Source organism: Electrona antarctica (genome assembly GCF_951216825.1).
Source record: "Electrona antarctica genome assembly, chromosome: 3".
In the NCBI taxonomy this organism is placed as follows: Eukaryota; Metazoa; Chordata; class Actinopteri; order Myctophiformes; family Myctophidae; genus Electrona; species Electrona antarctica.
Window position 1 is genome coordinate 50,583,652 of NC_136808.1, and position 144,179 is coordinate 50,727,830.

General features: G+C 42.5%; 7 protein-coding genes across 14 annotated transcripts in view; 2 read left to right on the forward strand and 5 right to left on the reverse strand.

Annotated features, from left to right (window-relative positions):
• Positions 1-9,402, reverse strand: part of sbf2 (SET binding factor 2) — a 185,299-nt gene extending 175,897 nt beyond the window's left edge. The window contains 1 exon segment of the mRNA XM_079496397.1: positions 9,222-9,402. Coding sequence (XP_079352523.1) covers positions 9,222-9,276 — 55 coding nt within the window. The 5' untranslated portion in view covers positions 9,277-9,402.
• A 3,143-nt stretch (positions 9,403-12,545) lies between these two features.
• adma (adrenomedullin a) lies at positions 12,546-15,488 on the forward strand. Its single transcript, XM_079497157.1, has 4 exons — positions 12,546-12,779; positions 13,429-13,530; positions 13,673-13,786; positions 14,129-15,488. The coding sequence occupies exons 2-4, from the start codon at positions 13,436-13,438 to the stop codon at positions 14,433-14,435; spliced, it is 516 nt and encodes a 171-aa protein (XP_079353283.1). The 5' UTR covers positions 12,546-12,779; positions 13,429-13,435; the 3' UTR covers positions 14,436-15,488.
• Positions 15,489-25,894: 10,406 nt separating this feature from the next.
• On the forward strand, positions 25,895-46,026 carry ampd3a (adenosine monophosphate deaminase 3a; the record flags this gene model as incomplete). 2 transcript variants are annotated; one of them, XM_079496931.1, is made up of 15 exons in its annotated part: positions 25,895-25,952; positions 31,921-32,143; positions 32,601-32,781; positions 33,892-34,057; positions 35,699-35,918; positions 36,197-36,326; positions 37,101-37,295; positions 38,312-38,443; positions 38,523-38,686; positions 39,125-39,251; positions 39,464-39,627; positions 41,428-41,548; positions 43,864-44,037; positions 45,091-45,201; positions 45,815-46,026. In XM_079496931.1, the coding sequence occupies 15 exons, from the start codon at positions 25,895-25,897 to the stop codon at positions 45,989-45,991; spliced, it is 2,343 nt and encodes a 780-aa protein (XP_079353057.1). In that variant the 3' UTR covers positions 45,992-46,026. The 2 variants fall into 2 exon arrangements, with proteins under 2 accessions (XP_079353057.1, XP_079353058.1); XM_079496932.1 differs by lacking the exon at positions 25,895-25,952 and adding an exon at positions 30,045-30,271.
• A 1,926-nt stretch (positions 46,027-47,952) lies between these two features.
• Positions 47,953-50,989, reverse strand: lyve1a (lymphatic vessel endothelial hyaluronic receptor 1a). The gene is made up of 7 exons (XM_079497214.1): positions 50,892-50,989; positions 50,522-50,705; positions 50,282-50,421; positions 48,564-48,833; positions 48,386-48,464; positions 48,138-48,255; positions 47,953-48,038 (listed from the first exon to the last, which is right to left on the reverse strand). Exons 1-7 carry the CDS (start codon positions 50,968-50,970, stop codon positions 48,012-48,014), a joined length of 897 nt encoding a protein of 298 aa, XP_079353340.1. The 5' UTR covers positions 50,971-50,989; the 3' UTR covers positions 47,953-48,011.
• A 1,500-nt stretch (positions 50,990-52,489) lies between these two features.
• Positions 52,490-111,171, reverse strand: mrvi1 (murine retrovirus integration site 1 homolog). Of its 6 annotated transcripts, none has more exons than XM_079497079.1 (22): positions 111,080-111,171; positions 104,763-104,836; positions 92,582-92,839; positions 89,365-89,471; positions 87,343-87,407; positions 81,323-81,496; positions 78,381-78,458; positions 78,100-78,149; positions 77,915-77,971; positions 77,274-77,810; positions 77,031-77,109; positions 75,451-75,571; positions 74,994-75,024; positions 72,632-72,772; positions 71,740-71,871; positions 69,480-69,633; positions 63,174-63,223; positions 62,890-63,021; positions 62,087-62,148; positions 60,021-60,164; positions 59,368-59,559; positions 52,490-53,876 (listed from the first exon to the last, which is right to left on the reverse strand). In XM_079497079.1, exons 3-22 carry the CDS (start codon positions 92,651-92,653, stop codon positions 53,621-53,623), a joined length of 2,634 nt encoding a protein of 877 aa, XP_079353205.1. In that variant the 5' UTR covers positions 92,654-92,839; positions 104,763-104,836; positions 111,080-111,171; the 3' UTR covers positions 52,490-53,620. The 6 variants fall into 6 exon arrangements, with proteins under 6 accessions (XP_079353205.1, XP_079353206.1, XP_079353201.1 ...); XM_079497080.1 differs by having other exon boundaries at positions 104,808-104,836; positions 111,080-111,154; XM_079497075.1 differs by lacking the exons at positions 104,763-104,836; positions 111,080-111,171 and having other exon boundaries at positions 78,100-78,146; positions 92,582-92,795.
• A 13,605-nt stretch (positions 111,172-124,776) lies between these two features.
• On the reverse strand, positions 124,777-140,548 carry ctr9 (CTR9 homolog, Paf1/RNA polymerase II complex component). The gene is made up of 23 exons (XM_079497248.1): positions 140,410-140,548; positions 139,017-139,115; positions 138,110-138,349; positions 137,502-137,619; positions 137,214-137,303; positions 136,875-137,131; positions 136,664-136,771; positions 136,047-136,283; positions 135,353-135,571; positions 134,493-134,676; positions 133,988-134,076; positions 131,915-132,100; positions 131,718-131,805; positions 131,456-131,604; positions 131,244-131,360; positions 130,209-130,354; positions 128,855-128,926; positions 128,580-128,715; positions 128,174-128,314; positions 127,773-127,900; positions 127,636-127,690; positions 127,429-127,541; positions 124,777-125,628 (listed from the first exon to the last, which is right to left on the reverse strand). The coding sequence occupies exons 1-23, from the start codon at positions 140,452-140,454 to the stop codon at positions 125,193-125,195; spliced, it is 3,453 nt and encodes a 1,150-aa protein (XP_079353374.1). The 5' UTR covers positions 140,455-140,548; the 3' UTR covers positions 124,777-125,192.
• Positions 140,549-143,866: 3,318 nt separating this feature from the next.
• Positions 143,867-144,179, reverse strand: part of eif4g2a (eukaryotic translation initiation factor 4, gamma 2a) — a 12,393-nt gene continuing 12,080 nt past the window's right edge. For both annotated transcript variants that reach the window (XM_079497104.1, XM_079497103.1), the window contains exon 22: positions 143,867-144,179. This exon is cut by the window's right edge and continues 933 nt beyond it. The gene's annotated coding sequence lies outside the window, so the exon portion shown is untranslated.

Here is a 144,179-nt window from a genome sequence, read left to right on the forward strand (position 1 = left end):
GGTGTACGGACACAAGGCTACAAGCTAATGTAGTTCTTATGGTGTACGGACACAAGGCTACAAGCTAATGTAGTTCTTCTATGGTGTACGGACACAAGGCTACAAGCTAATGCGACTCCTTCAACAGCAACAATAATGCAATGACTCAATGCACTTCAATTAGTAGCACCACCAATAATGTATTCCTTTTAGTTATTTTTAAGTCATAAAACCATGTAAAATAAAAGTATGATATTTTATATATGCATGTTAACTGACCCATACTGGAGAGCTAGTTACTTATTTGTATATGTTGTTTTGATCATACTGCTGTCCGCAACAGATTAGAATATTATATATATGCACGCATCCCCACTTCACTGAGAAAGAGCCTAGAGGTCAAAACACAACTCAAGGCTAGGAAGCTCAACCTCAATTCATAAAGATCAGCACCAGCTTCAAAAAACACATTTTATGCCAAACTAGCTATTTCATGAAGTAAATCATAGACCACCACATAAACACCATCAGGATACTGTAAGATGGATAAACAAAAGCAGCTGACAATAAAACATGAAACTCTTGTTGAAAGACATGGAAGTTGTTGTTCTGCCTTTTTTAAGCAATTTCCTGTGTGTGCATGTGTGTTCCAAGCAGGTACGCCCACAAGGCACAAGATGTCACAAAGAAAGTCAATTCACAAAGTTACTAGAGTATTTAAAAAAGCATTGATTCCAGTGGTGACACCTTCTTTCCACACCGCCATTTTTGGCATAGTTCCCCCAAACTGTACACTCACATCTCCACAAGCAAATGCTTTGGCATTTGCATCCCTATTAGCCCGTAGACTAATCCTCCTTAATTGGAAGTCGGATAAGGCACCTTCCTTTCAACAATGGCTAAAAGAAGTTCTATCATTCCTGCCTCTGGAGAAGCTCAGGTATAGAGTGGACAGAGCCCAAACAAACTTTGTCCTGGCTTGGAGTGCCTTTGTGGAGTTTGTTGAGGACTTTTCATTTCAGTGAACTGTAATCCGGACTGTGTCCGACTATGTCGCTGTCTTGACTCTTTTTGATCTATGATTGTCCGCTGCTTTGTCCCACCACTTTGTTTTTGTTTTTGTTTTTTAGCCTAGGGGGGGAGGGGGAGGGGGGGGGGGGTTGTATATGTTTGTGTGTTTTGTGTTTTCTTGCATACATGTGTATTGTCATGTGAAGAAATGTAAAAAATAAAGTTAAAAAAAAAAAAAAAAAAAGCATTGATTCAAAGAATCACTATTGGCACATTTAATAAAATATCATCTTTAAAAATAAATTACTTTGTTCAATCATATTAAAAGTAAAACGCGGCAATGTTAATTAATAATCGTGCAAAATTAATTACATGAAGCTGATGAACAAAAGAACACCCGAGATCAAACTGCTGCGTGCTCTAATTCCAAGTGAAGAATGGCTAATATAAAATACAGACAGCAACATCACACAGTCATCAGGAATCTGCACATGGAAACATTTTACTCTTGTTCATTTGGAACGCTGTGTTTAATTTTTTTATCTCGTTGGTTAGATTCAACGTTACATAAGCCATTTCCTGGGCCCAGTCCGGAATTTAAAATCCAGGCCATAGTCACACAAAGTCAAGATCGTGTATACAGCGAAATGCTATCCAGCCAATAAACTGTTTCAGATGGGGGTACAGTTGGGTAAATTCCTCTTCACTAAGCAATTTACAATTTATAGTACAGCATCAAGCCAGAGCCCCTTGCCAATGAGAAATGATATGTCACTGCAAAGGAAAAAAATACGCACTGCTTATTCAAGACTTTGCATTCCAAGGTTTTGCATTCCAGTCTTAAATCACAGAAATCATTTTAAGGCTTGGGGATGACATCAGTCCCTCAGGAAACAAACTACAGTGGAATTTCTAGTGCTGTAGTTCTCTGTAGTTCTCCCGCCTGCTGCTGCTCATGATTATGAAGAAAGCCTCACCATCGATGTTTATCAAGATCGTCTGACAAACTGACAGCACAATGATTTGACGGATCGGCCATTTATGTCGGTTTTGTCACCCTGAATAATATAGTTGCTTTACCCTTTCCTTTTAGCTAAAATATTAGTCACACAGCAACAAAAGCGGTGAGATTATGTTGCAGTCAGCATAAAACAGTACATGCACAGCAAGAAAAGAGCTACTGAAAGAACAAATAACGTGAAATTAATGAACACTGGTTCAGTTCAGTCACCTGTGTAGGTCTAATTTACCGATTGCATAATGCATAGTAATATATATATATACTTAATAGATATTTTTCAGATCACCTTTTTAATGCACTTCAACAGTGGTCCAGCCATGATAGTAATCTAGCAATGAGAATTGGGTCAGGCAAATCGAAAAGCTGTAGCAGACAGTGCAGGGTGCCTGGTTATGACCTTTTCAGTGAACTCTGGTTTGACTTAACAGGCAAGGTGGATGAAAACACATCTGCTGTCTAGACAGCCTATTGGAAATTGCACCAATGGCCAGGTTGGCATTTTTTGTTGCCTTTAACTGATTTAACAGTAAATATAACTTTAATTTAACTCCTGCAACTGTAGCAGACTAGGATATCCCTGCATGCCTGAAGCCCAAGGTCTCCATTGGCCAGAGGAGATTCACCTAGGGCAGGGCAATATTCGACCCGGGTCTCCCTTGTGGAAAGCCTTCATCTTACCCTCTAGAGTCTAGCCTATCTATGGTAGCTTAAGGAGAAGTCTTTAAGGCTATGGACCAGAGCTAGCCTAAAGGGGAATTCACCCTTGAGCAGGGGAGATATTTACTTTTGGTCATCAGCCACTACACCTAGATTCACCTTTGGTCATCAGCCACTACACCTAGATTCACCTTTGGTCATCAGCCACTACACCTAGATTCACCTTTGGTCATCAGCCACTACACCTAGATTCACCTTTGGTCATCAGCCACTACACCTAGATTCACCTTTGGTCATCAGCCACTACACCTAGATTCACCTTTGGTCATCAGCCACTACACCTAGATTCACCTTTGGTCATCAGCCACTACTCCTAGATTCACCTTTGGTCATCAGCCACTACACCTAGATTCACCTTTGGTCATCAGCCACTACACCTAGATTCACCTTTGGTCATCAGCCACTACTCCTAGATTCACCTTTGGTCATCAGCCACTACACCTAGATTCACCTTTGGTCATCAGCCACTACACCTAGATTCACCTTTGGTCATCAGCCACTACACCTAGATTCACCTTTAGGTCATCAGCCACTACACCTAGATTCACCTTTGGTCATCAGCCACTACACCTAGATTCACCTTTAGGTCATCAGCCACTACACCTAGATTCACCTTTGGTCATCAGCCACTACACCTAGATTCACCTTTGGTCATCAGCCACTACACCTAGATTCACCTTTGGTCATCAGCCACTACACCTAGATTCACCTTTGGTCATCAGCCACTACACCTAGATTCACCTTTAGGTCATCAGCCACTACACCTAGATTCACCTTTGGTCATCAGCCACTACACCTAGATTCACCTTTAGGTCATCAGCCACTACACCTAGATTCACCTTTGGTCATCAGCCACTACACCTAGATTCACCTTTGGTCATCAGCCACTACACCTAGATTCACCTTTGGTCATCAGCCACTACACCTAGATTCACCTTTGGTCATCAGCCACTACACCTAGATTCACCTTTGGTCATCAGCCACTACACCTAGATTCACCTTTAGGTCATCAGCCACTACACCTAGATTCACCTTTGGTCATCAGCCACTACACCTAGATTCACCTTTAGGTCATCAGCCACTACACCTAGATTCACCTTTGGTCATCAGCCACTACACCTAGATTCACCTTTGGTCATCAGCCACTACACCTAGATTCACCTTTGGTCATCAGCCACTACACCTAGATTCACCTTTGGTCATCAGCCACTACACCTAGATTCACCTTTAGGTCATCAGCCACTACACCTAGATTCACCTTTGGTCATCAGCCACTACACCTAGATTCACCTTTAGGTCATCAGCCACTACACCTAGATTCACCTTTGGTCATCAGCCACTACACCTAGATTCACCTTTAGGTCATCAGCCACTACACCTAGATTCACCTTTGGTCATCAGCCACTACTCCTAGATTCACCTTTGGTCATCAGCCACTACACCTAGATTCACCTTTGGTCATCAGCCACTACTCCTAGATTCACCTTTGGTCATCAGCCACTACACCTAGATTCACCTTTGGTCATCAGCCACTACACCTAGATTCACCTTTAGGTCATCAGCCACTACACCTAGATTCACCTTTGGTCACCAGCCACTACACCTAGATTCACCTTTAGGTCACCAGCCACTACACCTAGATTCACCTTTGGTCACCAGCCACTACACCTAGATTCACCTTTAGGTCACCAGCCACTACACCTAGATTCACCTTTAGGTCATCAGCCACTACACCTAGATTCACCTTTAGGTCACCAGCCACTACACCTAGATTCACCTTTAGGTCATCAGCCACTACACCTAGATTCACCTTTGGTCACCAGCCACTACACCTAGATTCACCTTTAGGTCACCAGCCACTACACCTAGATTCACCTTTAGGTCATCAGCCACTACACCTAGATTCACCTTTAGGTCACCAGCCACTACACCTAGATTCACCTTTAGGTCATCAGCCACTACACCTAGATTCACCTTTAGGTCACCAGCCACTACACCTAGATTCACCTTTAGGTCATCAGCCACTACACCTAGATTCACCTTTAGGTCATCAGCCACTACACCTAGATTCACCTTTAGGTCATCAGCCACTACACCTAGATTCACCTTTAGGTCATCAGCCACTACACCTAGATTCACCTTTGAGCAAGCAGTAGATGTTTTGTTTCCCATGCTGCATGCGGGAGACATGGGTTTGAATCCAGGTCGCTATGAAGAGTCAAATCAAGGCAGACGTGTTTTCTCAATCATTTTACAACTTCATTTTTTTTAACAGCTGCTGTGTGAAGACAGCGGAGCTGGTTTATGAACGATTGTTTTGCCTTTCTGAACTAGCAAGCTATCTCTCTCATTGGCTGCCGTAGTGCCCGTACTAGCAAGCTATCATTCTCATTGGCTGCCGTATTGTCTGCCTCGTAGTGCCCGTACTAGCAAGCTATCATTCTCATTGGCTGCCGTATTGGCTGCCTTGTAGTGCCCGTACTAGCAAGCCATCATTCTCATTGGCTGCCGTATTGGCTGCCTCGTAGTGCCCGTACTAGCAAGCCAACATTCTCATTGGCTGCCGTATTGTCTGCCTCGTAGTGCCCGTACTAGCAAGCTATCATTCTCATTGGCTGCCGTAGTGCCCGTACTAGCAAGCTATCATTCTCATTGGCTGCCGTATTGTCTACCTCGTAGTGCCCGTACTAGCAAGCTATCATTCTCATTGGCTGCCGTATTGGCTGCCTTGTAGTGCCCGTACTAGCAAGCCATCATTATCATTGGCTGCCGTATTGGCTGCCTCGTAGTGCCCGTACTAGCAAGCCATCATTCTCATTGGCTGCCTCGTCTCTTGCAACCAGCCACTTTTTGCCTCTAGCCGACCTCTCAGCCATGGGATGCTAGCTGAACGTCATGAAGTCAAACCATCCCACACTACTTTTATGAAACTAAAGATAGCGAGCGCTGCTGGTTATACGAACGGGTAGCGACGTGGCCTACGGCTACGGAATGCTAGCTGAACGGCCATAAAGTCAAACCATCCGACACCACTTTGATGAAACTGGAACCCGCCGCCATGATGCCTCAGAATTCTTTAGGCTAACTAAATTTAGCATAACAGTTGAGCGCAGCTAAACAGTGCGTAGACCTGCATGAGAGCACACTCGCTGATTTAATGGGTAACACATGGAGGAAACATCAAACGATCACAGCATTGTAAATAATAGAACCAGAATGTGACATGGAAGATTCGGTTCTTGCTAGCTCACTACATTCATCATAGTAGTAGAGTACAGTACAGTAGTAGTCAGGTGAAGCCAGGAACATTTTGTCAGCTGTCAGCTGGTGCTGGGATGCACAGAGCTGATGATCAGACTTTCTAGTCTAGTCACGTGGTCTAGTAGTAGCAATGTAGTGGCGAGATTTTCATGATTGGCTGGCCTCTAAGCCAATGGGACACTAGCCCTACACGGCCAATGGGACACTAGCCCCACAGCCAATGGGACACCAAGCCCGCTCTCCACTCCCCCACCGCACAATAACTAGAGACTGCAAACGCGACTACAGAAAGCCCCACTAAGGTAAAGTATGAAAGAGAATGGAATGCAAGCTGATATATAATGACTCGAGTCATTTATTGTTTACCTATTGTGTAACAATTTAAACCTAATGGTGACTCCAATCAATCAGGTCTGCTCTCCCTCCGACACATGCCCTGGAAAGTTGCTGCATGGGGCCAGGGATGTTTACTAACCTAGATAGATCATTATCTGAATAGCTGGCTACATAATCCTATTTCCAAGGCTTTTTTTTTAACTCAACTTTTACGCTCACAGCTCACCTACCTTGGTTATGAATCAATTACAACAAATGATGTGCAAGTTTCCCACTATCACAACAACTAAATGCCAGTGCAACCCCCTGAAAGCTGGAACAGCAAATGTATTACTGTGTAAGACATTTTTACAAAACTGTCAGGTGCACTCTCTTCCCATAACGGCTGAAGCTAGATTTGAAGCAAGCATAACAACCTTGATGCTCATGGTAGAGTTCTAATACCAACCCTTGACAGCCCATGGTAGAGTTCTAATACCAACCCTTGACAGCCCATTCATTGATGCTCATGGTAGAGTTCTAATACCAACCCTCGACAGCCCATTCATTGAAACCAAAGTAGTTGTATCTCTCAGATTGTATTAAAGACGTAGGGAAATGAAAGATACGGGCATTTTATTTTGTAGTTTCACTCTGAAACAGAAAGCTGTGTGTTTTTCAGAACGTCGCATCCCTCCAGGGTATGGGACGTAGCTTTGCTACATGTGTGATGCGTGTGTTGAGTTTATTTGTCACAGAGAGACGGGAAGCAAAGCTTGAGGCTTATTTCTAACCTATAATGATACATATTTTAGCGTGCTGACTAAGTTTAAAATGAGTAATACCCTGTCTGGATGTCATCTTGAATGAGATTAAATACGGAGTAGTTCTGTATTGTAATCAACTAACATCAGCTGTGTTTGCCAAGTTTGTGTTTCATGAAAATCCACCGTAGACATGTTATGATGACATACTTTCTGTCAATAAATCCCGGATACAGGTGATTTATCTAAGTGTGTGTTTGGAAGCACTCATTTTTGCTGCATTATACAACAGGTCGTTTCGAGGAAGCAATCTGATTGGTTGAAACAGCTTCTAGACGTTCCTTAAACTTGGTGGCTAGGCTAACTAGTTTATTGGGACATTTGTGGTCATAGTGACTACATCGGTCATTAAAGAAATATATATATATTCTTAGTTTTAATGGTAACTGTTGTATAATTGCAATATTACACTCATTAATGCACTTCTGCGATACCTTTCGGAACTAGTTTCTACGGCACCGCAGGCGTGCATTAACGACTATAAAGAACACCCTCAGTGCACAGAATGTATTGACAGAAAGTAGTTTATCATAATAATGTATCTATGGTGGATTTGTATTAAACAAAGACAGATACAAAGAGATAACCAGCTTTTTCGTACAGCTGCAATATTGGTGAGTTTAATACAATCAGATATCACTTTTCGGTTTCTATGAATGGGCTGTCAAGGGTTGGTTTTGCAATCTACAGCAGTGGTTCCCAAAGTGGGGTTCGGGGACCCCCAGGGGTACTTGAGGGAGTTCCAGGGGGGACCCAGCTATGGGTATGATAATTTGGAACCAAATGAACCAAATGATAATTTGGAACCAAATGGACCCTTATGGGTCTGTAACTCAGAGAGTGTACAAATGGAACCAAATGGATTTGTACACTCTCAGAGTTAAATTATCATTGATTTTACAATATAAATTGGGGGTCCCAGAGATAGACATGCCATTAAATGGGGATCCGTAGACTAATGCATGTCAAACTGGGGGTCCTTGAAATTAAACAGGATGAGAATCACCGCTAGAGCCGTCAAAATCTTCTCTTATGGGGGTATATGGCATATATTTTTCAAATGGGGGTCTGCGGGCTCATTAGTGTCAATTTGGGGGTCCTTGACGTGAAAAAGTTTGGGAACCACTTAGCCCTGAAACATGACTGCCATGATAATCATGATGATTATCATGGCAGTCATGTTTCAGGGCTAGGAACCACTGATCTACAGTATATGCCAATGGTATTGCAACTCTAGATGCCAGTCTTGCTTATAGCCAGTGTTGTTTGCTCTAGCAGAGCAGAGTGTCAGCCAGGAGTTTCAGATCCTGGAGGAACAAGTGGAAAGGCTGCAGGCATCAGAACACATGCAGGGTCTGGTTAACCACAAGGACTGCCTTTCTCGCCGCGGTATACGCCCATCGTCTAAAAGTTCAACACTGACTGTCCCCGGCAAAAACAAATATAATCCAACAGATCGATGACACATATACGCCTACAGTTTGTAAAAATAGAACAGTAACAAACAGCAGGTCAGTTAACAAAAGCCAGACTCCCGGCGGTATGCTATGCTCGGAACTTCAAAAAAATAGAATAAGCATGAATGGGATCATGAAACGCGCGGACTACTAATGCTTGATCAGAAAAGAAGTTAGATGAACGCAGATATGATTAAAGATTGTTGACGTAATTAAAGGAACAGAATGCAGAGATGCAATGTTCATGCTCTCCTTGTAAAAGAGAACTTCAAGTCGTTATGAAACCACATCCCGACAACCAGGCAACAGAGGGAAAACTTGACAGGGATACAATCAACAGGATGTGACAGATTCTGATTGAATCCATGGAAGTTTCAAATGAACCCGATGGAATTATCAAAACAAACAAGTAAACTAAGGCGTTTGTGATCAGGTATGTGCTTGATCAGACAGCACGCATAGGGTGATATTCAGTTGAACAAAGTGTTTGTAATGTAATCTCCCATCGTAGCTTTGTGGCTAGGCTAGTCGAGCTAAAATATGACAACACCATCCCAACTGAACGGCCTGGATAAATCTCATCATTGGAGCTCAGAAACTGGAAGTCGTGAGCGTACGTTGCGCCAAGAAACTTACCAGATTTTTCCTGATCATATCCCACGACAACGAAATAATCAGCCAATCTAGCCATATTTGCAGTTTTTCCCGAGATTTACCAACACAATTCAGCATTTTTCTTTCTTCAAAAGCACAGCCATGTTTGACAGGAGCAGTGTGAGTGCGCCTGCGTGCAGGAGCCAGCGACATCCATGGGCGTGGGCCCCGGCGTCCACTTTACAAACACAAGACCATGGTCACTCTCTGAAATCTACTGTCTGTATGTATATCATACTTAATTATTAATAATTAATTACAATACTTTTTGTGGCAGTTAACCGAAGAATACACTGCTGGAATGCATTATTATTATTATTATTATTATTATTATTATTATTATTATTATTAGGCTATACTACACAAGATATGCAATTTCTTTAAATTTAAACATGACATGACATTTGCAGATGTTTTCCCCACCCAGCAAAATGAGAAATGATTAGGGCTGGCCAGTAGGATGGAATATCAATATCCTATCATGATATGAGATGACCATGATGAGACTATAGATAACGCCTGAGATTTTGGGTATTGTAATATCCTGATATGGATATGAGTGTTTCGTGGTTTCACTTGTTGAGACCTATATTTAAAATACATTGAAAAATGTTCTCAAATAGTTAAAATAGCCAGTTCAGCCGCATCACCCTTGAGAAATGAGCTTGTAGATATTGTTGAAAAAAAATAAAATGTATAGTCACAGTATCGATATCCCGGTATGTTATCAAAATATTGTCATATATTATTTTGTCCATATCACTCAGTCCCATGGGACATTATCATGTCTTGATGTGTTTGGGTGAGTGAGTGTCTGTGAACCCTATGTTACCTGTACACATACCATAGCTGTGACTGAGCCAGCGTGTGTCAGTCATCCTGTTGATATGCCTCTCATGGGGGCAAGCGGATGATTTCTATATAAGGAGCCAAAGAGCAACAGCAGTTTTCTGTTGTCACGAATTGCACAATCCCTTGTTCTCAGCTGAGAGTACAGGGATTACTCGTCTGCCAGAGGCAATTATCATTACAAAATGCTTACAAAATATTTGCTGTTTATGGCACATGTGTTTCACATTTTTATATATTTATGTCTCAACATGACATCATTTGAGCACAGAGGTTACTTATGATATAAATACATTCTGGATGTTTCTAATCAGAGTCCCTTGGGACAAAAGAAAGATTTATAGTACTGTATGAATTATAGTGCCATAGGTGCCATTCCGATGTTAAATGTTTGATTTTCAACATTTTAAATATAGTGCTAAAAAAATGCATTTCAGTTTTGATGAATAAAAAAAGCCTTACCGTTAAAAAAAAAAAAATGTTTATATTAAAACATAAAGGCAAAAATATGAAAGTACAATGGCAAAACATATGCATGCATTTTTAAGTAGACCAACTCATCATACACATCTCAAAAGCTTACACAGTAACATCCTCAGTGTGACTCGGAAAGTGTACAAATGGAACCAAATGGATGCTTACGGGTACATTTTGATTCCATTTGCACACATTAACACTGAGGATTTTTATTTTTTGCAGTGTACATTCCCAACCCCAGACATACACCCGATACGCTCTGGGTAATACACTTTGGGTCAGAATGCTTGGATGACCCGTACATGACTGTGGCAAACAAAAAGTTGTTATCCCCATGATGTGTTAATCCCGATGGCATCTTGTGTGCATATTTGCCCCCGAGGGCTTGTAATCAACATCTGCCTCATGACCCCCACTGACATCCACATTGTTTTGAGCATGCACACAATTGCCAGTAGGCTGCAGTGCAGTGTGAGACGTGTTGAAGCATGACTCCATCTGTATTGGCTTCAGCCTTTACGTATATACACACATTTGGACGCGAAGCCTTGTAAATTGACTCATGGTATGAAATTTGGGATGAAGTCAAATAAAGCGGGTGAGAGATATCCTCTCAGTCACAGAGGCAGACTGAATGGCTCCGTTGACCCATCATCACCTAGGAGCTTCCTGTGTATGCATTCCTGAGCCTTGAAGTGAACTCTTAATTAATTATTAGTAGAAAAGTATGAAAGAAATGCTTAAGCCAATATTATTGCTACTTCAAGGGTTATTGTTCAAGCCCCTATTCTGGGGTAAAATAAGTAATTATCTTGATTTATTAATATTATTATTATTTTAATAATTATATATATCCCTCACATTAATGGAATGATTGGATTGAGGTCAAATATTTGTCTTGATTACATAAATAAATATATAAAGTCAACCCTTAGGCATACCAGGACATACTGTAGGCTATAATTAACTTTATGTTTGGCCACATAATGTACAGTATCTCATGCTGATCTACCAGACTACCACCATAGTTTATTATCTGCCTTTACCTTGCAATACAAGGTGGATAGATGTGGAGACATTGCATACATTATATACACCTTACAGTATACCAAAATATACTGATTTAATGTTCAATTAATACATACAAAATGTGTACATATCAGTCTTTGATATATGTTTTGTGATAATTTGATTTCTAGTTATGTTCTACTTTAAAATAATACTCCTTTCCACAAAGGCTTGAGTAATGAAGCCGTCACGAAAAAGCGCTGTCCTTATATACGTACAGTATATGACAGGACTGGACTTGCTGATTTTGATTAACGTTGTTTTTTTCCAATAAATATTCCAGGTCAAGGTCAAGGTAAACTTTATTGTCCACAAGGGACATTTGTCTTGGGCTTTCACCCCAGCTAGCCTACAGCCACACATAAAACATCAATGACAAACAAAAATACATTACAGAGGGAGACACAACATTACACCATTGCACACATGATGTGGATAATCTAGCCTCACACAGTTACTGCTGTTTCAGAGCCTCGTTCAACATCTTAGTTGATGCTGGTACAAACGATTTTTTTAATCTGATGTACTTCTACTTTGGTTCTTTGTATCTTCTCCCAGAGGGCAGAAGTACAAACTTGCCATTTAAAACATGGGTAACATCACTTACACTTTTTTTAGCCTGTTTTAGTGTAGCTTGCTCATAAATAGACTGCAGAGAGGGGAGTTGTCTTATTAGCCTATAGATAGTAATAGAAATCAAAATGGGTTAATCTCAACTACAAGGTGCTGTCGAATGTTATGTTCAACTTCTGGCACAGAAAATAGGGAAAAACAACAGGCAAACGTGATATTTTAAGTACATTCAAGTGTCATTTTGATTAATTTACTGTATACATTTAAAACTGGTCAGTATACTTTTGATATTTTTATTCTGTAGCATTTTCTTTTGTTAGCAGAGGCAACAACACACAATAGTAACCATCTGAATGGGGTGGAGGAACAGGATGAGAGTGTATGTGTCAGTCAATGAGCCCCTCCTACCTCTTGTATAAAAGCTCCCGTCTGGTGTGTAGAGGCTATTAGCAGAGTGTCACAGCTGCCTTACAGCACCAGCAACCAATTTCAAGAAACCTGTGGAGTATTCTCTCATAGCGCAACGCCACGCCAGGAGCTTTCTCATTCACGTGAATTATCAAAGGATTCTAGGTATGTGAACTTTTCATTTGAAGATATTCTTGCTGTTTGTTGTGTTCCCCCAGGTGATGGCTTTATCCTCGCAGTTTTGAGGTCAGGGCTCAAGTGTATGGGCAAGGACAGGTTATCTCCCTTGTTATATAAGGAGTTCAGCTCTTACTGACTGTACAGCACCATGTGTGTGTATGTGTGTGTCAAGACTGCAGAAGTGAGATGTAGGCTACAGTATAGAAATATCTAGTATAGTATACAATATTGTATAAATCTTAGTGTCAAATTAGTTCATCAACTCTCCCATAATCCCATTTCCAGACTACTGAATTCATATTGCATTGCCTTTACCTAGGTTATATTGAGCTGACTCGTTGGTAGAGAGTGTCCTTTCTGCTAGTCTGGCCAGGGGCCTGAAGCATAGTTGTAAGTTTACTTAACCGAGCAAATCTGACCTCAGTTTGACTTTTTAAATAAATGAATGATAAGTGTATATAACTTGGCTTTTGGACTCTTGTGCAAGCTTGAGCCAGTTTGACTGGTATGGGCATCAACTTAGGCTTACATGCATGTAATAACAGTAGGCAGTTAAAAAGGGTTAGATATTAAAATATAATATATTATAAGTAAATAACTAACCAACCGTTCTTTTTTTCTACTCTCTCCACAGAATCAAAATGAAATTGATCCTCCAGTCTGTGCTCTATTGCTGTCTGCTGACCACAGTAGCACATTGTGTGGAACTTGAAATGAGCCCCCAGTTGAAAAGAAGGTGAGCTACAGTATTTGAAGAGACTTCATTCATTTGTTGAATGATTTAATGAAACCTCATTGCACACAGTGAACCATAACTGTAACAGTATGCTATGTTGATCTGCTCTGAACTAATGTCCTTCCCGCTTCTCTCCATGCAGGCTGAGCATGTGGATGCAGAGCAGATTGAGATGGGGTCTTAACAGAGTGTCTGCAGAGAATGCTCAATTCGTCAGACCAGAAGATGTCAAGGATTCCCTGATTCCCCATTCCAGGTAAAAGCCCACACCTGACAACTCTTTATAGAAATTATAATTTAAACTTTGCTTTCAACATGCCTTAAGCTGAAGGTAAATGAAAGTGGTCAAGTCAAGCATGGACTGTATTTATTTTTTGTCTGAGTTCATTCAACCACATGAACTCTAGCGTCCCTATTCTCGGCATGTCGCACTAAGTGAGAGTAGCATATTTACAAGCTTACAACCCATTGCAATGTTTTGTGAGCTTGTAAATGTCTTTTAATTTGAACATACAACAACGTTTGTATGGTTTACACTCTCAGGAACACATCACATGGATTCATGTTCCTAATGTCTTTCCTTCTTTTTGTCTTCCAGCACTGATATCAGTGTTCGAACCAAGAGATCTACAAAAAACTCAGTCAACCAGTCAAGAAGGCCGGGCTGTTCCCTGGGCACCTGCACCGTGCACGACTTGGCACATCGCCTCCACCAGCTCAACAACAAGCTCAAGATTGGAAGTGCCCCTATTGACAAGATCAGCCCACAGGGATACGGCCGGAGACGTCGTTCTCTTCCAGTGCGCAAAGTCACACTGAGGCTAGAGCAGGGCAGGCTGAGGCCTGTGTGGAGGAGCATGGACTCACGGATCCACAAGCTGGAAGCTCTCCTCAGACAGACATGAGCGGGACTTTGCAAGAGGCGATAGGAACAAAAGGGTGGGAGAAGCTCCGACCGAGTGTTGTCGCTGCTCTGTTCTAAGATTCTCCGAATGCCTCAGACTCCTGCCAAGTGTTCTCCAGCACATTTCGTCCAGGCATGAGGACTGAGTCAGAGAAAGATTAGCTGCACCGTATCTCTGGAAGCTGGACTATGTGGCTCAGTGATGTTTAGTGTGCAAACAACTACAGCTGGTCTACAGACACTGGATGGCACAGCATGAAGCAACAGAATGAACAGATGCTGCTCTAATGGCTTGGCAGGGGGAAAGGAACACTGCTAATACTTGGCACAGTGGAGACCCCCACTGGGCGAAAGAGGGGGGAACTCTCTTCTAACAAACTGGGACTTAACACACCTCTTCCTCAAGGCTGGGACTTTGATAAGTTCTATCCTCTAAAGGATTGTACTACCATATATTCCATCAAACCATCGATACTGCACTTTTCCTTTTGGACTTAAAGTCAAATAAATCATCAGGAAATCTTAATCAAAATGCCAAATAGAGGAGATATAATACTCCAGAGCTATATGAAGCTTCAGTCTAAATCATGTTGTTTTGGACACTGTATAAGGGAAAATGCCTTAGATTCTGTGAGATGTGCCAGTCCACAATGGATTGAAATATACTTGAAAATGTTATTGTTTGTATAAACACATGTGCAATCTATATTTGTATGTTTTTTTATTACAAGTGTGTATTTGTATATGCGTATGTATATATATATTTGTATATATGTTAAAATATGTGGAATTTCTTTATTTAAATATTATATAGAGGTTACATTAAAATGCTTATGCAGATAGAACTATTTTTGTACAGGAAGAAATATATAAGGGCATTGTAGTTATTTGTAATTTCTACTATTCTTTTGCAAACTGTGGTAATATGATATCTGTTTTATAGGTATGTTATATAATATATTTGTAAATGTGGTCTATTTTATTTGTGTCAAGGCAATACACATTGTCATACAATAAACATTTTTGTCATACAATAAACATTTTGCATACAAAAGCTGAACCTTGTCCATACCTCTTTTGTCCCTGGTTCTGGTAAAGTGAAACCGTACAGGTAGACCCGTTAGGTGTATAATCTTATACTTTGTCTTACGACTTTGGTCTCATTAGAACCATCCCTCCTCTCATCTCCACTGTCGTCTTGACGTCTTGTGATGCCCCCTAAGGGCAGATAGGGTGCCAGGCGCATTCCTGCTTGGTTCAGCGCATAGCGGTATTTGTTTGGCTCGTACCACACCACAGTGCAATCTTAGAACCACGGCAGGATAGGGTTTAGCTCTCTGTACTCTCAATCGGTGGTTCGCACATGAGGATGATGTGCGGGGGGTTCCTGTCTCACATTCCTAGAGGCACACAGAGCTCATCATAAAAACTGACCCAGTAAAGCACTGATTCTAATGTCTGAAATCAGGCTGACCCCAGCGACCAGACAACAGTTGACATTCCTGGATAGTAAGAAGACATTATTGGGCCAAACACATAAATAATAAAGATGGTAACTTTTTGGTCTATTTTATTCATGCCATCCGCCGTTGTTTGTTTGATATGTAACGCTTATTTTACCAGGAAAGTCCCATTAGATTACAATCTCTTTTACAAGAGACGGACATACATTGGCATATTACAGCTATTAACATCGTTACAACACAACATCATAACTCACAGAAGAAAAGGAATAATCAAGGTAAAAAAGTACATGTTGAAATATACAGTAGAGATGGAGCACATTCAGGAGGGTGCACACATATCAGCTTAAAGTAGGCCGAGTCACTTGCAAGCAATACCATGAAATCCTTCAATTTAGTTGCAAATACTAGCTCATATCAAGCTGTTATTATCAGTGTCTCTTTGATGCAGCGCTCACATATAACTTCATAACTCTTCATCATAACTTGCTATCAATGAATAACGGTGAACCAAAAAAGCAGCCTGCATATAGTGCAGAAGTTCTCAAAGTGGGGTCCGAGGACCCCCAGGGGTCCTTGAGGGGGTCCCAGTTAATCTCTACAAGCTGATCTACGAGCTCACAATGTGTCACATCGCGGTGCGTTGTTGTTGTCAGCTATTTTAAAAGAAAATCTGACACATTTTGAGATATTCTGAAACATTTCAACAACACATCTTCAATAGGGTAGCTGGCACAATAGAGGGTATGCGCGTGACATCATCACCAAACCAGGAAGTTATGCAGGAATGCCTACTGAGTGGCAAAAAACTACTTTCTGGCCTCAACAGCCCATACATCCACACAGAAAAGTCCTATCTGATTGCATTAAACGACATTAAACAATGTTAAACTCACTTGGCATGTTGCTTTGCCACTCGATTTGCCACTCGATGGGCCATTCACTTTAAGCATGCGCATACTCTCTATATGTTCTTATGGGGGTCCGCCAACAAATGCATAATAATGTTTTTGACATGAAAATGTTTGAAAACCCTGCCCTGGCATAGTGGATCCATCATATCCCTCCTTTAAGAAATACAGCCCTTTGAGCACACATAAATTAGCCACTTTAATAATCAGGGATGGGCCGTGTCTATAGTATTATAGACACTATAACTATTATCTTCTTCAGGAATGAAGAAGATCCCAGTGATCGAAACGTTGAAAACGTGGAGCTGAGTTTTCCCTTACCATTGTTGCGGACTCTATTTCTTTCTCCATTTGCCCAGCACCTGGGCTAGAGTGGATGTGCGTGCCCTATTACCTATGTCTAGAGTATTATAACAGCACCTGGGCTAGAGTGGATGTGCGTGCTCTATTACCTATGTCTAGAGTATTATAACAGCACCTGGGCTAGAGTGGATGAGCATGCTCTATTACCTATGTCTAGAGTATTATAACAGCACCTGGGCTAGAGTGGATGTGCATGCTCTATTACCCATGTCTAGAGTATTATAACAGCACCTGGGCTAGAGTGGATGTGCATGCTCTATTACCTATGTCTAGAGTATTATAACAGCACCTGGGCTAGAGTGGATGTGCATGCTCTATTATCTATGTCTAGAGTATTATAACAGCACCTGGGCTAGAGTGGATGTGCATGCTCTATTACCTATGTCTAGAGTATTATAACAGCAAATTATTCACACAGTTTATTCCTTTATTGATTATTCATACAGTTACTGTATGAGGGGAGAGATTGGAACAACGATGTATTATACTGTCTATTATATGGACTATATTGCCATCTAGTGAGACCTGATGGGTAAAAACAGCACATTTTGGGGCTGTGATTTGCTGTGGCCTACACTGTGACTGGTTAGCCTGCCCTGGAGGTATCCGAGTTCCCAGAAGTTTTATTTCTCGCCACTAGGGGGGGTGAGAAAAGCCTGGAGGTATCCATTCAGTGAAATCCCTGCTTTTCAGCCATGATATTATATTATAGTATAGGAACTAGTCCCTGCAAGAAAGAAAGAAAGAAAGAAAGAGAAAGGTATAATTATTTTATATTTAATTCAAAATGTAAATTTCTACCACATTTAATGTTGTTGGAGGAAAGAAAACTTAAGAATTTGACTTGACTGATTGTTATTGGTGTTGATCAAAACTGCCAAATTATATTATTATATGCAGGTTACCACTGACTAGGCCTAGGGTTATGGTTAGTTCAGTTGGGTTAGGGTTCAGTAGGGTTCAGTCAGTTACCACTGACTAGGCCTTAGGGTTAGGGTTAGTTCAGTTGGGTTAGGGTTCAGTAGGGTTCAGTCAGTTACCAGTGACTAGGCCTTAGGGTTAGGGTTAGTTCAGTTGGGTTAGGGTTCAGTAGGGTTAGGGTTAGTTCAGTTGGGTTAGGGTTCAGTAGGGTTCAGTCAGTTACCACTGACTAGGCCTTATAGGGTTAGGGTTAGTTCAGTTGGGTTAGGGTTCAGTAGGGTTCAGTCAGTTACCAGTGACTAGGCCTTAGGGTTAGGGTTAGTTCAGTTGGGTTAGGGTTCAGTAGGGTTCAGTCAGTTACCACTGACTAGGGCAGTTAGGGTTAGTTCAGTTGGGTTAGGGTTCAGTCAGTTACCAGTGACTAGGGCAGTTAGGGTTAGGGTTAGTTCAGTTGGGTTAGGGTTCAGTAGGGTTCAGTCAGTGACTAGGGCAGTTAGGGTTAGTTCAGTTGGGTTAGGGTTCAGTAGGGTTCAGTCAGTTACCACTGACTAGGCCTTAGGGTTAGGGTTAGTTCAGTTGGGCTAGGGTTCAGTAGGGTTAGGGTTAGTTCAGTTGGGTCAGGGTTCAGTATAGGGTTCAGTCAGTTACCACTGACTAGGCCTTAGGGTTAGGGTTAGTTCAGTTGGGTTAGGGTTCAGTAGGGTTAGGGTTAGTTCAGTTGGGTCAGGGTTCAGTAGGGTTCAGTCAGTTACCACTGACTAGGCCGTTTTGTTCTCATTCCCAACATACTCTTGTGTCTTTAACAATAAACCTTAAACTCCCCACAAACCCATCATCAAATGCATCAAAGTTCATGCAAATAACATGTAAAGCTGTGAATTGCCCTATTTCTCTCAAAATAGTTAAAATATATATAGCTATACCTTCCTACAGTAACTATTGGTCATAATGTTTAATGGCACTGTGGAACAAGTTATTGTACAATGGAACAACTTAGCACTGTATTGTCATCCAATGTTTGGACTTTTATAGATTGTATTTCTCAAATTATATTTTCAGACTCTGGAAATGTCTCAATAATGGAAAAACCTGCTGCACAATCCCATCAAGAAATTAATTATATGGGGCTCACTTACTATAACATAACTAGTGTCATTTAACATTTGACCAATGCAGATATGCCATCTAGTGGTTATTTAAAAACATCATATCAGAATCAGAATACATTTTATTGTCGTACCACATGCACGATTACAGGGATAAATAAGGTTAAATTATGTTTTGTGTAAGCTCTCAACATTGCATTTAAGGGTTAGCATAGGAATTGAGTCAAGGGTTGGATTGGGGGTAAGTCCCTGCGACATACTAGCGTCATGTCCAGGGGGTGTACTTGTACATCAAGCTGCCTCACGCTACAGAAACAGGAGATAGGCTCCTGCCCTATGGGCCTCATGGCTCGGCAAGGCTACTTACTTACTTATAGGAAGTGATAAAGAGAAAACGGAACACAAAACTCAGAACAGATCAAATAATAGGAAGTCAAATCAGTCCAATATACAGAAGGTACATGACAAAGAAAAGTAGCAATGGTTAAATGGCACTACAGAAGAAACACAGGTGGAAAACATATCCAGAAAATAGCAACAGGTGTATAAAATCTGTTTCATGTGCATGGTTAAAGTGACAAATGATAAATAAATGAAAAACAGAGTCGGGTATACAAATCACATCCAATAGCAGCAGGTATAAAATCACCTTTCATGTGCATGGTTAAAGAGAAAAAAAATAGCAATATAAAGCAGCAGGTATTGAGTCACCATCTCTTGTGCATGATTTCAAGTATAAGTATCAAGTATAATGTATAGAATAGACAATAATGTCAGTGCTGCAGAAGATAGTACAGACATAGGGCGGCTGTGGCTCAGGAGGTAGAGCAGGTCATCCAATGATCCATGGGTCGGCGGTTCGAATCCCGGCTCCTCCTGTCTACATGTCGAAGTGTCCTTGGGCAAGACACTGAACCCCAAATTGCTCCCGATGTGCTGGTTGGTACCTTGCATGGCTTCCGCCGCAATCGGTGTATGAGTGTGTGTGTGAATGGGTGAATGTAATGCACAATCTATGTAAAGCGCCTTGGATAAAGGCGCTATATAAATGCACCATTTACCATTTACCATTTACATACACACCTGATGCTGCATCAGTGATGCATGTCTAAGGGATGTTGTATAACACTGTGTGATAATGCATAGGGGGGGGGGGGGGGGATTACAGCACAATAACGGTTCACCATTTGTTTACATGGTAAGAACATTCTATGAATGGAGTGAATGGATAAAGCATTGACCAAGTCAGTATGTGTGTCTGTCAGTAAGTAGATCAGCTGCTGACGTACAGTAGTAATACACTCTACTGTATACCATGAACACTGTAGGTCAACCATCAAGCACTCTACTGTACCATGAACACTGTAGGTCAGGGGTGCCCAAAAGGTAGATTGTGATCTACCAGTAGATCACAAAGGCTGTGCAGGTAGATCACATGACATGTCCTTAAAACATATATAATTTAAATAAAATAATAATTTGGCATCTGACACTTGAATTAAGGTGACTTGATTGATAAAAATAATTGCTTGTTAACCTACAATGGAATAATTTGCGCCAAAAACAATTGCATCAACCCCCTTTATTTCCCATTCCAAGTGTATTTGTCATATTATGTAACGCCAGCGCCGCTATTCCAAAGCCCCCTCAGGTACATTTTTAAACTATTTTCAGCAATGGGATAATACTTTTTTCGGTGGGTAGATCGTGTTGAGCTGGTCATTTTGAAAGTAGCTCTCAAGTCAAAAAGGTCTGGGCACCCCTGCTGTAGGTCAACCATCAAGCACTCTACTGTACCATGAACACTGTAGGTCAACCATCAAGCACTCTACTGTACCATGAACACTGTAGGTCAACCATCAAGCACTCTACTGTACCATGAACACTGTAGGTCAACCATCAAACACTCTACTGTACCATGAACACTGTAGGTCAACCATCAAGCACTCTACTGTATACCATGAACACTGTAGGTCAACCATCAAGCACTCTACTGTACCATGAACACTGTAGGTCAACCATCAAGCACTCTACTGTACCATGAACACTGTAGGTCAACCATCAAGCACTCTACTGTACCATGAACACTGTAGGTCAACCATCAAGCACTCTACTGTACCATGAACACTGTAGGTCAACCATCAAGCACTCTACTGTACCATGAACACTGTAGGTCAACCATCAAGCACTCTACTGTACCATGAACACTGTAGGTCAACCATCAAGCACTCTACTGTACCATGAACACTGTAGGTCAACCATCAAGCACTCTACTGTACCATGAACACTGTAGGTCAACCATCAAGCACTCTACTGTACCATGAACACTGTAGGTCAACCAGGGGGGGAGGGGAGGAGAGGAGAGGAGAGGAGAGGAGAGGAGAGGAGAGGAGAGGAGAGGAGAGGAGAGGAGAGGAGAGGAGAGGAGAGGAGAGGAGAAAAACAACTGGTCATACTCTGGGTGTTTCCTACCTAATTACAAGAGTGGCAAACACACAGATACGAGTCTGCGAGGATAACCTGAGCTGCGAGGATTATCTTTGTAATCTCACACACACAGGCTAAACGAACCACTGTGCTGCCCCATGTTGCATATATGGCCCTCGCAGCAAATCTAGATCCTCATTTGAGGATCTATAACTAAAAATCACACAAGTGAAATGAGTGGTGTAAGGTATTATATAGACTGATCAGCTGTGGTCTGACGTAATGTCTGACGTAATGAAATCACACCCGTGTGAACTGGGTGACCATAGCAACCATGCTAATTTTTTGGTACGAACAGACACGTAAACTAACAAAGCTGAAATCACACCCGTGTGAACTGGGTGACCATAGCAACCATGCTAATTTGTTTTGGTACGGACAGACACGTAAACTAACAAAGCCAGTTGTAGGAGTGGTTTACACCACTCAAAAATACATCGCATGGATGCACCTGAGACGTATCCTCAGTTATGTATCCTGAGGTCAACGGGGTTTCGGGTCTACCAACATCATACCCCTCACTCAGGTGACCCAGCCGGGGTTGATCAAATCCCGATTTACGTCCCAGTATAGCTATCCTCGATCAGTCCATCAGGGAATGAGCAAGGCCACACAATCCGTTGCTCCGGAACTACTCTGCCAGGACTGGGAGAACCAGATTCTGGCGCGTGGAAGGACTCTTATAGGCTCTGTGGGTTGACTCCTGTCCGGGCCCCTCCTACGTCTCACCAGGTCCACTCCTGCTCTCACCAGGCCCAGGACCTGTGCGTTGCACCAGACTCCCAGCACCAGGCACTTCATTCAGGAGTTGGTGGATTATAATGGCCCTCCTAAAGGCCTCACCGAGGTTTGTTCATTCTTGTCTGAGTGTTTTGATTACATTTGTTATGCCGTTGCAATTAAACCCACATAAGGATGAATGCAGTTTTGGGTAATAGTTCCCTGTTTGGAGTGCCTGGTGGTTCAGTGACTTTAATGTGCACATTAATAATAATAATAATAATAATATTGTAAGAGCCATTATGACCTAATGTTTTGCTGATTGACAGTGTCACTGCAGCTTGGTCAGTGTCTGGGCCAGCCCAGGTATTTAACCAGGCTGCTAATCAGGCACAGGTGTTGCCAGTGGCAGACGGCAGAGGCTAACAGTTTTCTATTGTGTTCAGGAGGGCTGGTCCCCTGTGTTTGTTACTGTTTATTTCGTATTATTGTATCTGTATGTTGTATAGGAAAATGACTGCAGAGAATAAAGCAAAGTTAAATTCAACGGACATGTTTTGGAGAACAGTTTGTACTGGCACACGTAAGAACTTCCACCTGGCCGTCGGCAACCAGTAGTGCCATTAAGTATAGGACTTTAGGCACTACAATAATAATAATAATAGGTTTGAATCCGACTCATGTGTCCTCTCACTCTGCCCTTTATTTTATAATAAATTAATAAATAAAAAGTTCTCTAAACACAAGAGCAACCTCATATCATTCTTGGTATGAATTGCCTCATCATGCACTGCTGACCAACAAGAATGGATTGTGGGAAGGAGCAGCAATGTCTACCCTCACCCTGCACATGCACTGTATAAGTGGCTCTGGATAAGAGTATCTGCTAAATGCCTAATCTGTAATGAGAGAACTAAGGAGCAGCACTCATTTGACACTGATGTTTTACATGTGTTTGGAACAATTCCACTGCCAGTAGGGTGACCAGATCCAAACTGTTCATTTGAGGGACAGAAGTATCGCTTGTGTGGGACAAGTGATATCACTTGTCCCACACAAGCGATACTGGAGTACCGGCTTAGCAACTTACTACTTGAGTTGCTATTAAATGCCTTGATGTCATATTCGACCATAGGCCTATTGACTATCATTTCTAAACTCCTCTGGTGTCTCACATTTTGTTTTAAAATCTTTTTTTTTTTTTTTTAATGCTATTTTAACAGGCTTAAAAACACGTACATCTTGCAGGAAGAGACAATGAGAGAGCTTTACAACAGAAGTCCAACTATTAGGGGACTAACTATTAGGGCATTTGAACACTGATACAATTACCTGTCAGTCACAATGTGGGACAGGGTCTCAATTTGTGGGACACCTGAAAAGTCTTGGAAATGAGGGACTGTCCCACGCAAAGAGGGACATCTGGTCACCCTAACTGCCAGCAATGTGAAAGGACTGGAGCTTACAATACCATTTAGCAAATGATTAGGCACTGATGGACGATGGCAAACAGATTGCGTTGATGTGTAACTTCCATCAGGAGAAAGCTTGCAGCTGCAGTGCTTGTGCTAAGCTGTGGCAACGAGGGAGTTAAGGATGAAGGGATGTGCACTGCAGAGCAGTGTGAGTGTGATACCGTATCATATATTCTGACCATAACAACAGCAGAGCATGACTGAGGTGGTTCTCTGAAGGAACTTCTACACAGTGCATGTACAGACCGGTACAAACAGAAGAGGTGAGTTCATCTGCTGCCATGCAGATTTGGATTGATTTATATTTGGCCTTGTGTCTTCAATATCCAGTGTCGTCTTGTGTTGACGCAAGAGGATAACTGACGCTTTTGCGATATTAATGAAATGTTATTACGATCATGAATCATAACTGATTCATGCATATCCAATTCCTAACCTATCCGGACCGTCAATGTAACAGGGTTGGGGGGGGGGGGGGGGGGGGGGGGGGTCACTTTAGGACAGTGATAGAAAAATTGTGTAGAAATACGGTCCCCAATCTAGAAATATTCAGATACAATTAAAAGTCCTGTATTCAAAATGTTGCATCAGTAAAATAACTGTCATGAAAATATATTGGTAGTTGGTACCAAACATATTAGTGCCGAATGGCCCATTTCACAATCATATTATTGGACTGCAATTAGTAATTAATGGATTTTTTTTCATTTCTATAATTTTTTCATTATTACTTTAATGTTTCAGCTGGAAAATGTGGGATTGATTTTAATTACTTTGCTGCTGGGTAGTTTAACCTATAATATAATACACAATCATGTGTCAGTTAATCTAAATGAGCAAATTAGTTAATTACTAAAGCTGTCAAATAATTGCAGTGGAGTAAAGTACAATTTAAAATTGTACTTAAGTACGGAGTATGAGTAAACGAAAGGAGTTACTCTTCATCACTGACTCCACCAGGGAAAGCCTCAGTGTCATAGAATCTGTACAGCTGTGAAGGAACCCTGGTGCTTTGGTATTGATAGATGAGTGCACCATTCTGGGTGCCTGTACTGTACGCCGCCCCAGACCCTGTACTGTACGCCGCCCCCCCAGATCCTGTACTGTACGCCCCCCCAGATCCTGTACTGTACGCCTCCCCCAGACCCTGTACTGTACGCCTCCCCCAGATCCTGTACTGTACGCCTCCCCCAGATCCTGTACTGTACGCCGCCCCAGACCCCGTACTGTACGCCGCCCCAGATCCTGTACTGTACGCCGCCCCAGACCCCGTACTGTACGCCGCCCCAGATCCTGTACTGTACGCCGCCCCAGACCCTGTACTGTACGCCTCCCCCAGACCCTGTACTGTACGCCTCCCCCAGATCCTGTACTGTACGCCTCCCCCAGATCCTGTACTGTACGCCGCCCCAGACCCCGTACTGTACGCCGCCCCAGATCCTGTACTGTACGCCGCCCCAGACCCCGTACTGTACGCCTCCCCCAGATCCTGTACTGTACGCCGCCCCAGACCCCGTACTGTACGCCGCCCCAGATCCTGTACTGTACGCCTCCCCCAGATCCTGTACTGTACGCCGCCCCAGACCCCGTACTGTACGCCGCCCCAGATCCTGTACTGTACGCCTCCCCCAGATCCTGTACTGTACGCCGCCCCAGACCCCGTACTGTACGCCGCCCCAGATCCTGTACTGTACGCCGCCCCAGACCCTGTACTGTACGCCTCCCCCAGACCCTGTACTGTACGCCGCCCCAGACCCTGTACTGTACGCCTCCCCCAGATCCTGTACTGTACGCCGCCCCAGACCCTGTACTGTACGCCTCCCCCAGACCCTGTACTGTACGCCTCCCCCAGATCCTGTACTGTACGCCTCCCCCAGATCCTGTACTGTACGCCGCCCCAGACCCCGTACTGTACGCCGCCCCAGATCCTGTACTGTACGCCGCCCCAGACCCCGTACTGTACGCCGCCACAGACCCCGTACTGTACGCCGCCACAGACCCGCTGCTGAGAAAGATGAGACGAGGCGACATCCCTCTGATAAGGCAGCAGTCAAGTCCTTGCTTGGGAAAGGGTAAGATTCACTCTATCCTTCCTCCCATATACATCCCCCCCACGCACGCACGCACGCGCGCGCACGCACGCACGCACGCACGCACGCACGCACGCACGCACACACGCACGCACACTATCCATCTGTTACTGGCCTCCTTTCTCCTTGTCTCCCCTTCATTCAGCTTTGCACCTGCATTGTTTCCATAAATACCAGATGTGTTATAAGTACACAAGGTGGTAAAGTGTGCAGCATCTTTAGTCAGGACAGTAAGTGGCTTTCCATTCAACAGCCTGATAGAGGTGCTGTTGACCTCTCTCTGAGAGTTAGGATCTCTACCAGCAGTGGTGGAAGAAGACGTAGTACTCACATCTTGTACTTAAAAGTATAAGTAACATAGAAAAACAATTACTCCCTTTTTCCTCTCCAAATTCCTCCCCCAGCCCTTAGGAGTATGTGCAATGACAATTATTACTCTCCCCGCCCGGCTTCCCTCACCTGAACACAGGCCAGTTGCACCACGGTGGATTGCATCTTTAATTTTGGACTGCCACCTTTTCCACTTTGTTAAGAATACAATAGGAATACAATATAGAATACAATATAATATAGAATACAATATAATCCTGGTCTCTAAACTATACCTCCCCCTGGCCAGCCGGGGCGCCTGATGGAGGGGAAAGGAACTGGCTGGGGAAACTCCCCCCTGTCAGGTGAAAAGAAGCAGCTTGGACTCCTCATGCATAGAAGGAGGCATGAGGTCAGTCCGCTGCCCCCCCAGGTTGGCAGGAAGTGTAGCGCCCAGGATTACATTAGATAATTGACACTGGGTGAAAAAATGGGTTACAAAATCGTGGGATAAAAAAAATAATAATACAATAGGGCTTAAGTAAAGTGGTTAATATAGATTTTGTATTAATACGTTTTCAAATAACTGTAGTGGAGTTAAAAGTACAATAATTAACTCTGAGATTTACTGGAGTAGAAGTATTAAGTATACAAATAGCTACTTACAGTAAGTATAGCCTAACAGTACTTGAGTTTATACTTAGCTACTTTCCGCCACTGTCTAAGGCCTCACTCACACGGTCGCAACAGATTGCTGTATGCTTGTTGTATACAAAGGGTGTGACACAGCTTGCCCCAATGCATTTCCAATGGGAGTCACATGGTTTGACACAACATTTGTGTTGTATGAGGGGGAGGGGCGCAGTCGAAACACAGCCGAAAGCCATACAACAGCTTGTAGTCCAAAATGTGGACTACAAACCATGTGACTTCCATTGGAAATGCATTGGGGCGGCCATGCCACTCACAACATTCATACAACAAGCATGCATCAATGTTTTAAAGGTCTGAGTGAGGCTTAACAATGACAGCAGCCTGGTGTCTGAGAGCAACCAGACCAATGACAGCAGCCTGGTGTCTGAGAGAAACCAGATATGATAATAACAGCAGGTGACAGCTGGGTCTGGGGGGACTGTTTTAGTCATGACTACAGAGTACAGTGTACATGTACACATTCATGTACTGTACACAAACTCACTTATGGTACTTGCTAGATTTTTCTTATACTGTACATAAAGTAGGCTACAACTTGGCACTCACTTACACTTATACTGTATGCATTATTGATTGCATGCACGCACGCACGCACGCACGCACGCACGCACGCACGCACGCACGCACGCACGCACGCACGCACGCACGCACGCACGCACGCACGCACGCACGCACGCACGCACACAAAGCTATTTTCTATTCCACTTCAGTGCTGAGTAGAGTGAATACCATTAAGATGTCTCTCTGTGGTGTTAGTCTATAATATAATGCATTTAGTAGCCCTCAGCCGTCCGGTCTAATGCTTCTAAAAAGCGGATGCTTTGATCAATAACAGACGAACTGCTCTAACAGTAACACACAATGACATTATTTCCCCATCTGCTGTGGCTGGCTGCAGAATCGGGAAGCAATCAATGTGAGAGCTGAATGGCATTACTGTGCTTTATTAATCATTATTTTAATATGATTAACCTGCCATGGTGCAAATATGCACACAATATATGTGTATATTGCTTATGCTTTATACTTTTAGGCAATCTGCAGCAGCTTATTGATACCTCGAAAAAACGTAATGTAACCACTCAGGACATGGACTTTGTTGTGAATTTAGTAATCATCCTTAGTTGTAATCCTAAGAGTATTCCTCTATTAACGGTGGAGAGAGAGAAGTATTCCTCTGTAATCAAGCAGGAAGCTCAGAGAACAAGATGATGCCAGGCAGTATCACATGACAAGTTCTGAAGTTTATTAAACACAGAGAATATACAGGTCAAATTACTTGACCAGATGAAGTCATGACAGATAAAAAAATCACGCCCGTGTGAAGTGAGTGGTGCAACTCCGTGTGGGGGTCCCCATGGGGTCCCCAGAAGTTCCAGACCCACAGGAACGCGGTCAGGGTGCCGGCCCGGTTCCGGCGAGCTGCCCCGCGTCCAAAACGGTCGAGAAATGACAGAGTTACCTTGTGGGGGTCCCTGGGGGGTCCCCGGAACATCCAGACCCCCAGGAACGCGCACAGGGGGCCGGGCCGGTTCCGGGGAGCCACCCCGCATCCAAAACGGTTGAGAAATGACAGAGTTACCGTGTGGGGGTCCCCCACACCTGTACTGTACTGTCACACCCGAAATCATCATATATACAGTTTGTGTGTGTGTGTGTGTGTGTGTGTGTGTGTGTGTGTGTGTGTGTGTGTGTGTGTGTGTGTGTGTGTGTGTGTGTGTGTGTGTGTGTTACACTGCGCAACTGTGATACTTGGTTGTGAAAACCAACGAAAAGCTATTTTCGTGCTCGGACACACCCAGTGACCCAGGGACACACCCAGGGACACAGCCAGCCAGCCAGCCAGAGACACACATAGCTGTCTATAGGCGTGGTTTCATAAAGGAACAGAGAGGAAAGCAGGAGTATGAATAAATACACGATAAAATAACAGTTACATCCTGTGTCAGTTATTTCTCTGGTTTCCAGGCAAACCTAAACCCTCCTGGCTGTGGGGTGTACTGACTGAACCTAAACCCTCCTTGCTGTGGTGGACTGACTGAACCTAAACCCTCCTGGCTGTGGTGGACTGACTGAACCTAAACCCTCCTGGCTGTGGTGGACTGACTGAACCTAAACCCTCCTGGCTGTGGTGGACTGACTTAACCTAAACCCTCCTGGCTGTGGTGGACTGACCGAACCTAAACCCTCCTGGCTGTGGTGGACTGACTGAACCTAAACCCTCCTGGCTGTGGTGGACTGACTGAACCTAAACCCTCCTGGCTGTGGTGTACTTACTGACTGAACCTAACCCCTCCTGGCTGTGGTGGACTGACTGAACCTAAACCTCCTGGCTGTGGTGGACTGACTGAACCTAAACCCTCCTGGCTATGGTGGACTGACTGAACCTAAACCCTCCTGGCTGTGGTGGACTGACTGAACCTAAACCCTCCTGGCTGTGGTGGACTGACTGAACCTAAACCCTCCTGGCTGTGGGGTGTACTGACTGAACCTAAACCCTCCTGGCTGTGGTGGACTGACTGACATTCTAGCCAGGGAATCACAGTTGCTTGATGTATTTCCAGCAGTAATGTTAAGGGCCCTAAGCCAAGGTCAGAGAAGAGAGATGTGTGTTTATCATTCAAGAGGCACATGGGGAGTGACTGAAGAGAGTGATAAAGGACCAAATAGATGCATTACTCTCACAGCATGTTCACGATAGTCATCACAGTTGCATAGCTTAAGTTCCGACAGTACTCATTCAAAAGGACCGAAAAATGTTGAAGAGTCTCTCTCTTTATCTCTCTCTTTCTCTCTCTCTGTCCCCCATATGAGTGTGTCTGCAAAGACAAAGTGTGTGTGTGTGTGTGCGTGCATGCGTACGTGCGTGTGCATTGGGGGTGACAGAGAGGGAGGGTCCTTGTAGGCACTTGAGAGAGATAAAAAGGACAGTTGGGCCAGCAGTGGGCTCTTTGTTGACAGGCGACATCCATTTCTGACATATTCCCAGGATTAGCATCTGTTTACATGATGCCATTGGCTTCTTAAAATAGAGAGAGAGAGAGAGAGAGAGAGAGAGAGAGAGAGAGAGAGAGAGAGAGAGAGAGAGAGAGAGAGTCCCTCAAGAAAACAAAACCATGGCTGCATGCCACCACAGGCTCAGACCCATGGTCCTTGGACAGAGAGAATTACCAAGCAGTGAACCTGCACAGACCTGCTTCACTGATCCCAACTGAGGTTCCCTCAGACAATACTTGAGAAGACAGTACCACCAGACATGGCTGTGAACAGCCCTGAAGGTAAGACCAGAGAGAAGAGGGCGGCATAGGGACATAATGTACAACAACAGACCCAGCACCTGTGAAAGACAGCTATTTCACGGGTCAAAGTCAAAGATCACTGCCAGTTTGCCACAGAAAAGGTGCCTGATTTTAATTTTAAGAGTGAGAAGAGGCCTCTCGAGTCGATAGCCCTAGTTTATAAAGTATATAAAGATATAAAGATATAAAGTATACTGTACATTATTTAGCTTTGACTGGGAAGCACAGTCACAACTAATGGTTGCTGAGTTTTCGTTAAATCAGCAGTCAGCTGCGTGCTCACATATAAACATATGTACATGACTATTTGTCTGAGAGGGGGGAGAGAGAAGATCATTATTTTAGATCATGTATATTTTGTTGTGTGTTGGTGTTGGGGGAGTGACGGTAAATTATTCATATGAACACATTTCAGCATTAAAGTTATAAAGTAACGCATAATCCTTTGTGTTAATGCTCTTGAGTGATGCACTGTGGAACAGCTGTTGTTAAGGTTGTATTGAGTGATGCACTGTGGAACAGCTGTTGTTAAGGTTGTATTGTGTGACCGAAATGGTATAGTCTTGCGTTGCCAGACTGTTGCCTCTCGCAATTTCCAAATGCTTTATTCGGAGATTGTAGAATAGTTGTCTGGCTACACAAGACTACCGGAATGGTAGACTTCCTAGAAGAGCTTTGTCAGAGTGGAAATTTGGCATAGAAGTCAATCACAACAAAACACCAACAAAAGCCTGTCACTGTGGTTGCTACAGCTGAGGTTCAATGTCATGGTGCTTTATTGGAATGCCAAAAGGTGTGTGTTATTGAATAGCCTAGTAATAACATCTCCTAGGGGAAAGATAATAGTCAGACTCAGACAGAGAGACAGCTACTGTCTACAGTAAAGTCCACAGTGTTAATTTAACTCAGAAGAGTGTACAAATGGAACCAAATTGGTTCCATTTTCCTCAGAGTTCTTCAGAGTTAAATTAACACTGAGGGTTTTACTGTGCAGAGCCTGTGAACAAATGTTGTCAACATGAGTGAGTACGTGTAGAGACATCGATGGGCTGCTAAACTGCTATTTACAGCTGAGCTGGCTGTGTTGAGTTTATAGAGTTCATATATTACAGTAGATATATTAGGCTGCTGTGACTGGGAAGCAGAGTCACACCTAATGGTTATAGTGTGTTTATTTAGTGTATGTATAATAGTTTCTTATATTGTATTCATTCATTAATTCATTCATTCATTGTTTTTCTTTTTTTCCAGTACAGGCCTACTGTAAATAAACAGTTGGCCAACATCTTAAAGGGGCATTCCACTCATTTTCAACATTTTACTATGTCATTAATATACCTTAGAGCTGTTGTGTGGAAATAATAAAAAAGTCCCCCCCATTCTGTGTTTCCTAGAACTGGAGATCTGAAAAAAATCATTAACATGGTGAAACACATCTTGATGACATCATCAAGATGTGTTTCACCATGTTATTTTTTTTTCAGTAAAATGTTGAAAATGAGTGGAATGCCCCTTTAACTCTCAATTGTGTGTCATTTCACTGCACTTGTACGCACTGTATGCACTGTACATTTCAGTTTCAGTTTCCTAAGATCACCCCTGCACTTTCTTTGTGAACATTCTTGCAGACATACCACGGCAGTTTCCTAAGATCACTCTCAGCGAGGCGGACGAGGAGGTGCAGCTCCTAGCAGAGAAGGTCTACGCTACAGCGCTGAAGGAAGAGGACACCAAGGATGCCATGTCCATGTTCACAGTGCCTGAGGACTGTCCCATCGGCCTCCACCAAGCCAAGGAACACGAGCTGCTTAAGGAGCTGGCAGAGCAGCAGTCAGAGGAGAGCGCTAAGAGGTAAAAACCACATTCACCATCATAAAACCTACTCTCAGTAATCATAGCCTTAATGTTTTTGAGCAATGCCTACTTCATACTCCATCACACCATGGTGTCTCTTGCCGAGACAAACTTAACACACCGCCATGTGATGGATGGCACATCGACTTGAATAAAGAACAACAATCTCAAATCTCTGTTCATTTCCGATCAGGCTTGCCGAGTCTGTGTCGCATTTTAAATCGCTCCTAAAGACTAATTTTTACAGAGCTGCATTTAGCCCATCACCCATGTGATTATTTTATTGTTTATTGTTATCTTCTATTATGTTCTATCGACATATCTCTTCTATTGTATTCTATGCCTTTTTGATCCATGTTTTTCTCTATATATTTCTGTTAAGCACTTTGTGACTTGTTCTTAAAAAGGTGCTATATAAATAAAGCTTTATTATTATTATTATTATTATTTCCAGGAAGCAGAGTTTCAAGATGATCCGTTCCCAGTCCATGTCCTTCCAGATGCCAGTGACCGCAGAGTGGACACGCTCAGTAGCAGCCACTCCTTATCTGTCTCCCAGCTCCACTTGCTCCTCTGTACCCGAGAACTGTCCTGAATACCAGAGGGTCACCATCAGTGGAGATTACTGTGCTGGAGTAAGTCATATTGATGATAATCTCTCCAGAAGGTTCACAGATTGTATTGATGGTTAAGAAGTGATATTGCAATTCACATGCAGGCAATAGTCAAATTACATAGAATCAAATAAACACATACTTTATATTTGGGCGGCTGTGGCCAGCGGCTCAGGAGGTAGAGCAGGTCGTCCAATGATCCCTGGGTCGGCGGTTCGAATCCCGGCTCCTCCTGTCCACATGTCGAAGTGTCCTTGGGCAAGACACTGAACCCTACATTGCCTCCAATGAGTCGGTTAACGGTGCCGGAGATTAGCTGTACACAGACGGACGGAAGGACGGACACACACACGGACGGAGTGCAAAACATACTCTCTCACCATGCCTTCGGCCTGGTGGAGACAATAATTAAAACACTTATTTAGTACAACACAATTAAAACATGATCTCAGGACCCACAGGCAACACCAAGAAACCTGTGTTGGTTAGACTGCAGGGCCTTTAAATAGTCAACACTGATTGACAAGGAAGTAGCAGGGCAGCCAGTCTACGGTGGCCCTTGAGGCTCAACTTTGCCTGCACTAGCATGCTGTAAAAGAAGCCTTAAAGGACCACTTCACCACTTTTCAACCTATCTTCATATAATAGGTCCTCACTAATAATCATGAAAAAATGGCGCAATTTTTTTCTACTCGGTCTGTCTCTCATAGGAGGGCTGTGGGCAGTTTAGAAACCGTCTTCCAGTGACATCATCGATGGGGAATCCAAGCTAATAGAAACTGCAGGCTTTCTAGTCCTGAAAAGTTGCAATGCGAAAATGGAAGCCATCGTTCTCACGATAATGAAAATCTAAACATTTTTGTAAAAAAATCTTGTTTTAAAAGAAATCTGCCTAATGATGATGTCACTGGAAGACGGTTTCTAAACTGCCCACAGCCCTCCTATGAGACACAGACTGAGTAGAAAAAAATCGTGCCATTTTTTCATGATTATTAGTGAGGACCTATTATATGAAGATAGGTTGAAAAGTGGTGAAGTGGTCCTTTAACCGTTTGAATTGTTTTTCCAATAAGAGATCAAAGTTCAAACAAGACCAGTGTCATGATTACTTTATTCATCACCCCTTTTCAGATCACAGTGGAGGACTATGAACAGGCTGCCAAAAGCCTTCTAAAGGCTCTGTTTATCCGTGAAAAGTATTCCAAACTGGCATATCACCGGTTTTGCCGAACCACCTCACAGTTCCTCTGCAGTGCTGAGAATAAACCATGGAGGGAGGAGAACGAAGTTCTACCAGGTATAAAACAGTCAACACTAGAAGATATCATGACAAGACAGAGTTCACCCAAAATAATACGTATTACTGTCTTGCGCAAGCAGAACGTATATCTAGAGTAAAAAGGATAACCGATCTATACATACTTGACTTCGATTCTAAAAAGATCAAGGTGGATAACAATGTAGAGAGAGAAATGACAAGGTTACGTCAATCACCTTTAGAAAAATAGAATAGCAATACCTAAAATATTTCAATTTCCATTAGATCATTCCTTACAAATTGGATTGTTGAACGTCAGAGGTTACCTAGCACATTTAGAAGATATAAACTCAGATTCCCAACTTGAAATGTTGGATCTGATAGCTTTTACTGAAACACACCTAAAATCATAATAACCTTACTTTTACATTATTGAGAGAAATGGGCACGAATTACAATATATTCAGGAATGACAGAGAAAATGATACAGGTGGGGGAGTGATGTTTGTTATAAAAGAATATATTTCCATTGAGAGAATTCAAAATGAAAACATATAGAAAGAGTAGAATACGTATGCATACATGTAAAAACATGAGATCTATATATCATTCTTGTGTATAGATCACCTAAAACAAACCTTTCTACATTGAAGACATTTCTCAGAAACTTGATAATGTATCTACCCTCTTCTTCGACATCTTCTATTATGATGCTAGGAGATTTAAATGATGACCTGTATAATGAAAAAGATGGAAGTATAAAGACCTTCATGTCCGGATTAGGCTTTAAACAATTAGTCACAAATCCAAATCCTACAGATTACGGAAGTATTTTAGATCATGTATATTTTAACAAATATGAAAATACCATTACAAACATTGAAGTTAGAGACACCTATTACTCAGACCATGATTTAATTAGATTTATAATTTGATTTGATTTATAATCCAAAATTAAGTAAAATTAAAGCAAGGTTATTGAAAGTTTAAAATAAATAATATTATACACGTGATAACATATATATTTTTTCAACTGATATACATTTTTTTTCATCTGATATCCATATTTTTCTTTGAGAAACTACAAGTGGATCCTGGGCACTTCTAAACCGACGGGACTGTATTTCTTTTATAGATAGAAGCTTTCACCATACTTCAAAATACTATTTTTTTACCTCCAATGACTGGGTACGTAGCACATATAGCTGAACCTAATAATTCAATATTGAAACCAATATTTCACAGAGAGGCTGAGATTTGAAAGTTCGTAGCGGTTGGCAGTACTTGCGTGCTCTGCTTGCGCACTAGTAGGCCATTTATGGCCTACTTGTGTGCAAGTAGGCACTCGACAGAGTGCAGTTTTCTATCAAATTCACACCTCATGAAGCCTTGCGAATTCATGGAGATTTTTGTTTTTGTCACAATAATTTCTCAATAATTTGATGACCAGCGGAGTCTCTGGTAGGACTGACCAGCCACCTGGTCATCAAATAATTGGCTCAGGAATGCGACAAAGAAAAAAAAAATCCACAAATTCAAGGCTTCATGTGGTGTGTAATTGATAGAAGATACGTATTTTTTTGGGGTGAACTACTCCTTTAATTCCCATTCATTATTAGACTGCTGCAGAGGGACATGTACTGTATTTCATTGAGAATAAAGTTGCGTTGCATGGTACAGATATCTGCCCATGCCCGAGGGAGGGGGAGGATCCCTACAGCACGGAGAACATCCCAGAGGACCTAAGCTACGAGCTGAAAATGAAAGACGGAATAGTTTATGTGTACGACGACGCAGAGGCTCTGAGGGAGAAACGGCCTCACAGGCTTCCCTACCCAGACTTGGAAACCTTCGCTATAGACCTCAGTCATGTGCTGGCCATGATCGCCGATGGACCCACGTGAGTCACTGTCACACCAAAGGGACACTCCCACTACATCAGTGGTACTCAAACCTTTTCATGTCAAGAAAAAAATGAATATGCATTTGGCCACGGATCCACATCTGAATTTTGTTTTTGCTGGACCCCATACAAGATTTGTGTTGTTAAAATGTTTCAAAAATCCTATATTAACCCATAGTATTCGAAATTGTCTCCCTGGAGGTCCCCGGACTCAAAATTGAGAGCCATTTCTTTACAATTTACACACTACTATTACTACTGTAAAACTGTTGCAGAAAAACCTACTGTCATAGACGACTCAATTTCCTTGGTTCGAAATTCTACCTCCATGAGATGCTCAATGAGATGGCCGAGCTAAGGGAACTGAAAGGTGTGCCTCACAGAGATTTCTACAATGTTAGGAAGGCAAGTATTCTTTTCTTAGAGAATGTGGAACATTGTACAGACAGTACTAGTATTCTGTCTGAATCTTTTAGACAATGCCTTCATGCTGAGGATAAGATATTAAGAAGGGCAGTATACGTGTGCATATTGATCCATGTGGAGTAATGTACTATTGTGAGATGACCTCAGTCACAGTGTCCTGGACATGGCTTGGGACAAGCCCTGAAATGCAATCAGTCTCATCCTTCTATAAAGGAAGTTATGTTCGATAATCAGTACAACGTCTTTGTGTTGTGATGATGACAGGCCCGCGGGAAGTACTTTACACTCGCAGGGGCTGAGCGTCTAGTACGGGGTGCGCGCGCGTAGCGCGCGCCGCAAAAATGCGCGTGCACGCACATCATGCACGCGCATTTTAGCGCATTTTCACGCGCAAACGTGGCCTTTACTTTCCCTCTCCACACGCAAGTTATATGAACGAACTGACACAGGCAATTAACCAGGATAAGGTGCCAATACTGTGATACAGCATATTTATTTATCTTTTTTTTTTCTTCCCCTCCTGTTCGAGGGGGGGCTGTGCCTGGGGGGAGGGGGTGCTACAGCCCCCCCAGCACCCCTACTTCCCTCAGCCATGGATGATGATGCCGTGTAATGACTGAGTCGTGATGACAGAGTGACAGCACATAATAGACAGACAGCCTCATTTCAATACTTTCACTATCGCTTTTGTGGCTCAAATAATTACAATATTGGCCAGCTGAATGAACACGCATATCATGTTATCTCCCATAGGTGGACACACACATTCACGCAGCAGCCTGCATGTCTCAGAAACACCTACTGACCTTCATCCAGACCACCTGTAAGACAGAGGCAGACCGTGTAGTGTTGGAGAAGGGTGGACAGAGAATGACCCTTAGGCAGGTCTTCCATAACCTCAACATGGACCCCTATGACCTCACTGTGGACTCCCTAGATGTGCATGCTGTAAGACACTGTTTATGCATTTCTACCACGCTTTTAACATACAGTGAAGTTTCTAAGATATTGTGCATGAAACATATCAAGACCTTTGATAGCAGACCTGCAGTAACGTTCAAAAAGAAGCCTGAATCACATACTGTATGTTAGGGGTGGGACGATATGGGTTCCTCACGATACGATATATATCGCGATATTAGGCCCTCGATAACGATAATATCACGATATTCGATATATTGCAATATATCGATATATTGTATGAAATTTCATCAACGATATATCACGATATCTGCAACTACAAAATACTTGGAACTGAAAAAATGCAGCATTTTGTATTCCCACAAAGCTGTTTGGAGACTTTGGACAAATCACCATCCATCAGTACTTCTGGTTGCTGTGGAATCTGAGTGGGATTTGCTTTATTTTAGCTGTCATTTCCTCCTTTTCTAAACATGTTGTTCATCACTTCATTATGAACAACATTTCAAATTAAAAAAAAAAAAAAAAATCGATATTTTAATAATCAATATCGATTATTTATCGCGGGAGGACGTATCGATATATATCGCCATATCGATATTTCAGCACACCCCTACTGTATGTCAGGCATATTTTTCTTTTTTTTGTATGTCAGGCATCTTTTTTTACGCCTTTTAAGTTAACTTAACTTAAGTTAAAAGTAACAGCACAAGGATTTTGGACACCAATAGCAAAATGTCTGTGCAATACGGCAAAGCTATTTGGCTTCCTCAAACATTTTAGATACGTAAAATGTTATAATACAAATTGGACTTTAATACAGTCACAGTGTATTTTTATGTTATCTCAAAATCAATACACATAATATAACATGTACTGTATTTAAAAATACATATTGGAAGTGAGTTCAAGTGACCTAGAACATGAAAGAACAGTTATATTTTCCTATATGCATATGGCTGTTTGTGGCTGTTACTGTCAGAAAATAATGAATCACATAAGTTATTGCATTACAATGTACTGTGCCTGTTCAAATCTTATAGGGGAGACAAACCTTTCATCGTTTTGACAAGTTTAATTCAAAGTATAACCCAGTGGGGGCCAGTGAACTTCGTGAAATCTACCTGAAAACAGACAACTTCATTGATGGAGAGTACTTTGCTCGCATAGTAAAGGTATACAAATCAACAATTTATTGCTATATCCACAAACTCTTAACACTGACAATTTACCTAAATCTTCTGCCCTTTATAGGAAGTGTCCCATGATCTGGAGGAAAGTAAGTATCAGCACGCAGAGCCTCGTCTCTCAATCTATGGGCGCTCTCCAGACGAGTGGGACAGCCTGTCCAAGTGGTTCATACTACACAAAGTGCACTCTCCCAACATGCGCTGGATCATTCAAGTACCTAGAATATAGTAAGCGCAGTTTATGAGGAATAATCCACACATTGAGGATTTTGTAGAAATCTGGCAATAGGCCTATCTCACAGCCCGCTTTCCACGCCCACTTCCGGTAAATAGTGGTGTCTTTAACATTAGCATTTACACGTTTTTTTCTCTGGAGAATCTAAGTACATTTTCTAATGTAAAAATGTGACAGACCAATATTATTATGAAGCAAACAAGATGGTAAATCAGCTCGAACAGATAGAACAAACCTTACCTTGAGAAAACAAAAGTTGTAGACTTCTTAAATTACCTCTGTTAACATGTAGCGTCTATGGAGTGACGTCACGCTATCACCACTAACCCCGAAAGGGGGCGTATTAAGGGGGGCGGGGAAATTCTGTGAGATAGGCTTATCTTGTAACTTCCTAATAAATACTGACTATGGATTCCCCCCTCCCCTTTCAGTGATATTTTCAAGGCAAAAAAGTTGGTTCCTAACTTTGCAAAGATGCTGGAGAACATATTTCTACCTCTTTTTGAGGCCACAGTCAACCCACAGAAACACAAGGAACTTCATGTTTTCCTCAAATATGTAAGTGACCGGGGTCCCCCAGGGCTCTGTACTTGGCCCCCTCCCTTTTCCCCACTAACCAGAATCCAGTATACAAGATCTCAATGTGTCTCATTGCGATGCGTTGTGAGCTTAAAGATTGGCTATTTTTCGCCAAATGTTCATTATATGCCCAGAAATGGATCATGTGATTACTATTTAATAATCATGTAATATCTTGTACTTTTCTTCAGGTGACTGGATTTGACAGTGTGGATGATGAATCCAAACATAGTGATCACATGTTCTCCTACAAGAGTCCGAAGCCAGAGCAGTGGACCACAGAAGACAACCCACCCTACAGCTACTACCTCTTCCACATGTATGCCAACATCATGGTCCTCAACAACCTCAGGAAGTACGTGCTGATGTTATCTGCTCTATCATACAGTATACATATTAGGGGTGTGCTGAAATATCGATATGGCGATATATATCGATACGTCCTCCCGCGATAAATAATCGATATTGATTATTAAAATATCGATATCTGGAGAAAAAAATACTCTTTTTTTTTTAATTTGAAATGTTGTTCATAATGAAGTGATGAACAACATGTTTAGAAAAGGAGGAAATGACAGCTAAACAAATCCCACTCAGATTCCACAGCAACCAGAAGTACTGAATTACTGGATGGTGATTTGTCCAAAGTCTCCAAACAGCTTTGTGGGAATACAAAATGCTGCATTTTTTCAGTTCCAAGTATTTTGTAGTTGCAGATATCGTGATATATCGTTGATGAAATTTCATACAATATATCGATATATCGCAAATATCGCAATATATCGAATATCGTGATATTATCGTTATCGAGGTCCTAATATCGCGATATATATCGTATCGTGAGGAACCCATATCGTCCCACCCCTAATACGTATGTTACACCGACACAGAGCTCCCTGCTGTGAGATGATTCATACAGCTGGTATTGTAATGTGATCTACTGTAACAACCAGCTCAGCTGGGCCATGGGAATATACAGTAGTTATACTGTAACAACCAGCTCAGCTGGGCCATGGGAATATACAGTAGATCTACTGTAACAACCAGCTCAGCTGGGCCATGGGAATATACAGTAGATCTACTGTAACAACCAGCTCAACTGGGCCATGGGGATATACAGTAGATCTACTGTAACAACCAGCTCAGCTGGGCCATGGGAATATACAGTAGATCTACTGTAACAACCAGCTCAGCTGGGCCATGGGAATATACAGTAGATCTACTGTGATCTACTGTAACAACCAGCTCAGCTGGGCCATGGGAATATACAGTAGATCTACTGTAACAACCAGCTCAGCTGGGCCATGGGGATATTATACAGTAGATCTACTGTAACAACCAGCTCAGCTGGGCCATGGGAATATACAGTAGATCTACTGTAACAACCAGCTCAGCTGGGCCATGGGAATATACAGTCGATATTCCTATTTGATTCACAGTTCTAGGCTCCTGGCTAAGGAGTGAGTCAGAAGAACTTTGACCAACAACCTACGCTTTATCCCCAAGTGGCATACATTTGAATCCTGAGTTTATCTACTGTGGAGAGGCTGGCCGATGGCCGAAGGCTCCATAACGCAGACAGGTCCACACGTACAGTTTGGGGTATTTTATTTACCTCTCCAACGAATAACAGACAAATACAAAAAAAAATACATAAGGCTGGCCAAAAGTAAACGTTTCCAAAAATAGGAAACAGAAATTAGGTGCGTGTGCGTTTGCGTGTGCGCACAAGGTCCTTGATTGTGTACGTGTACAATTACAATGACAATTTAGGCATTTTAGGCACTTAATCCAGTGCTATGTCTACATAAAATGCTATCTAAATGACTTGCCCCATGACACTTACTTCTCACACACACGCACACGCACACACGCACGCACGCACGCGCACACACACACACGCACACACACACGCACACGCGCACGCACACACACACACACACACACACACACACACACACGCACACACGCACGCACACGCACACACACACAAATGGAAAAATGGAAAGACAAAGATTACAGGTTTTCAATTATTGTAGAAGTATACAGCTACATAATAACAATAACATTATGATACTTTACTTTTTAATACTGTAAAAAAGCAGCAAGTTCAGCATGACAAAATGACCAGCAAATGACCTTTTGTGTTCTGCAGAGAGCATGGCATGAGCACCTTCCAGTTCCGGCCGCACTGTGGAGAAGCAGGCTCCATTACTCATCTGGTGTCTGCCTTTCTCACAGCGGACAACATCTCACATGGACTCAACTTAAAGAAGGTACCATAGGCTGCATTCTGCTTCTAACCCCAACCTCAGTCTTAACCGGCCACGTATAGGTCGCTAACCCCAACCTCAGTCTTAAAGGTATATTCAGTGATTTGACTTAATTCAAATATCACTTATTTTTTTCTTTTTTTCTGGATAATCCTCCCTACTATAGAGTGTGCTGACCATATAAGGAGTTCCTCCCTGTCCCCAGTGAGCCCCTGGGGTCAAAAAACCCTAGTTTCAGTTTCGGTGGCGGGTGGCAAAACCTTCATCCAATCAGGATGAGTGGGGCCTTCCTCCAATCATGATCGAGTGGGGGCGGGCCTTGGTGCACATGCTGTTGGCCTGTTGCACTTCCCCCCACTGTAGAGCGTGCATGTGCACATTTTGTTACCGGGGCGGACTGGGTGGTTTTCCAAATCACCCAAATCACTGAATGCTCCTTTAACCGGCCACGTATAGGTCGCTAACCCCAACCTCAGTCTTAACCGGCCACGCATAGGTCGCTAACCCCAACCTCAGTCTTAACCGGCCACGCATAGGTCGCTAACCCCAGCCTCAGTCTTAACCGGCCACGTATAGGTCGCTAACCCCAACCTCAGTCTTAACCGGCCACGTATAGGTCGCTAACCCCAACCTCAGTCTTAACCGGCCACGTATAGGTCGCTAACCCCAACCTCAGTCTTAACCGGCCACGTATAGGTCGCTAACCCCAAACTCAGTCTTAACCGGCCACGTATAGGTCACTAACCCTAACCTCAGTCTTAACCGGCCACGTATAGGTCGCTAACCCTAACCTCAGTCTTAACCGGCCACGTATAGGTCGCTAACCCCATCCTCAGTCTTAACCGGCCACGTATAGGTCGCTAACCCCAACCTCAGTCTTAACCGGCCACGTATAGGTCGCTAACCCTAACCTCAGTCTTAACCGGCCACGTATAGGTCGCTAACCCCAACCTCAGTCTTAACCGGCCACGTATAGGTCGCTAACCCTAACCTCAGTCTTAACCGGCCACGTATAGGTCGCTAACCCTAACCTCAGTCTTAACCGGCCACGTATAGGTCGCTAACCCCAGCCTCAGTCTTAACCGGCCACGTATAGGTCGCTAACACCAACCTCAGTCTTAACCGGCCACGTATAGGTCGCTAACCCCAGCCTCAGTCTTAACCGGCCACGTATAGGTCGCTAACCATAACCTCAGTCTTAACCGGCCACGTATAGGTCGCTAACCCCAACCTCAGTCTTAACCGGCCACGTATAGGTCGCTAACCCCAACCTCAGTCTTAACCGGCCACGTATAGGTCGCTAACCCCAACCTCAGTCTTAACCGGCCACGTATAGGTCGCTAACCCTAACCTCAGTCTTAACCGGCCACGTATAGGTCGCTAACCCCAACCTCAGTCTTTTTTTTTTTTTTTATGTTTTTTTTGTTGTGGCTTTTGCCTTTATTTTATATATTTTATGGAGGGACAGACAGTAGGCTGACAGGAAATGGGGAGAGAGATGGGGGAAGACACGCAGTAAAGGCCGTCGGGATCAGGAGTCGAACCCGCGGCACACTGCCAGACTGGATTACCAGCCAAGGTGCCTGGACCGCTGAGCCATGGCCCAGGCTCCAACCTCAGTCTTAACCGGCCACGTATAGGTCGCTAACCCTAACCTCAGTCTTAACTGTATAGGTCGGACTAACGGGATGCCGGACCTATGGGCAGTCCCCCTTTTTTCGCCCCTCACAAGTAATAATTATTTAATCCACAACAATACAGCAGACGTCACTGTCCAAATAGTATTGGACTATGTGGCTGGAATAAATAAATATCTATTGATGTGTAAAACAGGGCCACCATGGATCAGGGGCACAAATGTATTATCATTTGACAGACTTCTACTGCGAACTGATGCAATGGCAGGCAGTTATGTTGAACTGAGGAAAATACTATTCAGTGTCAGCTTTGAAAGTGTGTCCTACTGTTTACAGTTGTACATTTGGCTGTTCATGCCAGGTCCCTTAAAGGGATAGTTCAGATTTTTTTTAACTAGCTGTATGAAATACTTGCCATTAATATAATGGTTGCAACTGTATTAATTGATTGCCCGAGTCCCGTGGTGGGAGTTCTGCTCTGGTTCTGCATGGTCAATATTAAGTAGTTCCGGTCATTTTGTGGGGGGCACTGGGGGCCACGCAGTAAAAGTAAATTAATTCACAAAACTAACGTCATTTGTATTGTGTGTGTGTGTGTGTGTGTGTGTGTGTGTGTGTGTGTGTGTGTGTGTGTGTGTGTGCGTGTGCGTGTGCGTGCGTGCGTGCGTGCGTGCGTGTCAGAGCCCTGTGCTGCAGTACCTGTACTACTTGGCTCAGGTGCCGATAGCGATGTCTCCACTGAGCAACAACAGCCTGTTCCTAGAATACTCCAAAAACCCTCTCCGGGAGTTCCTCCACAAGGGCCTGTGTGTGTCCCTGTCCACGGATGACCCTATGCAGTTCCACTACACTAAGGTACATCCTGGATGACCCTATGCAGTTCCACTACACTAAGGTAAAGACATGAATATACTGTAACGTCCTGGAAAAAAGGATTGCTCCTTAGAGCAATTATTTTTGAGTGGTGCAACCACTCCCTTACGGAGCTGTGTGTGTGTGTGTGTGTGTGTGTGTGTGTGTGTGTGTGTGTGTGTGTGTGTGTGTGTGTGTGTGTGTGTGTGTGTGTGTGTGTGTGTGTGTGTGTGTGTGTGTGTGTGTGTGTGTGTGTGTGTGTGTGGGTGGCTGGCTGGCTGGGTGGGTGGGTGGGTGCGTCTGAGCACGAAAACAGCATGGTTGTTCACCACCTGTGCGCAACCTAACACACACACAAACACACAAGCACATAATATGTACAGTTAATATTATTAACTGTATATATGGTGATTTCAGGTGTGCCAGTACAGTACAGTACAGTGACAGTACAGTACAGTAGAGGGACCCCCACACGGTAACTCTGTCATTTCTCAACCGCTTCGGACGCGGGGCGGCTCACCGGAATCGGGCCGGCACCCTGGGTGCATTCCTGTGGGTCTGGAACTTCAGGGCGACAGCCCACCCTACTAGTCTAGCATTAGTTTTGCAAAAAAACACTCATTGGGCTAAAAGCGGGCATGGCATGGATTCAGCATCATGAAAACCCCCTAGTTTGACATGTCACATGCTAGATAAAGCATGATGACATTTTGAATATTTTGCCTTCTATAGGTTGTTAATGGTATGGTCACATATTATGCCAATTATTAAAATTGCTCAACATATGCAAGTTAGCATCCGGCAGTTTCTACATGCTGGGGACCCATACTAAACATTTCTAACATAAAACGTTGGTGTACTCAACATGTCCGGGTTCACTTTTTGGCTACTAGACTATACCCCCACAATCGCTAAAATAGCTGATCTACAACATCCCAATGTGTGTGCAGAGCTTGTACATATTGACATTAATGATATGCGCAAAACACTAGGGAGGGACCACAGGTTGAACGTGGTTGGAACATTCTAATCCCATCCCGTTTGCCACCACTCCAGGAGCCCCTAATGGAGGAGTATGCCATTGCAGCTCAGCTGTGGAAGCTCAGCACCTGCGACGTGTGTGAAATAGCCAGGAACAGTGTGCTGCAAAGTGGCCTGTCTCACCAGGTAGTGAGTTTAACTTGACCAACTTTAACTTTCTCCATCGTTTTAATTCAGGGCTGGGCAACTTTGACGATGGAGAGGGCCACTATATTTCCACACTCACTCCCTAGGGCCATATATTACTGTCGTAGCAAAAATAGCTGATCTACAAGCTCAAAACGCGTCACGCTGCGACGCGTTTTGAGCTTGTAGATCGGCTATTTTTGCTATATTCGAATTGAAATCTTGAATTTTAACATAGTCCTGAAAATTAACATTTTGATGTAATTTCAAATGCCTTTAATTATACTTGTGTTGAGCATAGCATTGAGCTACTAATTTAGACTGAAGTAATTAAAGTGGGTCATGTTTGCATGTTGTGGAATTGTAAACAGCTGAAACCAATATTAACCTGATGGCCACGTGGGGGCCGCATGTGGCCCCCGGGCCGCCAGTTGCCCACCCCTGTTTTAATTAGTCATGTCCAGATCTATCATGTTATTATAACTAAAGTAATAAAGTAAGTTACTGGTCAGGAACTCGGAATGTGTTGCATCATGCATTCATTGTAATCTGGACATTTACGGATGTTTGTAAAATCCCGTGATTTTATACAACTGTATCTTTTTTTTTACAGGAGAAGAAATCCTTCTTAGGCGTGAACTACTTGAAAGATGGACCTGAGGGTAATGACATCCGTCGGACCAACGTAGCACAGATCCGCATGGCCTTTCGGCACGAGACACTGTGCAATGAACTGAGCTTCTTAGCAGATGCAGTGAAGTCTGAAGCTATGAGTGCCCGGACAGAATAACATGGACCTCACATGAAGACATAAGATAATCCAAACACGATGAGCTCTCAGTAATAATAAAAACAGTCGGGATACTATGATAAGTAATGTGGTAATGGTAGAGTGGATGATGGTTTGTCAAAAGGTTGCGGTTTGTCTACATAGAAGTCAAACTGAAGAGGACAGCAATAGATACTTGCACAACAATGTTCCTGGCCTCGAAAGCCTATCAATTAAAACAAAAAAATATTAATACAAAAAATCTACCGGTATCTTTAAAGACAGCTATGCGGTCAAACAGTGCTCAAATTTCAAAAATAAATACTTTAAAAAAAGAACAAACATTGATGAATTTGTTGAAAAGTCATTGACTTTCATCAGTGCTAGGCTACTGGAATAAATCTTCTCCAAGAACAAAGAGACCAGAGACGACAGATCCCATAGTTACACCAAGTCAGTCAGCTGATGGTCCTAAGTGGATGCTGTAGTCACAAGACCAAAACATTGTTTCAGCTTGCCCAGGGGTTATTGTCAATCAGCACGTTCAGTTCTACCATCCCGCATTGGGCAGGTTATGTTTAAACCCATTTTGGGCGGGAACCCCTTTTGGTGTTAGCATTATGTTATGCTTTAGCTATTGAAAAATAGCAGATCTACAAGCTCATAGCGCGCCACCGAGTGCCGCGCTATGAGCTTGTAGGTCTGATATTTTTGAAAAATCAAAGAACGGCTGACATAGAAACATAGCTTTTTCAGAAAGCTATATCGACTAGTAAATCCACTAGTTGACCTTGTTGATACTATAGTTGACTAGTTTTTTTGTTTTGTTTTTCTCCCGTTTTTTTGTAGGCCTCAAGATCAGCTAGATTGTAGTCACATATTTTAAATGTACAAAAAAAAAAAGAAGTAAACTAGGTAACTAGTCAACTAGTAAAACTCACTAGAAATGAAAGCCTTACTCTGGACAAAATCATTTTGTGCTGATCAGAGATCTTCATATATGGTTCATCTTTGGCATCCAGGGAGTGTGTGTGCAAAATTTGGCATCGACTGGGTTAACGGTGCCGGAGATTAGCTGGTAACAGACGGACGCACGCACGGACGGACGGACGTAAACATACTCTCTCCCCATGCCTTCGGCCTGGTGGAAACAATGAACAGAGAAAAATAATAGCAAAACACACACAAGAGCTGTATTGTTTTGTTTAGCTTTGTTTTATTGCAAACACTGCCATCTAGTGGCTAATATGACCCAGCACAGAGCATCATGCTCATTGAGATGTAACAAATGTATCAATTATTATCTCATAATATGCACAATGAAGGAACATCTAGCATGTACAATATGCAATAAATAAATGCATTTTTTCCCTAAACTACTTCAAAGCAACACACAATCAAGGACAAACATTTCCACCCTCATAAAAACATTGTTCTAACCAGGTTCAGTTTGTATTGTTCAGTGACATATATGTGTTCAGTGACATATATGTGTTCAGTGACATATATGTGTTCAGTGACATATATGTGTTCAGTGACATCGTCTGTACAGCAAAAACATCATGTACATTTTGCTCCGAGAGTTTAAAAAGGATGTAGAAACTCGGACACCCATTTTGGACTGAGGTCGATTAAAAAAAAGGCTTCTAAATCCTAACATTTTTCTGAAAAACCCATGTTTCTATGTCAGTGGTGCTCAACCTTTTTCATGTCAAGGACCCCCAGAATTATCTCTATTGGGCCACGGACCCCCCCATCTGAAAATATGTAGTTCCAGGGACCCCCCAGAAGCAAGTTTTTTAGTTAAAAATGTTCGCTCTGAAATATATGTTCAATGATTTGCGCCACATTTTAACGACTTTTCAAAAATAGCAGATCTACAAGCTCATAGCGCGCCACCGAGTGGTGCGCTACGAGCTTGTAGGTCTGCTATTTTTATAACAATGTTTAAAACACCAAAAGGGGTTCCCGCCCAAAATGGGTTCAGAGTTAAATGATTAGGAGGAGTTCACGGTGTGTGGGCACAGATGTTGGTCGTATGTCATTGCTTCTGCACGTCGATCTGCACCTCCTCCTGTGCATTTATCTGTGGATCCTTCAGAGTCGTCTTTACACACGTCCACTCTTCTTCTGCACGTCCACTCTTCTTCTGCACGTCAATCTGCACCTCCTCCTGTGCATTTATCTGTGGATCCTTCACCGTCGTCTTTACACACGTCCACTCTTCTGTCTCAATGTATTCATCCGGCTGTTTCACATCCCAGCTCAAAGAACAGCTCTGGTTCCTATTATTCAGATGAAGAGAATCAGAGATTGTGCAAATGTTATAATTATGTTATAATAATTTATCATACAAACAGTTGTCTTAGGCCTGGGAAATTATTTGTTTGTTTTTTTACAACAAAAACCACCCACATCTTCAAATATCCAAGGATGGCTATTGCTGCTATAAGAAGTACACAGATTGAGGTGATGACCAATGCCTTTGCTGGAGCTGAAAAACAATAAAATAGGGAGAGACATAAATAAATACAAAATAACTAAATAAACAAATAACAAACACTGATGATGACAAGACGTAAATATCTCATACCTCCAATAGATGACTGTGAACTGCTCAGTGCCTGAGGTACATCTGTTCCTGTCTCTGGACTTTCGGAGACAGTCAAAAGGAGCGTAGGGGAAGAGAGTGATCCAGGGATGGACCGGGCTGGATGTGGCCAATTGTCTAGACGAGTGTTAAATGTTTTCTGGGGATTCGAGGTGGAGGTTGTAGTCTGGGAAGGAAGTCGTGCGTGGCCTCGGTGATTCCTTGTGGTCAACGACGGGCTATCGGTCGTGGCATCCTTCAATTGTGTCACATCTATAATAAATGCAGTTTACATGACAGAATGTTAAGTGCACGTCTCAATAACACAATCAATAATGCAATTCAGTATCTTATTTTGAATGTCACTGTAGCTGCGGGGCGAAGCATTTCCTTTTGACTGAATTGTTAGGGTTTTGTTACAGGACCTCTGGGACTACACAGGAAGTCCCTGTTTTCTCAATGTTCCCCCTTTCCTCTCAGACTCATCTGTTCATACAATGAGTGAAAGTGCTGCTCAGAAGACTTCTAGGAATGCCCAGAACACACAGGTTCAGGTTCAATCTACAGGGTCATTCATGCGTAATATTTAATAGAATACTGTATTTGGAGATTTCTTTTTAAATATATCAGTACATTTCAAATATATAATATTGTCACTGTCTGGTGGTAACCATGTACATCCAAAACAGTTACTTTTCAGGAAATAACCAGCGTTATGGATCCAATGTATATACAGTAGTCACAAGCTTTGGTTAAAACCTTTCATTGGTTCAATATTTATAAAACCCACAGACAAACAAAAGAATAGCAGATGTGCAAGCCTACAACTCATTGCATCGATCGTGATGCATAGCTTGTAGATCGGCTACTTTTTTGTGACACTGACAAAGTAAGGCATTCATTTACAAACAAAAAAACCTAACAAAACAGCTGAAATGTGGAGATTTGAGGTTTCATGACAATATGTTGATTTATTCTAACAGACCAGATTTCAGATTTTGCCTAATATCTGTAATCTATTGAGGATTCATTAAAATATTATTGTTGCATGTGTGTCTGTGACACAGTAGAGCACTTGTGCACCAACAAGTGCTCCTGTCCTTTTTAAAACCACCGTCATCATCATTTTGTCTGTCGTAGGTCATAACAGGCATGTAATTCGTGATAAACCGCTTTTTGTTTGAACGTTTTTGGCCCGAAGGACAGACCAACCAACCAACAGAACCGTTTTTGAGTGGTGTAAACCACTCCTACAACTGGCTTTGTTAGTCTGTCTGTGCAAAAAAAATGAGCATGGTTGATGTTGATTGGTTGATGCTGATTTAATTACGTCACATTACATCAGAACACAGCTGATCAGGCTATATAATACCTTACACCACTCAGTTCACACGGGTGTGATTTTTAAAATCTATGGTATATTTTTATTTATTTAACTAACATAACTGAAGTGGTTGTATTTGGCCTCCCTGCTCTTCTATTGAGTCGTTTATCCTGTGGTCTGGTAATGTAGGACCACTACTGGCCGGAAAGGTCAAAATTATATTTCTCCCCTGAGCAAGCAGGCATGCTATATTAGCTCAGTGGAAACAATAGCAGCACTTGTCTCCGGAAGGATATGAATAATACAGATAGAGTACAGCTTTAAATTACGTCTGTAAGCAGAGTTCCCTTTAATGTGTGGCATGAAAAGCATGTGGAAAGAGAACACACTACTGTACCTGATTCATTAAAGCAGAACACATCAAATGTCCGAGTGACAGGAGCCCGCCATGGCACCAACCCAGTCCTGTTCTGACCACAGCTCTCACTCGGCTTTATTCGAGGGATGACGGCAAAATGTTCATCAATCCATCCAAACCTGTAGATGTAGGAAGGTGGACTGTTACGGATCCATTTGTTCCCTCTCAGGATTTCACTGCAAACTGCTGTACATCTACCTTTCTGTAGGTGTTCCTTACCTGCATGTTTCCAAACCCTGTGTGAGAGACTCCAGCACTTGGGCTTTTGAAGCAATGGTGGTGCCCAGAGACTGGCAGAGCTCCCTGGCCTCAGAGGCATTGTAGGCATAGTCAGGCTGGTTGTAGACGTTCACGTGGCTGACCTGGAACACCCCAGCAATGCTATGGCCTGCTGCAGGTGTAACTGAAAAATGATCAAATTAATAGATGAATAACTTGTTAAATCAATTTACCACATTGATTATTTTTCTAACAATAGTTTGGTAGGCTAGTGTGATCAGTGCATGCAAACACTTTCCAAAGCTGGCTACACATTTTGCATAGATAATAAAAATAGAAACATCCAAACATCAATAAATAAATTCCTTACCCCTGTATGGTCTGTCCATATTCTGATCTGAGATGGCCAGAGTGATGTGCAACACTGAGATAGTCCAAAGCCAGATCATATTGAATGCAGGAGAGATGGATGAGAGGAGGATGACAGGTCTAACACAGTGTGTGTCTGTGAGTCAAATGAAGGGGTTACATAGGGGTGACTGTAGTCTGTAGGATTTAGAGATTACCAGCGAGTAAGGGAAAAGGAAGAGGGAAGTACTGTTGGCAGGTCAAATAAAGAGCAATCATATGCTTTAGGAACCTTGTCCAAGAATAATGAAGGGAAAAAAAGGAGGACAAAATAAATGTTACAACACAAACCAATAGAAAGCTTGCATTAGGGTTAGGGTTGATCAAAAATGTGTTACATTTAGAATTTGTATATATATACTGTATATATAAAAAAGATAAATAATAACAAATAATGCAAGAAAAAAAATGTATCTCCTTCACACAACAGAATAGAACGGATGCTGAGATGCATTAAAAATAAGATTATTCTTGACGTTAATTACTATATTAACCAAGAATAATGGAATTATTATGAAAATTATTATGAAAATCCCCCTCTTTTTTCCCCCCCTAACAAAAATGCATGCAAAAACACACTAAGAAATCATAGTTTGACCACAGTATGCTCATACAAGCTCAATACAAATTGATGTTTGAAATAATGAAAACATTGGAGTTAATTAATTCTGCAGTCGATAAATCTTTGTGTGTCATCATTGCCCAACGCTGGAATGGGATATCTAACGCCAAATGATTTCCTCCTCTGGGCATTACCCAGTGATGAACAAACATCTGAACTCCAGCATCCTCTGATGGGCCTTTTGACACACAGCAACATCCCACTTCCAGAAAAACACCTCATCAAAACCCCTGCCAGGAGGAAATGACGCAAACGGGCAAATGGGCAGGCAGTGTTTTTGTCAGCTCCGATAGGCGTCAGCTCAGTGAGTAGGCATTTTTTTATGACCTAGTACTTAACAGAATCTGAGAGATAATTGAGTTACCGTTATTGTTATATTCATTTTTTATTGGAATGGCAGTGGGATCGCAGAAGACTTTCCTTGTATTATTGGCTTTACTGCCTTAACCCATATTGGGCGGGAACCCCTTTTGGTGTTTAAGCATTATGTTATGCTTTAGCTATTGAAAAATAGCAGATCTACAAGCTCATAGCGCGCCACCGAGTGGCGCGCTACGAGCTTGTAGGTCTGCTATTTTTGAAAAGTCGTGAAAATGTGGCACCAATCTTTGAATATATATTTCAGAGCGAACATTTTTAACTAAAGTATTGGCTTCTGGGGGGTCCCTGGAACTACATATTTTCAGATGGGGGTCCGTGGCCCAATAGAGATAATTCTGGGGGTCCTTGACATGAAAAAGGTTGAGCACCACTGACATAGAAACATGGGTTTTTCAGAAAACCATTAGGATTTAGAAGCCTTTTTTTTAATCGACCTCAGTCCAAAATGGCTTAAATGAGCCATGCCCCCCCGAGGAAACCAATACACATGATACTCATAAAAGCTGTTTGTTTTACCTCCTCTACCCTGTTTTACCCGATGACAATGATAGACAGCATGGTTTCACGCACCTTTATTTAAAGGTGAAGTTGCAGAAAATAAAAACCATACACACACATACACCATACACAGGTAGGCACACATGTGGCTAGGAAGGAACAGAAGTAAGTCATGTGCTGCATTCTACAGAGTGCTCTCATACATAAAGAAACTTTCAGTGCTGTGAGGACACAATTAACAACACAAATGAACAATCAGCTGCAAAGTATTGCACTTAAGGAACTACTTTGGAATGTGCTTATATTCAAAATTCTAAAGGTCTGTTTAAAATACATAATATAGACATTTTACCGAAGGCACAACACATTCTCTTAACCTCTATTTAAATATCGTATGTTAACATTTCTCATAGGCTTTTTACTTTTAATCAGCTGAACCTGAGAAATACACATTAGAGTGTAGTTTAATGTACACTTTGTATCTATTATTGCTGCATTTAACAGAAATCCATATTTAGGGACATTCACTCCCTCAAGACAACATTCAGAGTTACAGAGCAGGAAAGCATTAATGTATGTATCCAATGTAAATAAATATTTATTAAATTGGTCCCTAAACAGAAATTATCTACACGTTTCCTCACCACCGCAGTCTGGCAATATTTCTATTACAGCACTTGATAATGACAAATCATTTATTTCAGTGGTGTGGACCATTAACATATTTTGAACAATCCTCAAGGACCACCCAACCCACCAATATGTAGGCTACTCTACTCTATATATTTACTTGATAAGGCATAACACACTTCTATATTATTATTATTATTATCATTTATTTTTAAATAGCTGATCTACAAGCTCACAATGTGCCACATCCGTGATGCGTTGTAAGCTTATAAATCTGCTATTTTCAGTGTGCAAAGTATGTCAAGCCCTTAACAGACAATATTTCATTTCAAGATTTCCCTCCCACAGCCCGTGCACACTATATGCCTCTCAGTTCAAAGGGTTTTGTTTTTGTATTTGACGGATCACTAGTGGTACATGAACCATTGGTTGAGAAACACTGATAAAAAAGAAAACACAAAATTCCAAACAAATATACATCTTCAAGTTGACGTTGTGTGGTGATATGGAGAAATGAGTACGAGTTGTCTTCAGAGGAAACATTGTGTGTGGAGTCTGTGTTATTCTGTGGTGGGGCTCTTTGGTTGCGATGCTACATTCAGTCCAAAGATTGTCTTCTTTCCTGGAGCAATAGCCTTTTCTCCTGACATGTCCCCATGGCTATTGGAGTAGTCACTAACGTAGGTAATAATGTTGACAACGATAAACATGAACAGGAAAAAGCTCAGGGTAATCCAGAGAAGTCGGTTCCGCCCGAACGTCTTGGGGAAGTTGGGGCAAATTCTATCAAGGATGAGAAGCACCTCTTCCATCTTGCTGTAAAGATAACAGAGAGAAGACAATGGCTTCATTTACCTACAAATACACACATGGCTCTTTAAAACCCATTCTGGGCGGGAACCCCTTTTGGTGTTTTAACTAAGCATTATGTTATACTTTAGCTATTGAAAAATAGCAGATCTACAAGCTCATAGCGCGCCACCGAGTGGCGCGCTATGAGCATGTAGGTCTGCCATTTTTTTAAAAATCGTGAAAATGCGGCACAAATCTTTGAATATATATTCCTTCAGAATACTTTTTTTTTTTTTAATTTCGACGTCAGGTCTAAATGGGTTAAATAAACTGAACTGTAACAGACTGAACAATATTATAGGACCAGTAAAGTATTGAGCAACATTATTAATTTGCTTGGTGTGCAAGCCAAGGTTCATACTATTTACGTATCATCACTGGGGTCGCCTTTTCAGGACAACTTGAAACTTGGCCACAAAACGGCCTGGCCAATCAGCAGCAGCTTCTAGCAGCAGCTTCTAGCTTCTAGCCAGGCCGTTTTGTGGCCGGGCATCAAGTCTGCCTGAGAGTTCCCAGATGGGAGCAGGAGGGGGGAACCCAGTGTACTCTCTGCTGCCCCATCTGGCGGAGTCAGGTTAGTTTTTACATGCTACACACAATAAATAAAGAAATAACAGTGGACCCACATAGGGCATTAAGCAACTAGTCGACTAGTTTACTAGACGACTAGTAAATCCACTAGTCGACCTTGTTGGTACTAGTTGACTAGTTGATAAGAAAAAAAAAAAAAAAAAGTTTATTTTTTTTATTTTTTATTTTGTTCCCGATTTTGTAGGCCTCAAGATCAGGTAGATTATAGTTATAGTCACCATGTACACAGTTTTTCAATGTACAAATATTTTTTTATTTTTTACATAATAGGTAGTTAAACAACTAGTCGACTAGTCGACTAGTAAACTAGGCAACTAGGCAACTAGTACAAATGACTAGAAGTGAATGCCCTAGACCCACACTTCATGACCATGAGGTCGCGAATACAAGCGGCCGATCTCCCTTAGAGATAGGGTGAGAAGTTCAGTCACACGAGAGAGACTCGGAGTAGAACCGCTGCTCCTTCGCCTGGAAAGGAGTCAGCTGAGGTGGATGGATGGATGGATGGATGGATTTTATTTTGTCATTGAACACAGTTTACACACATGTACAACGAAATTGATCTGTTGGCATCACTCCAATGCAGTACAAAAGTAATCATAATGTGTTAGTAGTGTACCAATAGTAGTAGTACCAATAATAAAAAGCAGTAAGAAATAAACAGTGTATGTACAGACAGTGAAGAGGGGGGGGGGGGGGGGGGGGGGGACAATAACTGAGGGGAAGAAGCTGTCTTGAGGCATCTGTAGCCCTTTCTCCTCTGTGAATGGGAGGGGTGGAACAGTCTGTTGTTGGGGTGGGAGGCATCCTTGATGATGCTGAGGGCCTTAGACTGGCAGCGTTGTTTGTGGATGGACTCAATCGATGGTAATGAGGAGCCTATAATACGCTGCGCAGTTTTCACCACCTTCTGTAGTGATTTCCGCTCTGCAACAGTACAGTTTCCGTACCAAGCTGTAATACAGTAGGTCAATGTACTTTCAATGGTACAGCGGTAAAAGTTTTCCAGAGTCAGGTGGGATAGCTTGACTTTCCTTAGTCTCCTCAAGAAAAAGAGACGCTGGTGGGCCTTCTTTATGAGGGATGATGTGTTTAGGGTCCAGGAGAGGTCTTCAGATATGTGGACCCCTAGGAACTTGAAGCTGGTGACACGCTCCACCTCCACACCATCGATGAGGATCGGAGCATGCTGCCCCCCTCTGCTCCGTCTGAAGTCCACAACCAGCTCCTTTGTCTTGGAGGTGTTAAGGGCGAGGTTGTTCTCTGCGCACCACCTCACCTGGTGTTGTACCTCCTCCATATAGGCACGTTCGTCGCTGTTTTTGATGAGGCCTGCAATCACTGTAGTGTCGTCTGCGAACTTGATGACATGGTTTGAGCCATGTGCAGGTGTGCAGTCGAAAGTGAAGAGGGAGTATAGGAGGGGGCTCAGGACACAACCCTGCGGGAGACCAGTGTTCAGGGTGATGGTTGAGGAGGTGAGGTTGCCTATCCTGACCTGCTGGGGTCTGTTCACGAGGAAATCAAGTATCCAGTTACAGAGCAGGGGGTCAATGTCAAGGTTGGTAAGTTTTTTAATCAGTTTGGAGGGGATGATTGTGTTAAATGCTGAGCTGAAGTCTATAAATAGCATTCTCACACGTGTTTGAAATATCCAGGTGAGAGACAGTAAAATGTAGGGCTGTAGCAATGGCATCCTCTGTGCTCCTGTTTTCCCGAAAGGCAAACTGGAACTGGTCTAGGGTTTGTGAGATGGTGGATTTCACATGAGCCAGGACCTGGGAGTCCTGGGTGGCATGGGTGGCAAATATGTTCCAATCCGTGTGGTGGAATTTGGACTGAAGGGTGGAATCTGCCTCCTCTGACCACACTTTGACCATTTTACACGTTTTATGAGGGGGGTGTATTTGGGGGTGAGAAAAAGAGAAATATGATCAGATGAGCCCACATTTGGTTTGGGGGTGGCCTTATATGCACCTGCAATGTTGGTATAGACATGGGCCAGTATGTTTTCCCCTCTCGTGGGGCAGGACACATGTTGATGGAATCTGGGGAGGACAGTCTTTCATTTAGAGTGGTTAAAGTCACTTTCATTGCTTCTTTAGCATTTGCGTCAGGTGGGATATAAGCTGCAATTATGATGATAACTGAAAATTCTCTAGGCAAATAGAAAGGTCTACATTTGACCATGAGATATTCAATGTTTGCAGAACAGTGGCTCCCGATTTGGGCATTGTTTGTGCACCAAGCGGTGTTTATGTAAATACACAGACCGCCCCCTTTGGTCTTATAGTTGGAATCGCTGCCGTCAACAATTCTATCTGCCCTGAAAAGACAGCGTCCTGGTAAGTCGACAACCTTGTCAATAATGTGGTCCCCTAACCACGTTTCAGTCATGATCATAACGTTGCAGTCCCCAAACCATTTACAAGTGTTTATCCACAGCTGTAGTATATCCATTTTTGGCTCCAGAGACCGCACGTTTGCGAGGAAGAGGCTAGGTAGTGGAAGCCGTTCGGGGTAGAGCTTTGCTCTCCGCTTAGCTTTGAGTTTTACCCCGCCCCTCCTTCCCCGTCTCTGTTTGCGGTCTCTCCTCCGCCTAGTAGCTCTCCTAGGCGGGGGAGGTGGATAGACAGCACTCGGTGGACTGACGATCTCGATGGGAAACACTCCAGCAGGATTTGCGGTAGTGTTTAGCCCTTGTTGTGAGCCGATGGCCAAAAGCTCTTGCAGAGTATATGATAACGAATCAGGAAGAAAGGGTTAGAAAGGTAGAAAAAAAGTAGCCATATAATCACTAGTTTGGATGCATTGGAGGGATGTGGTTCGGGGCATCTGGTTGGGATGCCTCTCGGGCGCCTCCCTAGGGAGGTCCTCGACACACGTCCCACTGGGAGGAGACCCCGGGGCAGACCAAGGCGCAGTTGGAGGAAATACATCGACTCACTGGCCTTGGAACGTCTCGGAATCCCCCAGGAGGAAGTCACTAATGTTGCTCTGGAGAGGGAAGTCTGGAGCACTCTGGTGGAGCTGTTGCCCCCGCGACCCGACTACGGATAAGCGGTTGAAGATGGATGGATGGATGGATAACCGTGGAGTTGTTCATTAGGGTCAATCAGCTATTTTATTGAAGTAAAAATTCAAATATTTTGAATTTATAGACAGCTATGTGTGTCCCTGGGTCTGTCCGAGCACGAAAATAGCTTTTGGTTGGTTTTCACAACCAAGTGCGAGTGTAACACGCACACGCACAAAACGAAAAGAAAAAAAACGGGGGAAAAACGAATGGTTCAAGCCCATTAATTAAGATTCGAGTGCCAACCCTAACGAGCGAAGGTTCGAACCCCGAATGTTCAGGGACAGCCTTAACACACACACACATGGACAGGTATAAGTCAAGAGTGGAATCGAAGAGGAAGGATAGATGGGGAAGGATCAACATATGGAATGTCAGAACAGGTTATGACATATATCCATATATGGAGATCTAAGGGTTTGAGGTTTGAGGTCAGATGTAGAGTTGCTGGCCAATATTGATGACATCACGGATCTCCATGTATGGGCTTAACTGCGACAGCAGGTCGCATTTACTATGACATCAGGTATCCATCCCTGATGATGTCACGTGATGTCACGATGACCTGGGCACCATATGTGGGCTGATGTCACGTGATGTCACCATGACCTGGGCACCATATAAGCCTATGGGGGCTTGCCTGGGGTGACCAACCCAGAATAATCTAGTAAGAGAGTGGCGACACGCTTTGATCTGACCGCAAAGCGGGTGCTATGGATTGGAACATTGGGATAGAATGAGCACTTCCGTTACAATGGGAGTCAACGCTAGTGTCGCCACTCTCTTACTAGATTACTCTGGACCGACCGACCGACCGACCAACCGACCGACCGACCAACCAACCAACACACACACCGACAGGAAATGCTAGATTCCATAGTTAACTGCGACCTGCGGTCACAATTACATGACACAACAATATAAATGATATAATTGAGGATACGCATAATTTTTGCGCTAGCCCCTCCTATACACAGGTTTAACGTTTGTCTTTAGTTCAATGTTTGTGTTGTAAACGCCATTGACAATGAAGGGAAAATGTACGTCATAATGTAACTCATTACGTCATATTGTCTCTTTATTGTTAATGGCGTTTAATGTTTGTGTTGGCACCGTTTGTTTTACATCACCAAATCAACATGAGTTAGACTTTAATATATTAGCGCCCCTCACTTCACACGGGTGTGATTTTTGTATCCTGTTTCTGTATGAAAAAGAACAAGCAAATGAATAACAATCACCTATTAGTCCAGTATTACACATATTACTCCAGTTTTAGCTTCATTGCACTGGCTTCCGGTTGTTTTTAGGATTGATTTTAAAATTATTTTACTTGTTTATAAAGCTCTATGGTCTCGCACCTTCCTACCTACATGACTGCCTGCCTAAATATGTCCCAAACCGCCCCCTAAGGTATTCCACTGCTGGCCTGCTCGCTTTGCCTAAAAAAAATGGCAACTAAAAAATACGGGGAAGCAGCTTTTTGCTTCTACGGGCCGACGGCGTGGAACAAACTCCCACTGTACCTTCGACAGGCAGCCTCTGTAGACATTTTTAAAGCACAGCTCAAGACCCACTTCTACACCCTTGCTTTTAATAGATTTTTTTTTACATTTCTTTTGTTATTCATGTCCTCACTGTATTGCATTACTGCTCTTGTTTTTTAATGTTTATGCCTTGCTTTTCTTTTCTTTTTTTCTCTCTTCATTGCTCTGTAAAGCACTTTGAGCTGCATTTCATGTCATGAAAGGTGCTATACAAATAAAGTTTTATTATTATTATTATTACCTGCTGTTCTTCAGAGTCTTTCCACCACATTCCTCATCCTTCCTCTCCGACACCAGGATCTTTCCACCACATTCCTCGTCCTTCCTCTCAGACACCAGCAGCTTCTCTTCAGCTTTCTCTTCTTCCTCTTCTTCTTCTTCCTCTTTGACTTCTGGGAGCTCTACTTTACTTTGTTTAATTCCCTCCTGGTAACTGCGTTTGGGATAATACTCACATTTAACCAAAGTATGTTGCACATAAATACATTTAACCCATTTTGGGGCGGGAACCCCTTTTGGTGTTTTAAACATTATGTTATAATTTAGCTATTGAAAAATAGCAGATCTACAAGCTCATAGCGCGCCACCGAGTGGCGCGCTACGAGCTTGTAGGTCTGCTATTTTTGAAAAATCGTAAAAAATGCGGCACAAATCTTTGAATATAATATTCTTTCAACGGTTTTTTTATTTTGACGCCAGGCCTAAAATGGGTTAAACCACAACAGCAAATATTATATAGGCCTATAATACAGTATGTACAGTACATTGACTCACATGGAGTCATTGAACTATGATGATTTACTACAATATGGTGTCAACAACATGCATATGCAGGGAGGGGGGGGGGGGGGGGGGCACATCATAGTAAAGGGAGGGGTGGAGAGACAGCCTCACCCTTTATTGTAGGCCTCCTCTTCCATCTTTGCCTTGATCTCGGCTCTGATCTCTGCTCTGATCTCTGCTCTGATCTCGTCCAAGTTGACTGGAGGCTTGGTTGGAGCAGATGGCTCACCTTCCTGCTCTGACGCACCCTTTCCACTGCATTGTTTCAGATAGGAAAGAACAACGCCAATGCCATCAGAAATTATGATTACTGCGAGGACATTATAGGCTGTTCCATCACAACACTGTGGCCTTGTCTTAATGGACCAACCGGAGCATGTGGTTGAATCCAAGTATGTGTGTTTTGGAGCCGTCATCACAGGCAGGGCTTACGTAAAACCCAACAAAACAAAGGCCAAAAATGCGAACATGGGAGCTCTTAAAAATGTGATGAGATCTCAGTGGGCACTTTGCACGACTGTTATTGCCTCTCTCCGTGTCTCTCCGCTCCCACAACGCCGCCCTTCCCTTGGCACGGGGAGGTCTTCTAGCACAAATACTGGAGAACTCTACTCAGAATCACCTTTATAACAAGGCCATGAATGGAGCCTTGTGCCTGGCCTGTGTCAGACTCTTGCACAAATGTTTAGATTACACCTCAGCGTAGCGTATCAATCAGCGGCAGCTGGGCTTTAAACTTGCAGAGTTATTTTCAGTACAACCATGGATAATGGAGGTGTTACATAAGTTTAGTGTTTAGTACTATAGGCCTACCGTACTCTCTCTGTATGGTGAAACAGCCTCTGCTACATATACAGTTTAGTGTTTAGTACTATACCCTACTCTCTCTGTATGGTGAAACAGCCTCTGCTACATATACAGTTTAGTGTTGTACTATACCCTACTCTCTCTGTATGGTGAAACAGCCTCTGCTACATATACAGTTTAGTGTTGTACTGTACTATACCCTACTCTCTCTGTATGGTGAAACAGCCTCTGCTACATATACAGTTTAGTGTTGTACTGTACTATACCCTACTCTCTCTGTATGGTGAAACAGCCTCTGCTACATATACAGTTTAGTGTTGTACTGTACCCTACTCTCTCTGTATGGTGAAACAGCCTCTGCTACATATACAGTTTAGTGTTGTACTGTACTATACCCTACTCTCTCTGTATGGTGAAACAGCCTCTGCTACATATACAGTGTAGTTCTTTTGGGTTTGGTCCCTGGCTAGTATATCCTGGAGGTCATATAAACAATCCAATGTTCCTGATGCAGCAAAAAAACTAAAAGTCCTTTTGATAAGGGAGGAGAGTTAAGGCTTGTCTTGGCCCATTGTTCCCCGGCTTGACCTCAGCACTCTGGCTATAAGTACAGTATGCATATGGGCACGTTGGCCTGCATGCATACGTGCAGTCAGTCGCGTGTCTGCATGTGTACTTCCATCATTCCATAATTCCATTATTCCATAATTCTGACTGGTCAATCGCTGCAATGTGTGGTCTGTCATTTCTGTCACTAACAGGCTCTGCCTCTGCTTACCATGCTATACGGAAGCAGAAACATAAGATCAACAATATCATCTTTAAATCAATGTTGTGTGTCGAAGTATTGATTTTGCTAGAACGCAGCTGCGTAATAAACGGGATAAGGTACAGTGAGGCGGCCATTATTGGAAAATGAATCCCTGCAGGGCGAAATAACATGATCCATTTACTGTAGTGTAGTACAGGGGTTCTCAACCCGTGGGTCGCGACCCCTCGAGGGGGTCGCCAAATTATTTTAGGGGGTCCCCAAATTATTTTCAAAAAAATAAAAATAAAAAAGTTTTATTTTTTTATTTTTTTTCACGATTTTTCAAAAATAGCAGACCTACAAGCTCGTAGCGCGCCACTCGGTGGCGCGCTATGAGCTTGTAGATCTGCTATTTTTCAATAGCTAAATTATAACAATGCTTAAAACACCAAAAGGGGTTCCCGCACAAAATGGTTTAAGGTTATTGTAGCAGTCAATTTATATTGGGGGTCGGGAGGGGGCGGGGCGGGGGTCCCGAGACATTGCCAAAGCATTTCCGGGGGTCCCTGGGCAAAAACGTTGAGAACCCCTGGTGTAGTACAAAGATGTTGTTGTGTACCATTCGGTTGTTGGCTGTGCAGCCTCTGTGGGAGCGTTGCTTTTTGAATCACCAGCTTCGCTCTAATAGAGAGAAAAAAACCAACAATAAGAAACCATTACTAACAACACCAATAATGCATAATATTAGATTATTAGCGATATTAGCGACTTGGAGAAGTTATTACCGGTATTATGGTGACTCTGTAACCATGAAGCCCAATATAATACTATCATATATATACATACTAGTGAAAAGTGTCACATCAAAACATCACTATTTAAACCCATTCTGGGCGGGAACCCGTTTTGGTGTTTTATCTAGGCATTATGTTATACTTTAGCTATTGAAAAATGGCAGATCTACAAGCTCAAAATGCGGCACAAATCTTTGAATATAATATTCTTTCAGAAGACTTTTTTTTTTTTTTTTTCGACGTCAGGCCTAAATGGGTTTTTAAAAAAAAGACGGTTTGTTTACATTTGTTGAAATAATTTGTCCTTTTTGTTTTTTTCTAAATCTTTCATCTATAAAGACATGCCCAAGGTAATATACCAGGTCTATCTTCATATGACCACCACGCTCTGACTATAGGTGCGCCACCCGTTCAAAACATATCAAAATAAAGGGTATGGGTCGCACACACCAAGATATAGTTCAAATAGTTTATTTCATATTTGAAACGTTTCGGCTATCCAGCCACACTGATGAAGGCTGGATAGCCGAAACGTTTGTCCTTGGTTTCAAATATGAAATAAACTATTTGAACTACAGTCTTGGTGTGTGCGACCCATATACCAGGTATAACAACAGAGACATCCTACCAGGACAGGAAGTCCAGCAGCAGGGTTGGAGCCTATGGGGGGGTTGGGTGCTAGAGCTGGGGTCTGACCAGGGATGTTCAGCAGGTTAAATTTAGGCACCACAGCGACGCTGACCCTGCGCCTGGGCAATGCCTAATAAGGAACAGTGGAGAGGGGGAGAGAGAAAGCATGGATGATAGCATGGAAACAATTACAATGTTTGGCAAATTGTGGCTGAACTTTTTCATTATGAACGATAATTTAAACACAAACATTGGGCAGGAAACAGTATTTCCAACACTGACCTTTCCCATGGTGAGTGACATTGATCTAGATGGTCGCGGAACTCCATCATCTGAGGAACATTGTTTGTGTTTATAAGGTTATGAACACAGTCAACTCAAATCCACAGTGTGCATTCGTTCATTTGCAACTCTACTGAAATGTGGTTGCAAGACAGTACACTCAGAGATAAAGGGATATTTCACTTTCAAACATGTTTGGGGTAATTTTAGCCAAAGTAAAGTCAAATGCAAAATGTAATATAATATATCTGGAATTCCAAAAATGCAATACTACAGGAGCAAAAAGACAAATCTCAGGAAGTCCAAAAATGCAACACTTACAGAAGCATAAATGCATAAATTCAGGAAGCCCAAAAGTTATACAAATCCCAGATACCGTTTAGAAGACCAAAAATAGCAAACCAGAAGTCCGAGGCAGATCACTGGAACAACAATGAATGTACTGACAATGTGTTTGTGGAATGAGTCCAGTCTTATAGGGAGCAGGGTGATTGCAGAAGTGTTCTCAGGTGTGGAATGGGCATGGCACTGTTGGGCTGAAGAGGGGGTGGAAACAGGTGTGTGACAAGGACTGAGAGAGGGAATGGAGAGTGGGAGTGGCTGACGTGGAGACATGGCCTGTAGAGCGACAGACCATGACAGTACCTCCCTCTTAAGGGACGGCTTCCAGACGTCCCACCACGCTGGACCGGAACACCGAGCAGGGTGGGTGGAGGGGGTCTGGGGGAGGGGAACTGATGCTGAGCAGATGACGTCAGGTGGGCGGCCAGGATGCTGGGACGAGGTGTCAGGCGGACGGCCTGGGGGCTGGGACGAGACAGATGAGGCATCGTCTGGCGGACGGCCTGGAGGCCGAGACGAGGTGGCGTCATCTGGTGGACGACCGGGAGGCTGAGCCGAGGCGGTGAAGTTGTCGCCGGGTGGACGGCCGGGAGGCTGAGACGAGACAGATGAGGCATCGTCTGGCGGACGGCCTGGAGGCCGAGACGAGGTGGCGTCATCTGGTGGACGACCGGGAGGCCGAGATGTAGATGTAGAATTTGGGAGGCGACACCAGGGATGCCGCAGAGGCTGGAGGCGACGCCAGGGATGCCGCAGGCAGAGGCAACGCCACAGGAGATGCTGCAGGCCGAGGCGACGCCACAGGAGATGCTGCAGGCCGAGGCGACGCCACAGGAGATGCTGCAGGCTCTGGAGCCGGAGCTGCAGGCGTCAGGGCTGCAGGAGCCATTGCTGCAGACTCAGGAGGGAGGGCTGCAGGCTCAGCAGGTGGGGCTGCAGGCGGAGCTGCAGGATCAGGAGGTGGGGCTGCAGGCGGAGCTGCAGGCTCAGGAGGTGGGGCTGCAGGCGGAGCTGCAGGCTCAGGAGGTGGGGCTGCAGGCGGAGCTGCAGGATCAGGAGGTGGGGCTGCAGGCGGAGCTGCAGGCTCAGGAGGTGGGGCTGCAGGCGGAGCTGCAGGATCAGGAGGTGGGGCTGCAGGCGGAGCTGCAGACTCAGGAGGGAGGGCTGCAGGCTCAGCAGGTGGGGCTGCAGGCGGAGCTGCAGGATCAGGAGGTGGGGCTGCAGGCGGAGCTGCAGGATCAGGAGGTGGGGCTGCAGGCGGAGCTGCAGGCTCAGGAGGTGGGGCTGCAGGCGGAGCTGCAGGATCAGGAGGTGGGGCTGCAGGCGGAGCTGCAGGCTCAGGAGGTGGGGCTGCAGGCGGAGCTGCAGGCTCAGGAGGCGGGGTTGCAGGCAGAGCTGCACACTGAGGAGACATGGAGGGCGCTGCACACCCAGGAGATACGGAGGATGCTGCACACCCAGGAGATACGGAGGATGCTGCACACCCAGGAGAGACGGAGGATGCTGCACACCCAGGAGAGACGGAGGATGCTGCACACCCAGGAGATACGGAGGATGCTGCACACCCAGGAGAGACGGAGGATGCTGCACACCCAGGAGATACGGAGGATGCTGCACATCCAGGAGATACGGAGGATGCTGCACACCCAGGAGATACGGAGGATGCTGCACACCCAGGAGATACGGAGGATGCTGCACACCCAGGAGATACGGAGGATGCTGCACACCCAGGAGATACGGAGGATGCTGCACATTGGACCACAGGTGGAACTGCAGAGACTGGAGGCGGAACAGCCAACATGGGAGGCAGGCCTGCAGGGGGAGCTGCAGACACTGATGGTCTCTGGGTAGGGGCTGACAGCAGACTGGAGATGGCTGGCCGGGTGGGCTTGGTTGCTGGGCGATCCCGGGAGATGTTGCCCCGTTTGTTGGAACTACGGGGACCTCCCAGAGCCAGGCGTGTGCCCAGATAAGGATCTGGGGCGTGAAGTTGTTCATAAATGCGATGCCATAGTTTCCTGCAAAGGTTGTTTGTCTCCATCCCTGATGATGTCACGTGATGTCACGAGGCATGACCAAACAACTGACGAGAAATGCATAATTTCATAGCCTAGTAAATGCGACCTGTGGTCGCAATAAAGAACAATATGGGAAATGATCACAGAATTATCAGATTGTTTATTCTAATATTTACAGAAAGTTTTGAAAACACATTTAATTGAAGGGCCTTCATCTTCGTCGTCGTCAGCGTCAATCCCCAACAGATGTGCCTTGTTTACATTACCACACACCTCTATCATCTGCCCTACACATGCACATCTCAGAGCAGTTAAAATGTTGAGATTGACAAGAACAATATGACATGCACTGCAGACACATTTGATCAGTTGGGTATTGGTGGCTGGGGCGTGGGTATCCTGTGTTGTGACTGGCACCAGTTGAGCTCCCTCAGCGTCCCATCCATATTCAGTTGCTGGTGGCATCTGTGGGTTAGGTACGTGCTGCGTCAGAACTGAGCCTTTTTGTAGCTCATAGAGTATATAGCAACTGCTGATACCATTACCACCTCCACACCTGTTTAGGCCTGGCCAACAGGTTAAATTCCCTTGCCAGCAAAATGGCCTGTCTGGTCAGCTCCAGAGACGCCATGGAACCCTGGTAAGGCTGAAGTCGTCGTTTTACCAAGTGCCTACACTACTGGCTCCAGCGATGATACGTTTTTTGTTCCCCACACCGGTGATGAAATAGATGTCCTTGCACAGCTGATGGTACCGTCGGATTGTAAAAACAAAGACATCAGTGTCAGGGGACTCAATGTAGAGCTGTGTTGCCCCGGGCCCCTAAGTGGTAGGGGCTCGGGGCTTGCCACCCTGGTGTCGGTCAAATACTACATGGATCTCACTATGTTCTTTGGTCTCCCTGTCCAGTGTGGCTATGAAGTGGTCAGGCAGGCATATAACTGTAAAAAAAGATTGATGCATTTGTTTGCCAGCTGTACGAGCCCGGTACAAATCCTGTGGATGTTGGTGAGCTCAAACAATTAGAAGCAGAGAAGCTGCCACCTACACAAGCAGCATTAAATCAAGCCATTGCCCTCTCACATCATCAGGCAATGGTATGGGATCAGGACCATGTACCTAACCCACAGATGCCACCAGCAACTGAATATGGATGAGACGCATCGCTGAGGGAGCTCAACTGCTGCCAGTCACAACACAGGATACCCACGCCCCAGCCACCATTACCCAACTGATCAAATGTGTCTGCAAGAAATCCCAGTGCATATCACATGACATTATTCTTGTCGATCTCAATTTTTTAACTGCTCTGAGATGTGCATGTGTAGGGCAGATGATTAGAGGTGTGTGGTAATGTAAACAACAAAGGTAATAGTCTAATAGAGCATGCACCTCGTCCTCCACTCTAGCCCAGGTGCTGGACAAATGGCAGTACAAGAGGAAGAAATAGAGTCCGCAACACTGGTATGAAAAACTCAGCTCCACTGGTTTATTGATTCAACATTTCTGTAAATATTAGAATAAATAACGTGATAATTCTGTGACCATTTCTCAGTTATTTTATATGACTGATTTCCTTTATTAGCTTAATTTGCATATATATATATATATATATATGCAAATTAAGCTATATATATATATATATATATGCAAATTAAGCTAATAAAGGAAATAAGGAAAGGTTGCATATCCTAGTTATGGAAAGAGAATATTTTCTAAACATGCAAACAGACTTACACTGTCCGTAAGATGACATTTATTAATTAACTTAAAGCTATTTCTGGTTTTCGTGTGATTGTTACATAATTATTACATAGACAAAGGGTTGCATGATTTATTCATAGGATGATAATTATTCCTGAAGTTGTAAACATACACTTAGAGTCTGTGAGAAGCTTTCAAAGTTCACTAAAAGTAACAAAAATGCCGCAATTTGCTGATTTTCACCTCGTTTTTGCATAGTTTATGCTAATTGGGAAAGGTTGTATGACTTAAAGATGGTAACAGATGAATTTCTGGACATCACAAACATGGACTTAGACTCTTAGATCACCTTTATAAGTTATCTAGAAGCAAAGTTATTGCCATTTCCTGTTTTTGGCAATTAATTAGCTAATTATGCTAATTAAACATGCTAAACCTGACATAAAAAATTGGAGAAAAAATTGTTTTTGGCATTCTGGTAACTCCAAGAATCAAGATATGCATGTCTCCAAAAATTAACATTCCAAAATCACGGAAATTGATAGGCTCCCCTACTAGAAGCATAAATGCGTAAATTCAGGAAGCCCAAAAGTTATACAAATCCCAGATACCGTTTAGAAGACCAAAAATAGCAAACCAGAAGTCCGAGGCAGATCACTGGAACAACAATGAATGTACTGACAATGTGTTTGTGGAATGAGTCCAGTCTTATAGGGAGCAGGGTGATTGCAGAAGTGTTCTCAGGTGTGGAATGGGCATGGCACTGTTGGGCATGGCACTGTTGGGCGTTCCGCACTAGGCTGCGGAACGCCGACTTCACCTTATTCCCCCTGCTCCCTCTTTTCCGTCTTTGCTCTAGTGGCGTGTGGAGGACCCTGGAGGATCGCGTTGTCGCACTAGAGTCTGTAGAAGTTGGCATGGTGGCTTGGGGGCCTTACAAGAACAACCGTGACATGGTTAAAATGGAGTTACAATGGTTTGTCTTAAGGCTGCACAATATATCGCTATCGTATCGTTATCGAGGTATGAACATGCGCAATATCAGTATCGCAAAAATTGTCAATATATCGTCCACTTCTAAAGCCAGCATCATCCCTCTGTTTTAGCCTGTGTTTTAGCCACGTTTTTGAATAATGTTTAATTTTCAATGTTGCAACAATTTCAGTGGTAATATTGTATATCGTATCGATACCACAATGTTTAATACAGAGATATGACATTTTTGTCCATATTGTGCATTTGAATATCAAAATACATAATTAAGCAACTTTAAAACTGTCTGGGTTTCTCACAAAAGCCTGAGTAGCTGTTTAAAATGACCCCAAACACGTTTGAACGATAAAAACAGGATATTACTAGAAACATCCTCAGGATAAATAAAGGTCAAGGGGAAAAAAAGAAGTATGCAGGAATAATTTGTCATGAGAGTTGAGCGAACGTCATTTCCTCTTGGTCTTAATTCCCCATGCAGCATACTGTACGGGGTGTGGCTTTACCTCCGGTGTCTATAGTAGTCTTGCCGAGCCATGAGGCCCATAGGGCAGGAGCCTATCTCCTGTTTCTGTAGCCATGAGGCCCATAGGGCAGGAGCCTATCTCCTGTTTCTGTAGCGTGAGGCAGCTTGATGTACAAGTACACCCCCTGGACATGACGCTAGTATGTCGCAGGGACTTACCCCCAATCCAACCCTTGATGCGGAGTGCCAAGCAGGGAGGCACTGGGTCCCAATTGTAGAGTCCTTGGTATGACCCGGCCGGGGATCGAACCCCGACCTCCCAGTCTCAGGGCGGACACTCTAACCACAAGGCCACTGAGCTGGTCAAAGTGACTATGGAACCCCCATAACATACTGTATGGGGTGTGGCTTTACCTCCGGTGTCTATGGAACCCCCATAACATACTGTATGCTGCAGCATCACTCCCAGTCTTCCGCCGTAGTCTGAAAACGCACCTTTTCAGACTCCATCATGGCCCGTAGCACTTACTTATAGCATGTCATGTAGTCATAGCACGTCATAGTACATATGTATAGAATAGTATCGTATATATGTATAGTTTATATGTATAGTTTCATTATATAGATATTCCACTGTTACGTTCTTAGCTTACGCATGTTTCATGATAAATGCTTTTTATATATGTGATGTATTCCCATGCTTTTTTGTTCTTGCTTAATGTAAATCGCTCTGGATTAAAAGCGTCTGCTAAATGCCTAAATTGTAAATTGTAGGTGTGGCTTTACCTCCAGTGTCTATGGAACCCCCATAACAGCGATTGGAGTTTTGGTTGGCCAGCTTCTTAAACTCCATCAGTTCGGCGTGGTCCTTCTCATAAGTCCTTTTCAGGTTCTCCACATATTGCATCATCACCTCGGTGGCCTTGTTCAAACGTTTCTCCTGTTGGGACAAAGTGAAGGGAAGTCAACGCAAGCCACACATCTTTCAAACAGCCGGTTCTTCCTCACCTTTTAGCAACAAGTATATCCCATGTCTGCAGCAGACACTGTCCTCACAATTCACCGTACCCGTCCATCAGAGAGTATAGAGCGTCGCAGTCCCGCCCCCTACCAGGGCCCAGGAAATGATTCTCCATTCATTTTCCTCATAGACATTTCAAAAAGTATTTATTTAAAGACGTTTACGCCGCGGACAAAGCCAACTCGAGTCGTGACAACTCATGACAACAAACAAAGTTGGCTTTGTCCGCGGCGTAACTAAAATAAAATAAATACTTTTTGAAATGTCTATGGGAAAAATGCATTGGGAATCATTTCCTGGGCCAGGCGTTGTCATGAAGGTTGGCGGGACTGCGACGCTCTATAGAGGGTATGCGCGTGACATCATCATCAAACCCGGAAGTTATGCAGTCAGGCCTACTGAGTGGCAAAAAACTACTTTCTGTCCTTGACAGCCCATTCATCCACACAGATAAGTCTGTGTGGATTAAATCTGATTGCATTAAACAACGTTAAACAATGTTAAACTCACTTTGCATGTTGCTTTGCCACTCGATTTGCCACTCGATGTGCCATTCACTTTAAGCATGTGCATACCCTCTATTGTTGATGGTGTTCATACAGTAAATGCTTCTATTAGCAAGTGGACAACAAAAAACAAATAACTAATATCCCACATAGCAAAATTGGTAGCTGTAGAGCTTTGTACTAGAAATGTCTATGGCAAAGAGAAGCTTGTTTACTAGTTTACTTAAATTTGCTTTGCCAACAGAGGCCAAACATAACATCAGATTAAATCTTCCAAGATATTTTATCTGCTGCAAAACAAACATTCCAACCCCCCTCCGACATCACGTAGACCAATTAGAAAAGGAGATAGCTTTTAGATGTTATTATTTACTGTAGATGTTGCAGGAATATGCCACTGTTTTCGGCTTCCATTTAAGTGTTATGCTTAAAGACGGAATTCCTGACCTGTTATGACCTTCAGGCAGCATTTTGACAACCACTAGGTGTCCTACCTGTCAGGCTGTCACCAGGGTAGGCTTAACCCATTTTATGTTATAATTTAGCTATTGAAAAATAGCAGATCTACAAGCTCATAGCGCGCCACCGAGTGGCGCGCTACGAGCTTGTAGGTCTGCTATTTTTGAAAAATCGTGAAAATATTTATTTCAGAAAACTGGAGGATTTAGAAGATTGTTTTCTAATTTCGAGGTCAGGCCTAAATGGGTTAATGGAAGAGTATAGGAGAACCACTGCAGCTGTACTAGTTATAATGTGTAAACATACACAGGCTAGGATAGCGACTAACTACTAGTTATAATGTGTAAACATACACAGGCTAGCATAGCGACTAACTACTAGTTATAATGTGTAAACATACACAGGCTAGGATAGCGACTAACTACTAGTTATAATGTGTAAACATACACAGGCTAGCATAGCGACTAACTACTAGTTATAATGTGTAAACATACACAGGCTAGCATAGCGACTAACTACTAGTTATAATGTGTAAACATACACAGGCTAGCATAGCGACTAACTACTAGTTATAATGTGTAAACATACACAGGCTAGCATAGCGACTAACTACTAGTTATAATGTGTAAACATACACAGGCTAGCATAGCGACTAACTACTAGTTATAATTGTAAACATACACAGGCTAGCATAGCGACTAACTACTAGTTATAATGTGTAAACATACACAGGCTAGGATAGCGACTAACTACTAGTTATAATGTGTAAACATACACAGGCTAGCATAGCGACTAACTACTAGTTATAATGTGTAAACATACACAGGCTAGCATAGCGACTAACTACTAGTTATAATGTGTAAACATACACAGGCTAGCATAGCGACTAACTACTAGTTATAATGTGTAAACATACACAGGCTAGCATAGCGACTAACTACTAGTTATAATGTGTAAACATACACAGGCTAGCATAGCGACTAACTACTAGTTATAATGTGTAAACATACACAGGCTAGCATAGCGACTAACTACTGCCTGGATGAGTGTGTTTCTGCACCTGTCTCACTGCTCCAACAACCTCTGCCCTGCTGGACAGGCGTATGGCCAGGCGATTTAGCACCGACACTGTCTCTGTGAGTCGCTGGTAGGACTCTCGTTGCTCCATGCTCTGCCACTGCGGTGCCATCATCTAAAAAGATGTAGAAACAGCACATTGTATCTTTAGTAACTTTTTTGTTTTTGTTTTTTATTATATTTATTTTATTTGGAAAAAGCAGTACAGTATAGACAGCATTTATATTTATACATAGGACACAAGTGCAATTCCCAGGATTAATTTTGTTCACCCCTCCTCCCTCCCTCCCCCCTCATGCCCCCTCCAAGTGACTCCATCGCCAATGTCTCTGTATAATCCTCGCTTTCTTCAGATGGACTACATATGGCAATATCACTTCAGAGTGTACATTTCAGGAGAAAAGGAAGAAAGAGTGGGCAGAAAAAGCAAAATACACACAATAATAATACCGTAAATGGTCAAAAAACATTGTAAACCTGAGTTCCAGCAGTGGAACCCTTCCACTGCCCAACCTCCTAACTAAGGGATAACCTCTATTCACTGCTTGTGCTAGAGGGCCCTCAACCCTGATGACAGCTATGAAAGAAAGGTCTTGCATAGTAGTATGTCTCGATCGTATCAAAACAAATGCAGCATTGTTATTCTTTAGTAACTTTTAATCAGATTAAATTGAATTCTGCTGTTGGATCAAAAAAACGGTAGGGGCGAATAATAACTGCATTTTCCATCACTTTACAGACACACAGAACAAAATTTAACGGAGTGTGTTCTTCTTTATCAAAACAAATAATCGGAAAGTTACTTTCAGAGGGAAGTCAATGAATCTCACAACATTTTTGGCCAAATCGTATCGTTTGCATCCATGAGGACTGACCTTCAGGGAGCCTTTGAACTCCTCCAGTTCCTTCTCTGTGTTTTCTTCGGTCAGGTTCCGCTCCCTCTCCGACTGCTTCAGCCGGGTCTCCAAAGTGTAGTTGTCGTTCCGGAACGCCAGTGACAGCTGGACAAATGCATTCTGGTAGGAGGAGGATGTGACTTTGTTATGGCTTTGTTATATTGTGTCGCACGTACGGCCCCTATCGGCACTTGTCCAAAAAGGGTCGTGCAAGGATATAAATCAGCGTTCCTCACGGGAAGCATTAATATAATATAAACTGTTGATAACGTGTAAATGGAGCTGCACCAGCTCACTTGATACCTGCCGTCAGTCAGTGGGTCACAGATCCTGTAGCCTCGGAAACCCTGGCCTACTTTTCTGTCGGTGTACCATAATTTATACAATACGGAAGAAGGGAGTTTGTCTGTCCGAAACGTTGGTCTCCTCTGTGTCCCCAATAAACCATTGGCTATACATTTTTTCATTATTAGTATTCTTCTTCCCGTTGGCTGGCACCTCACAAGAACCGGTTTGCTGTGTACCTTATAGTACCTTAACCCATTTAGGCCTGACGTCGAAATTTAAAAAAACGTTCGCTCTGAAAGAATATATATTCAAAGATTTGTGCCGCATTTTTACGATTTTTCAAAAACAGCAGACCTACACGCTCGTAGCGCGCCACTCGGTGGCGCGCTATGAGCTTGTAGATCTGCTATACATACAATAACACACCTAATATGCATCAAAACCAGTAAAGTGGTTAGTATGTTGAATAAAGCATAGCTGTGATGAGCCTAGTTAAAGGACCATAGGCATAGCCGCCTTCTTGACATATATGGGTCCCTTTTATTCTTACATTGATAGTATTTCATTCCTCAAAACTGTTGTTTAATATAAATTTGCATTATTGAGATATATCAGCCTTTTCATGTCATGATTTGGCCAATCTGATGCCTCATAAACCCAAACCCATATCTTAACATATCTCATAGCATATCTTACCTCGAAATCACATAATTTACCACAAATCATCAAAATGCTAGAGTTGACCCTGATGAAGGCCCATGCAGGCCGAAACGCGTTGGTCGTGTTTTAACCCTTTTTTTAATATTTAATGAATTAATGAAATAAAGGATTTTTCTACTTCTACTGGACAGAGCTGCCTTGGACCCTCTTTTAAGTTCGCCACCTTATATCTCCTTCCACAGTGACATTGACTCAAGGTATAGAACGTTTTAAGATCTCTTTGCTATCATCAAAATGCTATTCTGATGTTCTATGTTATATTTTGTTATTATTATTAGGTCCACTGTGCCATATAAGTAAGTCTAATATGCATATGCATAGGACTGGTGGGATTATCCAATCCATAGACATACTGTGGAAAGGTAGACGCCTCCTTCGGCTCTGCTCCGCCTACATCCGGGAAAAGACGCACTGTGATTGGCCAGTAGTCACTTGAGTGGCAGCATGCCTTCCACACTTCCAGCGCACTTCTGACCACTTCCACCTTTTCCCTGCGACTCCGTATGATACACGTCGCTCCAAACCATTGGTGAATGAGGAATCTATAGGTTTTAATATCTATGGACCTAGTCTCGCATAGCCAGGCTCTCCACAGCTCTCCCCTACAGTTTGGGTAGCTTTTTGATAAAGTGTGGTAAGGTTTGAGATGTCGAGATGTCTAGGATATGTTTTATATATATATATATATATATATATATATATATATATATATATATATATATATATATATATATATATAGTACATGCTGTATATATGAACAGTTTTGAGGAATAGTATCTCATCACAGCCAGAGTGACAAAGTACCCTCATACAGTACCTCTCAATGCTCTGACGAGGCGATCAAAGCCAGCCTATGGAGTTTTTTAACCTCGGATCTAACATGCACGGTTCAGAGGGTTTAGAGGAAATATATGACCTTTGACTGTCCTAATCTAGACACATGATGTCCCCTGGGGACAGACAGCAGGATCGAGGCCTGCCAAACTCTGCCAAACAGGCTCAGTCATGTTTGTATTCGTTCCTCAGAGACAGGAAATCACAGACACTCTCTCATTGGTCCCCATCAGGAACTAAGAGCCCGTTTCCTGTGGACCAAACCCTGCTGAGTGCAGAGGTGTCATTTCAGTAGAGGGTGGCAAAACCTTTTTTTTTTTTTTTTTTACATGGGTTAATGAGTTTATGGTTGCAGCATGACAACACGTAGTCTATATCATGTGTGTCACATGTAGACATGGATGGATGGGTTTGGGTTTAGATTACACTCCTAATCAACGGACATTCAAAACATAGTAAAACAAAATGAAGAATGATCCATTCAGATACAGTACTAACCTCAACTTCTTTTTCCGTAAGTGGGGGTGCACTGCAAAAAGATCAAAGATTAGTTAGTAATTAGTGATGGATAGATTTGGAGGGGTGAGAGGGGAGGGGAGGGGAGGGAGGGGAGGGAGGGAGAGAGCTCTGTATGCAGATTCACCAGTGAGGGTTCAAATCTTTGAAATAATATATATTCAAAGATTTGTGCCGCATTTTCACGATCTTTCAAAAATAGCAGACCTACAAGCTCGTAGCGCGCCACTCGGTGGCGCGCTATGAGCTTGTAGATCTGCTATTTTTCAATAGCTAAAGTATAACATAATGCTTAGTTAAAACACCAAAAGGGGTTCCCGTCAAGAATGGGTTGAACAGTGGAAAACTAACCAAGACTTGTCCTGTATGCGAGGATAATTTCTTTTGTTTTATTGTCAGATAAAGGTAAACTAAAGTACTTGTATAACTTGTTACACACCAGCCTGGCAGACCCCGGTAAAGTTTGAGTTTCCTCAGCATCACGTCTGAGATGTTTGGCATAGCGTCTGATTTCTCCCGAGCCTCTTCAGGGCTGGGAGAGGTTGGAGAGGCCAGCAAACCTGTGGACAGACGGACAGACAATCCATGAACATCTCTGAAATAACAACATTTCAGGATTTATAATCCTTTAACATCCCCTACATTTTATTTAACAATCATGCCATCTACTGTTGCAAATTCAAAACAGCAGTTCATTGTCTAGTCTCTGATGTACGACTGTCTCTGAACGGATTGATTGATTGATTGATTGATTGATTTGCAAAAAAAAGGCACAGTGGCACAGATTTATACAAAGGAATGCTAAAAGGATAACCCAAATAATCCCAGGGTTTATTTCCATTAAGTTCCTGTGTATTCAATTCATTGAGACATTTATGGCCAAACAATAATATAGTATATTAATATGCAAAAACCATACGAGTAGTAATACAAAATCACACCCGTGTGAACTGAGTGGTGCAAGGTCTTATATAGCCTGATCAGCTGTGGTCTGACGTAATGTCAGTGACCATAGTAACCATGCTCATTCTTTTGAGGGACAGGTACACAAACACACACACACACACACACGGGTACTAACAAAGCCAGTTGTTGGAGTGGTTTGCACCACTCAAAAAAGAAAGAAAGATATGTACAGTAAACAGTTGGGGGGTCTTCAGTGACTATTTAAAGCCTTTGAGGTGCTAAAGTACCATGCGTAGCCGAATGGGGTAGGCGGTAGCCGGTGTAGGGGGATGATCAGAATAGACATAGAAAGCATACAATATTCGTGAAGCTGATAAAAATTGCACATTGTGGTGACATACTATTTAATTGGGTATGCAACCCTATGATCATTTTCTAGTTTGGTTTCCAGTTTAGGTTAGAAACTATATAAGGGTAAGCTCCTTTAATTGACTAATATAAATGACAGTAGCCTATATTCTGTCTATCATACACAGTACAGTAGCCTATATTCTGTCTATCATACACAGTACAGTAGCCTATATTATGTCTATCATACACAGTACAGTGTAGCCTATATTCTGTCTATCATACACAGTACAGTAGCCTATATTCTGTCTATCATACACAGTACAGTAGCCTATATTCTGTCTATCATACACAGTACAGTAGCCTATATTCTGTCTATCATACACAGTACAGTAGCCTATATTCTGTCTATCATACACAGTACAGTATCCTATATTCTGTCTATCATACACAGTACAGTAGCCTATATTCTGTCTATCATACACAGTACAGTAGCCTATATTCTGTCTATCATACACAGTACAGTATCCTATATTCTGTCTATCATACACAGTACAGTAGCCTATATTCTGTCTATCATACACAGTACAGTAGCCTATATTCTGTCTATCATACACAGTACAGTAGCCTATATTCTGTCTATCATACACAGTACAGTAGCCTATATTCTGTCTATCATACACAGTCAAATCCAAGTATAAAACTGGATGGGTCCATTTTCACTCTCAGAGTTCATATAACAGAACACCAAGTCCACCTACGTACCTCTTTCCTGTTCAGTAGTTTCACTTAAGTCTGGTAACTTTTCCCCACCGATGCTTTGGTTCCGTATCAGCTTGTGCTCCTGCGTCAGGATTAGGACAGATTGACAATTTAATAACAGCTGTTATGGTTAAGAGAATGGACAAGAATTAATAATAAAAAAACATTTCCAGGCACAATTTAATTTAGTTTTACTCCAAACTACAGCCAGACATGATAATAAAGGGTCACATGACCTTTATATACCTCTCTGAGTTTTGACAGTTTCTGTGTACCGACAGGCTGGGCTGGAAAGTCCTTGTACCCTGAGGACTTGAGTGGACCATCTCTGGGCCGGTCTGAGAAGGAGAAAGTCTCCTCTGTCGTGGGAGGTAATCCAGGGGCTCCATTCCTGGCATTAAGGGAGCCCACAGTGTCCCAGGAGACGGCTCTCATCAGTGGAGGGAAAGCCCCGATGGTCTTAATTTCGGCTGTACAGGGAGCCTGCTGAGTAGGTGGCCGAGAAACAGGCTTGGACGGAATGGTCTTGATCTCGGCTGTGCACGGGGCCTGCTGAGCAGGCGGTCGAGGAACAGGCTTGGCCACCCCCGTGGCAGGGGCTTGACTAGGACTTCGGCCCGGGCCAATGGCATCGTCTGCTTTATTGACCACTGGAGGACCAGGGCTCTTCTTAGGGACACAGGGATCACAGTTCTCCTTCTGAACAGCATAGCGGGGTGATAAGGTGCCAGAAGACACCTTCCTTTTCTCATTAGGCTTCCAGTCCACCAACAGTCTGGGACTCTGAGGGTAGTAAGATAAGATAGCATTACTGATCTGGTTCTGATGGCATCAACAATACGTCATCATCCTAGTGAAAGAATCATGAAAGAGTCTGCTGTTCTGACCTCTGGTTCCTGGGTCGTGATATCTGGCTGCTCTCTCATGGATGGAACCTCCAGATGCTAGAAGGGGTGACCATAAAGCAGTGAGATGAAAAAAAGAAGAAAAAAAACACAAGCACAAAAGAAGGATATTTATTTGGTATATTATATTGTCTAATGAACGTATCAAATAAAACGTCTCTTCTTACCTGACTGACAGGTTGTGAGTTCACATAAGTCACCTCTGAGGGTGCCGCTGCTGAAAGAATGAGGACAAATTGTATATCTTTCTGATAGCATACAGATGCCTGAAGAAGGTCTATACCGTAAGCTTGTCTTTATATATATATATATATAATACAGTATACTGTATATATACTCAGATTTTGCACCGTTCTGAGTGTGCGGAGACCCCTTTCTTTCTTCATCTGATACAATGGTGAGCAATTGCAAACTGTTTGTGTATAAAATGACAGCCTACAGTACATACCAATTTGAGGGGCCAATGTAATGGAGCTACTTCTTGAAGGCCCAGGAGAGGATGATGGAGTCGGGGTTGGAGTGAGACCTGTGGACAAAAGACAACACAGTTCACTCACTCTAATCTGTTGTGTAATCATGCCATCTATCTTAACTTTAAGAGAATAATCAGGCATACAGTATGTGTTTTTCTGTATTTCATTTCAGCTATCAATATAGAAAGACCGGAAGCCAAGAGCAGAGACTAGATTGTGCTTTCTCAGAGCATATAGGATCTGTACACTAACTGGCTGAAACACCAGGCAACCCTAGGATAACACATGTTGAACCACCAGGCACACCTAAGACACATTAACACACATTATAATGTGTGTAATAAAATAGAGACTTAACCCATTTTGACCCGAGATCAGATTCTAAAAATATCTTCTACATCCTGACAGTTTTCTGAAAAAGCTATGTTTCTATGTCAGTCGTTCTTGAGCTTGTAGATCTGCTATTTTTCAAAAGCTAAAGCACAACATAATGCTAACACCAAAAGGGGTTCCCGCCCAAAATGGGTTAATTTAGCCTACAGTATTACTGTAGGCTAAATTAATAACAGCCAAATAATAGCCCAAAAAAAGGCTATTGGAGAATGTGACTATGCCAGAAAGACAAGATGGGTCTGTTCCAACCAAATACTAATCCATTCATTCATGGATTTTTTTTAACATGTATTGTTAAAATTCATGAGCCAGTCTGTTAGGTTGACTAACTTTCCAGGCACCTTAGGCTCTTTACGGGCCTGCCTTCTTATATACTGAGTTGGCTCTTTGTGATTATATGTACATTTTTAATTCTATTTACCATTTACGATCCATTCATCATGACAGATGTTGGGATACTCAAAATGACACTATTCACTCTCCGAATGAATGGTGTCATTTTAAATAATAGCCTACAGTAATAAGAACGATTTTAAAAATGTCTTCTAAATCCTGACCTAAGTTTTCTGAAAAAAAATTACAAAACATGTATGTTGCTATATACTGTACTGTACCAAAATGGGTTCCCGTCTTGAAAGGTATGGTTACATAAAGGGGTTGCCACCCATACATGAGATGGAACAGTTGGAGGAAATTGTCTACCATAGCCTCAAAAAACAAAACAAAAACAAAAAATTCAGGTGCAGGCTGCCCAACAACACCTTTGGCTGGCTGCAGTTATGGGCTCTAGCGTATACCATTCCTTACCCGCAAGCATTAAATATTATCTGTGAATTACGCATTTAGGAGCTTCCAGTTTCCAATATGCGTAAACATTATCTTGCGGCCACACAACCCACTATACATTTTGCCAACAAAAGCCGATAAAAGAATATGCGCTCCTGATTTGGAGCTGCCTCGACGCAGAACATTCACAGTTCAGGTCTCGTTCTGTCTTAATTCTCCACACATCTCTGTGATTGTAATGTTCCTATAATCAGCAGTGTCATTGTGCCCATTGTGTGTAATTGTCTAGTCAAAGAAGTTGTGCGAAGGCGCATTGTGCGCAATTCGCTTGTTCAGTTTCATCACCCCATATTATGCAGCAAATATTTAATAGATTACAATAATCTAAAATTCCCCATAATCAGTAACACGTAGATGATAGTTATGTCAACCAAATGTGGTTTTATTGAGGCAATTAAAGGCTAGATGGGTGTAATTTCGCCCAAACCACACCTAGCATAATGTAACGGGTAGCGGAGGTGTTTTAAGGATTTAAGTGTGCCACCTGGTGAACACCAGTTTTGGCCCCCGTTGCCACCGAGTGTGTGCATGTCATCACCTGACATGCAGATTAGAGCAATTTTCAAAATATGGATAAAAAAACATAAATAATAAAAAAACAAAAAGGCGTCCAAAGGCGCCATTGGCACTCTCTGCCACCAGGGGGAGGCGTCCAAAGGCGTCCTGTGGCACTGAGACAGTTAAGGGGGAACGCCTCTTACACAATGCTAAATCCCCAAACTACGGATAAAGTGCCCCTGATGCAAGATAGGGCCCATAGTGCTCAGTGTGAATGGCCCCTTTGTCTGCTCAGCAGCGCCACTTCAGGTCACTCAGCGGTGTTGCAGCTGATCGTACTCCAAACCGGCCAGTCATTGGAGCGGGTAGGCAAAACTCAAAAATCAGGGTCACTCGAGAGCATTAGTTTAACTTTTGAGATTGAAATAAAGTGGCCCAAATAATCACATTATGATTCTGTGTCTCACGGTCCAGACCACGGTGCGTGCCGTGCAGTACCTGTGGGTGATTCTGTGTGTCACGGTCCAGACCACGGTGCGTGCAGTACCTGTGGGTGATTCTGTGTCTCACGGTTCAGACCATGGTGCGTGCCGTTACCTGTTGGTGATTCTGTGTGTCACGGTTCAGACCATGGTGCGTGCCGTGCAGTACCTGTGGGTGATTCTGTGTGTCACGGTCCAGACCACGGTGCGTGCAGTACCTGTGGGTGATTCTGTGTCTCACGGTTCAGACCATGGTGCGTGCCGTTACCTGTTGGTGATTCTGTGTGTCACGGTTCAGACCATGGTGCGTGCCGTGCAGTACCTGTGGGTGATTCTGTGTGTCACGGTCCAGACCACGGTGCGTGCAGTACCTGTGGGTGATTCTGTGTCTCACGGTTCAGACCACGGTGCGTGCCGTTACCTGTTGGTGATTCTGTGTGTCACGGTTCAGACCATGGTGCGTGCCGTTACCTGTTGGTGATTCTGTGTGTCACGGTCCAGACCACGGTGCGTGCAGTACCTGTGGGTGATTCTGTGTGTCACGGTCCAGACCACGGTGCGTGCAGTACCTGTGGGTGATTCTGTGTGTCACGGTCCGGACCACGGTGCGTGCAGTACCTGTTGGTGATTCTGTGAGAGACCACGGTGCGTGCAGTACCTGTGGGTGATTCTGTGAGAGACCACGGTGCGTGCAGTACCTGTGGGTGATTCTGTGAGGCTGCTGGTGGATCTGCGTCCACGGCGAGTCAGAAAGCGATCGCTGACCTTCTTGGCCTGCTCCAGCAGTTCCAGGTTCTTCTGTCGTTCCTCAGCAGACAGCTGCAGTTCAGGCAGCGGGTCCTTCAGCAGGTCAATCACATTACCTGTGCTGTCTAGCAGAGCACACACACACATCATTACCTGTGCTGTCTAACAGAGCACACACACACACACACACACACACACACACACACACACACACACACACACACACACATCATTACCTGTGCTGTCTAACAGAGCACACACACACACATCATTACCTGTGCTGTCTAACAGAGCACACACACACATCATTACCTGTGCTGTCTAACAGAGCACACACACACACATCATTACCTGTGCTATCTAACAGAGCACACACACATCATTACCTGTGCTGTCTAACAGAGCACACACACACATCATTACCTGTGCTGTCTAACAGAGCACACACACACACATCATTACCTGTGCTGTCTAACAGAGCACACACACACATCATTACCTGTGCTGTCTAACAGAGCACACACACACATCATTACCTGTGCTGTCTAACAGAGCACACACACACATCATTACCTGTGCTGTCTAACAGAGCACACACACACACATCATTACCTGTGCTATCTAACAGAGCACACACACACACACACACATCATTACCTGTGCTGTCTAACAGAGCACACACAAACACATCATTACCTGTGCTGTCTAACAGAGCACACACACACACATCATTACCTGTGCTGTCTAACAGAGCACACACACACATCATTACCTGTGCTGTCTAACAGAGCACACACACACACACACACACATCATTACCTGTGCTGTCTAACAGAGCACACACACACACACACACATCATTACCTGTGCTGTCTAACAGAGCACACACACACATCATTACCTGTGCTGTCTAACAGAGCACACACACACATCATTACCTGTGCTGTCTAACAGAGCACACACACACACACACACACACACACACACACACACACACATCATTACCTGTGCTGTCTAACAGAGCACACACACACACACACACATCATTACCTGTGCTGTCTAACAGAGCACACACACACACACCATTACCTGTGCTGTCTAATAGAGCACACACACATCATTACCTGTGCTGTCTAATAGAGCACACACACATCATTACCTGTGCTGTCTAATAGAGCACACACACATCATTACCTGTGCTGTCTAATAGAGCACACACACATCATTACCTGTGCTGTCTAATAGAGCACACACACATCATTACCTGTGCTGTCTAACAGAGCACACACACACACACACACACACACACACACACACACACACACACACACACACACACACACACACACACACACACACACACACACACACACACACACACACACACACACACACACACACACACACACACACACACACACACACACACACACACACACACACACACACACACACACACACACACACACACACACACACACACACACACACACACACACACACACACACACACACACACACACCTGTGCTGTCTAACAGAGCACACACACACACATCATGAACATCTTAACGTAGATTGTTGCGTTTTGGGTTTTGTTTTATAAAGTAACCATTACTTTAGCATTCACAAGAACACATTTTTGGCTGGACCAGTAGCCTCGGTCCCAGGCTTACTCATCTGCGAAGAAAAGCCTGGTCACAACCTAAGGCAGAGAGTAAAGCCTGGTCACAACCTAAGGCAGAGAGTAAAGCCTGGTCACAACCTAAGACAGAGAGAAAAGCCTGGTCACAACCTAAGGCAGAGAGAAAAGCCTGGTCACAACCTAAGGCAGAGAGTAAAGCCTGGTCACAACCTAAGGCAGAGAGTAAAGCCTGGTCACAACCTAAGGCAGAGAGTAAAGCCTGGTCACAACCTAAGGCAGAGAGTAAAGCCTGGTCACAACCTAAGGCAGAGAGTAAAGCCTGGTCACAACCTAAGGCAGAGAGTAAAGCCTGGTCACAACCTAAGGCAGAGAGTAAAGCCTGGTCACAACCTAAGGCAGAGAGTAAAGCCTGGTCACAACCTAAGACAGAGAGAAAAGCCTGGTCACAACCTAAGGCAGAGAGTAAAGCCTGGTCACAACCTAAGGCAGAGAGTAAAGCCTGGTCACAACCTAAGGCAGAGAGTAAAGCCTGGTCACAACCTAAGGCAGAGAGTAAAGCCTGGTCACAACCTAAGACAGAGAGAAAAGCCTGGTCACAACCTAAGACAGAGAGTAAAGCCTGGTCACAACCTAAGGCAGAGAGAAAAGCCTGGTCACAACCTAAGACAGAGAGAAAAGCCTGGTCACAACCTAAGGCAGAGAGTAAAGCCTGGTCACAACCTAAGGCAGAGAGAAAAGCCTGGTCACAACCTAAGACAGAGAGTAAAGCCAGTAATGTGTGGCTTTTGTTATGTGTCAGCTGTTGATCACCTGTCAGCAAACATTTACATCTGCGGTTGAAGTTGTATTCCTTTCCTAAAACTCCCGTATTGCATATCAGACATGTAGGCTTGCATTTGATTTCGTAGAAGAAACAGCGTTCTCTCCAAGTAGGGTTGGATACACGGCGTTCTCTCCAAGTAGGGTTGAATACACGGCGTTCGTCCTCAAACTTTCTCTTCTTGTTGTTCGGCAGCATATTGAATCTGAATCACAGCAGCAGTGTCTTCTCAGCAGTTGTCAGTGGTGTCTTGTCAGGTAGCTTTCAGGTGAATGAATGCTGAAACTGTATTACCTGGACTCTTATTTATGGTGCATGGGGCCATTAAAAACCAGCTCAGTGGCCTTGTGGTTAGAGTGTCCGCCCTGAGACTGGGAGGCCGGGGTTCAATCCCTGGCCGGGTCATACCAAAGACTCTAAAATTGGGACCCAGTGCCTCCCTGCTTGACACTCAGCATCAAGGGTTGGATTGGGGGTAAGTCCCTGCGACATACTAGCGTCATGTCCAGGGGGTGTACTTGTACATCAAGCTGCCTCACGCTACAGAAACAGGAGATAGGCTCCTGCCCTATGGGCCCCATGGCTCGGCAAGGCTACTTACTACTACTATGGGGCCATTCTAATGTTAATGAGGCATGATCATGGATGGCTTCAAATGGCTCACTTTGTTTTTCTTCCCACAATAGGCCTATATATCAATTTATAAATGGTGTGTTTTTTAGAATAGTAGCTACTATCATTATTGACTTTCAATATTATATTATTATAATTTGAGAGATGCTAGTTTTGTTGAAGAATCAAACATCTGTATTTATAGCACGTTTAAAACAGAAGCTGACCAAAGTGTTGTAGCCTCAGGCATATAGCAAACGGAGCATATAAAATATAAAACCCATGACACAATCAGAAGCACCAATAAACCATTTGAATATAGAATAATTCAATCACCAGAATCATCTTTAATATTGACGACACGCACTCACTTGTTGTGTACACGTGTGTGTGTGAGAGAGAGAGAGAGAGAGAGAGCGAGCGAGCGAGAGAGAGACTCTACAGCGTAGGTCTTGCCCAGCGTGCTGGACCAGTGGGTCCAGTCTTGATGGCTTGCCTAACAATGGCCAATCGCAGAGCAATCATTCCTCCAGACTATGGAATATAGTATCCTCAGTTGAACGAACAACTACCGGTAAATTTGCCAATCACAATTGGCTAGTGACGCTATAGTCAATGGCCACTTCAGCCAATGGAAGCAGAGTACAGTACGAGCCTGGGCTCTGGCTTGTGACCGTGCAGCTTGGTTGTCTGGAGTACATTTTTTTTGTAATGTTTTTTTGTGGCTTTCGCCTTTATTTAATATATTTTATGGAGGGACAGAGAGTAGGCTGACAGGAAATGGGGAGAGAGATGGGGGGGTGCAGTGAAGGCCGTCGGGATCGGGAGTCGAACCCGCGGCACACTGCCAGACTGGATTACCAGCCAAGGTGCCTGGACCGCTGAGCCACGGCCCAGGCCTGGAGTACAGTTTTATGTAGGTTTAGCCATAGTTAGCTCTTTATCAGTGCTGAACACAAAATAGACATAGACGTAATTTATGATTGCAGAAAAATGGAGGTAATTAGTTTAGTAGATATCACAGAAATTGTTTCACTATAATTTCACTGGTGTATGGTAATGCCTTATTCGAATGGATTATTATTACTGGGGATGTCTGGTCATGTAAAGTTGACTAGTGTAATTCAGTGATTTTGGTCAAACATAATATAAATATTTGTGTGGTCTAATCTGGCCAACTAATACGTTTCCTCCCAAATCTTATGGCTGTTCATCGACTGTTTAAATGGGCAAAATAAATGACGGATTGTTCTCCTTCAGTTAGCATGTACTTTTAGCTTAACCACACCATGTTACTTCAGTATACTTCAGTATATGCTGACCTAAGTTTTCTGAAAATCTTCAAATATGTATTCAAAAATTACAAAAAAAACAACTGGCATAATGATACAGCAACATTAATTAACAGATGTATTATTTAATTTTACGCACACACCTTATTGTACTGTATATTTGATATTGTTGTTCTGTCATTTGCCATTTTACTTTTCTTACGAGCATCTATTTTGTAACAGCAGTTTGTATAAAGCTTGTACGGAAAAAATAATTTCACCCACTCTTTTATACCTGTAAACTTGTGATGTCATGTGACTTGAAGTCATGTGACCCCCCCCCCCCCCCCCGGGGGGCCCCACACAGAGTTGCACCACTTACTTCACACAGGTGTGATTTTGTATTCTTTACAAAGAGAGTCACACCGAGAGGATCAGATCATTCTCTGTAAACTCTTATTGTGGTTTTGCTTCTCTAACATTTAACGTTTCCATGGTGAAGATCGAGAGCTCTTGCCAAGGAGCATTATGCAAGTGAGCCTGTTGATTTCTCACCAGGTGTTTAGTGTTTGGCACAAAATGAGTCACTCAAATAAGACGACACAACATCAATCAAATGAAATACAAGCATCTCAGATATTTGGGAAGATAGCATATACGTACAGTAGTTAAACTGACAACACAGCACACAAAGAGTTCCATCATTTAAGGTGCTGTGGCACTTTTGACCAAACTTAGACATTAAGGTGAATGTTTCCTGAACTATGGGTTGTGGTGTTTAACACATGATGGGAACACTGTGTTCTTTTATTCTCCTTAGTATTACGTCACACACGCACATTTCTGTTCTGTTCGTGGGGTGAAGCTGTGGAATGGCTTGCCCGAGAATTTAAAACAAAGTGTAAAAAGGCTCAAACAGGCGATATTGGATAATACCATACGGTATTATTATTTTTATTTTATTTTTTTGTTTGTCTTGTTTGTTCTTTTTGTCTTGCTTTTATGTTTTGTCTAAATGTTGATTGTTTTGTAAGACCCTGTACTAGTCCTAAATTGTTAAGGATAGGCCTAAATAAGCTATAAGCTTCTGCCTATTCCTTTTCGATCGTGTTTTTAAAAAAAAAGAAAAAAACGTTATGTAATTGTCTAACTGAATAGATTGAAATAAACCATTCATTAATTTGTTCATTCATTCATTAGATGAGACTAATCACTCTTAATGAAGGGGAAGGTGCACAATAAAATCCCCAGTGTTAATTTAACTCTATTTATTAAATCTCATAGTTAAATAATATGCTATGAAATATGATTTGGTTAAATAGGCTTTGATATCTATGTTTTGCTATTAAAGTCAACAGACAACAGAACTGCCTCTTTCTGTAGAAGAATTAATTAAGACCTCAAGAGAGCTGTGACGCCCTAGGGGGAAAGTTCTCATTCCAATGTTGGTGTAACATCAATGCAATTATTGGGTTCTGGACTCTAATAAACCTGATAAGCGCATCTCAGGACAGAATCAATATTGTGATTGTCTAGGCCGGGGTAATCACAGTTACATTATTAATAGACCACTTGGCTTCATTCATGAATAAAATCAGTGCGCTGTCGTTGCTCCATTTACTCACCAACTGTGGTAATGGGTGCTGCAGAGGAGGACTTCCTGGCCACGCGACTTCTGGGACTGTGTGGTCTGGGAGAGAGACAACCATGTTACAAAGTTCTTAGAGCAGTCACGTGACTCTCAAACTTTTTCATGTTAAGGACCCCTAAATTAATAGAGCGTCGCAGTTCCGCCCCCCTACCAGGGCCCAGGAAATGATTCCCCGTTCAGTATTTATTTAAAGACCTTTTGAGCCTCGTACAAAGCCAACTCAAGTTGTGACAAATCATGACAACAAACACACCATTTTGGACCGAACAAATAATTACAAAGAAGAAAAAACAACAAAAAAAGGGTAACCTGCCGTTTTATTCTTCTTTCTAATCATTTGTTCGGCCCGAACAAATCATGACAACAAACACAATTTTTCGGGACTGTCACAGTGCCGGGCAGAGAAGGTGTAGGACCCAAGTGCAGACAGTAGTAGCGGAGGCAGAATTCAGGTGCAAGATCCAGGTTTTATTAACAAAGCAGGGTAACAGGGAACTGGCACGAGGAAACACAATAAACTAATACTTGGAACACGTAAGCTCAAAAACAGGACTGAACACAGCGACTACAAACAACGACTCAACAGAGAACTGAACACACAAGGGCATATAAATAGACAAGGGATAACTAGACACAGGTGAACACCACTGACGATCAACACTGGGATAGGCTGGGGAACAAGGGGGACACAGGTGGAAACACTGGCAATCACAGGACTAGTGAGACAAGACAGGAACAGAACTACAGGGGCAGACAGGAAGGCACAGAATAAGACTACAAAACAAAGGTTCACAGAGTAAAGCAGAAATGCAACTAAGAAACAAGGAAAATACAGACTACAAAATCACAGTAACACCAAGAAGTAAAACACTAACTAACTAAAAACCAAGGAACACATGAAAATCCAAAACATGTCACGGAACGTGACAGGGACGAACAAATAATTAGAAAGAAGAAGAAAACGGCAGGTTACAACACTTTTGTTGTTGTTTTTCTTCTTTGTAATTATTTGTTCAGTCCAAAATGTTGTGTTTGTTGTTGTGATTTGTCACAACTCGAGTTGGCTTTGTCCGCGGTGTAAACGTCTTTAAATAAATACTTTTTGAAAAGCCTATGGAGAAAATGAACGGGGAATTCACTTCTGGGTCTCACGTCATCATGAAAGGGGGCGGGACTGTGACGCTCTATTGTATTTGGCCAGAGCTTCCCATAAAATATTAATCTTGTTCAAATGTAACAGAAACATCTTACACATATTACGTTGTGAGCTTGTACATACTGTATGCATATAGTGATTTTAATGCTATATTAACTAATTTTGCTTAGAGGAATGAAAAATGAAAAGAGAGGACAGTGGAACAGAGTGGAGTGGCAGAGGTGAGTTTAAATACATGGGGTTAGCTATCCAAAGTAATGGGGAGTGAGAGAAGATGAATAGGACACAGTGAGGCCAGCCATGCTGTGTGGATTGGAAACGGTGGCGCTGACAACAAGACAGGAGGCAGAGCTGGAGGTAGCAGAATATAGGATGCTACGTTTCTCATTAGTAGTCACAAGGAAAGAGATGATCAGAAATGACTAAATTAGAGTCAGCCCAGGTCGGAAGGTTTGGGGATAAAGCAAGAGAGGTGAGGTTGAGATGGTTTGGACATGTGAAAAGCATGGGGTACATTGGGAGAAGGACGTTGAAGATGGAACTGCCAGGTAAGAGGAGGGCCAAAGAGGAGGTTTATGGATGTGGTGAGAGACGACATGCAGGTGGCGAGAGTCACAGAGGAAGACGCAGAAAACAGAACCAGATGGAAACGACCCCCTGGGGACCCCCTGCAACCTGCTGGGGACCCCCTGCAACCTGCTGGGGACCCCCTGGGGACCCCCTGCAACCTTCTCAACCTCACTGTGAGAACCAGCCTTTAGATGGATATGGATACATATCCATTTAGGATGTATGATCCAATCCATATTTGATTCTGTGCTCTAAATGAAAGAACAGTACCTGGCCTGCTCTAATGGATGTCCCTCTTGTTGGACAATCGTAGCCTGCTGTGGGAACACAATGGTGGGGGCAGTCATGACAACCGCTTGACTCTCTCCCGGTGTGTACTATACAGTTACAGTAAGAAACGAACAAAGATGTTAGAATGTAAGAACATTAAGAATACTGCAACATTAAGAAGAATGCAAAATGTGGATATTGTTAAAAAAAAAAATGGGTAGCACATCCAAAAATGTAATAAGTGGTTATTGTTATGGCAATTATGCAAGCTAGGAAAAGAAGTAATTCAGGTCTCACGGAAAGTATAGCTTACTATATTATAGGATCGTTGCGACAGCAGGTCGCATTTACTATGACATCGTGCATTTCCCATCAGTCAGTCAGTCAGTCAGTCAGTCACCCCCAGGCATGACCCCTCGTGACATCACGTGACATCATCAGGGATGGAGATCGCTGATGTCATCAATATTAAGCCCATATATGGAGATCTCTGATGTCATCAATACTGGCCAGCAACTCTACATCTGACCTCAAACCTCAAACCCTTAGATCTCCATATATGGAGCTGACCTGTTCTGACATTCCATATGTTGATCTGACCTCATCAATCATCAAACCCAGTATACACTCAAGACACGCTCCATATATGGCCAGTACAGAATTCATTACATATGTTGATCTGACCCCCCCATTCCAAAGCGCCAGCGCTCACCCAGCAGTCTGCTGCCACCCAGGCGGATATGTTGATCTGACAAAGTCACTTCTCGCCCTCAGGCGTCTTACGGGTATTACATATTGTATATTGTAGATGGGTATAGATCCTCCTACAGCTTTTGTCCGTCTCACAAGTCTCATATTTTGCCATTGACAATGAAATTAGGTCATACTAGACCTTTACGTGCCCGTCAGCTACCGGCCTACATGGGAACGACGCAACTTGGGAACCTAATAATACCCGTTGTCAACTTGTCATAGCACCCGTTTTAACTATCTGTCTGTCCCTTTTGTTCCCATACTGTATATGGAGATCTCTGTTGCAATCAGAACTGCAGCATCACTCCCAATCTTCCGCCGTAGTTTGAAAACCCACCTTTTCAGACTCCACCATGGCCCATAGCACTTACCCTACCCCCTTAGACAGCACTTTTTTAGACTTAGATAGCATTTGAAACAGACTTATAGAATGTCATGTAGACAGCACAATAACAGTACAGCATAGTATAATATATATGTATAGCTTATATGTATAGTGTCATTATATATCGATATGTTCTAGTTACGTTCTTAGCTTACGCATGTTTCTTGATAAATGCTGTTTATATATGTGATGTATTCCCATGCTTTTTGTTCTTGCTTAATGTAAGTCGCTCTGGATTAAGAGCGTCTGCTAAATGCCTAAATTGTAAATTGTAAATTGTATCAATTACCTGTCTGTGTCCCACATGGAGATCTCTATTTGTCTGTCTGCCTGTGTGAAGAGTGCAAACTGACTGTGAAAAGTGGACTGGTTAAGTAATCAATTGGCAGCTGGTGTGGGGTTGCCATGGCAATCAATTGGCTGAGGCAGAGGCTGGAAATTGCACAGGTGAGGAGACTTAGGCTGATTAGACCCACTGGCAGAGCCTGAGCAGAGCCTTTTGTTGTACCGGGCACTGCACTCCCTGCGGGGGTGTGGAACACGTGTGTCGAATTTGAAGTCAGGGCCAAACGGTTCTCGAGTTACGTGCATTACAACCGTACACAAACGCACACACAAAAGATGAGGGTTTTTTAAACATTGTATCATGGTTAAAAGATAATATCATAAGTTGACTAATTAATTAATGAAGAAGTATATTCCTTTTTTATTGGATGATGTACAACGACAAGAGCGCCCCTCACTTCACACGGGTGTGATTTTTAAGTATATCTATGGTTATACTTGCAGTTCTAGTAGGTTTCAGAGAGGTATTTTCTTAAGCTTTTAATACAAGTACAGGTTATAAAGACATCACAATTCATCTCTATCAGTATCAGCTTTATACCATGGCTGCCAGGGACAATAAAAGGAATGAGGTGAAGTCTGGTGGAAGGTTAAAAGAAGCCACTCACTTAAAGAATGGTGGCTTTGAAAAGCTTTTAGAAGAACAAGAAATAAACTTGTGGTTTTCTGTAATGGGTCGGTATTCAGTGAAGCACCTAGGCTGCTCCGTGTCAGTTTGTCTGTGGTACATTCAGGAACAGTTCTCCAAAGACAGTTCTTGCTCTGCACTCGTGTCGAAGTGTTGAAAAGAAGTGTCAAAAAATGTTCCAGTGTGTGTGTTCCAGACTGCTCCGAGTTGTGGCCTCTCTGGTGTGTGTGTGTGTGTGTGTGGGGGGGGGGGGGGGGGGGGGGGGGGGGGGGGGGGGGGGTGTGTGTGTGTGTGTGTGTGTGTGGGGGGGGGGGGGGGGGGGTGTACACTGAAGTGTAAATTAGACATCAGTATCTCCAGGAGGAAAAGAACAAGACAAAACCACATCCACACTGGGGTAAATGATGATAATGTTCAGTGTACAAACCGTTCATCTGGTACACAAATACTGAGCAATACTGTCTCACAGGTCTTTGGTCAAAAAAGGATCTCCTGACGATGATGTGAAATGAAATGAAAACCTTTTCTATTTCATAAAATCCTTGTCCAGACATCAAAGAGAAGTCTATAAATAACAGAATAACATCAAACACTAATTCACAGAGAGCTCCTCTAAGAGCTTCTTTTAGATTCAAAACCTAATAAAAGAAATCCCTCTGAGAGTAAAAACGGCAGAAAGGCCACGTTTGCTGGATAACATTTGTGAACGTTTATGTTTATGTTGGCATACCGCGGACATTAGGCTACAGAACTCCATTCCATTCCACACAGATGTTTTATCTGGCCTGTGTTTATGACCAACTGCAGCTGAAGACAACATTCTCGGGAGAGTAAAGCTGGTTAGGTAGCCATCCATACAAACAAACAGCAAGCTCATTGATCTGCGATCAATGACTTTGCTGTCATTCAAGACATTCAAGTCATTCAGCCAGCTCTACTGAGAATTATTTTATAGTTTTATAGTTTTCATCTCAGGTACTATAGCAACTTGCCAAAATGTGTTGCTATGGCCAAATTTAGCCCAATGAGTGTTTTTATGCAAAACTAATGCTTGGAATGGATTCAGCATCATGAAAAACCCCTAGTGAACGGTTAAGTGTACTTACTGTACTGGGTGAGCTAGAAGAACTGTCCAACTCTTCAGGGGAATCCTCCTCTTCCTCAGGGACGGTGGGCATGGCAGGAGGCAACGTGGGACGGGATCGTGTGTGGGGGAAAACAAAGGGTCTCTCAGCAGCAGCACGGAGAAGGAGGAGGTCACAGGACTGAAGGTCACAGGACTGAAGGTCACAGGACTGCTCCGAGACGTGGCCTCTCTGGTCAAGAGGAGATCCCAGAAACAAGTGTCCCTCCTCTTCTTGACGCTGCAAGCCCACGAAGACACCACACACACACACACACACACACACACACACACACACACACACACACACGCACACGCACACGCACACGCACACGCACACGCACACGTCATGCAAGAAAAAACAAGTTACATCATGTTCATATAAGAAGTGTCAAGGATACACACAGTACAGTCTTCCGACGGTGGTCCTTGGTCTTGGACAAACAACTACATTACTTCCTCATGTATAATAAGCATACTGTACAGGATGTTTGTTTAAATTAATAATGATTAAGCAGGTTTTACATGTTCTACTACTAAGGAACTTAAGTTACGGTGACAAATGCAATGTATCCTCTGTCCAAATATGCTTTCCTTAAAAGCTGAACAGTAGAGGGACCCGGGTCTGGAATCACGGATTACAACCAAAATATACTGTCCATTTGTTTTCAAGTCATCTTGCTTACAACTAACAACAACCAAAATATACTGTCCATTTGTTTTCAAGTCATCTTGCTTACAACTAACAACAACCAAAAACATATGGGACCGATTACAATACACTGCCACGCACTTCAGCTGGCAGGGTAAAGTATGTTCAGTAGAAAACAGAGCCACTGGTACAACTACTCCCCACAGGGGCTCATTCACTATGGTCAGCATGCTTGACTGCATGGTCACAGGAAGCTGGTGCTGTTGTTTCGGTTACTTAGATACTAAAACATCACAACAACGTCCGTCCTAAAACCAGCACTATTCTTATTCACAGCATTTGAAAATCCTGAACTAGACCATGTTTAGAGTTTTAGTTTGGATGACATCAGACAGACAGACAGACAGACAGGCAGGCAGGCAGGCAGGCAGGCAGGCAGGCAGGCAGGCAGGCAGGCAGGCAGGCAGGCAGACAGACAGACAGACAGACCCTCTAGTAGAAACAGCGATCTACAAGCAGTCAAGCACACAACAGACCTAAACATTTCAGCTGAAGCAGATATGAATGTTGATCCTTCCTTTGATGTGCATAATTATGTGCAAGCTTATGGTCTCAGGTCTTCAGAGAGCATGAATGATACTTTAACTTGACAATTTGACAGAGAAATCAAAACATCTCCTAACATTCTTCTACCATTTTCATTGGACATAATTATACAAACATGGATAATTGAGTGGGAATATTAACATGTCCATCAAGAGTACCCAAAATATCTTAATCAGACATGATATGAGTCAGGTCACTGAGTGACATTGGCCATATTCCCTCATCTCTCTCTAGCAGGAGATGTCAAGCTCTATGGATACAGTATGCAAAACACTTTTTAGAGAGTTTTTTTTGGTGTTAGCATTAGGTTATGCTTTAGCTATTGAAAAATAGCAGATCTACAAGTTCATAGTGCGCCACCGAGTGGCGCGCTACGAGCTTGTAGGTCTGCTATTTTTGAAAAATCGAATTACAACTGACATGGAAACATAGCTTTTTCAGAAAACTGTCAGGATGTAGAAGACATTTTTAGAATCTGATCTCAGGTCAAAATGGGTTAAGCTGCAATCCGTAACTTTTATGTCCTAAAAAGACCACATTTCTACTGCTCATCCAAGAGGCAATCCCTGCTAGACAGGGGAAATACATTGGGCCTCATGCGCCAACCGTTCTTAAGAAGTTCTTAAGAGGAAATTTGTTCTTAGACCCACTTAGGAAGTTTTTAAGAAGGTTTTGGGATCCCTCAATCTTTTCTTAGCTGTGATTTGTTCGTAGGTAAGAACAGAATCTACGCACACTGTGGAGCACTCTTAGGGTGCCTTTTTCGTTCTTAAGTGCAATCTGAAAACATAAAGGAAAAACAGCGCCATCTGCATGATGCTCAAAGTTTGGTCTGAGGACCTCAAGGGGTCCTTGAGGAAGTTCCAGGCAGTCCACAGCAAAATATGGAACATTTACCACTTTAATCCCATTTTATACTTTGAAAATAGCCAATCTACAAGCTCACAAACGCGTCCCATTACTGCCCATTTTGAGCTTGTAGATCGGCTATTTTCGAAACATTTTGATAAATCTTCAAAACATTTTCCTAGCAGAAAATATTTTCATATGGGGGTCTGCAGAATGCATGTCAATTTGGGGGTCCTTGACATGAAAATGTTTGAGAACCACTGGTTTAGAGTTCACAACCCAACCCAACGCACCATACCCACCACATAACCCCCACCCCATGCACCCACCATCATCCCCCCCCCCCCCCCCAAGTTGACTATTGTGAGATAAATAATGAAATACATTCATGATTATTGAAAATATTGAAATTTTGAAATTTTCTGTTCACTTCAGTACCTCCACAGTATTATTGGAGTCTGGTGTTCCACCATATTTAGACTTTAGTTTAGGTATTCTTGACTTCACTCAACTTTATTTCTATGTGTGAGGTCCTGTGATTTCTGTGTGCTGCAATCACACACAGGTGTGACTGCAGGCAAGGCCATGGAGTCATGCAAAACCACACCCACCTGGGTGAACACAGGTAGGAAAGTGAATTCCCAATGCCTTATATGGGATTGGTGGGGCGGTTCCCTATGGTAATTAGGATGTTAATTAGGATATGTGGGGCGTCTACCTATGATCATTAAATGAACTGGCACAAGAGGAAAAGTTAGGAACTTATTGGCGCATGAGGCCCAGTGGGCCTCATGCGCCAATAAGTTCCTAACTTTTCCTCTTACATTTCTTCCTAAGTGAATTCCTAAGAGAAGTCCAGTCAGATTCATGAAACGTTCTTAAGTAGGCAGAATTGTTCGTAAGCATGTGCTTATGATGATGAATCCAAATCCTCGTAACTTGAAGGGGTGTGCCAGTTCATTCAAATTATCATAGGTAGACGCCCCATATATCCTAATTAGCATCCTAATTACCATAGGGAACCGCCCCACCAATCCCATATAAGGCATTGGGAATTCACTTTCCTACCTGTGTTCACCCAGGTGGGTGTGGTTTTGCATGACTCCATGGCCTTGCCTGCAGTCACACCTGTGTGTGATTGCAGCACACAGAAATCACAGGACCTCACACATAGAAATAAAGTTGAGTGAAGTCAAGAATACCTAAACTAAAGTCTAAATATGGTGGAACACCAGACTCCAATAATACTGTGGAGGTACTGAAGTGAACAGAACATTTCAATATTTCAATATTTCAATATTTTCAATAATCATGAATGTATTTCATGATTTGGGGGGGGGGGGGGGGGTGATGGTGGGTGCATGGGGTGGGGGTTATGTGGTGGGTATGGTGCGTTGGGTTGGGTTGTGAACTCTAAACCAGTGGTTCTCAAACATTTTCATGTCAAGGACCCCCAAATTGACATGCATTCTGCAGACCCCCATATGAAAATATTTTCTGCTAGGGAAATGTTTTGAAGATTTATCAAAATGTTTCGAAAATAGCCGATCTACAAGCTCAAAATGGGCAGTAATGGGACGCGTTTGTGAGCTTGTAGATTGGCTATTTTCAAAGTATAAAATCGGATTAAAGTGGTAAAATGTTCCATATTTTGCTGTGGACTGCCTGTAACTTCCTCAAGGACCCCTTGAGGTCCTCAGACCAAACTTTGAGCATCATGCAGATGGCGCTGTTTTTCCTTTATGTTTTCAGATTGCACTTAAGAACGAAAAAGGCACCCTAAGAGTGCTCCACAGTGTGCGTAGATTCTGTTCTTACCTACGAACAAATCACAGCTAAGAAAAGATTGAGGGATCCCAAAACCTTCTTAAAAACTTCCTAAGGGGGTCTAAGAACAAATGTCCTCTTAAGAACTTCTTAAGAACGGTTGGCGCATGAGGCCCAGTGTGCTTAGGAGCTCCAGGCAGGCTACTTGTCAATCAGTAGGGATCCAACCCCAAACCATGGATCTACATTTCTCACTGTGTGAAGACCTCACCTCCTCCAACCAGTGCAGATGTGCTAGTTATATTGTTTTAACATACTCTGCCATACTGATTGGTGTATTTTATGTTTTATTCATTAAGATGTTATTGTGTGAAGACCTCACCTCCTCCAACCAGTGCAGATGTGCTAGTTATATTGTTTTAACATACTCTGCCATACTGATTGGTTTATTTTATGTTTTATTCATTAAGATGTTATTGTGTGAAGACCTCACCTCCTCCAACCAGTGCAGATGTGCTAGTTATATTGTTTTAACATACTCTGCCATACTGATTGGTTTATTTTATGTTTTATTCATTAAGATGTTCTAGATTGCAGCTTTAAGTGCTTTTTTGATAAGGGTATATATATATCCAATTTGTTGTCCATGGACTAACTAAGAACTTTGCTAGTTTGAATATTTGTCTTTTGGAATTTGGTCATCTTTACACATTATGATGGTTCTATCTTGACTGTGATTGTATAGATTCTCTGTTCATTCAATAGCACTGTTCAACGTGCACTAAACCAAGGCCACATATTGTATAGATTCTCTGTTCATTCAATAGCACTGTTAAACGTGCAGTAAACTATAGCACTGTTCAATGTGCACTAAACTAAGGCCACATATTGTATAGATTCTCTGTTCATTCAATAGCACTGTTCAACGTGCAGTAAACTATAGCACTGTTCAACGTGCACTAAACTAAGGCCACATATTGTATAGATTCTCTGTTCATTCAATAGCTCTGTTCAACGTGCACTAAACTAAGGCCACATATTGTATAGATTCTCTGTTCATTCAATAGCTCTGTTCAACGTGCACTAAACTAAGGCCACATATTGCTCAGCCTGGCTGTGAGCCTGAATCTTGTGTTATCTTATCATCACATGTATTTTTTCAGCCATACTTCCATCTGGCAGCTCCCATTTCCTCCCAAAAACCCAGAGAGGAGAAGTCCAATAAATTATTGAGATGTAAGTGTGTAACATCATAAACACCGACATCTCTGGTGAACCTCAGCGCAGAGAGCAACTCACTTCTAGACGACCATCATATTCTCAAACATGCAACGTCCTGTAGTATGAGAACAGACTTTCAATCCTTTTCACGCTATCGTTATGTGCCCAGTAGAGCCCTCAGGTCTGCAAAACAGGGTCTATTAGACCCACCCTCCACCAAACTGAAGACAAAAGGTGACAAAGCTTTTCAGGCTGTAGCAGCCAAACTCTGGAATGCTCTTCCAATAGCCCTGAGATTTGCCCCCTCTGTGGACATTTTTAAAAACAGCCTTAAAACGTTCCTTTTTGCACAAGCATTTGTAGATGGTTCAACCTGATTTTCCTGTTTCACCGTATATTTATTGATTCATTACGCTTAATTGTATTGTCATTTTATTTGAATCGTACAGCAATTTGTATCTGCCTTGTTTTCTTTTTCTTGTATTTTATTGCATCATGTAAAGCACTTTGTGAGTCCTCTCTGTGAAAGGTGCTATACAAATAAATGTACTACTACTACTACTATCCTTGGTGTAACCAGCAGTATATAATGCATATTTCCCAAACGATGGGTAGGGGCCAATTTTGGAGTCGCGGGTAAATATTCCCCTTTTATGTTTCTTATAATTTCTTACATTTATTTTCAAAAATACCCTCCCGCAAAAAATACAACAAACCCTTTTAGAAACAATTCAATAAAAAGAAATAAAAAAAAAGTAAAAAACACGTCATGATGTGAGCTGGTATATCGGGCGGGCCATTTGTACTTTATAGGGATGTGCCGATGAGACATTTAGGCCGATATCGATATCCGATATAATTAATTGCTGTTATGGCCGATAACCGATATTACCGATGTCGATATCATATATCTCATTCTGTATTGAAAAATTATAATAATTTTGTCCATTCTGAAAAACACATGTAACAGGGTATCTGCACTGCAGGCTTGCTTAGGCAAGTCAGATTTAACTTTAATACCTTTTATATTTAATACATTGCAGTACTACGGATACTTTTTCTTAACTACTCATGAAAAACGCTATATAAACCCCAGATATTATTATTATTATTATTATTATTATTATATTAACCCATTTTGGGCGGGAACACCTTTTGGTGTTTTAAACATTATGTTATAATTTAGCTATTGAAAAATAGCAGATCTACAAGCTCATAGCGCTTGTAGATCTGCTATTTTTGAAAAATCTGTAAAACATTAGAGTACTTTCCTCACCACTAGAGACACCACATGAATGTGTATTTTAAAGGTTTGGGAACCCCTGATGCTAGTGGATGAACACAGTGTGACGCAGTAGGACCGGGTTGGGTTCCTCTGGCAGTAGGACCGGGTTGGGTTCCTCTGGCACATGAAGGAAAGCTGACAGATCCATTAATAATCCAAGTAAAGATTTATGTTTATTCATTTCTTGAATGGACATTTTATTTTATTTTTAAATTGGGTATTTATAGTGATCCTGTGGGAGAAATTACTTCTCTGCATGATTTGACCCAAACAATGTTAGCATGGTGTGCAGCCCCATGAGGCACACTGGGTGGGAGCAGGGACAGATTAGCCATTGGGCCAGTGGGGCCGTGGCCCAGGGGCCCTTGGCTCTCAGGGGCCCTTGGCTCTCAGGGGCCCGTGGGGCCGTGGCCCAGGGGCCCTTGGCTCTCAGGGGCCAGTGGGGCCGTGGCCCAGGGGCCCGTGGCTCTCAGGGGGCTGTGGGGCCGTGGCCCAGGGGCCCTTGGCTCTCAGGGGCCCGTGGGGCCGTGGCCCAGGGGCCCTTGGCTCTCAGGGGCCCGTGGGGCCGTGGCCCAGGGGCCCTTGGCTCTCAGGGGCCCTTTGAGGAAATTGGACCGCACGGTACTAGGTTTGACGCCCTGAAAAGGGCTTCTGGAGCCCTTCATTGGCCATTGATTTAGTTAAATTTAGGTCGAAAAGATGACAAAAACACAGAAAAACACGAAAATGTTGCGTGCGCGCGCTATGGGGGCCCTGCAAAAATGACCGGCCCAGGGGCCGAGCTCGTGGGGGTTAATCCGTCCCTGGGTGGGAGCAGGGGTTAAGTGTCTTGCTCAGGGACACTGCAACACGAAGCCAGAGGAGCTGGGGATCGAACCGGAGACCCTCCAGACGGCTGCAGGGGTGGAAAGTAACTAAGTACATTTACTTACTGTAAGTACTGTACTTAAGTACACCTTTGAGGTATTTGTACTTTACTTGAGTATTTCCAATTGCCAGTAGGCCTACTTTTACTTCTACATCTCAGTGGCAAATATTGTACTTTTACGCCACTATATTTATTTGAAAACTTTAGTTACTAGTTACTTTGTAGATTTTGATTATTATTACAAAACATACAGTCAGTACAACACATAAAAAAGAAAAGGTTTCTGTCCGACAAAAATTCTATACAAATAGTAGCCAAAGGCAGTATTGTCAAAAAGGTAATCATGATTAGGTCCAGATCTACACTATGTACCCAACATTAAATAGGAACAAAGCAATATGTTTTTTTGTTTTGACCTGGCCATGCCCTTTGACCTGGCCATGCCCTTTGACCTGGCCATGTCCTTTGACCTGGCCATGCCCTTTGACCTGGCCATGCCCTTTCCCGGATCATATTAGACTGCTACCGGTATGTTAATTTACATACAATCTGATCTGAGATCAGGGCATGGCGTTTATGGGGAGGCGTGCATGGCATTTTAGGGAGGTGTAGGCAGCCCAATTTGACCTGGGTTGTGGGCGTGCATAAAAAACACTAGTTAAGTAATTTTCTAATAATAGAAATGAAACCAACGGATGTTTAATCCACATACATGGATTGTAATGTTACACAAGCAAATTGGGAAGACTCATGCACTCTGAGTCTTCCCAAGTGCTGGAAATGAATTGGGCAATTCCTTTCAGTTTATTTGCCTTGTCTACACGTCTACTTATAAGACTCACAATGAGATTTAGATATGCATGACCTGACCTGAATAGCCTCAAAGTGGTCGTACTTCTGTCCCAACACTTTTAGGCACATTCTCTACTCACTGCACAAACATCATGAATCATATGATGTGATCTTGCAATTTGACTATTTTGGGAAAAGCAATGTTTTAATACTCTATACTGCTAAACTGAATCATGATCTGTCCTAATCCATCCATGCTGGTTTAGTCTGTGTACGACGCTGTTGAAATGTTATGTTATGTTATGTTGTAACATGTTATGTTACTGAGGTGTTATTGACCTCGCCATGGCACTACAGTCAGTTAATGCTCATTGCTCATGAAATTATGAACTGCTTCATACCTGCAGTCTGTCCTAACAGGCCTTTGCATGATTTATGTGCTATATCAACCCAGAAGACCACAGCTTTGACGTTCTGGTGGCCAAATAGATTACATTTATTGCAGAAAATTCTGTTGTTTTTTGGGTTTTTTTGTTCACCATTCAATATTTTATGTAGTATATTTTTAAATGTAGTGTTTCAATAGTGTTTCTTTTATCAAATCTCACTGTTTAAAGGCAAAGAAAAACACAACTATCGTCAAGGGGCCTTGGGCAAGACACTAAACCCTACATTGCCTCCAATGAGTCGGTCGGTGTGAGCTCGCCACCATTGGTGTGTGAATGTGAAAAGTGAGGACGCTGGCGTCGACTGTTCGCCGCTTCACCTCCCAATGTGTGAATGAATGAACAATTGTAAAACGCTTTGAGCACTTGGAAAAGCGCTATAAAAATGCAATTCATTATTATCATTGATTATACTGTAGGTCCCCCTTTGTACATTACGGAGAATATTGCCATATTTTGTTGTAAGTAGTTCCATAAAGGTGCTCTCTGACATACTGTAGCCTAATATGCAAACAAACCTAGCATAATAAACCTACCTAATATGCAATCCACATATGTAGCACAACGTGACATATTTGACCACTAAGATCGCTTTCAAAGAAAATACAATAAGTGAGAAGGTCACATAAATGATGCTAAAACATGCATGATGTCTGCTGCAGGACTCTGGGCGACCAAACTGTTCCCCGATGCATCATGAGCCTGAGATAAATATTGCAGTGCAATGGAATCACTGTAATTATTTCCTGTCAGGGAGTGTGTTCCAGAACATAGACTAGGCTGCAAGGCTTGACTCACAGGACGACCCCTCCACTGTCAAGCACAGCTGTCGTCCTTGAGTGTGCCTTTCACTCATGTACATGTTTAGTCACAACCATGTTAGCATGGATATGCTATGTGTAAATATGCAGATACTGTGTCTCTTTTTGTTATTCCTTCTTTTGTTCCTCCTTCCCTTGCTCCCCTTCTTTCTTTTCTTTCTATCCAAAAAGTTGAAACAATCCAAAAAGTGATGGAGCTATACTATAGCACAAAAACACAATTTCACCCACACTGTTTTACACCTGCATGTAAACCTGTGATGTGACAATAAAGAGGATTCTGATTCCGAAGGAGTTAAACTCTGAGGAAAACAGATTAAAAGAGGAGACGGGGGTCCCTTGTAGCGGTCAGGCCCCTGGGGCCCTCAAACATATACAGAGCCTCCCGCCACAGCAATGGCCTCGCGCATGAGAACATGAGCTGAGCCCTCCTCCCTTAGTCTGCCCTGTTACATAAGCCTGCTCCCTAATGCCAGATTTGTTTAAAGAGAGTACGAGGAAGTGGTCGGCTACAGAACTACTGACTGATACAACAGGATATAGGAGTGTGCTAAATATAGCGATATAAGCATATGGAAGCATTCTGCAGGTTGATACATTAATCAGTTTCATCCTCAGTATTAATGATCACTTTGCAACTCAGAGTGGACAAATGTAACTTATATGATAATGAACCCTATACGGGTCTATTTCACATGTATTCACTCTCAGAGTTAAATTACAGTAACATGTTATTGTGCAGCTACAGTAACCACAGCCTACATACTGTAATAACTGGTGTAGTTGAACAAAATGTCAACATCCTGTTTTACAGTAATCCAAAAAAAAACTTAATTTCAGAGGACGCTGTTCCTTCCAAGTTCAAGGCAAACAGCACAGTGGATATTCAGTTAAAACTAAAACAGGCAACATGTCCCCCAGAGAAACAGTTAAAAGACAGGCAACATGTCCCCCAGAGAAAGACAGGCAACATGTCCCCCAGAGAAAGACAGGCAACATGTCCCCCAGAGAAAGACAGGCAACATGTCCCCCAGAGAAACAATCCATAATCCTTAAGCACTATAAAGGCGTGATGCGGAGCACTGTCAGTTCAACAATATACAGTCACATCTACCGAAAACTGACCAGTTTGATGCAGGCTCACATGAGTTTGCATAGGTCTGCATAAACATAATCACTAAATCTCTATGTTAAAGTATACAGCAGAGCAGATCCATCTCCCTGTTCACAGATAGATCCCATCTCCCTGTTCACAGATATATATATATATATAATATACAGCAGAGCAGATCCCATCTCCCTGTTCACAGATATATATATATACAGCAGAGCAGATCCCATCTCCCTGTTCACAGATATACAGCAGAGCAGATCCCATCTCCCTGTCCACAGATATACAGCAGAGCAGATCTCCCTGTTCACAGATATATATATATATATAATATACAGCAGAGCAGATCCCATCTCCCTGTTCACAGATATACAGCAGAGCAGATCTCCCTGTTCACAGATATATATATATATATAATATACAGCAGAGCAGATCCCATCTCCCTGTTCACAGATATACAGCAGAGCAGATCTCCCTGTGCACAGATAGATCCCATCTCCCTGTCCACAGACCATTTACCTGAGTCGTCTCACTACTGTTGCAGAAATACCCACTCCACTTGTTGACCTCCTCACTCAAACCAGCTTCCCACCGTCAAACTGTCATTCTCAGACTTTTACGAAGAAAACCCTGCGATCCCCCAGGCTTCTCTCTTCCTCTCCCTTCCTCTCCGTTCCCTGGATTTCTTTTTTTTTCAGCACCAGCCTCTAGTTCACTCCTGGGAGCTTTGACCATTTAAGGAGAAGGCTCTGTATGCCTCTTTGGGCTGCTATGGTGTGTGTGTGTGTGTGTGTGTGTGTGTGTGTGTGTGTGTGTGTGTGTGTGTGTGTGTGTGTGTGTGTGTGTTCGTGTTCTCTCTCAGGCTACAGCTCCACTGAGCCTTGACTGATCATCCTTCAAACCGAGCTGAAACCTGGGGAAAGCTATGTTGTTTTTTCTACCGAGATTATCTACCTTGTTAATCACTGTCACAGTAAGAGGTTTGAACAGTGGAATGGGTGTGTGTGTGTGTGTGTGTGTGTGTGTGTGTGTGTGTGTGTGTGTGCGCGCGTGCACAAAACAGATTATGAGGAAACAGATAAAGACTGTGTCCATGTAACCCACATTTACTCTAGTTAATGCTTAATGTATGCAACCCATCATAAGACGGTCACACACCTAAAGTAGCAGATCTACAAGCTCACAACGCCTACATTTGAAATAGTTTAAATGGTTAATGTAGCCTATACTTCTTCCCTGCCTAGAAATGTAGTGGAGTCAAAAGCAGAATATCTATCCTGAAATGTAGTTCTAGTGAAATTCTGTATCCAAAGGTACAAATACTCAAGTACAGGTACAGGTACGTAAGTTACTGTCCACCACTGAAACTACATTGTCAACTTCTGCTCTCATTTACTCAGAATTTGTTGTAAATCAATGTGTTAAATACCCAGAGAACAAAATTTGTCATTTATTCACCCCTACAATTATTTATACATTATCAAATGTTTAACCCATTTAGGCCTGACGTCGAAATAAAAAAAACAGCAGAAAATAGCAGATCTACAAGCTCATAGCGCGCCACTCGGTGGCGCGCTATGAGCTTGTAGATCTGCTATTTTTCAATAGCTAAAGTATAACATAATGCTTAGTTAAAACACCAAAAAGGGTTCCCGCCCAAAATGGGTTAACGCTATATAGTGAATTACTGTATTGTACTGTATATATATTAATTAATGTAGTAATTGGAATTATATTTCTACTTACAGAAAGAGTTCTATGGTATTTCTCACCAAACGGGAGGATGCTCACCTCACTGCTGCTGCATCTCGATGTGCCACCTGTTGAAAACAGACCACAATACTGTGCAGTGAAATGGAATTGATTTGCATATATAACAGGAAAGCATGTTCAATGCAAATGCAGGCGTGCTGTTAAAAGGGTTTGCTGTTCTGTATAAAGGATTAAAGGCTGATGCGACTGCTCTTCAGATCTGATTGGTTGGTTTGACCGACGTTTGGGGAAGTGCCTTAAAACCGCCCCTGGCACTAATGGCAACAATAACCTGGGCAACCAGGACTGTAATTCCAGGTGCTTGGTCCACTAATGGCAACAATAACCTGGGCAACCAGGACTGTAATTCCAGGTGCTTGGTCGGTCCACTGGTTGGAAGCTCTTGTTCAGAGTAAAGCATGATTTATACTTTGTCACACAATGATGTCTCACAACAAAAATCTAAAAACGCTTAACCCATTTAGGCCCGACGTCGAAATAAAATAAAAAGTTTGCTCTGAAAGAATATATATTCAAAGTTTTGTGCCGCATTTTCAGGATTTAAAAAAAATAGCAGACCTACAAGCTTGTGAGCTTGTAGATCTGCTATTTTTCAATAGCTAAAGTATGTGAAAGGAGGGACACCCGCACACTGCCACTTGCTGGGTTCAGAGCATTTTATTAAAGCAACGTTTCGGTCTTGCGACCTTCCTCAGGCTTAGTTAAGCCTGGTTAAGCCTGGTTAAGCCACATTGTATATGCCTCGTCATCATCGCACCTGCTCCAAACCTACCGGGTGTGCGGAAGTCATCTCTCTATAAATAGCTAAAGTATAACATAATGCTTAGTTAAAACACCAAAAGGGTGTGGATCTGTTCTTTTCAGGGTACATGACCGTTAATAAGCATAATTGTGACTGTGTCATTTCCTCATGCAAAGTACAGTAATTCAGCAAGTATACATTGCATAATGACAGTAACCTGCAGATATTATCTACAGTGCCATTAGAGGAATTTGGACAATTTAGGGCTATGGAATGCAATTCCAACAACTACAGGTATAGAGCACTGAAGTCTGACATAATGTAGGCCTATAGTGACCTACGCATGTCCTACCAGCTGGGTCACGTTTTCCCCCATTCTAAATTCCCATAGACGTGTTTAATATCATGTCATATAAGAACTGTGTTCCAAAAATAAACAAATTATTTGACTCATATAAGAAGCATCAACTGACGGTGAGAAATCAGTAATCACTATGTTACTGCCGCTGAATTAATCGCCATAAACCAACCACAAATTGTCCTCAATTCTTAAGGCCGATTCATACTCCTATTTTACCGCTGTAGTGCCGAAATGATTTCGGCTCGTCAGAAATCATTGAGGTCACATTGTAGGCTCTACGGAGCCGAACCGACTTTTATTGGGCTCTAAAATAGGAGTATGAATTGCGCCTTAGGCCTATGATTCTAAAGGCCCATTCATAGTCCAGTTTTCGGTGAAGAGGAATATAAGTTAGTAGTGTAGGTTGTATTTAGTGGTGATACTGCTTTTCCTGTATAGAGCACGCGGTTGCCACTTCATTTGTTAAGCAAATATATATTATAATATGGCTGATAATAGGGATTACTTGTTCCCTTAAACATGGAGGATTATCATATAATAATGTTCAACAGAAAGTCTCATCACATAAACTATCATCAGCATCTTCATCAACAACACGTTGGTTCCAGACCCCCCCCCCCCCCCCCCCCCCGCCCCCAGACCCCATGTAAACAAGCACAACTGTCTGTAGCAGTGCCAAGTTGGACTCTTATTATAGAGGTTCCCATCATGTGAAATAAACAATGTGACTCTTCCCTGTGATAGCAGTACAGTACAGTTTTTTTTATTATTGTTATTTGTTTTTGAGCACATGGAAGACATTTGGATATCTCATAAAAATGTGGAGGACCTTCTTCCTTTAATGCAAATGTTTTCTGTGAGCCTCCCTAGCTTAAATAAATAAACCCTGTCCCTGATCAGAACATCATATTAACATATGAACATGGTTGAAGGTTTAAGGTTTAAGGTTCACAACCTTGAACCTTAAACATGATTAAGAGTGTAAATAAAACGTCATTGATACAAACTAACATTACCTCACATACCCTCCTGTAATTCACCAGGGACTATTAATAGTAGTCTACTCTACAGTCCCTAGGGACTCCTCAGTAATCCAGCTGTTCCTATATACAGCTTTTTTGAACTCTTGTCCATTCACATTCAGTTGTCATCTTACATGATCATGGCGAAAAGATGAGTTGTTTTAAACATTGTATCATGGTTAAAAGATAACATATTAGTTGACAAATTAATTCATGAAGAAGTATATTCATTTTTTATTGGATGATGTACGACGAGTCGACGACAACACTGGTGTGATTTTTAAGTATATCTATGGTTATACTTGCAATAGGTTCTAGTAGGCTTCAGAGAGGTATTTTCTTAAGCTTTTAATACAAGTACAGGTTATAAGTTAGTTAGTTTAGTTAGTTTCATTTATTTGTCCACGTATGGAAATTTGTCTTCGGTCTCAACAGTAAAACAACAGCAACAACACTTAATACAATTATTTTCTCATGGCAAAACAAAAAGTGCAGGACAACAGTGGCAGATACATTGGAAAAACAAACAAATCTAGCGAGACATGTTATAATTTAGTGCCTTAATGACATTAGGTATGGAATTTTTAAAAATGTTACGGTTAGCTCTTGGCACTTTGTACCGTCTACCAGAGGGAAGTAGCTTGAACTCCCTGCAGAGTGGATGAGAGGGGTCGTTAGCTATCTTGACAGCTTTTTTACGGAGTACCTCCTTGTAGATACAGCCTAATTGTTGCTGTCTCTTCCCGATGATTTTTGATGCTAGGTTTACTATTCGCTGCAGCTTGCTTCTTCCTTTTACATTTAGACTTCCATACCACATTGCCATGTTAAAAGTCAAAATTCCCTCTATTAGGTTTTTATAGACCGTTTCCATAATATGCTTACTCACTCTAAATGAGTTGAGCTTGCGTAGTAGATGGAGGCGTTGGTTACAAGTTTAAAAGATCTGGTCAGTATTTTCACTGAAATTGAGTTTGCTGTCAATATATGTGCCTAAGTATTTAAAAGTGTCTACTACCTCCACTATTTGTCCACCAATTGTAATGGACTGCACAGGTTCCTTTTCATGAATGACAAGTTCTTTTGTTTTTGTCACATTGATCCCTAAAGAGCTTTTCTCGCACCAGTTCTGAAGAGATGACACATGTACTCTGTATGCTTCCTCCCCCACAGGGCCATATCATCCGCATATTTGAACAAATGAAACATATCCTGGTCTAACTGGAATTCATTTGTATATAAGGAGAAAAGTAAAGGGGATAAGATAGTCCCCTGTGGAGCACCGGTGTTAAGCACAGTGATGTCGGACAGAGTATCATTAACACGGACCTGTTGAGGGCGGTCAGAGAGGAAGTCTCTGACAAGATGGATAATACCTCCATTTACCCCTATGTCAATGAGTCTCTGCAGAAGGGTGTGTATCTGCATGCTGTTGAAAGCAGAGGTAAAATCAATAAAAAGGACCCTGGCAAAGTGGGAGGGGACTTGGAGATGCTTTGACAGGGTGTTAAACAGGCTGATAGTTGCATCATCAGTTCCTCTCTGACTTGTATAAGCAAATTGGAGATGATCTAAGCTGTTAGAAACCATCACTGTGATTTGTCTGCTTATAACTCTTTCAAAACATTTTCCCAAAATGGAAGTAAGAGCAATGGGCCTGAAGTCTTTTAGTTCAGTGGCTCCAGGCTTCTTGGGGAGAGGCACAATACAAGACATTTTCCATACATTGGGCATTGTTAGAGAGTCAAGCAAATACTGGAATAACTCAAATACCTTTAAATTCATGAACATTTTCTTTCAACACTCTACCTCTAAGGCCATCAGGCCCAGGGGCCGAGTTGGGCTTAATACAGGAAAGGCTAGCTACAATTTAATTTTCACTGAGTGTGATAGGGACATACTCCGGAATGGACATACACACACTATCACGCTCAGCACTGAAGTCATTCTTATCAAAACGGCTGAAAAAGATATTTAGATCGTTAGCAAAAGATGGAGAGGGGTGCGACAGGGGGGGTACGCTTTTGCTTAGTTTCCCTGCCCATCATCACATTTAAACCTTCCCATGCTTTCTTGGCATTCCCTGCAAAGTATTGGTACTCAACTTTATCTTTGTAATCTATTTTTGCTTGTTTCAGTTTAGATCTTAATTCACATCTTTTTTCTCTAACTAACTCAACATTACCATTTTTAAAAGCACGTTTCTCACGAATGCAACCCTTCAGATCACTAGACATCCATAAATTGTTATTAGGAAATATTTTGACAGATTTAGTTCGCATGATTTTACTTTCATTAAACAACAGATAGTGAGTTAAGAAATAGCCAGTCAGTTGTTTCCAACTCGCATCTCATTTCCTTACAGTCCTCTCCTCTGTCCAGGTCACTATTTCCTTGGTCACTGTTTTTTCCCGTCTCAGTTTAGCCCTGTAGCTGTAGGTGTATGACATTATGGTCAGACTTCCCCAAGGCAGGCCTGCAGGTGGATTTGTAGGCGTCTGGTATGTTGCCATAACACTTGTCCAGGGTGCGTGCCAGGCGGGTCGGACAGTCCACGTACTGGTGTAGAGTGGGCAGGTGATCGGACAGTTCACAAGAGTTAAAGTCCCCTAGCAGCAGAACGGGTTGGTTAACTGCGCGGGACAGAGCGTTGTTGTAGCACTCGGCTATACTGGCCGCAGCCCCCACAAAATCCGGCCCAGGTACATAGGCCAGTATGATCGTAATCTGGCCAAACTCTCTCGGGAGGTAGAATGGACGAAATGAGACCACCAGGATTTCATAGTAATGTACAAGCCACCACCAATAGATTTCCGTGACGTATTAGTGTCTCTGTCAACCCGTATTATTGTGTAACCCGGCAGATTTGGGTCTGACATATCCTCCTTCAACCAACTCTCTGTAAAACAGATGAGGTTGCTCTGTCTGAATTCGTTGTCGTATATAACTTTAGCGACCAGTTCATTCATTTTGTTGCTCAAAGAGCGGACATTAGAAAAAGTTATTACCGGCAAAGGATGTCTGCTGCCGCGCCTCCTTAATCTGGCTCTCACTCCACCTCTTGATCCTCGTTTCTTATCTTTATTCCATTTTCGCGTCCCGGTATTTTTAAGTTGTGGATACTTGTCCAGTGAATCCAAAACAGCGTCTCGTCGTCTCCTGGTTTGCCTGGGTGACTGAGCGATAACAGCTGATCGCGAGTATAGGCGAGGACGCCGACTTTTCCGTGTAAACTTCATATTTCAGTGATTAAACAACTGAGGAGGCACACAGCCAGGCACAGTATCATGCCGACGTTAAACTTCATTTTGCCACAAAGATAATTGGGGTGCGATTGCTTAGGACAACATAAAAAACAGCAGACGAGACAGACAGATGAGACACTGGGTCTGATAGACTATCAGTATCAGCTTTATACCATGGCTGCCAGGGACAATAAAAGGAATGAGTTGAAGTCTGGTGGAAGGTTAAAAGAAGCCACTCACTTAAAGAATGGTGGCTTTGAAAAGCTTTTAGAAGAACAAGAAATAAACTTGATACGGAGCACCTAGGCTGCTCCGTATCAGTTCGTCTGTGGTACATTCAGGAAGTATATTCATTTTTTATTGGATGATGTACGACGACAAGAGCGCCCCTCACTTCACACGGGTGTGATTATTTTTGTTTTTTAGGCCTTAATGTAAATATCTGTTTCAGATAGTAGTTATAATCATACTATAATTCAGTCAATGTCTGAATGTGTGTCTGTCTGTCTGTCAGAAACACCGCCATATCTCCTCACCGCCTGCACCAATCGCTCCCACTTTTCACACAGGCATTGACCATAATAATATGGAGGTCTTAACAAAGCCCTTTTTCCAATTTAACAAATTATAAATTAATAATGAATTTATTAGTGAATTAAAAATGCGAAAATGCACCCAGGGCGCAGCGGCCACAAGGGGGGGGGGGCAATATCTCAAAACGGGTAAGGGCTAGTATAATATAATATAATATAATATAATAATAATAATAGATGGCCTATTCATACTCCAGTTTTAGGTGATAAGGTGACCACTGGAAACTACAACATGACGTCACACCGCGGTGGTCACCTCACCGCTCACAGCAGAGTATGAATAGGCCTTAAGTAGAAAACAGTATTTATTTAACACTAACATCATACCTTCTGGCAGTGGAGGCTCACTGGTGGACGATGGAGGATCACTGGTGGACGATGGAGGACCACAGGTGGAAGGTGGAGGCTTAGTGGTGGAGGGCGGATGCTCACTGATGAAGGGCGGAGACTCACTGATGAAGGGCGGAGACTCACTGATGAAGGGCGGAGACTCACTGATGAAGGGTGGAGACTCAATAATGAAAGGCGGAGACTCACTGATGAAGGGTGGAGACTCATTGGTGGAGGCTGGAGTCTCACAGGTGGAGGATGAAGGTTCTTTGGTTGATGGTAGAGGAGCACCGCTATCAGTGATCACAGACACCGGGCAGGAACCCCTGTCTCCGTCTCTAATGTCTAATTCAGACTCGGCTGCAGAGCCACTGACATCTGGTCCAACATCAGTTGATTGTCTGGGACAAAGAGGCTTCAGAGAAATACAGAGATTCATATATTATAGATCACCGTCTTCAATATGAATTAAAATAGAGAACAGACAGACTGTGAAAGATTGGAGACTTCCCTTAGAAAATATACTAAAACGACAATATTATGCTGCTACCTGCAAGTACTAGTATTGGTGTACTAACTACTACTACTACTACTAACCACATGAACTCTAGTATTCCTCTATAGTAGGTGAACATTGAGCAACAATAAATGTAGTGAACAATCAAGCTCAAAACACACATGGCATGTTGTGAGGTTGTTTATTTTCTCCCTCATTGGTTTTCTACACGTACGCACACACAGTCTCACGCACACACACACACACAGTCGCGCACAAACACACAGTCGCTCGCACGCACAAACACACAGTCGCGCGCACGCACACACACACACACACACACACACACACACACACACACATTTTACCTAGTTTTATTTAACACATTGAGGGGCGCTATCCCCTCCTATGTCCAGCTTTTGATGTCTGTCCACAACCTTTGTCCTACACAAACATTAAATTCCCATTGACAATGAATGGAGAATTTTACTGTCTGAGCAAATTGACATATAGGGCTATATTTTGTGTCACCCCTTACCCATTATCCCTAAACGTATTTGAATTATTTTGTACTATTTTGAAAAACCTTTTAAAGTAGTTCAAATAGCTGATCTACAAGCTCACGACGTGTTGATGTAGATCAGCTAGTTGAACTATTTTAAAATGTTTTTCAAAATTGAAAACAAATGGCAAATACGTTTGGGGATAAGGGGTAAGGCCCTATCATGTGGCACATGATAGGGCCCATAGTGTCTATTTGATGTCATGATGATGTACGATGATAAGAGGTGTGATTTTTGTCTATGCATTTTAAAATCCTACAAACTGATGCAATGCAGTATATTTACAGCAGAGCTGTAATATAGTTATGGTAATGATCTTTTTCACCAATCACCTAATTGTTTGTCATTATTTTACAGCAATGGGAAAAAAGGCAATTTTCCAACCAACACAAACCTGAAGCTGTCCTTCCAACGTGGCCTCCTGAGCGGCCAGCTGCTCCTCTGTGTCCGTAGCTTTGCCCAGAGCCTGCGCCACCGTCCGAGTCATGGTCTCCATCTTCTCCTTCTCCCGACAGACCTGCTTCTCACTCTGCCTCACCAGCTCAGCCGTTTCCAGGGCACCACTGACCATAGCCTCCATCCTCCTTAAGGTCACAAGGAGTCCATCTGACATCACTGGAGTCTGGTTCTCCTCTGTGGCTGATCGGGCTGCTTTCTCAGTAGGCGTTTCTGTGGACACCGCTGCATTCCTGTACTCCTTCGCTACATTCTCCCCAGTCCAGCCTTGTCCGTCTCTCCCAGTGTTGGTCTCCTTGTTACTGTGGAGGACTCCCATCTTGCCCTGAGACGCTTCACGCTCAGAAACACCCTGCTCTGCAGTCCTCAAAGCAGCCTGTAGGTGGCAGAGTTGCTCCCTCATATCGCTGATAGTGCGCTCTGCTTGCTGGAGCTTGGCTTGTGTCTCAGCCACGGCCTGGTTAGTTTGGTTGTCTTCTGTTCTCAGCTTGGCTTTTGCTGCCTCCAGGCTTAGGGTTCTCCGCCAGGTCTCTACAGCCTTGGCCTCAGGGGTCTGGGTCTGTTCCTCAGTCTGGTTCTGCCTTCGCTCCTGTTCCCGAACCCTCCACTGCTCCTCCACCTTTTCCCCTCTCTCCTCCCACACAGAGTTCTGCAGGTTCAGCTCTCTCAGCCTGAAACCACCACCCCCAGTTCATAAACAACTGCCCCTACACATTGTTATGTCTGTAGTCACGGAGAGCTCCTAAAACTGCACTTATACTTGATAGTTTCTCAGAAGACAGTAAAGGACAGTAATGGTTAATGGTTGCATAACAGAGATTTCCATAAACACTGTCTAACAGCAAAACAAGTCTCTCTTTTTATTAGGCTGGGGTAATTTCTCAGAACATGGTGAATAATGCCAATGACTGTGACATCCAATCTGTTACCATAACAGGAGAAAGGGAGGTAAAAACTCACATACACTTTGACAAGCTGCTGTTTTATGTTGTCTGGTTGCTCGTGGCTGTGTGGGTAAGGCGTCTCCTGTGATTCAACGGAACCAGTACAATACTGTGGATGAAAATATAGGCATAATGAGGACATCTGACTGAAAAAACAAAGCAATACAAATGTAGTAATAACAACAACAATAATAGTCAGTCATGTTGTTAATTTTATTTGACATGGACATCACAATCACTTCCAAAGTCTCTCCCCTTCACTGAGAAGGCAGACTTGAGTTCTTACACATGGGAACAATACAATCAGCATTTATTGAAGCTTGCTGCTCTAATAGAGCTCTGACATCTAACAACCGCTCCAGAAAACAGAGGTGATTGGTGAAACATGATTCTATCAACATTTAAGAAATCATTTGATATTACAAAAAAAACATTTGGTAAAAAGGTTGAGTTTTCTTAAAATGCCAGAGCCATCTTATCGGTTCCATGATCTTTATAGTCTGTGTGCATATTGATGTTTAGGTTTTAAGAGGGTTTGAGACCTAATATGTTTTCATGTGCTTAAAATGAATTAGCATCCTCACTGAATCTGCACCCAGCATACGCCTGTATCTTCTCAGACTGTCAACTTGAGGTGAGTGAGCCTTACAATTTAAAATTTAGCAGACGCTCTTAATCCAGAGCGATTTACATTAAGCAATAACAAAGCGCATGGCATACATCACATACATAAAAAGTAGTTATCATGAAACATGCGTAAGCTAAGAACGCAACAGTGGAATATCTATATATATAAACTATATATACTATACTATATTATACTACATGTACTATAAAGTGCTACATAAAATGCAATTCTAGTGCTGTCTACGTAACGTGCTAAGTCTGTATAAAATGCTATCTAAGTCTACATAAAGTGCTATCTAAGGGGCTAGGGAAAGTCCTACGGCCATGATGGAGTCTGAAAAGGTGGGTTTTCAGACTACGGCGGAAGATTGGGAGTGAAGCTGCAGTTCTGACTGCAATGGGAAGTGCATTCCATAGTTTTGGAGCCAGAAGAGAGAAGAGTTTGGGACGTGTGGAGCGTTGTCCCGGCGTTTTTAGTGAAGGTACTTCCAGCTGCGTTGGCTGATCTGAGTGCGCGGGAGGGTTTCTCTTGAAGTGACTAATGTAACAACAGACTCAGATGATGGGTCCACTTGTAAGTAAGTAGCCTTGCCGAGCCATGAGGCCCATAGGGCAGGAGCCTATCTCCTGTTTCTGTAGCGTGAGGCAGCTTGATGTACAAGTACACCCCCTGGACATGACGCTAGTATGTCGCAGGGACTTACCCCCAATCCAACCCTTGCTGCTGAGTGTCAAGCAGGGAGGCACTGGGTCCCATTTTTTAGTCTTTGGTGTCCACTTGAGGACATTTTAACTCTCTCGTCTCATAGATTGGCTATTTTTGCTATTTTTGTGTATAACTATAAGTTATATAAGTTAGTGTACCTTTTGTATATCCTGAATCTCAGTCTGCAGAGAGCGGTAATTAGGAGGATCAACATTCCTTCTAAAGAGACTCTGTGGACTTCTGGAGTGTCTGTGAAACCTGACAGATCAGGATCCCAGGAGAGAACATACAGTATTGATAAATACAATGAATGAATATAGACAATGATTAGGTGGAGAAAGAGTAACAGCAACCAACCATTTTGAAATTAGATACAACTACTTTGAACATATATATACCAAGCAGTTAATGATGTAAATAAGGAAATGGTAAATAATAGTAAATTAATTTCTATATTTCTAAATCAATCAGTACCTCAGAAGAACCTGCTGCGAATGTTCTTGTAACCTCTGTAGCTCTGATTGCAGCCCCTTCAATGGCAGAAATAAATTATAATACATAATAGTTTAAATACAACCATGGCATAATGTTTTTTATCAAGAGACAGCAACTGACTAACATTTATTCATAGATTTTTAGGTAACAACACAAACATGCTACTACCGTAATTTCAAATAGATGTGTAGTTATTTATATCATTATAACATGTCAGCAAAGTTTGATCATGACAAAAATATATATTACATGCATTAAATGTAATAATAATAATAATAATGTTATATAATATTATTTTTCATATCACTCATACCTATTTTAGATAAACATACCTCTATGATGTCGTGATTTTCCACATGAGAGCTCATCATTTTAGCCATAAGAATGTCTCTCTACAAACATCAGAGATAAGTAAAACAAGTTGAAAAAATACAGAAATATTTTGTTGTGCATTGGAAGGTTTTACATACTACCCTAGAAGACAGACCTTTGAGATTTCTCTTTCTTTTAAAGTCAGCATAACAAGAGTGTCCTCAAGTTCTGCCTGTGAACATGAAGAGAAAAGACTTGTCTTAGAGACAGAGTGAGACAGAGACCCCTTTTCCACCGGTTGGTTCTCAATGGGAACCGGTTCAGTTCTTTTTCGTTTTTGGTCCATGAGCCAGAGCTCCAACATTGGTGGGCAAACTATACCCTATATTAAATTGTTTATAGGATCAATACAAGTAAATTAATATATGATAACCCTTACACAGTATAGTAGCTTCTTCATATTTTCGATTATTTTGCATATTTTCCTACATAATGCCTCATTTAAAAATGTAAAATTTGTAATACAATAGATCATTGTCTTCGTGTAAGTACTCAATTGGGGAAGTTTCATGGTGATAACAATCTAATATAGGTATGGTTTTGCCCACTCAATTCATAATTAGCGTTTCAATTTTGGAGCTCTGGCTCATGGACTAAAAACCAAAAAGAACTGAACCGGTTCCCATTGGGAACCAACCGGTGCAAAAGGGGCCTGAGAGACAGACATTTTTAAGATTTCTTCTTACCCCCAGTTCAGCATTTTCCTTCCTGAGTTTGTTGACACTGTCGTCAGAGCATGTTCTTTCAAAGGACAACTTTTCATTCTGTGGAAATGATGAATGCTATTGTTGTATCATACATAAATAACATAAACGATGAAAGCTATTGTATCATGAATAAATAACATAAATGATGAAAGCTATTGTTGTATCATACATAAATAACATAAACGATGAAAGCTATTGTATCATGAATAAATAACATAAATGATGAAAGCTATTGTATCATGAATAAATAAATGATGAATGCTATTGTATCATGAAATGATGAATGCTATTGTTGTATCATGCATGAATAACATAAATGATGAATGCTATTGTATCATGTATATCATGTATCATGTATTATTGTATCATGTATTATTGTATCATGTATTATTGTATCATGCATAAATAACAATGGAAAATCAAGCACGAGCACCTTCCTCTCTAAGACTTGATCAAGCAAAATTTGAAATAAGTAAAAGCTACCTTGTCTTCAACAATCCTTACATGAACTTTCAGGCTTTCGAGTTCATTGCTCTAAGAAAAGGAAAACGTATTATAATTATTGGGCAGACATCCAATTGTTGTATGACGTTGCACTTTGAGTCGTGTGTGCATGCAGTACCAATTTGGTGCAGCTGGTCTGTGTGCGGTTAGCCCTATCCTGTGCCACCCTACAGGAATGGCGGGCCTCCTCTAGGTCCTCTGTTAGAGACCTGGTTCTCGTCATCACTGACCGCTGGGAGCTGCATGGGGGGGGGGCATCATCAACCAGTCAAGAGATCAGTGTTAACCCATTTTGGACTGAGGTCGATTAAAAAAAAGGCTTCTAAATCCTAACATTTTTCTGAAAAACCTATGTTTCTATGTCAGTGGTGCTCAACCTTTTTCATGTCAAGAACCCCCAGAATTATCTCTATTGGGCCACGGACCCCCATCTCAAAATATGTAGTTCCAGGGATCCCCAGAAGCAAATATTTTAGTTAAAAATGTTCACTCTGAAATATATATTCAATGATTTGCGCCACATTTTAACGATTTTTCAAAAATAGCAGACCTACGAGCTTGTAGGTTGCGCGCCACTCGCTATGAGCTTGTAGATCTGCTATTTTTCAATAGCTAAATTATAACATAATGTTTAAAACAATGTTTTTTTTTTAAAAGAGTGCAGAGAGGCTCAATCTTTCTTATGTATTGTCTGAAGAGAAATAAACAATGAAACCGTTATAACAAAACCTTATCCCTCAGCAATACTGAGCTATTCACCTGTTCAGCTTGACACGTAGCTCACTGATCTCCACAGAGAGCTGCAGGTTGGTGTCGTCACACTGTGCCACTGTTCTTAACAGAAGGTTGTTCTGTTCACTCAGTCTGTGATGGTCGTGCTTCAATTCAGCCACAGTGCGCAACAGATTGTTTGCATCACTGAAGAAAAATAAATAATTAGACGTATAGCATGAATTAACCACAGTGTGAGGTTGTATATTAGTTAGTTAACTTGAGAGGGACAGAAGGAGTAACTGACCAGAAGCACTGGCCCCTCTCTGAGATAACAGGATTGATTTGAGGACTTGAGAAATCCAACCCTGAAAGTAAATCAATATTATGGAGGGAATAGGGTTGGAATCTAACAGATCCATTCCCAGAAATACACCTGAGCAGAAATGCCTACCATGTATAGACACTATAAAATACACCTCAGAAAGGCCTACCATGTATAGACACTATAAAATACACCTCAGAAAGGCCTACCATGTATAGACACTATAAAATACACCTCAGAAAGGCCTACCATGTATAGACACTATAAAATACACCTCAGAACGGCCTACCATGTATAGACACTATAAAATACACCTCAGAAAGGCCTACCATGTATAGACACTATAAAATACACCTCAGAAAGGCCTACCATGTATAGACACTATAAAATACACCTCAGAAAGGCCTACCATGTATAGACACTATAAAATACACCTCAGAAAGGCCTACCATGTAGAGACACTTTGGAAGGGTCTGGCCAAGATACATGATTGTCATCCATATCAGTGCTGGAAAATATGAACAATCATAGGTCTCTTGCAGATGTGAACTCAACAACAACTGATAACAAAATGGCAAATATGAATGAAAATATGGATCATTTACATTTATAATGTTGAGTAAACTATACTAGACAACATCAACGATTTAATCCAAAATCCAACTTGAACCACTAAAACATCCAGCATTTATGACATATACTGTGCACTAATTATAAAATTCGGTTTGTGGTAGTGTGTGAATGTAGCTCTGCTGTAGGTAGAGATGTGGGGAGTGACTCATGGGAGCAGTGGCAGGTGCTTGTCATCGCATGGCATAAACAGGTCGGGAACTGGAATCGTTGAAACTGTATCGCTACATGGGGAGAACATTTGTAATGATAGACAATGACAGATAGAGGCCCTCCCTGAGTGTATGTGGGGATGGCTGATTTATCAAAGCCCGGTCGGTCACCCATGGTAACAAGCTGGGTAGCCGGAACTTCCAGGAGAGCCTTGTTTGCCGATCTAAGGCTCTGCCTTGGCCTATGAGGCTCCAGCATATTTTTAATGTGGCTTGGGGCCAAGCCATGCAGTCGGGGCTTTAAAAGTGGTAATTACATATTTAAAATCAATCCTAAAGGACAGGAGTAACGTGGTCACGCCTTCTGGGGGGGGGGGGGGGGGGGGGGAGGGTTTGGATTCCCTCTGCTTTGCATTTGCTTACCTATCCTGGCTACATTGGGCAATCCATTTCCTCATGGTGGAGTGAAATGTTTCCCTGCTCACAACAGGGTCCTGGCAGTCTGGGTCAAGCAAGCGTTGCAGGGCAGTCAACCCGTCTTGATCTGGACTCTGGCCCGTCATAGTCTGCAGGAAATGCAGGATTGTGGAGGCTAGAACCTCTCCTGATGGAAGATGACAGAAAATAAAAGAGGTAGGTTGCTAACCTATCTGTAATACTTGACAGATGTCTGGCAGCCATTTTTGGACTATTTTAAACAAAAATTCCCGGCTGAGGATGTTCAGGTGTAGGACAGCTGTCTAATAGTTAAATTATTCTTGTATGGCAGGTGATGATCTGTTTGAGAACATTGTAATGTAATGCAATATGATATAACCTTATTACCTTTATATTTTTATTTTACGTTATTGTGTGTCTGTTTTGGTCCTGTATTTCAGTCTTTTTTATTTACTTATTTTTCCCAAGGCGTTCTTAATGTATTGTATGCTTATGTGTAGTCTAGTGGTGTATATATGTATGTTGTTATGTCTTGTTGTGTGTAAAAGAAAACAATAAAAACAATTTAATAATAATAATACTTGACAGATGAGGATGACGACGAAGTGTGGGAGTCTTTTGTACCTGCAGTGTTTGTATTACATGAATCATATGTAATGTCAAGAAGCTGTTGTTCTGAGAATCCATTGTTTGTAATGTCCTCAAGCACCTCCTTCGGCTCAGGGCTAGGTGACCCCCACACTAAATATTTACAAATGCACAAGTTTAGATTATGAGATACTGTATAGTTTGGGAATGCATGATCAGCTGGTTCAAGTCAGCTCATAACATAACTCTGATATAATATCTCTGCTGTCAGAAAGACACCACCTAATTCCAAAATGTTACTTTTTCAGAAAAGGCTAAATATTTTTTCTTTTTCAGGAAATAAAGAAAACCATATATTTTGAAAACAAAGCAATACTGCCTAATCAAAGTTTTTGTTGTGACTTTATATATTGTCACTAGAGGGGGAGAGGAGTTAGCTGTTTTAGCAGACAGTTTGAGGGTCCAATGGAGTTAAGAGGTTTTGTCCGAAGTGCTTTTTAATACTTTCCATTCATTGATTCAATATAACCAACACACAGACTTAAAGGGTGTTCAATAGCACTGATCTATAAACCCACACACAGACGTAAAGGGTGTTCAATAGCACTGATCTATAAACCCACACACAGACGTAAAGGGTGTTCAATAGCACTGATCTATAAACCCACACACAGACGTAAAGGGTGTTCAATAGCACCGATCTATAAACCCACACACAGACGTAAAGGGTGTTCAATAGCACTGATCTATAAACCCACACACAGACGTAAATGGTGTTCAATAGCACTGATCTATAAACCCACACACAGACGTAAAGGGTGTTCAATAGCACTGATATATAAACCCACACACAGACGTAAAGGGTGTTCAATAGCACTGATTTATGAAACAACACACAGACGTAAAGGGTGTTCAATAGCACTGATTTATGAAACAACACACAGACGTAAAGGGTGTTCAATAGCACTGATCTATAAACCCACACACAGACGTAAAGGGTGCTCAATAGCACTGATCTATAAACCCACACACAGACGTAAAGGGTGTTCAATAGCACTGATTTATGGGGGGGGGAAGCAAAAATAAATGGTCATAGGTGCCGGTTTCCTCCCGACAGCAACGCATAATACAATTCCCAACATGGCATGTTATGCATCCCTATAACAAGAGAAGAGCAAAGTAACACCAGCTCACCTTCACTGATGTCAGACATTGGGTTTGGTTCTATGGAACCGACACCTGAGTCCATGGTGACTGTGAGGGCCTATCGCTGTGCTCAGCCAGGTTGAGAGTTGAGTCAGTTGACAAAACATCAAATATCTGAATTCCAGTAATAAGTCACTCAAGGCCATAACTCAAACTGCAGGCTACACAAAAGATGCAAAATGTATATCATGGATTTATTTAAAGCAAAAGATCTAAAGATGGTTAGAAAGAAATCAACTGGTTGAATATGTGCTAAATATAGGCTGCAGGCTGCAGCAGATAATGTTAGTTAATGCTTACTATATGTAGCCGATGCAATGGGATCCTGTCAGTTGGCTGTCTCAGAAGCTCCAGTCATCTTAGAGAGAGAGAGAGAGAGAGAGAGAGAGAGAGAGAAAAAAAAAATATATATATATCCCATTCAGGCCTGACGTCGAAATTTAAAAACAAATGTTTTCTAAATCATGACAATTTTCTGAAAGATTTGAGGCACATTTTAACGATTTTTCAAAAATAGCAGACCTACAAGCTTGTAGATCTGCTATTTTTCAATAGCTAAATTATAACATAATGTTTAAAACACCAAAAGGGGTTCCCGCCCAAAATGGGATATATATATATATATATATATATATATATATATATATATATATATGCCAGATGTCAGAGAATAGACAACACTCTCAATATACACAAGACAGTTTCCAATTCAACTTACTTTGATGAAAAAGAGTAACAAATCATGAAACAAAAATCTTACTTCTCTGTCTGGAGCAGTTCTTCTGTTCTGAAAACAGTCAAAATCTTCAGATCAGTCAGAATAAATACAATTCTAGATATAATGTGGTGCCTATCTGGCCCATGTATATTGCGGTTATCAGAGAAACGTGCTTGGTTTTACTTCACATCAAAAACAGCTGACATCCCACCCTCACCACAGCACTCACCCCCCACTCCCTCCATGGTCTCTTCTCTTCCTCCTCCCCCTCCCACACCCCACCCTCACCACAGCACTCACCCCCCACTCCCTCCATGGTCTCTTCTCTTCCTCCTCCTCCCACTGTTACTAATGAATGCCTCGTTTGTCGTGAACGATACATGTTGTCAGCTTGAAGATCTGCTCTCTTCAGCAAGCCTCAAATCTTGTGCGTTTTTAATTAACATTCATCACTTAAAGTAAACATATCAAACATAGCACACATGTTAGGCAAAGAGGTTGCTGCATAAAGTCACTGAAAGGTAAGGTGTTGACAGCAAAATTACATTCTTTGTAATGCAATAGATAGATGGTCTTCCTAAAAGACCTATCATTTTAGGTCTTCCTAAAATTGTCTATGGTACACATATGGTACATATATATATATATATATAAAATACATTTAGTTACTTGACAAGATTTCTCCTGTGTCTGTGCCAAAAAGTGCATTTTATACGTGTGGTGGGGGGACTCATAGTGCGTCCACTAGGGAAAGTAGGCTTTTTACTGTAACTTTTGAAATGTGCTCTACATGAACATTAATATACCATTAATATTAATGAATTTAATATTATATTAACATTAATTCTTAACTTAGTGAAATCCACTGGTACTCAGGTCTTTTATTCTTGCAGAATACCAATCCAATACTAATCTCTCAAGAGTCAAGAAAGACTCTGCTAACTGCAGAATGAGCACCATCTGCCCTAATCATGTAATGATGTTATTAGGAACAAGCACAGGATCCAGGAGGAAGTGGACTTTAAGAAAGTGGAGAAGCAAAACAGAGTTCCTGTTTCTACACAAAACAGGAGGTGGTGACTAAAACAACGTGATTTTTTCCTCCCCTTTCTTTTACTGAGTGGGTTCCCAAATTATCATGCATGACAATCATGATTGCATGAGGCCCAGGTTATCATCTCACCTCTGGTTACTGGTCCACCTAGGCAGAGATGACTGGTCCACCTAGGCAGAGATGACTGGTCCACCTAGGCAGAGATGACTGGTCCACCTAGGCAGAGATGGCTGGTCCACCTAGACAGAGATGACTGGTCCACCTAGGCAGAGATGACTGGTCCACCCCTAGGCAGAGATGACTGGTCCACCTAGGCAGAGATGACTGGTCCACCTAGGCAGAGATGACTGGTCCACCTAGGCAGAGATGACTGGTCCACCTAGGCAGAGATGACTGGTCCACCTAGGCAGAGATGAATGTGCCAGCAGGGCCAGACCCAGGCAGCCTTATAGCGGGGATATCACAGAATCTCCATTTGACTTGGGTTGGGGGTTGGGACGTCTTATTTTAGACATGGAGGGCGACAGGGCGTAGGACTGTGGAACAACAGCAGATTTGGGACCACTTCCTGTAGGAGACTTGAGGAAGAAATGTCAAGTTAGTGAAGAGAATTTTGAGGGTATTTAAACAGTGTCATCACTCATCAGAGGATTTTTTATTTTTTGAGTGGTGCAACCACTCCCTTACGGAGCTGTGTGTGTGGCTGGGTGGGTGCGTCTGAGCACGAAAACAGCATGGTTGTTTTTCACCACCTGTGCGCAACCGAACACACACAAACGAACATATTAACTGTATATATGGTGATTTCGGGTGTGCCAGTACAGTAGTGAGTGACAGTACAGTACAGTAGAGGGACCCCCACACGGTAACTGTCATTTCTCAACCGTTTCGGACGCGGGGCGGCTCGTCGTGCACCCTTTCCAATAAGTGTAGAATGGCGAATTTTGGCAGCACTCGTTGGTGCATGGCTGCTACCTGCTGGGACCACTATGCTTCTGTTCAGAGAAGTAAGCCAAAGATGGATACTGTTGGTGAACACCAGATGGCACCAAAAACATGATTTATATCCTATTTTACATTAACTGACTTTAGTAGTAACCTATTCCTGTGCTGTTCACACCTCGGAGAAATCAATCATAACTGGACAGACAATTTATGACGACACCATAAAAATACCAAAAATGGACAATTTATGAGTTTCAGTATAACTTAACTCTAAGAAAACAATCACAACATTTCTCTAAATACAACAGAATCATGAAAAAAATAATGCAGTATTTCTTATCACATCGTATGTCGGCCATCAACTTGCTGAAAATTAGCTTTTGAGACTCGTGCTGACCCAGAATCAGACCTTGAAAACAGACAGTACCTCCTACTATTTGTCACACTTAAGAGTTAAGAGTTCTATTTTTTTTTTTAGATACTTTACTTCCACCTGCCACTTCTTCTTTAGGCAACTGTCAGAGGGCACACATCAGCAATAAGGATGACTGCATAAGCTTATGGTGATAGAATATCTCCTGCCGTAAAACTTAAGGAAACAAATCCATAACCATGAAATAATAAACGATTTAGAAGAGTTTTAAGAAGCGAGCTCTTTTACTTGCGTACACCCCTATAGTTGGTACCAAGAAAGATCACATATTCTTACTTTGCTTGATGGAGCCAGTCTTGGAAGTATTTTCTGCAGGCACTGCGCTAGTCTTTGCAGTCTTCAGTGAAGTGTCAAAGGTTTTGACTGGAACTACCGCTTTGTTGGAGAATAGTGCCCAGGCCTGCCCTGAAACCATTTGGCTGCCGAACCCCCCACTGCCCCACATCACAATATGTTGGACCCCCAGAAATATATATTCAAAGATTTTAACAAATGTTCACGATAAAAGTAAAATAGCAGATCTACAAGCTCAGTGATGATGCGCTATGAGCTTGTATATCTGCTATTTTTGAATAGCCAAACTATAAAATAATGGTTTAAGTGGTTAAAATGAATTGACACAGATGCTTTCCCATTCCCATTTTAATGGGTTAAGTAACGATATGATGAAAGAAAAATTGTATGATACAGGGAATTGACAGAAGTCCAAGTACATACACCTTAGTTTTCATCTTTTATTTACAGTGCCTTCTGTTCTGAGATAGAAAATAGGGGTTTACACCTTTCTGGCATTTTACTTGAAACAAAATGACTTCTTCTGAACAGAGATGGTGAAAGTCCAGTATCTATGAAAAGACATTTTCAACAGATTAACCATTAACTAATGAACATACACAATAGTATGAGCAAAAAATGCTATGCTAGTAATTAGTAAACAAAGAAATTCCTGTTTTTTAATCCCACAATTAAAATCAGATGTAGACATTACACCTCATATTCATCATTACCAGAAGATAAATTGTTTTTGGGAGATTTAACTCTTAATCGCTGTCATCATCGGAGCCTCGACGGGACGCCTCATTGTTGGAAGCCTCTGGTTCTGAGCCGTTGTCGGACCGGCGGGGGGAACCCTCGTTGTCTGACCCAGCCTCAGAACCACGGCCCGATGCCGATGCTGCTGCTGCGGGCGAGCCGGGCGGAGACCCGTCGTCCGACCCGGAGCGGCTCCTCTGCTTGCGGCTCTCGTTGTCCGACTGATCAGAGTCAGACTGCGGCCGTGCTCTCCTCTTCTTCACCACCGGCCGGTCACTCCCAGAGTCGTCTGAGCCTGCTGAGCGCCGGGGGGCGGGGCTGCCGGCCTCGCTGCCGGAGCGGTTCCGAGCGCCGTCAGAATCGCTATCAGAAGCAATGCGCTTCCTCTGGCCCGACTGGCCACCCCCCCCGTCCTCAGAACCTGAACCACTGTCTCTTTGGGTTCTAGTGGGGAAGAAAGAAAAGAGGGTAAAACATGGTCTATTAACTAGGGGTGTGCATCTCTCCCTTACAAGACGATTCGATACGTATCGATACGCATGGGCTACGATGCGATTCGGGGACGATACATTTTATATACAGAACGATTCGATTCAGTCCAAATCGATACGATTTCGATTTTGTGGAACTTCATGGAATTTGATGCGATGCGATTCGATACGATACGTTGCGATCTGACACATTTAACCTTCTATAGATTTTTTTATTTGAAGCTAGATCTATAAAGAATAGGGTTCATTAAAAAACATCTAATTAATTGGAGGCTTTGTGATTGATTAATTAATCTCAATTAATCACATTTTAATCGCATATCAATAGGCCTATTTGACCTGAGCAGTGAGCTTTTTTTTCCAAATGGATTTGGATATGAGTGAATCAATGAATAGTGACTACATAAGCATAGGCAATAAAACAAGTAGTAATAATAATAGTGATAATAATATTATTTATATAATGCTTCTCTGAGTACTTAAAGACACTTTTCAAGGAGAACATGAGAAAACAAATAAAAACAACTTTATTAGAGAAAGACTATGGAATAAAATAAATGAAAGCTATAGCAATATTCCAGAGGTGGGTTTGAATTTATAGGTGGTGGCATGTCTCTGAGTTTTGGAAGTGCATAGTTTGACAGGTCTGACTGCCTGCTGTGGACAGTGAAACCCTGACCATTAAAAACGGGCAGACGCAACGATACAGTCTATCATTCATTGTTAAAGCTCCAAATGATATTCCCATTCGTCTTTGTCTGCCCGTGTAAACGCAGCAGCGAGTGTGAGGGGTTGGGGAACGGATGGAAAGTACATAGTGTTATTAAGGAGGACTCCTAACTATATGGAAGGTAAACTAACGTTAGCTCCCATGCTAGCTAGTAGCTTCCCTCGTCAGACAACAGAACACCACCACAGATCGGGTGGAAGCTGTTGATATCACTGCTTGTGCCCGTGGATGGGAAATAAGATTTGGAAGCGTGGATGAAAGCACAGATGTGTGCAATAAAGTTGTGTCAGGATCTGCCTGTGCATCCCGTCTGCTGCTCGTGTGCTGTTGTGACTGTCGCTGGCTGCTGATGCAAAGTTAAAGAGCGTCATAAGCATGCGCCCTTCCTGCGCTGGAAGTAGCAGATCTACAAGTTATCTACCCGTCGCAATGCACAGCGCTTTGGGCTTGTACATCGGTGTTTTTCCCACAGTTAGTTGAATTATATCGATTCACAACTTTAGGATTGAACCAACGTCCGATCCAGACGCTATTTTGACCGATCCAGGCACACGTGCATCGATGTAGTCGTATCGTTAATGTTAAAATCGATTATCGATTCATATCGATATTTTTTGACACCACTACTATTAACCCATTTTGGGCATTTTTGGTGTTTTAGGCATTATGTTATAATTTAGCCATTGAAAAATAGCAGATCTACAAGCTCATAGCGCTCCACCGAGTGGCGCGCTACGAGCTTGTAGGTCTGCTATTTTTGAAAAATCGTGAAAATGTGCCTGAAATCGTGAAAATGTGCCTGAAATCTTGAAAATATGTTCTTTCAGCGCAAGTTTTTAACTCAAATCTTTGCTACTGAGAGGGTCCCTGGAACAACATATTTTCAGATCGGGGTCGGCGGCCAATGTCATATATATTTGGGGTTCCTTGACATGAATATGTTTTAGAACAACTGACATGGATTTTTTCAGGCCTAAATGGGTTAATACAAGTTGATTCAATACACTAAACTTGTCATCTTACCGCTCTTCAGCAATTTTCAGGCCATCCTCATCTGAAGAAGAGTCAGAAGATGAGATGATGGCCTTGGACTTGATCTTCCCTTTAAGGGAAGGTGGCAGGCGTTCAGGTTGAGCCTAAAAAAAAAGGCAAAGAGCTAACAAGTTTAGATTAATGTCAACAGGAGTGCTTTAAGATAAAAGCTCACAAAAAAGACAAAGAAATTCAGACCTTTTCATTCCTCTTTCCTGGTTTGCGTTTCCTAGATCGGGATCCTCCCTCATCTCTGAAATACAGGTTGAGGTTTGAGTCTGATCTGCCCCGGCCGCGCAATAAAACACCATTTCCATATCCTGCTGCAGACTCACCTCCTCTGCCTCTTGCTTCCCCCCTCTTCCTCACTACCACTGCCAGCCGCCTTTCTCCTCTTCCTCCTCGTAGGCAAGTCTTCACCAGATCCATCATCGACAAAATCATCATAATCACCTTTCTTACGCTGGGATGGAAACAAGCAAACAATTGAAAATTCTTCCCACTGAAAACTTTAATCTCACTCCATTATTTCTCTACTGACAGCGGCACTCTGTCAGTAGTCAGAGTACTACTACTAGAATACTGTCAGTAGTCAGAGTACTACTACTAGAATACTCACACTCTGTCAGTAGTCAGAGTACTACTACTAGAATACTACTGACAGCTGCACTTTGTCAGTAGTCAGAGTACTACTACTAGAATACTACTGACAGAGTACTACTACTAGAATACTCACACGACCACCTCCTTTCCTCTTTTCTTTGGTCTCCTTCATTCCTCCTTCGAATGTGAGCAAGCCCTTGGTTTTCTCCACATACATGGCTCTCTGTTCCAGAAGCTTCTTCTGGTCCTCGGCTACCTTGTTTCGCTTATCCTCCTAAGAAGGTTTCAGAGAGGTGAGCGAACCAAATTGAAGAAAGCATTTTATTGTGCTTATTGTTTGAACCCATTTAGACCCATTTAGGACATGTGGAAACGTCATAACTATAATCCAACCGACGGATTGCTAGGACGTGTACACATTTTCATTGATATATCAAACGAGAGAAAAATATTCAGATTTTTCTTTCGCAAGAATTTTTTTTAAATTTCGACGTCAGGCTTAAATGGGTTAACTGTCAAGTTGTGTGTGAAATACAGACCTGTTCTTTCAAGTACTGCTGGCGTAACATGCTCCTCTCCTCGTCCTGCTTGGCTCGGAGCTCTTTGTCCTCCTCGTCCTGCTTCCGTGCACGGGCCACATGGTACTGAGCCTGGCTCAGAAGATCATTGCACTGCCTGCAAGCACACACACACACACCATAGTCAAATACAAATTCCCATAGCTAGTGACTAATGTCTTCAGCAGGAGGAGGGGATGCTGGATGATTTCAGGTGACCACAGGACATCCTTTAAGTAGGTTAAATTCACACTGACCTGGCCTCAGAAGCAGCGAGTGCGAGGTCAAACCTCATCTTGTCTCCAGCCTTACTGAGATAGGTGAAATATCTGTGACAAAGCAAGTAAGGACACGATTAAACAGGACCCAAAACCCCTGTACCACTGCTTGTATTTTTGCGTGTTTTAACTGTCACTGTGCACATATAGTATTTTTGTATCTATTACGTTGACTACAATGTCTCATTCAATGGCCAGGGTGCAATGTGTTGGCATCCTGTATTGTACTCTAGAGCGTCGCAGCTACGCCCCACTCGAGAGACCCGGAAAATAAATCCCCGTTAATTTTCCTCATAGACTTTTCAGAAAGTATTTATTTAAAGACGTTTACGCCGCGGACAAAGCCAACTCGAGTCGTGACAACTCATGACAATAAACATGTTTTGGGCCAAACAAAGAATTAGAAAGTAGAAATTAGAAAGTTGTCATGATTTGTCACGACTCGAGTTGGCTTCGTACGACACTTAAAAGGTCTTTAAATAAATACTTTTTGAAATGTCTATGGGAAAAATGCATTGGGATTCATTTCCTGGGCCTGGCGTGAGGAGTCGTCATGAAAGGGGGCGGGACTGCGGCGCTCTATACACTTTATATAATTTAGGCATTTAGCAGACGCTCTTAATCCAGAGCGATTTACATACTGTTTAAGTGCCATACTGCCGGTGGCCACGAGATGGGGTCGTAGCCAGTGCCAGCCGCATTTGGAAAAAGGTCACGAGATCGCTAGTTGATGTAAACGCAGCATGAACCGGATGTGAAAGTCGGCCATCTTACTGAGGTCCAAAGGGGCCGTAGTAAGATGCGGATCCGTGTTATTATCATAACTAAGTCAATCTGAGGCGTAATCAAGCGCCGAATATCGCATTTTTTGCATATTATGAGCCATAATGCTCGCGCACGCGGCTTGTGCGCGTGCACGGGCGTGCACATGGGATTTTTGGCCGTTTTTACTTGAAAATCGGTCAGAGATAGCTAAAAATGTTGCAACATGCTAGCATGGTGCTAATCAAGTGGGGATTAATGCACATTAAACAATATCTGTCTTTACGTCTCTGGCACCGCGGACAAAGTAGGGACGAGCTCGTCTTAACGTCCCTGGCATAACTGTTAAGTCGGAGGGAAAAAAAGAAAGAATGCAACGCATGGCAATACATGTATACATAAAAAGTAGTAGGTATGCAGTATGTTTATTATTTATGTTGTTGTTACTATCATTTTAACAGCCCATTCTGTATGGGTCGATAACAAATCCATCCATGGGACAATAAAGTCTATCCCATCCTAGGATGATCAGGCTGAGGACAACAAAGTGCAGAGAGAGGTTCATTGTTACCTGTGAGCCAGCTCCAGCTCTTTGACTGCACTGAGCACAGCCTTCAGGTTGCTTTTCTCATCTTTCAGCACCAGAGTGGCCAACCTCTGGAGCACCAGGGCCACGTTGAACATCAACACTGTGTCACTGGGCGCCACATGACGTGCCTTGTTGTAAACGCCGCAAAATAATACAAGGCACACTGTTATATTGTGGAAGAACAAGAATACAACACTTAGACAGTGATGTAAACAGGTTTTCAATGTAATCCCGGAGTCCCGGGACACAGGGATGGTCTTTTAGATGAGTCTCAGGGACATTTTATGAGTCCCACTTCAACGACGTTAAAGGACCACTTCACCACTTTTCAACCTATCTTCATATAATAGGTCCTCACTAATAATCATGATAAAATGGCACGATTTCTTTCTACTCAGTCTGTGTCTCATAGGAGGGCTGTGGGCAGTTTAGAAACCATCCTCCAGTGACATCATCATTAGGCAGATTTTTTTTTAAACACGATTTTTTTACAAAAATGTTTAGATTTTCGCATTGCAACTTTTCAGGACTAGAAAGCCTGCAGTTTCTATTAGCTTGTATTGCCCACCGATGATGTCACTGGAGGACGGTTTCTGAACTGCCCACAGCCCTCCTATGAGACACAGACCGAGTAGGAAAAAATTGCGCCATTTTTACATGATTATTAGTGAGGACCTATTATATGAAGATAGGTTGAAAAGTGGTGAAATGGTCCTTTAACGTCGTTGAAGTGGGACTCATAAAATGTCCCTGAGACTTTATTTTGCCATTTTTACAAATTGCAGCATTTAACTCCCATTTCATTTTATATGGTTATAATGTGGTTATATTCATGTAGAAAACAAAAGAAAAAATGATTATTATAACTAAAGCTAGCAAAAATAAACTAGAATAAAAAACAGTACAGTAGTGCATCCCGATGCAGAGGTTGTTGTTTTATTGCGTCCCTTAACTATAAACTGCGTTTTGGGATGCAAGATGCACCCTATTTTAATCTCAGTTTAGATGTTAATTTACCTTCAGTAACATCTGTTTACAATCTTGGAGTTTCCCACATTTGAAGAGCGCCCTTGCGAGGTACAGCAGAACCTCCGTGTTCTGATGCTTGTAGAACTTCTTCAGGCAGTTCTCGTACTTTGGGAGCAGATTAAAAACAATGACAATATTGTACAGAAAAGACAACAGGAACTTCGTCTTGTTTTTCCACGTCGCATCACATTACTGCTTACCATCTGAACAGCACTGATGTACTGTTTCTGTTCCACATAGATGTGAGCCAGATTCAGCCACACATCACTGATGTCTGCTGTGGCCTCCCTCACCTGGGCAAACACATCACGGGCTTCTCTGAAGAACCCCTTATGGGCCAAGACGGCACCTAAGACAGAACATTAACTAATATCAGTGCACCAGAAATACAAGCTATAGGGCTTTCTTGCTTTCAGTTCTCATACGAGACATTGAATAAGAGAAAGATAAAGCCTGACAGACCTATCCCATTGGCAGCATAAAGGTTCTTGGAATCATTTCGCAGGACCTGTTTATAGATCGCCAGGGCTCTGTCCTGATGTCTCTTTTCCTACAGAAATTAAAAAATACAAGTTGAATGTAAAAAAAAAAAAGAAGAAAAAAAATCTTATAGGTCTCTCGAGTTGTTTTTAATATTCTTTTAACAGATAATTATTTACCTTCTCCCGATCTCTGGTAGGCTGGTGCAAAGTCTGTAGCCACACATTACCAAGGGCCAGCATGGAGTAGGTGTCATTGGCAGTGGATGGCTGCTTCAGGATGCGCTCAAACTTCTTCTGACCTGGCCCCCACTCCTGCTTGGCCAAATGAAGGTTCCCTATCAGGGACCAAGCATCTGGGTGATCCTTTAATACAAAGAACAATCTGATTAGAGATGATATAAACTCTACTATGGGGCGAGGAATCATGTCTACCCACCAGTCAAATATAGGCCCTCATTTATCAACCGTGCGTACGCCAAAATATGGGTGTACGCCGAAATTACCGCAATTTTCGGCATTTACGATTTGCGCCAAAGCATGAATTTGAACTTGAGCCAGGACAAAAATCACGTCTGGTCGGGAGCTGTCGTACGCTTTGTCCTCACCTGTTTTTCTGTCGTAGAACAGCGGAGCAGCATTGTCTGAACTGCTGACACGCTGTCACAGGCATCTAAACATATGTTTTCACTCCTAAAATGTTAATATAAAACTGTATGTATATACATGTAAAAAAAAGAAAAAGAAAAAAGAGAGATTTCCAACTTTACAAGTAATTAAAATCGCGCAATTAAAAACAATATAACATGTTTACAATGTATTAGTTTGTGCTTAATCAAACAGTGCTTTAATGGCCTGGTTATGCGAGCGCAATTGTGAGATCATTTGGGAGCGCATCGCATGCGGCATGAGCGTGACATCAGATGCCTATAGAATCACTGTGATATTATTTTTTTTTAAAAAGGCACATGGACTGCACGCCTTTATTTCCAAGTGACAATGACAATCATACAGCTTGCCTATTTGCAATTGTAGCAGGCTATAGGCGTAAGGGGCTTAATCATTCACCATTTAAATAAGCGCTTTGACAGTTCAGATAAAAGCGAGATCATTTTCGGGGCTCGGGGTCGCGGCGTGCGTCGCCGGCCCAGCACATACCAGCACACATGCAAACCTTCATCCATATGTTTATGATTCGTTCATCAATGATCAAATCACTCCATAAACGTTGATTATGACTGCCTTGACGACATGGTAGCCTATCTCTCATGCAGGCATCACTCACCCACAGGATCGCCTTCTCCGTGCACTGCGCACGAATGGGTAAAATTATTATAGGCCTACAAACGTATTCCATTCATGGCGATGCGATGTGTCATGTAGCCTTGAGGTGCGTGCGTGCGTGCGTGGACATGACAGAAAGGCAAGCGAGGTGAGAGGGAAACAGACAGGGTAGGAGGCCTACAGCTTTATTTAATTCATGCATGTGTTCGTTCTTTATTTATTTAAGATACAACACACCAGTTAGTTGGGCTTGCAAGTTGCGCGTGTGTGTGTGTGTGTGTGTGTGTGTATGAGAGAGGGGGGTGAGGCGGGCAGCAAGTTTTTCCTGTATCCATGGTTTCCAGGTGACGTCGTATTGCAGTTGTTCATGTCGCAAAAACGAGGGCGAGGCTTGATTTCATAGGGCGTGCCAGATTGATTTCAGCCGTCACATTTATTACTGCTAGCGATCACTTTGTAAATGCCGACCCGACGTGGGTGTACTACGAAACCTACACTCGAATTTGGGGCAGATTTTACACTCAATTGATAAATGAGGGCCATAAACTCTACTATGGGGTGAGGAATCATGTCTACTAAATATAAACTCTACTATGGGCTGAGGAATCATGTCTACTAAATATAAACTCTACTATGGGCTGAGGAATCATGTCTACTAAATATAAACTCTACTATGGGCTGAGGAATCATGTCTACTAAATATAAACTCTACTATAGGCTGAGGAATCATGTCTACTAAATATAAACTCTACTATGGGCTGAGGAATCATGTCTACCCACCAGTCAAATATAAACTCTACTATGGGCTGAGGAATCATGTCTACCCACCAGTCAAACTGTTTCCTAAACATTTTTGGCTAAATAAGAGGAAATGATTAGTTCAGAGTGACAGTGGGTGGTGAATATTGAATTAAATTAAACAGAAAGCAAGAAAAAAAAAAATAATCATCATAATATAGATTACAATACCTGGTTGATCTGCAGGGCTTCTTTGAACCAATCAGAAGCTTCATAGAAATTTCCTTTGTCACGAGCCATGGCTCCAAGACGCAGGTAGCCTAAAGACAAGTTGAAATGCCAAAAGAAGTGTGAAGGATTTTGTTACTTCAATTTTACTTTTCATTGTCAGTGTTGCCAACTTAGCGGATTTGTCGCCATATTTAGCTTCTTTCCAGACCCCCCTAGCGACTGAATTAGTGAAAAGCTTCTGGCGAGAAATCTAGCTACTTTTTCTGGTGAATTGGGGACAAATCGTGTTGACAGGCGCCAGAGAAAAAACCCTCCTTTTTCTTCATTTTCCCTCTCTCAGCCTCAAATCCGCGGGTGGCTCCACTGCCTGCGTTGCGTTGCGTTTTACTGCTTTAAAATTGCCCCGGTTCGTTTTTTGACTAACGCACGCACGCGTCCGGTGGAGCCCCGCCGTAAGTTGGCAACACTGTTCATTGTACAGAATGTTGCATCGTTGTCGGCTTACAGTCAACATAGTTGGGATGTTCTCTCAGGATGTTTTTGTACAGTTTCTCAGCTTCGTGGAATTCACACATGGCCTCATACAGGCGAGCCAGGTTGTAGGAGGTGGTCACAGAGATGGCGTTGTAGTAATGCTCGTCGTGCTCTCCCTCAGCTTTGGCTCGCTCCAGAGATGCAAGAAAGTATTTCTATACAAGAACAAACAAAGTGACAAGTTTTAAAAACTGTGTTGCAAATTTGCTTACATTCATTAATAGTTCTCGTAAAAATGTAGCATTATCGATACTTCAAGGACTACTGGATTTTGTTGAGTCTACCAGTGATTCCCACAGCAATGTAGGCTTAAGCCATTTTGGGCGGGAACCCCTTTTGGTGTTTTAAACATTGTTATAATTTAGCTATTGATAAATAGCAGATCTACAAGCTCATAGCGCGCTACGAGCTTGTAGGTCTGCTATTTAAAAAAAAAAATTGAGGTCAGGCCTAAATGGGTCTTCAAACTATAATTGCCCGACTTTATTCTGGATAAACGTTTTTATTCCGTATAAACTTTGTGACATCATGTGGGTCAATACATCATCATCATACTCTACTTAGCGAGCTGCTCCAGGGAAATTGCAACCTCTCTTGCAATTTCCCAGAATTGCACCTTTCTAGTTATATTGTTATGAACGCTGTTGAGAAGCTTGAAGAATTACACTGCCAAGGTATTGTGGTCTGCTATAGTTTAAATATGCATAGTTGCGTATTATTTCCCACCATGGAGTAAGGGGCGTTACCATGTCTATGCTCGGACGTAGAACAGATATACGCTATGCTAAGGGATTAATTTCCTGTCTGGCAGGGTAGCTACTAGCTAGGTACCTTGGCCTCTCCGAGGTTGCCCAGTCTGAAGTGGAGAGCCCCCAAGTTATTGAGAATCTCAGGGGGCACGTCAGCCTGGACCTTCTCCTGGAGGATACGAGTAGCTGTTCCATACGCTGACAGAGCTCCTTGAATATCGGTCTGCTCCAGAATCTGAGCCAACTCAATCCAGGCCTCTACGTCGTCTGGGTACTGCTCCGTCACCTTCTTCAGATGGCCCTATAGGGGGGGGGGGTACATGCCATAGTCTATTAACCCATTTTGGACTGAGGTCGATGAAAAGAAAAGGCTTCTAAAATCCTAACATTTTTCTGAAAAACCCATGTTTCTGTCAGTGGTGCTCAACCTTTTTCATGTCAAGGACCCCCAGAATTATCTCTATTGGGCCACGGACCCCCATCTCAAAATATGTAGTTCCAGGGACCCCCCCAGAAGCCAATATTTTAGTTAAAAATTTGCGGCACATTTTCACAACTTTTCAAAAATAGGGTTAGGGTTAGATCTACAAGCTCAGAGCGCGCCACTCTACGAGCTTGTAGGTCTGCTATTTTTCAATAGCTAAAGTATAACATAATGCTTTAAAACACCAAAAGGGGTTCCCGCCCAAAATGGGGTAAGTTCACTGAATGGGTCTGACAACACGTCTTATAAAGCGATACCAATTGTGATGGGACAAAATGCGTAGGTTACATACTTTGGCGATGTCTCGTTTCTCCTGATCATCAGACGCAGCGTAGAGCGAGCCCAGAATCTTCATGGTTTCGTAGTTGTTGGGGTAGGCCTTCAGAACCTTCTCAAAGCACTGCGCCGCGTTCTCCTTGTCTCGTCGATACACATACATCTGTCCCAGACCAAAGAACGGCAACACAAAGGTGGAGGAGGCAAACTGTGTTGCCTGGTAGTAGTACTGAAAGGCTTGGTCATAGTCCTCCTAAAAGGAAGAGAGAACAGATTTAATAATAATGAATTGCATTTTTATAGCGCTTTTCCAAGTGCTCAAAGCGCTTTACAATGGTTCATTCATTCATACATTGGGAGGTGAAGCGGTGAACAGTCGACACCAGCGTCCTCACTTCCCACATTCAGACACCAATGGTGGCAGGCTCACACCGACCGACTCATTGGAGGCAATGTAGGGTTCAGTGTCTTGCCCAAGGACACTTCAACATGTGGACAGGAGGAGCCGGGATTTGAACCGCCGACCCAGGGATCATTGGACGACCTGCTCTACCTCCTGAGCCACAGCCGCCCTTTAACACACGTCCAGTTCAAAGACAGTGTTCTACACAGCCCTGTGGCTCTGGCTCTTACTTGCACATGAAAGGAACGGGCCAACTGGTAGCAACTTTCTGCCTGCATGGCCTCCACTTCTGTGTTGTGGAATGCATGGAGTGCCAAGTGTTGCACTTTACTGTAGTCCTGGAAATGACAAAGAAAAAACATTGTGTGAATAATAAAAGCCTGAATTATGTCCAGAATGCAAAAAAAAAGATATACCAGTTGACGTGGTCGTAGTGGCTACCTTTTTGAAGAAGAAGTGGTTGGCCAGGTGGTTGAGGACCATAGGGTTGCTGGGGTCAATGGTGTAGGCTCGGGAGAGGAGCTGCACCCCGTTCTTAATAGAATCTGGTTCCTTACTGTTGAGCTCTAGTACCGCCAGGCCCACAAGGGCTCCAACACACTTGGAGTTGAGTTCCAGGGCTCGACCAAAAGCCAGTCTGGCCTTCTCCAGTTTGACGAGCTTGACGAAACAGTGGCCCATGCCAAGCCTCACTTCAGCTAATTGACGACAGAGAAAGGTGGGTAAGGCGAGATCAAGAATACTACAGGTTTAGGTTTTAGTCGTTTTAAGTTAGTTTACCTGGACAGCCAGGGTTTGTGCGTAGAGCCTTTTTGTAGTAAGCCAGTGCTCCCCTGTAGTCTTTTTTATTGAAGGAGATGCAAGCCTTACCTGTAGAAAAAACATTGATTTGAAGAAATTATACATAAGTTACATATTCAGAATCTATTTATTGACAAAGTATGTCCACATGCAAGTAATTTGAATCAGCGCAATGCTCTCACACACAAAGAAATGTTGTGAAAAAGATTTTAGCCTGGCTCCTTTTAAATGTAATATATGTCATGTAATATGTATTATTATATTTACCAAGCAAAGCGGGGATGTTATTGGTGGACTGGTTCAGGACAAAGTGGAACTGGGCATCGGCCTGGTCCATTTTATCTCCTTCCAGAAGGCAAAAACAGGCTCTTCCCAACAAATGATTCTGAAAGAAGCACATGTTGTCATCAACTGACACAGATCCTCTCATGTCCCCAACATTAACCGGTAGGGCTGTGAATCTTTGGGTGTTCAACGATTCGATTCCGATTCAAAATCAATTCTCAATCCAAAAACGATCAATTCCAGATTCAAAACGATTTTCTATTCAAAATGATTCTCGATTCAATACATAGGATTTCATCACAATCTACTCCAGTCTTGAACTGAAGTGACTACAGTAACTTGAAAATGACTGAAGACATGATGTTTACTGTGATTAGGGTAAGCTTACATTTCATATCACAGACACCATGTAGTGAAAACTCCTGTAACTGTAACCAGAAAAATAAATCTAAAAATAAAATAAAAAAGAGATTTATGAATCGATTTAGAATCGTTCATAACTGAATCGCGATTCTAATTCGAATCGATTTGTTTTACACCCCTATTAACCGGCTATTTTGTAAGGCTGTGTATTGTTTTTGTTTTTTTACCTGATCATACATGATGATCTTGTCTGCCATGGTATACAGCAGCGTGGCCTGTGTGATGAGCTCCTTCTTGGCATCTTTGTTCTTCTCTTTCCGTGCCTGCTGCACGTAGTACGCAGCCAGGGTGTCCAGGCAGGTCATCTGGTCCTTCTCATGGTCTCTGTAGTCCAGGTTTCCATCGATGCGGGCCGCCTCCAGCAGCTTGACGAAGTCCTCCGTCTTCGTCTGCTTGTAGTACTCCAGCTGAACGGAAGACATTCAGGCAATACAAGGTCTTAAGTTCCTTATTTTAGGGTTCTATTGCAGATTATTAAAGTCAGTGTTCGTCGACTAAAACTAAGACGGAAAATGTTCGTCGACTACCTTTTTCCACTGACAAAAACTATTAGAAACTAAATGAAACTAAACTATGATGACTAAAACTGAGTGATGTGTGACTAAATATACTGAAGATTTCGTCAACAAATAAAAACTAGACAAAAATGTTAGGAAGGGACTAGTGGACAAGAGATCCAGTATAAGTCATTTTACACTTGGTTGCATGTGTAAAATGACAAGCCCACAACGTGTCGCGACGCGCTGTGAGCTTGTAGATCGGCTATTTTCAGCAAGTGTAAAAATAGTCATTACGACGGTATCAAAGCCCGCCAAAATACATTTTAGTCGACTAAATCACCTGTAGATTTAGTCGACTAAAATCATGACATTTAGTCGACTAAAACTAAACCAACACTAACACATTCCAGGTGACTAAAATGTGACTAAAACTAAGTGAAAACTATTCAAGAGACTACGACTAAAACTAAAATAGACATTTGCTGCCAAAAACAACACTGATTAAATTAGAATATTGTAGATGAAATGAAAGAGCAGCACTTTAGACTATTCCTGCATTGTACATTTCACTCACCGCCAAAGCAATCCATATGTGCAGCTGTGTGTGTTCCTGCTTCAGAATACTGATGACCTCGTCTCCTTCTGGCAGCTGGTCAAAATCTAGCTCGATAACCTGCAGGACACACATTAACCCATTTAGGTCTGACTTCGAAATTTAAAAAATGTCTTTTTAAAATGTATTTTTTTCTGAAAAACCTCATGTTTCTATATCAATGGTTCTCAATATTTCATGACAAGGACCCCAAAAATGATATGTAATATGCCTCCGCCCCCCCCATCTGAAAATACCGGTATGTTGTTCCAGGGGGCAGATTTGAGTTAAAAACAGAAACTCTGAAAGAATATATATTCAAAGATTTGAGGAACATTTCCACGATTTTTCAAAAATAGCAGACCTACAAGCTCATAGCGCGGCACTCGGTGGCGCGCTATGAACTTGTAGGTCTGCTATTTTTCAACAGCTATGACATTACATAATGCTTAAAACACCAAAAGGGGTTCCCACCCAGAATGGGTTAACAGTGAGGAATTTAACGCAAGGCATAATTTGTTACATATGTTAATCAACGATATAACAACAATATTAATATATAATTATCATGCATCTATAAATGCAATATTATGTATTTTGGCCATTACTGAAAGATGCAATATATATTTGGACCACAAATGTGTAATAATGATTACACACTGTACAGCTGGTTCTAATAAAGTCTGTTTGGTCAGGGGCCATCATTGTAATGTAAGGAGTTGCTTAGCAACACATATAAATAGAATAATTAACTCTAATTGTTGAATTCATAATATATCTCATCAGATATGGGTATGTATACAATGATTGTGTAGCAATAGAACACTTGAGGTGTTATGATGAATACAACCAGCAGCTTTGTTTTTGTTTGCTTGTATCTATGATCACAACAACCGTTCTGTTATTCACCATAACATGTTCTGTTATTCACCATAACACACTCCCTCTCATGTTCTGTTTAATATAATCTGCATTGAGTATGTATTGAGTTTGTGCTTGAAATGTACTGTAATTCTGCAAACTGTTAATAAATATTTCAATCAATCAATCAATCAATGCATGCATGTAACAGACAGATTACTCCGGGATTCACAATCACATGATAGAAGTGTGAATGTGCAGCCATATGAATTTGAATGTTACCCTTTGTGAATTCAACACAATAATTATTTGATTCATGCATTATATATTGTGGAATATACTACTTTATACCACACACACACACAACAAGACCTGTGTGCCAATGCCAATATCTTGCTAGCCAACGCTGGCTAACGAACGTTAGCAAAACGGTGCTAGCTTTGAAGTTTTACTTTGCCAAGTATTCATTACAAAGTCGTTTTCAATCATATAGATATAGTAGATGCATATTTACCTCATCTGTGTCCCGCAACGGGATTTCTATAGAACCCCGAGACATCTTGTATGGCGGAAAAACCACTCGCCGTTCTGTTTTTATTTTTTTAACACTTCACCGTGCTCTCTGCGGCCACTTCCGCTGGGAAACAAATAGGTGTTTCATCAAATACGTCCCGGTGAAACAGAGGTGTTTCATATAATCCGTCCGGGTGTTTCAGTGTAAACTGCACAAAGAAAACATGTAGTCACCGTGACCTAACCTAGCCTTTTTTTTCTTCTTCTTTCTTTCTTTTTACACTCTATGGTTATAAATGTTTATGTGGATTAGCCCCGTTTGACATCACCCTCCGGCTAAAACGTGTTAGGAAGAGTTCATCCACATCCAGTCTGTCTGACTGTATCTATGGAATTACCCATAGCTGCATAGAGTAATGCAAAAAAAAAAGAATAATAACAAAAATGAGTAGTAGCTAATACCCGGGGTCTTCCACAGGGAAGACCCCTAGGGTCACTACAAAGGGCCCACCAAATCTTTCTGGGACAGGAACTTAAAACCACTTGAACCATAGCATCCCTATTCTGAGAAGAACTTTAGCCAACAATAGCAAATCTAAAGCTTATAGCTCAAGCTTGTACATCAGCTATTTTTGTAGTAAAATTTAAAGTAAGGTGCCTCAGGCTGCTAATTAGCCTAAGATCAGCCATGCTGCTGCTGTCTTTCTCCTCACTGTTAGTTTAGTGTGCTTAAGTAGCTTTGTACAAACACACAAACTGGTCAGGCTCCTACTTGGCCTCACCCCCCGAACCCACCTCACCCCTGCCCACTTTGACAGACTGGCATGGCTTAGGGTCGGCGACAGAGTACAGCATCTTGCAATGGGTCTGGTCCACAAGATTCGATACTCCACCAAGATACCCATGTACCTGTGTAGATACTTCCTTAATGTTAACGAAGTCCACACCCACAACACCAGAGGGAGTGCAACGAATCATGTTCAACCCAGATTCGGCACAAACAAGGGACTAAATTCTTTTCGCTCCTATGCCACCAAAATGTGGAACGCCCTACCAACAGTCATTAAGACATGCGAATCCCTTGACTCCTTCAAAACCGCTCTCAAAGGGCACCTACGGATGGCTGCAATTCGAAACTGGCCCCCGTAAAATCTGAATCCCCCCCACCCCCCCCCCCCCCTTTTTTCCCTCACTGTATATGTTTATTTTCCCGTTTTACCTCCATTATGATGAATTCCTGTACTGTTCTTTGTCTATATAGAAGTGTCTATTTGTACGTCTCTAAATGTTTTGATGATTTGAACATGGTGGACCCTGTTGTAAACAAGTGTAATGCTTAATTGGGTCGTCCACTCACAGTTAACAGCCTTTGTATTGAGTTTGTGCTTGAAATGTACTGTAATTCTGCAAACTGTTAATAAAATTCTCAATCAATCAATCAAAACAATCTGTGAGGGCCAGATTAAGTCATCTCTACATCAAGTCTCAGTGTGGGACAAAATTACGAAACTCATGTTGAAGACCTTTTCGAAAAACAAAAGTACGAATTGGAGACAAAGTAATCAAGTTGCCTGAGGAACGTGAATTGCTGGGAAGATCCAATCATCCAAGGCAGCCGACCAAGTTTAATTCCTAAACTTGGATACTGGTGAATATGAAATGTTAATAGTTCCCCGTTCTCTGTGTGCTGTTGATGGAACCTTGTACATTCCCACAGACAACGTCTGATGCATGCAGTAGAACATACATGGGCAACTGGCGGCCCCCACCTTCACGTGGACCTCAGGTTAATATCAGAATACTGATATTGTTGCTTTCAGCTGTTACAATTTGAAGCATGCAAACATGACCCACTTTAATTACTTAGTACTCTAAATTAGTAGCTTAATGAGTAGTATTAAAATGTTATTGTGCTTTTTGTCAAATCTCAAATGTATTTGTATTTAGTTAATAAAGTTAACATAACTATATTCAAAGACATTTGAAAGGCATTGAAATTAATTTTAAATGTTACTTTTCAAGATTCCAATAAAGAAATAGCAAAAAATAATAATTCAGGATTTCAATTCAAATATAGCAAAAATAGCTGATCTACAAGCTCAAAACGTGTCGGTGTGTTTTGAGCTTGTAGATCGGCTATTTTTGCTACAACAGTAATATGCAATGTGGAATAGTGGCCCTCTCCATCGTCAAAGTTGCCCACCCCTGCAGTAGAAGATGCCGAGGCACAGCCTCTTGAAGTTGTTCCACAGTCTGATCTGATGTAGGAAGATCTTCCAGGTATCCCACAGCCTGTCAAAGTTAATAGTTGAAGCCATGGGTGTGTTTTCAGAGTATGAAAAAAAAAAACACCAACCATGCTGAAGCTGGTTGATGGTGATGGACACATGATGGATCAATCATTAAAGAATAAGACTCAGAAGAGAGCATCTTCATCTGAACCTTCATGAACCTGAAATTAACTGCTTCAAGGACCTTGACAAGGGCTCCATTCCTCCTAACCTTATTAACGGTGAGCTCCCACCACCATTACAGTCATTGGAGCATTTTGCATAGCATGTTTACAGTTCACCGTGCCATTATTCAGATGGGAACTATTTCGGTCAAATAACTTGGGAGGGTGAGATCCTATACCGCCAACTCGTGCTGCACTACAGTACCACATGACATATCCTCTGTGCAACTACGTCACATGCCTGCGTAATTGCCCTGAGCTTCCACCAATTGAAGAAAATGGATGGAATTCAGATTGGAGGTTATGTTCCAGTCAGGTGTCTTGAACCAGGTGCAGGTGCTCAAACAATGACCTGCCTTGCACTCCTCTCTGGTTATTAGTTACTAAATACTATGTGTTATCAGAGCTCAGTTACAAAAAACATTTGCTTAAATGATCAAATTTGCCATTGTTCTGGAGGAGCAGAGTGAGGACTGAGATAGGCAGAAAAGTAGTATGGCCTACTAGTGTGCAAGCAGAGCACGCCATGAGCACACCACTGCTGGTAGGACTGCTGCTCCGAGTCCTAGAGCTCTCTGCTGTCTGGGTATGACTGCTGCTCTGAGTCCTAGAGCTCTCTGCTGTCTGGGTATGACTGCTGCTCTGAGTCCTAGAGCTCTCTGCTGTCTGGATATGACTGCTGCTCTGAGTCCTAGAGCTCTCTGCTGTCTGGGTATGACTGCTGCTCTGAGTCCTAGAGCTATCTGGGTACGGCAGAGATCTCTGCTATTCTAAATGGTTTAGACCCGTTGACCTTATACCGACCTTGAAACGTACCAGTTACCCAGATTGGCTGACGGACAACACACCACACTTGGTCCCTGATTGGCAGAACACAGACAACACCCAGCCGATCTACAGTACTTGCACAAGTAACAACTTTAATATTATGATAATCTGACTGTTCTGGGAGGTCCTAAAATAGATGACTGCAGCATTGAGATCATAGAGAAAGAAAAGAAACTCGGTTGTCTGTTATCTTTATTGAAATTGGGCCATAGTGGTACACTTACACATTTCGTAGCACTTACAGTAACACTTAAATATAAAGTTTCATTGTACAGTTTGATAATTTGATGTTTATAATTAAAAACAATAAATATCTAGATTAGACAAATATGGCAAATGGGCTTAAAATTTTCACACAAGGTGGAAAATCTAAGTATCAAAATCAAATTCAGTCCATATTAAGTTATGCTTAATAGTATGAGCTGGAAATTGTTAAAAAGAAACAGACACAACCATGGCTAATTGCGAACATGTTGCCAATGAGGAAT

What these genes read in the sequence shown, in the direction of transcription:
- lyve1a (XM_079497214.1), bottom strand. Translation starts at nt 50,970, where the DNA reads ATGATCTGGCTTTGGACTATCTCAGTGTTGCACATCACTCTGGCCATC. An exon ending in GTTCTGCTTTAATGAATCAG is followed by an intron (nt 48,834 to 50,281) that starts GTACAGTAGTGT and finishes CATTTATTATAG; the next exon opens with ATGTGACACAATTGAAGGAT. An exon ending in ATCCTTGGATATTTGAAGAT is followed by an intron (nt 48,256 to 48,385) that starts GTGGGTGGTTTT and finishes TCTGAATAATAG; the next exon opens with GAACCAGAGCTGTTCTTTGA.
- adma (XM_079497157.1), top strand. Translation starts at nt 13,436, where the DNA reads ATGAAATTGATCCTCCAGTCTGTGCTCTATTGCTGTCTGCTGACCACA. An exon ending in AGCCCCCAGTTGAAAAGAAG is followed by an intron (nt 13,531 to 13,672) that starts GTGAGCTACAGT and finishes CTCTCCATGCAG; the next exon opens with GCTGAGCATGTGGATGCAGA. An exon ending in TCCCTGATTCCCCATTCCAG is followed by an intron (nt 13,787 to 14,128) that starts GTAAAAGCCCAC and finishes TTTGTCTTCCAG; the next exon opens with CACTGATATCAGTGTTCGAA.
- ctr9 (XM_079497248.1), bottom strand. Translation starts at nt 140,454, where the DNA reads ATGTCTCGGGGTTCTATAGAAATCCCGTTGCGGGACACAGATGAG. An exon ending in ACCACTTCTTCTTCAAAAAG is followed by an intron (nt 136,772 to 136,874) that starts GTAGCCACTACG and finishes TGTCATTTCCAG; the next exon opens with GACTACAGTAAAGTGCAACA. An exon ending in AAGCCCTGCAGATCAACCAG is followed by an intron (nt 132,101 to 133,987) that starts GTATTGTAATCT and finishes TTTGTATTAAAG; the next exon opens with GATCACCCAGATGCTTGGTC.
- mrvi1 (XM_079497079.1), bottom strand. Translation starts at nt 92,653, where the DNA reads ATGCCCACCGTCCCTGAGGAAGAGGAGGATTCCCCTGAAGAGTTGGAC. An exon ending in CATCCATTAGAGCAGGCCAG is followed by an intron (nt 87,408 to 89,364) that starts GTACTGTTCTTT and finishes TCTCTCTCCCAG; the next exon opens with ACCACACAGTCCCAGAAGTC. An exon ending in AAGACTCTGAAGAACAGCAG is followed by an intron (nt 53,877 to 59,367) that starts GTAATAATAATA and finishes TTATCTTTACAG; the next exon opens with CAAGATGGAAGAGGTGCTTC.